Source organism: Cupressus sempervirens, chromosome 11 (assembly GCF_028749045.1).
Source record: "Cupressus sempervirens isolate cs-2001-9-10 chromosome 11, ASM2874904v1, whole genome shotgun sequence".
Classification (NCBI taxonomy): Eukaryota; Viridiplantae; Streptophyta; class Pinopsida; order Cupressales; family Cupressaceae; genus Cupressus; species Cupressus sempervirens.
The window spans coordinates 763495796-763639974 of record NC_143128.1 but is presented as its reverse complement, the minus strand read 5'-3'; the positions used below and the strand labels follow the sequence as shown (position 1 = coordinate 763639974).

The window sequence follows — 144179 nt, the reverse complement described above, 5'->3', positions numbered from 1 at the left end:
TGTTGCATTATTAAAGGAAGATATTGACAATGAAGTAGAACCCTTTGGTAAATATGAAGAAGCCAAGGCAAGAATCATGAAATATATTAATATATCTTCCATGGAAAAGAAAAGGAAGAAAATGATTGAGGACCTAGAGGCAAAACTAGGCACCCAAGGCATGAGAAAGGAACCATTGTAGATTACACAAGGTCTTGGAAAAAATAAAGAAGTGGTAGTGATGATGACGAAGAGGAAGAAGAATGAGTTAAGGGTAAAGCCCTAGTGGTTGTTACATCACCTATAAAGAAGGATAAAAGAACCACAAATAAGCTAGTAGTTACACTCCTCTCTCCTCAACCACCTACCAAACCAAGGACCAAGGAAACAACTATTGTCAAGTAGTCTGCAAAACAAAGATAAGTAGAAACTATTGAGCCTAGGGGATCAAAACCAAGGAGAAGACTATTAGTGAAAGGACCACCCACATGCTAAACAAAAACCATTGATGAGGTATGTTCCAACCTAAAAAAATCTTTAGGCTTATCTAGTTTTAGATTTGTAAAATATGACACATTGGATAATACCGATAGAACAAAAGTTGAAGAGGCCATGATAAATATGATGGAAAATCACTAGTTAGCTCCAAATGAAGTAGAGAGGAAAATAACTATAGATTTATATAATAGACTTGTTAGAAGGTGGAAATAGACAAGAAGAAGAGAAAAATATAATAACAAACACATTAGCCAAGGTTATGTCTAATCTATAACAAGAACATAAGGAAACCTTTTTAGAGAGATACAAGAACATATTTGTTCCTAAGTATATAACTTATTGTAAAATAAAACTGATGTTGTAATTCAATAGAATGAGTTACACTTGAAGAGTATTTTTGGTCTCACAATAAAAGGAAAAGATATTGAGATAGTTAATGTGAAAGATGGTGAGAGTGATGATATGAGTTCAAGTGTGTTGAGTCCTCAAGGAAGTATGTCACCACTTCATGCTGAAACCCTTGACACTCTAGAGAAGCCCTCAGATGTAGACAAGGGGGAGCAATAGAAAGAAGAAATTGATAAGGATACTAGTGTAGGCATTCTTACCAAAGGTCAAGAAGGACCAAAAGTATCAAAAACTCACATTAAGGTAAATAGTGAGGAAAATAAAGAAGAGACATGTGCTAGTATTCTTGTCTCTAGCATTGATGTACAAACATGACTAAGTGGTGATACCCCCTCACCATGTCCCAAAGCAGTGCCAAGCAGAAACACTTCTACACCTTGAACAAAGAAAACAATAAAGGACCTCTCTCCAAAAATTGATGTTATTCTAGATGAAGTTATTGAGATGCCACAAAAGGATTTGGAAAATCTCACTGTTAGGAAAAATAAAATTGGTGCAATAAATTTTGGCAAATAAGAAGAAACTGGAGGAATTAAGGAGAGAATGCCAACAAAGGAAAGTGCATGATGTTAAAATATTTTTGTTAAGGCATTTGATATTTTAAATTTTGATAAGAAAGCCCCAATAATTTCTGAGCTTGTAAATATTGTTGAGAAAATAAATGTTGAAGATATTGAATCCAATGACAAGTTAATCTATAGCTAAGATAATTCATAGAGTACAACATTTGTAGATTATTTTATGTGATGTGCTAATATTCATAAATTATATTTAAGAACACATCCAAAAAATTTAGGTTAATATGAAGACAACAAGAAACACTATTATGCAGCCAGTTGAATCTAGTTCACAACACTACAATAAGTTATTAAATGCTCAAGGAAAATTTCCCAAGCTTCAAGTAGCTAACAACAACATGAGATCATAGTTGATCTTTATTCAACCAACTTTGATACCTCACTTGAAGGTTATGCAGAAAGAACCCAATACAACCCAAGATCTTATCAATGAAGATCATAATCTTTCAATGCCTGATAGCTTAATCCATTTGGAAACTAGGCTATAGTTGCAAAATCATAATCTATAATCAACAAGAGACACTTGGGATCATGCACTTTCTATGATAAACCAAGCACATAAACTTTTTATTGAAAAATATGGTTTGATTTCACCCATTCAACCCCATCACCAGCCATAAGTGACAAAAACAAGGGGAATGTAATGATGATTACATATCTTGAATGAATAAAAGAAGAAAAGAACAAGGGGAATGAGAGTTCATAAGAATTCACAATGTGAAGGAAATTATAGTGTAGAATAGGGTGTTACACTGGAACAATTAGACTAATTAAAGTCATGTGTATATATTGATCATTGTTTATTTGGCATAAGTCAAATGTTTGTTCAGAGGCTTGGGGGCGCACTCATATTAGCATTATAATGATGTAATCATGAAAAAGTTTTTTTTCCACTAATGTCAAAGGAGGAGATTTTTGGTCTTTCTAATCATTTTTTTTCTAATAGTGTCAAACACTTAGTCATTTACTAGGTAGAGTTAGATGGTCTCACTACATCTGAGCTACTCTATATAGGTCAAGTCATCAGATAGACTTGTATATACACTTGCATTTATCAAGCTCTATAGGAGCTAAGAAAGTATGTGTTAATCAAGTATTCTTGATGAAAATATCATATTATAACCCATAAAGAACTCCCAAATCCACCATAGAGTCCAACGGTCAACACAATTTCTTCGAAATGATAGAGGCATTAATGCATGTAAAATAAACTCTATTTGGTCATAAAAATATAGTCATTAACATTCATCAATAACTCTTCAAATATTTATAATCAAGCCAATCCCACCATTCATATTATAGACTATGTATTTATGTATCATTTCTCCAATTTATAAAAAGATCCAATGGTGCAATAAAAAGTTATGAATATTTTCCCAAAATGGGTCATTGTGAATCAGAGTTTTTGGTAGTTACAAATGGTTTTCACCAAAACTTTGATAACTTCCTCAATAGTGCATGAAATAATCTCAAACCAAAAGAAATGAAAATCTTATTAAATTTAATTAACTACCATTATAGGAATACACTTGTTTCTAGGCTATACCTAGCAATATAAGACCTAAAAACAAGAGCAAAAACTTTCAAAACAACAAAAGAATAGATTTAAACAATGAAAATATGATACCAAAATGCTTCCAATGCTTTCCAATTCTTCTCCAACTTTACATCATGGCTATGAAAGATCATTAAAAGGTTTTAATATCCTTTAAAATTTCATGTGAAAGTTATAACTACTCAACTTCCTCTTATGAGCATCCAACTTCCCATTTTATGTTTTCACAACTTTTGTAAAGTTGCATTTCACAACTTCTACAAGATTTGACTCAGATGAATTTGAAACTTTATAAGAACATTTAAAACATATTAAAATGGAATAAGACTATCCTTTATCACCCTTTTACCACTTCATGGTTATTTTATACAAATTTTATCAAATAACCAATTCAAGACCATATTAGGATAACTCATTACAATAGGATATTTTAACCTTTAGTATTGATGACATTACTAATGAAAATGTAATTTAATTTACTTATGAATACTATAGAATAATATGATGTATTTTCTTGGTGCTCATGCACCAATTCTCATTGTAAAGTGGGTCTAATGACAACCAATTAGTTCACACACATTGAAACCGAGTTAAACAGAAGGTGACAAGCATAATATGACCAAGTGTTAGCAACATATACAATGTGTGTTGGGTATTAGAAATAGTAAGTGCAAAGCAATGAAAAATTTACATTCAAGTTAATAATGATAAAAAATTTGAGGTAAATTGTTTCAAGCTGACATGGCTACAATATTTAACAATTGTAGATTTTGTTACAAAGAGTTTTATGTGTTTTATGATGTGGATCACAAATCCCTATGTTAAGTTATGAATGAATCAGATGGAGAGGCAAAAAAAGGAAGCACCTATTGAAAATAGTTGATTAATTGTGTATCATCTTTGATGTTACACAGAATGTCATATCATTATGAGTCAATGTATGTCGAGTTCACTTGGGAGATGAAGATAGTTTTCCGTGTCTTTTGAGCATTCCAAAATTTGCCAAGTTCATAAGACAGTGTCTAATGAGTTCACTTAGTCATCAAAGGACAGTTTACAGAAGTTGAGTGTCAACCAAGCTCACTTGGTTAACACAAGAAAATCATTTTTGAGTTAGTGTCTACCGATCATTGTCAACTAACAAAGGATTTTCTTATTTTGGCATATTGAGTTCAATTGATTTAATTGTTGGTTCTAGCTGGCTAAGGAGATGAATATTAAATATTCTAAGTTATATTCAAGCTGACTTGACAATGTGTAAGATATAAATATAAGGTCAAGTTGAGAATTGAATGTGTGGAACAGAATAGAAGATTCAATAATGCTTAGAGGAAGAAAAGTAGAAGGATAAGTAGAATATCCTTGTTGAGCTACTAAGACACATTTGATCAGGAAGGATCAAGTATACAAGCTAGAATTGAGATATGTAATCATCAATTCAGTTGCATAAAATATCAGGTCATTTCATTGTTACTCTCTAACCATTGTAGTAGTGATCTAAATATCTTAACAGAGTTGGCTTAACAACTATTTGTAAATCCTCTAACAAGGTGGCATTTGTATTTGAAGTGTCTTAAAGACCTCTAACAAGGTCACTCCTAACAGGGTGATTAAATCCTGTAATAGGGTCACACCTAATAGTGTGTTTTGAAACCTTTAATAGGGTTGGCTCCTAATAGGGCTCACTTCAGAAGAGTGAAAACTAGTAACTAGCTATAATTGGTGGTTTTTCCCAAATTGAGATTCCATGTTAAATCTTGGTGTCACTTGTGTTCATGTTAGGCTCACTTTAGAAGAGTGAAAATTGGTAACTAGCTACAATTGGTGGTTTTTCCCAAATTGAGATTCCACGTTAAGTCTTGGTGTCACTTGTGTTCATGCTATTTATTTTATGTGTATGAAACTAAGTTAAACTTAAGGGAAATGAAATTAAGATCAATATGTTTAATTATTGCAAATTTAAAGTTGATTCTCAATAATTTTTTAGTTATAGCATTTGCTAGTGTAAACCAAGTGCATGTGTTTTTATTGAGTAACATCAAAATGCAGCTTGATTAGAGTTTATGTTTTAATTTGTATTGACATCTAAGGGATCTAGAATTTATTTTTGTAGTAATTAATTCACCCCTCCCATATCAGTTACTCCTCTTATATTTCCAACAATTTATATCAGAGATTTTGGTGCTTGCAAAAAAGGTTTCAAGGACCTAAGCTAAAAGATTAGGATGCCTTACACAAGAGAGATTCCCAAGTTGAACAGAGACAACTTTGTAGCATGGAAAGACCTTACGAAGTTGCATTTGGAAAGCATTAGTGATTCATATTTGAAATACTTAAACACTACTTACAAAGCTCCTACTAGTACAATGGTTATAGAAGAAATTGCTGAAAAAAAAAATCATATTATCATGATGATTGACATAGAATTAGCTCTTAACTATGCTAAATTTGATGAAGTCGAAGGATTTGCTATTGCTGATGAAATATAGACCAAACTAAAGGATATCTATGGAGGTGATGATAACATACAAATTGCCAAGGCAAAAAGATTGAGAGGCTAGTTTGATCAAATGAAAATGAGAGAGGATGAAAAAATTGCAAAATATGTTGAGAGAATCAAAGCCTATGGAGGAAAAATTGAAGATGTAACAGTGGTAAGAAAGGTACTCAGAAACCTTCTTCCTATCTATTCAATCAGACTGTCTTCTATTCAAGAGATGAGATATGATCCAAATAACAATATAACTTTGGATTCTCTAGTGGAAAGATTGATAACATTTGAACTAGATAACTATGATAATTTTATACTCCTAGTTCTAGCAATCTTGAGTCTGCATTTGAAGCCAAGGTATCACTCAAGAAGAAAACTAAAGATCTAAAAGAAAAAAATCTAAAAGTGAAGAGGAAGGCAATTCTGATAGTGATCTTAAGCCATAGAGTGAAGAGGAAGATAGTTTTGATAGTGATCTTGATGCCACTGAAACATTTCTTGCAAGAAGGTATTTCAAAGGCAAGGAAAGTATAAAGATAAAATTTCTTTAATCTATTTCTCTTGTTAAGAAGTTGGACACATTGCTGCTAGGTGCCCAAATAGAGAAGACAAAGATAAAAAGAAGCACAACAAGTACAAGGGCAAGAAGGATTCCAAGAATTTCAAGGACTACAAGGACAAAGGTAAAAATTTTTGTTTTATAGCTTAAGATTCAGATAATAGTGAAGATGATGAAATGGTATATTTTTCTATAAAAGATGAATCTAATGATAAAGGAGATAAAATGGCACTTATATCTCATGTTATCAAGAATGATACATAGATTATTGATAGTGGATGCTCACATCATATGATTGGTGACAAAACAAAGTTTGAACATATGGAACATTATGATGGTGGTAGTGTGAGATTTGGAAACAATGAACCTTGTTGCATAAAGGGAAAAGGTTGTATCTCACTAACCAATGAACATAGATGTGATAATGCTTATTGGGTCAAAGGACTAAAGGATAATCTACTGAGTGTGGCATAGTTGAATAACATTGGATTCAAGGTAGAATTCATGAATGGGAAGGCCAAACTGCTGGATGGAAAAGGAAATCTGGTTGGGTCTGCCAAACAAACAAAAGGTAACCTATTCTACCTAGACCTTAGTGAAAGTTCATATTTTATTTCTCAAGTAGAATAAAGTTAGATGTGGTATAAAATGTTATGTCATGTTAACTTTGATACTCTAATTGAGATAAGCAAGAACAAAAGAGTAAGAGGTATTCCTAGTTTGAGGAAACCTGTTATGCAAAAATCGTCAAATTGGAATGATGAGAAAGACTAGTTTTAAAAGCAAGAACTATCATTCAAAAGAAGTCATGGAATTGGTTCATATAGACCTTTGTGGACATATTGGAATAGAGAGCTACGATGGAGAAAAGTTTTAAATTTTATTTGTTGATGACTATTCCAACATGAAGACTATAACGTATCTAAAAGAAAAATTTGAAGCTTTTCAAGATTTAAGTGGTATCTGGCAAGAGTAGAGAAAGAAACTAGAAAGAAGCTGAAATTTTTGAGATTAGACATTGGTGGTGAATTAATTTCCAATGAATTCAATGAATTTTTCATTGAAAGAGGAATTAATAGACAAGTATCAGCCCCTGGTACACCACAATAGATTGGTATAGCTGAAAGAAGGAATAGATCCATCATGGATTGTGCAAGAACCTTGATGATAAAAAAAGAATGTTTCTATCAAATACTAGAAGGAAGCAATCAATACTGTAGTGCATCCCTTGAACATAGTATAGTTGAAGAAAGACCCAAGGGTCAGTGCAAGAAGTTGGGTCTCACTTTTGGCCAAAAAGTGGAAGTGTTTTTCCTGTTTTTGAAATTTTTTGTCAATTAAAGTCAAAATTTGAGGTATTTAGAGATTGAATATAGAAAAACCCCAGCAATAAAATTTTTAGTGTTCAGAATCTAGTTTTTGAATATGTAATTTATTTGTGTACCCATATGATAGATAGTTGACAATGAATACCATGCTTGTGTACGAACACCATAATTTGACACAAATAAATGAATTTTCACAAATCCTTTTAAAGGGAGTTACCTAATACACCTAAGATTGATGAAAATATTTTTCCTTAATTTTTTATTGAATAATTTTTTTTATTATTGATTACTAATTGGCTATAAAGGTAAGTTTTAAAACCTCTTGTGTAAGAACCACATAATTTGATCAAAATCTCACTTTTTTCAATTTTTTTTTTTTAAACATCAAAAGAATTGTATGTAGATTGATGACATATAAATTAATTTAAGAAAAATTATAACATAAAAAAGTTATTAAAGTTTTAGTGAATGTCACTTTTCAACATTTAGGAGATAGTTTTGATTAATAAATAATGGAAAAATAGAAAATAAGCTAATAACACTATAAAATTTACATTTTTGAAATCAGAATAGTAAGACCTATAACAAGTTTTTGTCTCATCAAAAAATTCAATGGGAACGACTATAAAAAAATTATGACAATACCAAAAATTGTCGATTAAATGCCTTAGAAAAAAAAGGATCATAAAGGCATGGCTTGGTTGGACTAAGCCTATGCCATGCCTTTCCCCAAGGCAAAACCCCATGCAAAATTCGAGAGCCATACCAAATTCTCGCTCATGTCTCAAGAATCAGGCACTCGATTTGTAATTCAAAAATCAGGTGCTCGATTGCCTTCAACCGTTGTACCCTACTATTTAAAAATTGAGTACCCGATTTATAAACGGGCACCTAATTTTTAAAGGATCAGGTGCTTGATTTTTAAGCAATCGGGGACCTTTTTCTAATGTACCCGTTGGGCCCCAAAAGATGCCCCACCGACCAAGTTTCAATGATTGAAATGATTGAATAATAGTTTCAATCTGCAACAATGAATTCTATCATCCTTATTTTATTTTCTTGTCCTCTTATACAATTTGCAAGCTACTGATTCAAATTCAAAATTAGTGCAAACATGGGATCAAAATAACAAAGAAAGGAGAAAGAAAAAGTTCTGACAGATGAGGAGATTGCAGCAAATAAAGAGAATGAAGCATGACATCAACGAGAGAGAAGATAGAGAATTAGATACTTGAACAATGTTTCAAAGGAGAAAGACATTGAGGATACCACAATGGATGAAGAGGTTAAAGAAGAGAACCCAATACAAGAAAATTTAGGTGCACATTCTAATCATGCATTCAATATAGGTGTATCTCCAAACCCTCAAATTTTCTCTCCTAATGAAATTGGTGATTTTTTAGAAGCAAGTTACAATTTAAATTATTTAGATTTTCTTCATGAGAAACAATTGTCAAAAAATCATGCACAAAACACTCCAATTGAAATGCTTTCCTCGAAAGAAATACCAAGAAAATTTGAAAATGATATTCAAGTCCTAAATAACAATGAAAATAGTAAAGTGTTTGAAAATAAAAATTGCATGGATGTAGACATAGAAACACGAACTACTAAATAAACATGTGTTAGATAATCTTGAGGGATTGGTTTCATGGAGACAAATTAGGACACATGCTAATAGATTGTATATGCATTTTTTTTATAATAAGAAATTTGGGTTTCAATGTCAACTAATGTTGCAACTAATTAAAATGTCTAAAATGTGAAAAGTAATGAGAAGGTTGGGAATGTATGCAAAACCCAAGAATAAAAATGAGTCTTTAAAACAAGTTGTATCCACTATTGCTAGTGCCTTTGATGTTATCGAAAAGAGAAGTTGATCTAAAGATAAGAATGCAGCACGACAAGCAATAACAATAGCTTTAGTTAACAAATCAACATCTGACAAAAGATTGATTAGCAACATAAGTGGATATCTTAATGTGAATCGTAAGACTTTAGAAAGAGCTATAAAGAGAAGGGTTAACTTTGAATGTGATCCAGCAAATATTTTATGGACTTCTAGTGGTAGATTCCTGATATGTGTTATGAAACTTACTAGTGAAGTCAAAAGTTTGATTGAAAATTTTTGGCATGATAATACAAGAGTATCACCTAATTCAAGAGATGTTCTTAAATTGAGAATTGGGTCAAAAATACATGATCCGCATCCTAAACACCTTTTCGACATGACTCAAAGTGAATTGTTTAAAAAAATTATAGATGGTAAGGTATTAAATATTACCATTAGTCAAAGATCTTTTGAAAAGTGTAAACCATGGTATGTAAGAATTAACAAGGAAAGAATCACATGTTGTTGTAAAAATCATATTCAATTTTGTTACCATTATGATGTATTTTGATCTATACGTCATACCATGCATAGTAAAGAAATGTTGCAAGAATGTGGTATAAAAATACCACCTCAAACTATAAAAGATTTCATATCAAGTTTGTTTTTTAAGCCACCTAATGATCAATACTTTCTTTTCAATGCATGTCTTTCTAGTACATGTGATATGTGCGGCAATCTTTCTTTGTTAGATGAATGTTTGCATGAAAATGCTTTGGCTACTTTTGGAAAACAATTAGTTGAGGTAAAAAGATTCAAAACTATTGAATATCCATTGAAGGATGGGAAGATTGGAAGAAGGTGTGATCTAGTTATAGATAAAGTTAGTTTTCATGCATTTATGAATTAGTTTAAGAGTGTGATCATACCAAAATATGTTAAAAACTCTCAATATTCTAGATAGCTTGATGGACAATTTTGCATATGTAAGAATAAATTTCCAATTGGTACTATACTTTTAGTTGTTGACTTTGTAGAGAACTACACGCTTGCACCACAAGAAGAGGTACAACCACAATATTACAATTCAGTGAAAGTAACAATTTATGTTCATATAGTTTATAGGCATGCACTTGATAATACAAAGGAGGATCAAAAAATATTGAGAGAGTACCATTTTTATTTAAGTGATAATAAACTCCATTCATCTGAGTTTTTCCAATATTTTTTTGAGGTCTTTTATGATAATTGAAAAGAGAGACAAATTCAAATAACACAACATTGGATATGGTTAGATAATTGTATAGGACAATTCAAGAATGCTAGAATGTTCTATTGGTTGAGTAGGACACATAGTCAAACTAATATCCAACATGTGTGGAGTTTTTTGAGGCTGGACATGGTAAAGGAGAATATGATGGTGCTGGTGCATGCATGAAGAGAGCCCTTAGTAGAGAGAAATTAAAATTTGAGGAAAAAGCTAAATTCAAAAATGCACATGAGATTGTCAAATGGCGTAACAAATATTTATACACGGGATCAAGTCAGAACTCTACAATCAAATGTTTTTTCTACCTAGTTCAAGAAAATAATATCCCTTCAAGATATGACTGTGATATAATTAGTGGGTCAACTAAATGGCATTCATTTAGGAGTTCATATTCTAACACTTGGACTATATGGACTAGGGAGCTTGCTTTTTTTTTGTCAATTTTGTCTTGTAGGTGAATGGGAAGAATGTGAGAATATAGAATGGGTTGAAGATTGGCAAAAAAGATCATTAGCACCTATTGACATGCATTTTGAAGATGATATAGTAAATGAAGGCTAGAATGTTACTTTTGCATCAGAAGAGTATGATCGTATTTCAAACCTCATAGAACTTGGTATGCACAATTTAAATAGATTTTTTTGTGATCTCATGCTTCAATTTATATAATTTGCATATGTACACTCATGTGATTAAAGTGTTTCTATAATTTATCTTATTTTCTAGGACATGTTTATGTTGTTATTGCACCTAGTGATAATGATGAACAGACTGAGTATTGGCTAGCTATATGTGTGGAACCTAAGAAAAAATTGACATGTCATCAAGTAGACGATGATGGTTTTGAGTATCCAATGGGGTCTGTCGTTGTAGCTGGCACCTAGCTACATAGATACCTAACAAGAAGAAATGGTTTACTAACATTTGAAGACTACCAAACTGAAAAAGAAGATTTTACACTATTCTCATTTGGTTTTGGCAACAAATATCAAATTAGAAAGATCCAAAGGGAGACCCACCAATAAGGTATTATGGAAAATTTCAATGGACGAGCACGAGACAATCATAGATGCATTGCAAAAGAGAGATGATGCAGATGGTATAATGGGATGACTACATTTAAATCAAACACATGTAAGTTTTTTCATTATTGTATTATTTTTATATATATGTACTTATATAATTTAATTACATGTATGTTTGTGTTGTCAATACCAATTTAGAGAACTTATATACCTCTTATTTAGGTCTCAATTATAATTTATGCAAATTTAAATGTTAAAGTGGATCGAACATCAACATCTTGTGCAATGTCACATAGTAAGTACATGCAAATTACACATATATTTACATAGTTCAAATACCTTGAATATTAATTTGTGTGTTTATTAACATGTGAGTTTTTGTTTTACATTTTTATTTTACAGGACCTCATTTGAAAGATGTGTTGAACCAATTTTATATTTTGAGTTCACTAAACTATAAATATATCATTGACATTTTCTTACATATATTGTGAAATATGTTGTACAAACTAATTCAAAAATGAGAGTTTACTTCTATTTGAAAGTTAAAGGTATGCACTTGAAAAATTATAAATTAATTGTCAATTTAAGTAATGACCTCCTATTTTGTTCCATTACTTTTACATTCAAGCATGTTTAAATTAATGTTTGTTTGAAGTTTCAAAATACTATTGATTGTAATATTAAAAACAAGTCACTTTCACATGATAATTTAAAGATCATTACTAATTTTATTCATTGTATTGATTATATCTTACATTACCAAACAACACATTAAGATCACTTATGATACATTGTTAGGTACATTATCCATACATGTGTGTCTTAAGGGGACATAGGAGTCCTAATAGGTCATTATATCTATTATAGGTTATGATAGATATTCATATGTTTACTACCACATAATAGGTCTTATTAGGTGATAATGAGTCTTACATTACCAAACAACACATTAAGGTCACTTATGATACATTGTTAGGTATGTTATCAATACATTTTTTAATCTAATAGGTCAATTTTATTTGTATGAATCTCAATGCATAAATTTGATATGATATTTATCCAATAATGCTCTATAGATAGTTAAAATTATTGTTCACCTTGCATATATACTTACAAAATGTGTCATATGTTCATGAATAAAATATGTCAAAATAAAAAAAATGGTTTGAATATACTTAAAACATGGTGAAACATAATAATATATACTACATACACAAGCATGATAAGAAGTCATCAAAAAATAGTAAATGGTCTAACATACATCATAACATGATCTATGAAGTGAAAAAATACATGGTCTAACATACAATTTTAACTATCCTAACACAAAGTGTATACATCATAAAAACACAATCTACAGGTGCCAACAAGACCTTATCTATCTAGTCAAAAGTCCTTTTTACTCCAAGCGAAGAGGACTCAGATGGATCATCATGTGTAATATGAGTCGTCTCATCATGTTGGACACCCTGTGAGGTAGATGGATCACCCTGTGTAACATGAGGCACGTCTCATCATGTACATGCTTAATTGAAATGGGTCTCAAAATCTAGCTTGAAAATAAATTAAATATTCACTACATAATAAAATAAATACCACATGAGATGTGTGTCCCTCAGTAATAGGAGGAGGTGCACTATCAAAACTACCAAATGCAACAGTGGTGAGGTCCTATAATTTACAATACATACATTTTTTAAATTTGATTTTGGAGCATAATGAACTATACATTATGTACATAAATCACAATACTGACCTCAAATGATGATATAGGTGCCTCCATCTAGCTAAGTCCTATGCTCTAAACGACACTCATGGTGATGTAGTCCTAAAATTATGGATACTTAAATGTTTAGTCAAAATTAAATATACACGAATAATTACAAAGTACATAATTTCTACACTACATTTTTTATACACTATAAATTTAACATGTATATATAATATATATATCATACCTGAGTGGTAGCCAATGTCATAGATGTGTCTACAGGTATGCTAGCATGATAATCATAAGATGGAGTTGGAAATAGACTATACCGTGGCCTGTATGGATGAGTATGATAAGGCTCCTATTCGTAAAATCAAAACACATGAAATATATATACATGTGAGTCAAAATTGTTCAGATTATAAGTTAATAATAATGTACATACATAAAAATAATAAAAATTATTTGTCTTTAGTCAAAAGTTCATACCGCATGTATTTGAGGCTGTGCCTTAGTGGTAACTAGAGTAGGACTTGTACTAACATCAATTTGTGTAGATGCAGACAATCCCTACAAAATCAGATAAAAAGAACATATGAGCACATGTTATTAAATTCAAATTTGAATGTACATTTTTATAGTATAATTCAAAGTGCATACCATATAAGGGACACCAACGTCTGTAGGTCTTGGAAAAAGACTATACTGCCTCCTAGGAGGAACAATATCATCTATCCTCTATTATTTCAAAAGTACAAATTAATATAGTTAATACAATTACACATGTATGTAGAAAGTAAATAATTATGTGTACTTTATATTTATATTAAAATTAAAATTTTACCTGCTACTCTTGACTCTTTCCAGACTCTCCCTATTGCATGAGGTCAACAAATGATGACACGTCTATCTTGTCACTACCATCACCATGGGAAACATATACATCATCATCAAAATATACACCCTCAACATAATGACCATCGTGTGCTGCACCAGGATCGCTCTAGGGGCCTGTGCATATGCCTCCACAGCTAGTACAAACATGTCCAAGTAGAGGAGCATGTACTGCCTATGTTCACTGCTGTACTAAATTGCCCGAAAGGGCACTCAAATGGGTAAAATTAGATGAAACCGCTTTATGATGGTGAGGAGTAGGCACAACAGGTGTGGGAAAAGGTACAAGGGGCTCAGCTCACCTATGGTTTCTCATTCTATCACTTAGCTTTTCCCTAGGCCTATCCTAAGGCATCCCTCTACCGACCCCCTGAAATGCTTTCATATCAAAATAGTTGGATTTCAAACCCAACTCAAACTCAGCCCATAAATTCCTAAGGAAGTACATGGGCACCTCATGGTTAGCATGTGGTAGATGGTCAAATACCATCCACCACCACTCCCAAAAATGTGCTACTATACATGGATGTGTACACCACCTAATGGAAATGTGAGGCTTCTTATCATTAATTGCTTCACCCATCTTAGGGTTTACAAAATAATGTTAAAAATTCCCTTTACTTATATGCAAGTTATAAACCTCTCTATATGATAAGCTATCAAAGTAGAAGGCACACATGCTTTCCCTCCATGATCTAAATGAATCAATGTCTAAATCAAAATGATGGATGGAGTTAATCACGTCTTGCATGCTATCTGCAAGATGTAGTAAGTGAGGGGGTGCCTCTCACATTAGATAGCCTCTATATCACACATGAGTTCATTGAGGTTATGCCTCATGGTCTCGTGAAACTCATCTATGGTGGGTGGTGGAGGTGCGGGTGGAGGTGTGGGTGGAGCTGGGGGTGGAGGTGGAGATGGAGGGGGCAGAGGCGGGGGTATGGGAGGGGGAGGGGGTGGCGGTGGGTCCATCAAATATAATCTGCATACATGTTTAAACAATATAAAACATAAAACATGAAAAAAATACATCACAACATAAAACATGACAAAATTACTATTTAATAAAATTTAAATCTAAAATTTATCAACTAGATCTATATAAATGTGCATATCTTTATTAAAATCATATCAATTAAATAAATAAAGTTAAACACTTAAGTCAAATTAAACATTAGATACCAAATTTTTAAGTCTAATCATAAAATAATAGTCCAAAAAAATATATCTAGGTTAGTTCAAGGTTTGTTTTCTTAAAATAGGAGCCACCAAGCTAATTTTACTTTCATGTACACTTATTTTGTGACACTAGGGGATTGTATGAACTCATTATGGATTATATGTCCATCTCAGGATGAAACAAAGTTTATATTATGACAAGGTTATGGTTAACAATTTTGTTATGTTAACAGTTTTCATGATGGCTAAGCTTAAGATTATTATAATGATTATGGTCCTTTAATGTTAGGGAACTTACCTAGGATTATGGTTTTAGTTAGAATTATATTTAGTTTTCGGATATTTATTATGGTCCTATTGTTATAGGATATATAATAGATGGCATTAGGATGAGAGTTAAGGTTACAATTAGAATGAAAGCTTAGAGATAGAATTATGATTTGATTAAAAGATATTTATGATTGTAGTTTGAATCCTAAATATTATCCACTTTTTAATGCAAACTATAAGTGTAGATCATGTCAAGGAATGAATTAATACATGTGAACCCTATCCCTAACCATATAATAATCCTACTTCTAATCATAATCCATAATTCATTACCATCTGAAGCTTTGGCTATCCATTTTATTGCCAGAGTAATCCCTTGAACTTTCTTGAAGTTTTCATTCCAACTTACTAATCTCCTTTCTTTATGTGAACTACTCCTGGTAGTACGATTCTTCATATTTCCTTTTCCATATGACCACAAAATGTTCCTAATAGATTTATATAGAAGACCAAACTGATTTATATAGAATGAGCAGGAAGAAGAGAAACTTACACCCAATATGAGGAGAGAATATTTTAACATACTTGAATTCTACCAACCAAAGTGAGATAATTAGAGTTCCAATTGTTGAGTTTTCCAAAGATTTTCTTGTTGATATAAAGAAACATTTCATTTATATGTTAGGGTTTACTAAAAATTGAATCCCTAGGTACCTAACCACTTAATTATGAAATCTCCATCCAATAACATATTTACTACACAAGGTAGGGGACTCAATATTTAGCCCCAATAAGATAGATGTAGAGACATAAATCTTACTACCCAATACAAAGAAAAGAGGTCCAATTTGATCATTAAATGAATCATGTTGCACTCTTCTAGCTTAAAAAGAATACAAATATTATCAACAAACTATACATTAGATACTTATTAATTATTTGGAGAGTAGATCCTCTAAATTTTAGAGACAACTAGTTATCTCTAAGGAGATAATGTAATGAGTCAACAACAATAAAAAATAAAGAGGATGCAAGAGGACAGCCTTTCATAATTGATCTAGAGAGTCCTAAAAATTATGATCTAACCCCATTAATTTCTTTACTAAAACCCTGAAACCAATCATAAGCGAGGACACCATTTGACATAATATTGGATGGAATCCTAGGCTTGCAACATCATCATAGTGAAACTCCATTCCACCCTTTTGTAGACATTTTCATAATCAATTACTTGAGCATGCCTACACTCTATCCTAGAAATGTTTCCCAATCCAACATCTTCCACTAGGTTATCAAGTTCTCCAATATGCATAAATATCCTCAACAAAACACTTTGTGTAGGGTTAATGATCTTGGGTAGGATATCTTCTAGTCTAGAGGCTAAGACCTTGGCAACAATTTTTTATGAAATGTATTAAGGAGTGTCCTATCTCTAATTTTTAATGAGATTCTTATCTCCCCTTGGGGATCAATTTTATGAGCCCTCCATTGATTACTTGACCTAGGGATTTTATGAGCCATCCACTGATCACTTGATCAATTTTATGAGCCCTCCATTGATTACTTGACGTAGGGATTTCTCATTACTATTTTTTTGGATGGAGGAGCTTATTTATGATAGAAATTCTAGGAATGATGGTTCTCATTTTATCCCTATCTTCTAAATCATTTTGAACTATCATCGTCTTCTAACCAAAAAAATTGATAGTAAAATTAGGAAAAAGATCTTACTATATATCACTAAGGGGTGGGTATTTATTTTTATAGAATAAGGCAATATTTTGTTATGTGGCCTTCCATTCTGCAAAGGCAATAAACATTTAGGATACCCATATAGGAAAATAGGAAACAAATAGGGGAATCTCCAATCTCCAAAAAAACTTTTAGGCACTTCCAACCCAAGATAAATAGAAATTAGTCCACCCTAACATAATTATCTAGTTAGGGATTGGGGTGTTAGACTGCATCAATACCCTTCTAATTAGATATTACATGATGAATACTCACTTAGGATATAAAGGTTTAGGCATCCAATGGAAAGACAAGTTATTCACTTCTTTAGATATATTCTTAGGAATCCAAGGGTGTAGTCTAGGCTCCTACTTGCACTAATGTGGACACCTCCACCTCTTGATGGTGAGGGAGGGTTACTTAATTAGATGCTTGATTTGTTCAAGTCTCTTCTAATTTTTTTATGATGTATCATTTTGAGACCTTGATATCAATGTTTAATTAGTTTTAGGATTAGGGTTCAATTTGGTTTGTACTATTTGATTAGGTTTACATGGCTAGGTTTCAATTAGGACAAGAGTTAGAAAATTGAATTAAGTTTTAAAGTGCTAAATTTGGTTTTAGATATAGAATTATAGTTAGAGCTTTTAGATTAAAAGCCAACATTAATTCAAAAAAGTTAGGTTTGAATTTTGTTTTAAAGTGTTGAATATATTATTGAGTTCTAGTTTAGGGTGATTTGGTTTAGTCTTAAGGTCAACGTTTAACTTGGTTCAATCTTAGGGTAACAGTTCAATTTAGTTAATAGTTGGGGAAAGGATTTAAGGTTAAATTCAAAGTTTCTACTGTTAAGTTGGGATATATAATTAGGTTTATGATCATGGTTTAATTTAATTTGGTTTATAAGTATAATATTAATTACTTAAGGGCCAGGGTTACCTTTTAATCTAGTTTGATATATTCGATTTGGTTTAGGGTTACCCAGGGGTTAGTTTATTTTAGTGTTAAATATTAAGATATAATGCTTTGATATCACTCATTTTTTGATATTTTGATTATATCACCCCTATACATGTTGATAACTTATATGTGATGAATCTTACAAATATTATTTGATCTCATTACATGTGTCATGGTAATTTTTTTTAGTTTATGTACATGAGATGCTCCTACATACGGTGTTTTTGTTTTCTTATAATATATAGTGTTAAATATATATAAATTTACCTAAGTACCCTTCTTGATTATCTATGATGGACATGTCGTAAATGAAATATCTCTATATGATTCTTTTGATATGATATGCATGGATAATATATATAATGAAAATTTTAAATCCTTCCTATGCAATAAATGATGTAATTAGATATGTACAAATGTTTTTAGATTCACATGTACATGACATGTAGATGTAGATATGATGCTCCTCTAGGATAATTTAGTTTAAATCATAAATAAGGTTACAATTTTAGGGTTTGACATTTATAAAATTAGTACTCAAGGTAAGATAGGAAAGTTATTTAATTATTTATATATTACCTAGTGTAGGTTTTAGCAAATTAAGATTAAGGTTAAGATGATAGTAAGGGTTATGATTAGAGTTAAATTCAATAAAAATTGACATTATAGTTAATCCTAAATGACGTCCAGCCAAGGGATCCAAAAAACTAATCAAAAGTTTTACTAAGCAAGCAATAAAATACATACAATAATTTACATTTATAAAAAAAACATAAAATATAGCATTCCTTAATGAGCACATTTACATTTCATTTTAAAATAATTATAAGTACTAAAAGTAAAATAAATAACACATCCACATGAAAGAATATTAACTACTTTAGTTCAATCCATTTAAATAATATATACATTTGTTTTGAATGCCACTTGGCAAATTAATTCGAAATGCACAATCATCCACTGTACATGTCATAGGGTATGAAAGGCTGAAAGAATATACATTTATAAAATAGTTTACATCATCCATTTTCAATCCATGAAACAAAGTACAATACAATTTAAGTAAAATCATTTTAAATACTAAGTTTTTTGTTTGGATCCCTTGGCAGGCTGTTATGTGATTAAGTACTTAGTTATATATGTTTAGGGTTTTATTGTACATAACTATATGGTTAGGTCAATATTATAGTTTAAACAATGAATTTAGGTTGAGGTTATAGTTAAAAAAAGGTCAAGGTTATATGGTTCTAGGTCGAGGTTATATTTATTTGTAAAATTACATGTTTAAACAATGAATTTACATCTAATCTAATCATTCAACATTGTAATAAATACATAAATTAAATACATTTCAAAATATCTAAAATACTAATTTTTTAAATAAACATTTACGAAACTATATTTTAATTAACAAATACAAAAATTTAAGCATCTACTCATTAACAATGTAAATTTACAATTTTACGTATATTAAAAATGAAAAAAAAAAATTTAACATACATATTAAATTGAAAATTGAAAAAAAAAGTTAAAATAGTACAAAACATATTAAAATACTTGGTATATCAAAAACTAGTAGCAAGGGGGTGGTCGGTAGGGCTGAAAATTGGGCTCCCATTTTTGAGGTCATGAAAATGACTTCAAAAATGCCAAAAAAGCGGGTTAAATAAAATCTTCCAAATCAGGTATCCAATTTGTAATAAATTGGGTACCCAATGTTTAAAAGTAATCGAGCGCCCATTATTTGAGCACCTTAGGCACTCGATCCACTTTTGAATATTGGGTACCCAATTTTTGAAATTTGGCTGAGGTGTCGGAAGCTTAATTTTAGAAACGGGTACCCAATTTTTAAAAAATTGGGTACCCATTTTTGAGAAGTAGAATTCTGTGGATCTAACTTCTGCAGAATTGCGACCCAACTTCTTGCAGTTACCCCCAAATCAACCTCCTTATGAACTATGGTATGGCTACAAACCTAATTTAAGTTACTTGAAAGTATTTGGTAGAACATGTTATATCTTGAAGGAACTAGGAAAGGTAAATTTGATGTCAAAGGTGATGAAGGTATATTTCTAGGATACTCTTACAAAAGTAAAGAAAATAAATATTTTAATTTATTTTCTTATAAAATCATAGAACCTGAACATGTGAGAATAAATGAGAAAAGAGTGAAGAGCAAAGCAACACAGAACCTAAGGATTACAGAAAGTTGGTTTACTATGAACCTGATACATTGCAAAATCTATTTGGAAGTTAGGAGGCCTTACCTCCCAAGTCCCCAAAATCTCCAAGAGCTACTAAGTTGCAACAAGTACAATCCTGGTCACAGTCTGAAGGATCCAATTCAAGTCTAGAGAAAACTGAGTCACATGGACCTAAGTCACAGATAATGGGACCCAAGCTTGATATAAAAGATCATGAAGAAGTCAATGGAACATGTTCTAAATCCAAAGTACCCATGTTAGAAAGATATGTCAGAAGGCACCATGCACCTGATCAGATCATTTTAGACAAATCAGATGGAACAATGACAAGAATTTTTTTGAAAGGTACATGTTTTCTTGCTGAATTTGAACCTATAAATGTTAGAGATGCTTTGGATAATGAAAGTTGGTTGAGGCTATAATAAAGAAATAGAATAGATAGAGAGGAATGGAATCTTGTTCCTAGACCTAAGGATAAAAATGTAATTGGCACAAAGTGGGTTTTTAGAAATAAGCTTTTCCAAAAATGATGATTCCAAGGAGGTAGATCAGACCACATACAAATCAATGATTGGAAGATTGTAGTATGTAGTGCACACAAGGCCTGATATTGCATTAGCAGTTGGTATGGTGGTAAGATTCTTAGTAAATCCCAAAGAAAATCACATGACGGTAGTCAAGAGAATCATGAGATATCTAAAAGTTACTAAAGACTATGGATTATGATACAAAAAAGGAGGCGATTTGGATTTGAAAGCATTCATAGATGCTAATTGGGTAGGAAATGTTGATGACAGAAAAAGCATCAGTGGTGGAGCATTCTTTCTTAGTAAAATACTAGTGCCTTGGACAAATAAAAAGTAAAATTGTATTTCTTAGTCCACAACAAAAGAAGAATATGTGGTGGCAACAATTAATGTTTCCAATATTGTTTGGCTCAAGAAAAAGTTGGTAGGTATGAAGGTAGAGATTAAAGATCTAGTGGTTATCTTCTATGATAAAGCTAGTGCAATTAATATATCAAAGAATCCTATTATGCATACTAAAACCAAGCACATTACTATAAAAAATTATTTTTTGAGAGAATTGGTACAAGATAAATAGGTAAGATTGGAATATGTGAATACTAAAGAACAAATTGCAAACATATTCACTAAGCCATTACCTAAGGATGCATTTTTATATCTGAGAGGTAAGTAAGGGTTCATTCGCCTATCTAAAGTTCACTAAATGAAGTTTAGTAATGCATCAACTAGAGTGTGTTGAAGATTAGACATTTGATGTAGTATTGACAAGGTACATTGCAAATGAATTGGTATTTGGGGTACATTGATATTCATTGAATATTGTCTTTGGAATGAAATTTCAAAGAGGGAGAAGTTTTCTATCATATCACATAAATTTTATAAGGAGGGGAAGTATATATTTCTCAAAAATTTGTATTACTTCAGAGATGCCAAAGAGGAAGAACTTGGTCTGATATCAAAGAAGGATAGTTCTCTATCAGAAGAAAATGTTGAAAGATATAGTTTTTATGATATAGGGAGAAACTAAAGGTAGAGAGAGTTCACATTAATAGAGGGAGTTCTCATAGATGAGAATTAGAATGAAACTAAGGATATTTTCCTTACTTTAATCTTGCTCTAAAAAAATTTCATTGTATTATGACATGTGTTACCATCAATACCAAAGAGGGAGATTGTTGGAAAAAAATGATTAATTGTGTATTGTCTTTGATGTTACACAAAATGTCATATAATTTCTAGTTAGTATATGCCAAGCTCAATTTGGTGATGAAGAAAGTTTCCTATGTCTACTGAGTATTCTAGAGTTTTCCAAGTTTAGAAGATAGTGTCTACCAAGTTCACTCGATCGTCAAAGGAAAGTTTATAAAAGTTGAGTGTACATTGAGCTCACTCAGTTAATGAAAAAAATGTTGGATGAAACTAGTGTTAACTGAGCTCACTTAGTTCCCAAATGAAATTTTTGAATATGCAGTGTTAACTGAGTTCATTTGGTTAACACAAGAAAATCATTTCTAAGTTAGTATCTACCAAGCATAGTCAACTAACAAAGGATTTTCTTGTTTTGGCATATTGAGTTCAATTGATTTAATTGTTGGTTCTAGCCAAATGAGGAGATGAATATTAAGTGTTCTAAGTTGTATTCAAGCCAACTTGACAATGTTTAAGATATAAATATAAGGTCAAGTTGAGAATTGAATGTGTGGAACATAACAAAAGATTCAATGATGCTTAGAGGTAGTGAATTAGAAGGATAAGCAAAATATCCTTGTTGAGCTGCAAAGATACATTTGATCAAGAAGGATCAAGTATACAAGCCAAAATTGAGATTTTTAATCAGCAATTTAGTTGCATCATAAATTAGGCCATTTCATTGTTAGTCTATAACCATTGTAGCAGTGATCTAAATCTCTTAAAAGAGTTGGCTTAATAGCTATTTGTAAATCCTCTAACAAGGTGATATTTCTATTTGAAGTATCTTAAAGACCTCTAACAAGGCCACTCCTAATAGGGTGATTAAATATTCTAACAAAGTCACACCTAATAGTGTGTTTTGTAACCTTTAACATGGTTGGCTCCTAATAGGGCTCACTTTAGAAGAGTGAAAATCAGTAAATAGTTGCAATTGGTGGTTTTTCCCAAATTAGTTTTCCACATTAAATCTTGGTGTCACTTGTGTTCATGCTATTTCTTTTATGTTTATGAACTAAGTTAAACTTAAGGTTAATCACATTAAGATCAATATATTTAGTTATTACCAAGTTAAAGTTGATTCTCAATATTTGTCAAGTTACAACATTCGCTAGTGTAAACCAAGTGCATGTGTGTTTGTCGAGTAACATTAGAATACAGTTTGATTAGAGTTTATGTTTTGATTTGTATTGACATCTAAGGGATCTAGGATTTATTTTTGTAGTAACTAATTCACCCCTCCCCTCTTAGTTACTCCTCTTATATTTCCAACAACACTTGGAAAACTCCCTATTAAATCTTTAAATAGAGTAGAACTTAACCTATTTTGATATGAGAGTATGGTATGGTCAAGTATATCATGATATAAAGAAGTGAAAAAGATATACATGTAATTCAAGTGTGAAAGTGTGAACATTGTAGATGTTTTTAAAAAGTTCTATTATTTAGAATAGAGCAAGTAACTTAATCAAGTAGTGAAGGATAGAAAAGCTTTATTAGATAAAAGATCATATTAGATTGGAAAGAGGATACCTAATATCATCATATTAGATAAAACCAAGGATCGGGTACTAAATCAATTTTAATAGATTGAGTAAGGGTAAATCTCTTAATAGAGTGATCTTAACAGATCTTTATAAATCTATGAAATCCTCTAATAGGATGAGACCTAATGTTGGGCGTTCATTTTGTACGAGGTCAATAGCAAGAATCCATAGTGTAATTCCTCTCTTGAAAAGAAAATATTTTTAAGGATCCACTCCAAGGTTTAGTGTTTGTCTTGCGACGTACCAAAATCCACTCAGTAGAAGATAAATGTGAATGTTCACAAGGAGGCCTTTGCTGGTTCCAAAAATTCTTTTACCTTGGAATCAAGTAAAATCTGTTCACTATCTCAAAATATCACAACAAAAGAACAATATTTTGTATTTTCTATTTTTCAATGAATGCAACTCTAACAATGCAGCTACTATGAGGTCCTATTCTAATAGGGGGTTAGCAATACAAATAAAAAAACTGAAAGTAAATAACATGAAACCAAATAACTTGAAATTGAAATTCCTAAATGGACATAAGCTATAGAATACAACATGCTGTAAGTTAAACCTTTGAAGAAATTAGTAGGAAACTAATGAAAACAGGAGCAACATTTCCTAGAATCCACTGATGCAATCGTCGGTGAGAATCTTTAACAAATCAAATGATATTTCACTCTTCATCAAATCACAAGGCCATGAAAAGTGCACTCATGTGAGACAAAAAGCTATGTAGACACAATCGGGTGATCTCTTCTCAAGCTCGTTACATCAACGAAATTCATATATCTGTAGAAAACACCAGAACTAAAAGATCGCACAACCAGAAACAACGCAATAAACCTTTGGTCCAATCACAATCTCATGAATAAATCCACAAAACAATGACACATTTAGGCAAGAATAACTACACTCCAAATGCTAGCACCAAAAGCATATCTTTATTGCATAATAACGGTGGCCTTTTTTACATTTTACAATGGCGTATTTATAAGAAATTGTCTCCTCAATTTGTGTTGAGAGTGAGAGATATCTTGATGCAATAAAATTCTTTTAAAACATTTAAACAAACTAAATATATACAAACTAGTAATCTAACTGGTGCTTAGAGGGACTTCATCCATATTTTATTCATTAATTGGATGCATGAGCCCTTTACATGTCAAAAACAATGAAAGCATGAGAGAGAAAGTAGGAGGAAGCCATTAGTCGAAGTAGAAGTGCATGGAGAGACCAAAAATAGAAGCTGGCCCTTCACTTGATGTGTGTCAGAGTTAACTTGCCATCAAAATGTGTTTCCAACGCATGGAAAGTGCTATTTTTGTAACTAGCAGTTAACTATCGGTGCACCTCTGAATGGCGGAGTTGTAGAGTTGCAGACCTCAACTGGGTCAAAATCTCAAAATTTTACTAAGTGTCAAAATTGGAATTCTAGCATTTGGGTTTTGCTCATCTTTATCCTAAAGATATGTTTGGATGTTTGCCCTTGAATTCCTCTATAATCTCAATAATCTTAGCAGCATTGGGAAGATCCAAAGCCTCATACTTATCTTTGACCTTTTGTCTGTAGTTGTCCACCTCAATTCAAGTTTCTGCAAAATCTTCGAGTTTGGTATCCAACTCTAACAATGCTTCTTCTGTCCTGAAGGCTTGTTTAATGTCTTCATCACTGGATGCTTCCTCTAAAGTCTTTTTGAAGTTTTTCACAACTACAATGATTGAATATCCAATGTATGCTTTCTCTTTACCTGGTATGCTCCTATTACAAAAGGCCAATCCCAACAAGACCTTCATTGTTTCTTGATCCTTTCATAAGCTAACTCAATCTGCCAAGAAATTTCCATTAGAACCAACTTGTCACTTGGGTACCTTGGGAGCTTTTTTGGATGGATAGATGCACCACCAACTGGAATGTATGTGAATGTTCAGAACTGGATGAAATATGCACCGAGAGCTGTGATCTGTACCTTAGCTTCATCAGACAATCTTTTTCCATAATCCCCTTTAATGAATCAAATGATGGCAAAGATGAAGGCATCATTAACAATCCTATACTCTTTGCTTTGAGGTGAGAGCTTCTTCTTAACTAGCTAAGGATAAACTATATACGGCCATGTATTAGGATCCTGCATACTACCCTTCTTGTACAATCCAAGATAGTTGGTGGCTCTTACTGCAAGTAGATATACCACATAAGAAGTCATATAGAAATTCTTCTTGTCCTTTACTATGTGCAACTGATCACACACATTCTCACTAAGTGTTGTGGCCCAATCTAGTGGCATCTTTGTGTGTCTAATGGTTTTAATAAAGTTACCCATGAATGGAGTGAGATGACCCACTGTAGGCAATCCCATAACTCTACGCAGGAGAATGATTGAATATCCAATGTCATCCTTCATGTATCCTTGAGCCATATCTACTTTACTGATTCTCTTTCCCCGAGATCGCTTCTCAATGAAGTATGAGGAATATATGATGTCGATAGCCTCATGGTGATGATCCTTATGCCACCTCTTAGCTGCTTCATATGAAAGCCTGATAAACTGATCAGCTCTAGGTAGGTGGAAAACCCTCTTGATATTATCAGGTCATAGATCTAAGACCACTTCCCCAGTGATGCTCTATACCACCATTTCCTCAGGAACAAAATGTTGAGATAAGGTCATAATCAATTTAGCTGACTAAATGGTCCCAGGATGTGATGCTGCATTTACCAATCCAGACTGGATTAAGGTGGATCTCAAAGAAGATCTTTTAGTTGGGTTGTTACAACCCCTCAAATACTCTCCCAAGTTTGTGTGTCCAAGTTCTGTGTCTTTGATCTCAGAGTGTTCATTGTGCAATCATGACTTCGGGGTTACACCTTGGAACTTGTACACAACTGGCTTTGTTGTTGATCTGGATGTGGATGCCATTTCATTATATTAGCTACACGTCACAAAGGAAAGAAAAAATGATTAATTACCAGATACATATAAAACATTTTTAAAAAAAATGAAAAACGATATTCTAGAACTTATTTTATTTGTTGTGATTTTTTTTTCTTTTTTTTAAAAAAAATTTATTAGTATTATTAATATTTTCATTTTTTGATCATAAATATTAAAAAAATAAAATAAAATAATAACTAAAAAATAAAATGGGGTTTGTGGCAGCGGCCATGCGTACACATTCAGAAGGGCATCGCGGTAGCACGACTTGCACTACCCAGAAGGTACGCATAGCAGTCGTGCCACTATGTGTCCAAAAAGGGTGCATGGAGTGATGGTCGCACGTGACCCATAAGGCTCGTGCAGTGACCACACCATTGCATGTCCAAGACGGCGTGCAAAGCGGCGATCATGCGCGACCCAGAAGGCCCACGTAGTGGCCAGGCTGCCATGCTTCCAAAAGGGTGGGCTAAGTAGTAGCCACACATGGCCTAGAAGGCACAATGTGTTGGTTACACCACGCAGCCCAGAGGGGCATGGCGAAAGCATCACGTATGCACCAAGAAGGATGTGACGACAACGCATCACGCGCGCACCATGCACTTCTTCTCCTGTGCACGCGAGCAAGCGCGAGATTTCATGGGGATAGAGGGGGGGAGGTTTCATACCTTCCTCTCAGTACTCTTAAAAATGAAGTGACAAAAGGGGGAAGGGGGGTTTTATAACCTCCCTTCCTTTCTTGTCTTTGCAAAGCGTGCACACCTTGATATGTACACGCACGTGAGATTTTTTTTTTTCTTAAAACTTATTTAACCCAGATTTCTTCTTTCGACTCCCAAACTATGAGTCCAGGAGTCGAAAAAAGTAGGGGGTCCCCATTCCTAGTGAGGAATGGGGTGTGTGTTGTGAATACCACAACAAATAGCCCCAAAAAAGGAAGAAGTGACCAAGGCATTTCTTCATCAGCAAACATTCTTCCACTGTGTGTCAAACACCAACTGAACTTCAAACACCTCAAGCGTATCTCAGATGACCTTGCAATCCAAATTTTTGAAGTCTACACCTTCAAACTCAGTGTGTGCATTTTGTATTCATTCTCTTTGATGTGTCAGGATGTCATCAATCAAAGTCCTCTATCAACTCGAAACAATCTTCCACCCCTCCCAGTTCATTCATTCAGAATTTCCATGAAGGCTCTTTGTTAATCAATTGTTTGACTAGATAAGAGAATTAGTTCGAGGGCTCTTGGCGGGATATCACGTTCTTTTCATTTTAGACTTTTTGCATAATTACTCCATACCATTTAAAACATTACTTTTTGATGAAACAATACTTTTGACTACAAGGCACTTTGTTTTGTAACACATCTCTAGCCATTTCAAATTGGTAGAATCCTTCTGACTTAAAGATGTCCCCTTTTTTTTTCTTTTTGAAATTTTTTGTATCCTAACTACGCTTAGATTATGTAGCCAAAACATTGGTGTCATTTCTTGGATTCGATATCTTATGAACATCCCTTGCATTCCTCTTTTAGAACCTTTTAAGAAACTCTTACACTGAACAATGATCTTAGCAACCTTTCAAGGAGACCCCTCCTATTTGATCCAGTCAGAATTTGGATAATTTCTAGTCATCTTTGACAAGAAATTGAACAACAACTAACATCATCAAATCTTTAAATTTTCAAAGTGTTGAGAGCTTGTTAGTCTAGGCTTTGGATTTCCAGGCTAAAAGTCACTTTAATTCCATAAAAGATGTCTGTTGCTTGGTTGGTATAAAACACACAATCATCGAAATGTTTTGACAAAGAAATACCTCCTCCTGAAATTGGGACCAAAGAGTGGTTAGTGAAATCTTGAGAAAATTCCCAAGTATACCTTACCCCCTAGGATTGACTCGACTTTAAAAGAAAACACACAACTTAGAAAAAAGGAAACACACTTGCAGAAGTAAACACCATTGTAGAAATGAAAATTTAATCTAAGTGCGGAAATGAAACCTAACTAATTTTTTTTTGTTTTTTTTCTTTTTCTTAGGCTTCAAAATAATGTTTCATAAATTCTCCATTTACAGGCAAAGGTAGAAACTCCCCTTGTAAGGAACTTAGCCTAAATGTGTTTTCTCTGAGAATTTTTGCAATCTGATATGGGCCTGTCCACAAGCGTTGAAACTTGGTATGGCTTCTTGGCTTTTCTTTCGTCTTATCCCAAAGTAGGACTAGGTTAGAAATCCTGAAGGATTTTATCGTGGCCCTCTTGTCGAACCATCTCTTAACAATGGCTTGATGCTTAGCCATGTGTTCTAATGCAGTTGTTCATTTCTCATCCATTTCTAGAAGATTCATCAATTGGATTTCTACATTGTTAGTATCATCAGCATACCCACTCATGAATTTTAAAACAGGAATCTTGAGATTAAATAGGAATATTGATTCTTTCTCGTAAACAAGTAGATAGGGAGAAGTACCCAAGGCCTTTTTTACTCTGACCTGATCTATCCACAAGGCATATTTCAATTGTGTATTCCAATCCCTAGGGTTCTCCTTCAACAGTCATTTTATCATAGTGATTAAATTCTTGTTTGTAGATTCTGCTACCCCATTTCCTTGTAGGTAGTAATTTAAGGAGAATCTAATGATGAATTTGTTTTCAAATGCCCATTATGTCAAGAATGCAGATGCAAATGCAGATCCATTGTCACATACAAGAGCGAACGACATTCCAAATCTAGTAACAATATGTTCTTCCAAAAAGTCTGTCACCACCTTAGCAGTGCAATTTCTGAAAGTCTTTGCCTTTGTCCATCGTGTGTAGTAATCTGTAGCTATAAGGATGAATGTGTGTCTAGTTGATGACAGTAGGTTTACTGGACCAATGAAATCCAGTCCCCACTTTGCGAAAGGATGCACCTCGTATACCGGTTGCAATGGCATTGCTAGGTGCCTCTCTTTGCTAGCACTTGTTTGGCATGTATGATAGGAACGCACATGTTCAAAAGTATCCTTGAATATTGAGGGCCAAAAATAACCCAATCTTAAAATCATGTGAGCTGTTGCTTCTATTGAACCATGTCCCATACCATACTTATCATGAAAATGTTCTAGGACATCCTTAGCTTCTTCACGTCCTAAGCATTTCAAATAGATCCCTTCATAGTTCCTTTTATACAATTTGGTACCAAGTAACTTGTAAGACTCACATTTCATCTTAATTCCCCTATGTTGTGAACTATTCATCCACTTGCGGCATTGATCTTGTAGGAGATAATAGACAATATCCTGGTACCAAACATCTATCACTACACCTTGATTGATATCAACTTGTGATACAACCATCTTCTTTTGATCATCTTCATTAGTTTCATCATCAAATTTGAATTCCTTTTGATTTCCTTCTTGGTTGTCAGTGATCATTTTGGATAATCCTTGGCCTCTGACTAATTGCATAGCTTGCGTCTCTAGATCAAATTCTTGAAGTATTGCCATCCACTTTCCTCTTCTTTCACCAAGTTCATTCTGCATCAAAAGCGTCTTTACTGTTGGGTCAGGTACAATTGCATACACCTTACTTTTGAGTATGTAGTGACAGAACTTCTTTACTGCCTTGATTAATGCAAAGGACTATTTATCAAGATTTGAATATTTCAACTCAGCGTTCTTTACAGGACAACTAATGAAAGCAATGGGTCATTCATCCTCCTCTCTTTTTTGTGTCAAGATCCCTATGCAAGAATGTTTGAAAACAAAGGAATAGATCTTGAAAGGTAACTCATAGTCTGGACTTACCAAAATCAAGGCTGTGGAAATGGAAATCTTGATATCTTGGAAGAATTTCTTTATCTCTAGTACCCATTCTGTTTTAGCCCTCTTTTTGAGTAAATCATTGAGGGGGTGGACTATCTCTGCGAAACCACTTATGAATTTGTGTAAAAAGTTTATCTTTCCAAAGAAAGATTTTAATTCCTTTCGACTGTGAGGAGGTGCTAACTTCAAAATAGACTCAACTCTATCTAGATCAATGGAAATTCCAACTTCAGAAGTGACATGTCCCAGGAGCTTTCCTTTAGTAACACCAAATGAACATTTCTTGGGATTGAGTGATATGCCATACCTACGACATCTATTGAATACCTGCCTTAGATCGGCAATATGAGTACTTCAATCTTTTGAAAAGATAGTCAAGTCATCCATGTAGATGACTATACACCTATTTATCAATCCTTTGAAAGCTTCATCCATTTCTCATTGAAATGTAGCTCTCGCATTAATCAACCCAAAAGGCATCCTTCTGTAGGAAAATGTTCCCCACTTGGTTGTTCATCAACCATCACCTAGTTATATCCTGAGTAACTGTCCAAGAATGATATCATCTTTGAACCATTAATGATCTGCAACACTTCATCTAATGAGGGTAGAGGGTAGTTATCCTTTTGAGATGCCAAGTTCAATTTACAAAAGTTAACACAAAGGAAAATCTCTCTAATATTTTTCCTTACAAGGACCAAATTTGCTACCTAGGTGGAATGACGGATAGGAATTACGATCTTAGCATCCAGGAGTTTTTTGACTTATTTCATAATCAATGGTTCAATTATCATATTTACTAGTCTTTGTCTTTGTTGGAAAGGTTTAGCATCTGGTTTTAACAGGATGTCATGTGTGATAATCTCAAGATCATAAGTCTTTAACTCTTCATAGCTCCAAGCAATAAAAAATTTATACTCAATGAGCAACTTGAGCATGTCATACCATTCCTTTTGATTGCATGCTTTTCCTATTTGTATCATTTTTGGTTCTTCATCAGTACCTAAATTGTACAAGTCACATTCTTTGATTCCTTTCTCTTGAGTTTCCTTTCTATTGAGTGTTGATTCGTCACAGTCAAAGATGTGTTCAAGTTCAACCATCCCTTTCGGAATACTATTGGTTTTCAAATTAAGGATTCCATCATCACCCTCCAGCTCATCATCTTCAAGCTTTTCTTCAAGTGTATCATCAATCTCTTGTCCTTGGAAATGGTGATTGCACATAATAAACTTGAGTATATGTTGATCATCTTGGAAGACCTGAAAGTTTGTGATATTGTCAGGAATGGCAAGAATGGCAACTAATTCAACTGAGAATCTTTTCAACTTTGTTCTTTCTATTGGTTGTAAAGCGTTGGCTGAAATAGCAAGGGCATCTGCTACCACATTCTTTCTTCTTGGAATGGATTTGATGTTCAAAGCTTCAAAGTCATCCATTATATCCCATACCCTTTTCCTGTAAGTGATTAATCTTCTGTCATTGCATGAGTATATGGATTTTACTAGTCTTATCACCAATTGAGAATCCCCTTTGATTATAAGAGCAGTGACTCCCTTTTCCAATGCAAAGAGAAGTCCTCGAATCAAGGCTTTGTATTCTACACCATTATTAGTACATCTAAACTGCAATTGATATGAGGCATAGAATGACCTACCTTTTGGGTTGATTAGTTCAATACCTACACTGGCTCTTGATTTTCATCTAGAACCATCGAAGCGGAGTGTCCAAACTATATTTTCCTTGGGTTTTCTGAATTTGTTCTTATTTATCCTTAACTTTTTTTTTACTTCAATCTTGAAAGACTATTTCTTGGGAACCCATTGTAACTTTTCTCGTGTAGGGCTTGACGAATCTCCTTCATACCCCATGGATAGAGGAAGAGTGTGTTTTTCTTGCTTCTCCTGAATTTCCCCTATTAGCTCAATGATTTTTTTAACTTTAGGTTCAGGATGAATGACTATTGAAGTCCATCCTTTACCTTTGACATATCGTCTTCTTCTCTGAACTTTGATCATCCCAGGAGGAGGAGAAGATAAACCTCCACCATCTGAAGAGGTAACTCTATATGATACATTTAGATCTTCACTTTCCTCTTCAATTTGTTCAATAAGGTTGGATGAATTCACTAAATCTTGACTTTCAATAATTCCATCACTTGAGGTCTTTTTACTCTTGTTTCCCATTATTTGTTTCAAAACCTTTCCTATTACTTCTTGACATGTTGAACATTCAAACTCTGAATGACTAACTTTGTGTAATCGGAAAAATCCTAGAAGGAGGAGGATACTGGGGTTAGCTTCCTCTCCTAAACACTGTAGATTAGTCACCATACTTTCTATGAATTGTGTCACGGTCTCACTTTTGCGTATCGACACCTTAGGTTCTTCATTTTGGTCTTGATATGTCTTGTTTGGAACCATGTTCAATGCCATTACTTTGTACAAACCCAAGTCAAATTGTAAGAATGCTATCTCATTCGGGGCATTGTAATCTGTGATCATTGTTTTCAGTTTGGGCTCAACATGTATCTTGATTTGATTGTTCAAACCTTTCCATGGCAACCATAATTGAGTAAAATCTATAGAGAACCATCCTCTAAGACATTTTGTCCATTCTCTACTCAAGAGTAATCTGTATGTTTCTAGGATGTCCACTACATGTATGTCAACAATATCCTAGATCCGAGGATCAACTGTTAGCTGTATTCACACATCTTTCAATACTTCAATGACTTTTACCTTTCTTTTATCCAACTGTATTACCACTCAGTTAGAGGGTTGAGGATTAAATCCTAACCTTTGAGCTATTAACAATGGCATCACATTACACGAGGCTCCTGAATCAATAAGACAATTGTGAAGATTCTTTCCATATATCCTTATGCTCAGCAAAAATAGGGGTACCTCGAATTTGTCCTTGAACATAGTGGGCATTGCTTCTACAACATTTGCTTGTTGTAGCAGCATCTTTTGAGGGACATTATTCATGTTATGGGAAACCTTTGTATTATCCAATGTCTTCATGAGTGCTTCTCTTTGTTGTGGACAATTCTACAACATGTCGAACATGGACATATTGGCTTTCATTTTCTTCAGGTCTTCAAACGCATTATATTTTTTAGTAGACCAAGTAGGGTTCTTTAGTATTGTTGGTATGTTCACTTGATTTTGATACTATAGTCCTCCTTGGGCTAGCCTTATCAGTGGTGGATTGTTGCTTGCTCTAGGATCAGGTGGGGTTGATTGCAAACTAAGAGGAATTCCATTGGTCAAGGGATCCTTTTTGTTTCTGAGATTATATGTGTTTCGATTATCATTTCCAAAGGCAAACATCTCATCGTGTTGAAGATCAGGTTCTTGACTAAAAGGGAATGAGAATTCTTCACTTGCCTGTTGTTCCACTTGTACATTCTGTGTAGAATCATAAGATTCTAATAACATTGCATTGAATTGAATAGGAGGAGGATTATCATTCATTGGTGGGTTTTGATTCACATCCTGATTACCATTGTAGTATGCACCATCGTTGCTAGGTATATTTTGGCCATCATCATACTGATTAATGTCAGCATACTGAATGTTGTTGTTATCAGCAGGAATGCTTCCATTATTTGGTCTAGTGTTCCATTGTAAATTTTGTCTTTGGAAGCCATTGTTGCGATCAGGAGGGTTGAAGTTGTTTCCTCCCCCGTTGTTTCTTGCATTGTTGTTACCATTATTGTTGAAGTTCCTATTGTAATTCTGACCAAAATTGTTGCTATAGGGGCCAACATTGTTTCTCTAGAAGTTGTTACTTTTTCCTTGAGACAATCTAAGATGAGTCAATTCATTGTTCATTTGTGACATGGTTTTCTTCATCTAACCAACTTCTAAAAGGAGATTGTTATCTGCTTCCATAGGAACCGTTGCCTTTTGTTCAAAGAAGGCTATTTTTGAGGGCTCATACCCTGGATATGTTATCGCTTGAGTTTGTGGAGCGAGTACCTATTGTAATGGAACTGGGTTCATAGGTATGAACTAACTAGGTACGGTGGGTGCTCCCATAGGAACTATTGGCATAGTAGGAACTATTTGTGTAGGAAGCATCATTCCTGCTCCATTAGGATTAGCTTGCTTTGTGAACGTGATTGCTTCCGCAAAGACTTTGTCCAATATGTCAATATTTTTTGCAAGAAGTATTCTCAGAAAAATTGCAGTAAGAGGATCCATGGAATTGAAATAAACTTGGATGGCAGCTTCAACCAGAATTGTGTACGATGTTTCCAAACTTGCGGTAGGCCATATGAAAACAATGATTGAAGCATGAAACTGTTTCAGCTGGGTCCCTTTTTATTGATATGAATTGTTGATGTATCACTGCTGGATTGATGAATGTTTTGAATTGTTCCAAAAATGATTTTTCAAAAGTGTCCCAGTCTCCAATACATCCTGGTGGTAGGTTTACGTACCAATTGAAGGAAATTTCCCCCAGAGAGTGGGGGAATAAACGAAGAACCACATCTTCATTAGCAATTTGCTTTTGGTTGCAAATTTCCTTAGAAATCTTGACATTTTCTTTGGCAATTCTTGTTTCTCCATAAATAAACCTTGGACAAAATTTCTTGAGATTCTTAGGGAGGTTATGGAGGGCACCTCTCAAGCTAAGGGGTGAATCAACTACGTTTGCAAAAAAGGCCATCAGAGGATTTTGTGGAGCTGAAGGTGGCTGGAATGGTGATGGGAGTGTTGGAATATGTGGAGGTCCACCTGGTGGTTGAATGGGTGGTGGAGTAGAAGAAGATGATGAAATTTCAAATGGAAGTGGTTGAATTCGAGGTATTCCTCTGTCACTACGTGGCTTACACAAATGAGTAAGCTCTAGAAATTCTTGGTGGCTTGGTGAAGATCTTAATGCTCACTGGAATGGGGATCTAGGATCAATATCTTCCAACTTGTATCAATTCTGGGAAAAGTGCACCTCTGTAGAAGTACACTTCCTCAGTTCTTCTAAATTTTGTGCACCACAGAGTTTTGGAGAGTTGCAGATTTGCAAAGCTGCGGACCTGCGGATCTGCGGACCTGCGGACCTGAATTTCTAAAAATTTCAGAAGTGATTTCTAAACTTTTTACGTATTGTAGATTATTGCAAGGGTGAAAAATTTATGAAACTTTGTCAAAATATTTCTTGTTTCCAATAATAGGTTCTTTGTAGGCCCTCCTTCTAGCACCACTTCTGTTTGGCATTTTATTTGCATGAGGTCAATGACAGGAAGCCATAGTGTAATTCCTCTCTTGAAAAGAAAATATTTTTAAGGATCCACTCCAAGGTTCAATGTTTTTCTTTCAACGTACCAAAATCTGCTCAGTAGAAGATAAATGTGAATGTTCATGAGGAGGGCTTTTCTAGTTCCAAAAACTCTTTTACCTTGGAATCAAGTAAAATCTATTCGCTGTCTCAAAATATCACACCACAAGAACAATATTTTCTATTTTCTATTTTTCAATGAATGCAACTCTAACAATGTAGCTACTATGAGGTCCTATTCTAATAGGGGGTTAGCAAAGAAAATAACGAAACTAAAAGTAAATAACTTGAAATTGAAATTCCTAAATGGACATAAGCTATAGAATACAACACGCTGCGAGTTAAACCTTTGAAGAAATCAGTAGGAAACCAATGAAAATAGGAGCAGCGCTTCCTAGAATCCACTGATGCAATCATCGGTGAGAATCTTTAACAAATCAAATGATGTTTCACTCTTCATCAAATTGCAAGGCCATGGAAAGTGCACTCATGCGAGACAAAAAGCTATGTAGACACAATTGGGTGATCTCTTCTCAAGCTTGTTACATCAACAGAATTCATATATCTGTAGCAAACAACAAAACTAAAAGATCATACAACCAAAAACAACGTAATAAACCTTTGGCTCAATCACAATCTCATGAATAAATCAACAAAACAATGACACATTCAAGCAAGAATAACTACACTCCAAATGCTAGCACCAAAAGCATATCTTTATTGCACAATAATGGCAGCCTTTTTGACATTTTACAATGGGGTATTTATAAGAAATCATCTCCTCAATTTGTGTTGAGAGTGAGAAATATCTTGATGCAATAAAATGCTTTTAAAACATTTAAAAAAACTAAATATATACAAATTGGTAATCTAACTGGTGTTTAGAGGGACTTCATCCATATTTTATTCATTAATTGGATGCATGAGCCCTTTACATGTCAAAAACAATGAAAGCATGAGAGAGAAAGTAGGAGGAAGCCATCAGTCGAAGTAGAAGTGCACGGAGAGACCAAAAATAGAAGTTGGCCCTTCACTTGATGTGTGTCGGAGTTAACTTTCTATCAAAATGCATTTCCAATGCATGGAAAGTGCTATTTTGGAACTGGCAGTCAACTGTCGGTACGCCTCTAAATGGCGAAGCTGTAGACCTGCAGACCTCGATTGGGTCAAAATCTCAAAATTTTACTGTGTCAAAATTGGAATTCTGGCATCTAGGTTTTGCTCATCTTTATCCTAAAGATATGTTTGGATGTTTGCCCTTGAATTTCTCTATAATCTTAGTAATCTTAGCAGCATCGAGAAGATCCAAAGCCTCATACTTATCTTTGACCTTTTGTCTGTAGTTGTCCACCTCAATTTGAGTTTTTGAAAAATCTCTAAGTTTGGTATCCAAATCTAACAATGCTTCTTCTATCCTGAAGGCTTGCCTGATGTCTTCATCACTGGATGCTTCCTCTAAAGTCTTTCTGAAGTATTCCACAACTACCTCAACTGGTAAAAGCTTCTCTCATTCTTCATCTTCAAAAATATCCAAGCATGCATCACTATATAACTTTTCTGCTTCCAAAATTTGCTCTTGAGCTTGATCCTTAAGCCTATCTATCTCATCATCCAATGTTTCCATCACTTTATTTCCCTCTACAATCTTTTCTATCCAATCATCTATCATGTCTAGCTCTTCTCCCGTATATACATTAATCAAAATGTGGTACCTTTGTCCTTTTATGGCTTGTAGAATTTGCAAATCCTTTCTCCAAACCCGTACCTCATCCATAATACTAAAGTCCTATCTCAAAATTGCCATGATCTTATCAACATTGTCTTGTGTAGCATGTAATAATTTCAAACTTCCTGTAATTATAGTGACACCCCTATCCTCAAAGTTGTTTCGCCAATCCTGAAAAGCTCTCAAGAATGGATTGAGTTGTACACCTTCCCCTTCTCTAAGAATGGTAGTAAAAGTCTCCTCAAGGCATTCAAAATCAAGGGGACCAATAACTTCAACTAGATATCCTTTCAAGATCTCAACTTGCCTTCAAGGTGCTCTGATTTCAATCTCATCACATTCCATATAGTTAAGAACCTCTTTGACTCCCATAGTCATCATCTGTCAAGAAGTATCATGTGTAGGCTTCCCTAACATGATATCCTTCACTTCATAGTCCTGAAGGCTAGTAGCTTATTCATCTGTTCCTTTCGAAGGATGAGCTACTTGTGCAAATAAGTCCTGATTTCGAGTAGTGGTAATGAATGCAAATGGTGTTGCATCTTGTAATGGAGAATCGGGCTTGTTCAAAATCTCTGCAATGTCACAAATATCATCCTCTGAAGCAAGGAATTGATGCTTAGCACTTCTCATTATTTCTTTCCGAAACGATCTCAAGATATGTCTTTCTATAACCTTGGCTCTAGATGATGAAGGGATGTGTTCAACTACCTCCTTCTCTTTGTCACTCTTGCTTGGAGTCTCCTGTTGTGAGGCATCTTCTTCTATAGTCTTAGTTTCTATAGATCCCATAGTTTGATCCTCAACTTCCTGGGAAGGCTGTTGTATACATTCCATTACCTGTGCCTCTTTTGATGGCTCACTAGTAGTCCTTGGTTCTAGTTCTCCCTGTAATGATGATTCCTTCTGAACATGTTCCTCTGAACTCAGAGGTGAAGGTGTCACTGAAACCTTATCTACCATCACAACCTAAGTTGAAGATGGGGGAGTTGGATGAGGAGCTTGTGTCTCAGGTGGCATCTGTGTCCAATCTTGCTATTGAAATTCACCTATAGGAGTATCTCTAATCTTATCTCCAACCAATTTTGTACCCACTGGCATGAAATCAAAATCTGGAATGGAGAAAATATCATCACCTAGCTCCCTTTTCTCATTCACCCATCATTGTACTTCATCTTTCGAAGAAGAGAGCTCTACCATTTCAGCTTGGGTGGGTGGTGGGGTATTTGTGACATTCTTCTTTCTTTCCAATTCTGTAGCTTTGGCAAGTTGGGTTCTCCCTTGTAGAGGCACTTGCTCTTCCTCCCCATCTGACTCTATTTCATCCTCATCTGATTCTTCCTCAGGAATGGTTTCAAGAATAGATGGATTAGGCACTAATCTTTTACGAACTCTTTTCCTTTTTTTCATTCTAACCTTGACCCTCCTTTTCTTCTATGAAACCATAGAAGAAGCAAGTTCTTCATGAATCAAATGAATGGATGTCTCTGGAATCTCTCCTTCTTCTTGTTGGCTTGACAAAATAGGAGGTAATGGAAAATCAACTTGGATATGAGAAATTCTAGGGTCTCGAGGGTCTTGGGGAGTAGATTGATGTTGCTGCAAAGGGGCCGATTCTTCAACATGCTCTATCTAGATCCTCTGAGGAGAGGTTGTCTTCCTCTTTTATTTCTTCTTCTCTGATGGATGGTAGTATCTCACTAAATGATCAAGCTAGTAGACTATTTCTAGCCTGATAGGAGACTGGACCACAAAAATAGGAACTGTGACCTTCCTCCCCTTTACCCTTTCTGGGTGAGCATGTGCATGGAATATCACCATGTCTGAAATTGGATCAAGTGGAAAAGGTTTCTTGATCCAACTCTTTGTCATTCTGATGAAATGTCTTGCTCGATGATTAATATCATCTCCTTCCTCCCTATCAACTTCTGCATTCAGAATAGGCCTCTTGCCAACTTTATCTGTATTGAATAAGGGAACTAGTAGCTCCTACGAATCTTGTAGCCTTATCTCATCTGAGATGGTCAAATGGAGAGCCTTCTCTACTAAATACAAAGTAATTCTACAATAGTCCCTGATACAGACATCATAATCATTTGTGGCATTCATCCAATGATCTTCAATGGCCTCCTTGTGGTAGAACTCTTTTCCTGCCAGATTTTCTACTTTACCAACATTGTCGAAGAATGGCTGGGGAGAATTATATTCTTCGAGAGGATAGTTCTCCCATTCCCACTCGAAAGTCAGGATATCCTACTTTCTCTTTACTTGGTATGCTCCTATTACAAAAGGCCAATCCCAACAAGGCCTTCGTTGTTTCTTGATCCTTTCATAAGCTAACTCAATCTGCTGAGAAATTTCCATTAGAACCAACTTGTCACTTGGGTACCGTGGGAGCTTCTTTGGATGGATAGATGCACCACCAACCCGAATGTATGTGAATGTTTGGAACTAGATGAAATATGCACCAAGAGATGTGATATGTACCTTAGCCTCATCAGATAATCTTTTCCCATAATCCCCTTCAATGAATCGAATGATAGAAAAGATGAAGGCATCATTGACAATCCTATACTCTTTTCTTTGAGGTGAGAGCTTCTTCTTAACTAGCTGAGGATAAACTATATATGGCCATGCATTAGGATCCTACATACTGCCCTTCTTGTACAATCTGGGATAGTCTGTGGCTCTTGTTGCAAGTAGATATACCACATAAGAAGTCATATAGAACTTCTTTTTGTCCTTTACTATCCGCAACTAATCACACACGTTCTCACTAAGTGTGGTGGCCCAATCCAATGGCATCTTTATGTGTCTGATGGTTTCAATAAAGTTAACCATGAATGCAGCAAGATGACCCGCTACAAGCAATCCCATAACTCTACTCAAGAGAATGATTGAATATCCAATGTCATCCTTCATGTATCCTCGAGCCATATCTACTTTACTAATTATCTTTCCCCGAGATGGCTTCTCAATGAAGTATGAGGAATATATGATGTCAATAGCCTCTTGGTGATGATCCTTATGCCACCTCTCAGTTGCTTCATATTAAATCTTGATAAACTAATTAGCTCTAGGTAGGTGAAAAACCCTCTTGATATTATCAGGTCATAGATCTAAGACCACTTCCCCAGTGATCCTCTTTACCACCCTTTCCTCAAGAACAAAATGTCGAGATAAGGTCATAATCAATTTAGCTAACTGAATGGTCCCAGGATGTGATGCTAGATTTACCAATCCAGACCGGATTAAGGTGGATCTCAAAGAAGATCTTTTAGTTGGGTTGTTACAAACCCTCAAAAACTCTCCCAAGTTTGTGTGTCCAAGTTCTATGTCTTTGATCTCAGAGTGTTCATTGTGCAATCGTGACTTCAGGGTTACGCCTTGGAACTTGTACGCAACTAGCTTTGTTTTTTATTCGAATGTGGACACCATTTGATTATATTACCTACACATCACAAAGGAAAGAAAAAATGATTAATTACTGGATACATATAAAACATTTTTTTTTAAAATGAAAAATAATATTCTAGAACTTATTTTATTTGTTGTGATTTGTTTTTCTTTTATTATTATTATTATTATTATTTTCCATTTTTTGATCATATATATATAAAAAAAAAAAAATTAAAAAATAATAATAAAATAATAAATAAATAAAATGGGGTTTGCGATAGTGGCCGCATGCGCGCATCGGAGAGGAGCACGACGATGGTGCTGCGCACACCAAGAAGGGTGCGGCAGAGGCCACAAGCTCGTGTCCAAAAGGGCATCGTGGTGGCACGACACACATCACATGTGGCCTAGAAGGCGCATGTAGTGGTTGCATCGCTGCACGTCAAAAAATGGCATGCGAAGCGATGACCGTGCGCGACCCAGAAGGCACGCGCAGCGATCGCGCCACCGAGCATCCAAAAGGGCATGCGGAGCGGTGGTCACACACGGCCTAGGAGGCGCGCAGAGTAGCCATGCCACCATGCATCCAAAAGGGCGTGTGACCCAGAAGGTGCACTGCAGTGGTTGCACTGTGCGGCCTAAAGGGGCACAACGACAATGTCGCACGTGCACCAAGAAGGCGCAGCAGTAGCGCACGCCATGCACTTCTTCTCCTGCGCGTGCGCACGAGTGCAAGATTTCATGGGGATGGAGGGGGGAGGTTTCATACCTTCCTCTCAGCACTCTTGAAAATGAAGTGAAAAAAGGGGGAAGGGGGGTTTTATAACCTCCCTTCCTTTCTTGTCTTTGCAAAGCGTGTGTGCCTCGATATGTGCGCGCTCGCGACATAGGCTGAAATTTTTTTAATAGGGTAGATCCATCATAGGGTAGATCATTGATATGGTCAAACATTGTAACCTAATAGGTTAACTTTATTACTATAGTAGTAAAGATTTTTGGGTGTCATCGCCACCCCATTTTTACCTTCATTCTGAAGTGTTTCTGGGTAACCAAAATCTTTGTGTTATGTGATTACTTTTCATGCATTTTATTGATATATTAGATATATATTCTATTACAATTTGATGTTATAAGTTATGCATGTAAAAGAAATTGGATATGAGATGGTAAATTTGGTGAATGCATTATAGAATTGTTGAAAAGATTGAAGTATTACATATCCGATTCACCCCATCCCCCCCACCCTAGATTCTTGGTGTCTAATTAAGACTTCAAAAAACTAAGAGGGGGGTGAATTATAATTCCAACACTACCCAAGAGAAAAATATGGTGTGGATGATTGTCAGGAGTAACAAAAAACAAAAATAACAATTACATTCAAATATAACCAATATCATAAATAAATCAAGCACATAGAAGATAATACAAGAAACAAAGATTTAATGTGACTCACCCAATCCCTGGACTTTTTCCACCAATAAAAAATCCAATATTCTTATTATCTAGTGATTACAACTAGATTACAATCCAAAATCCCTTACAACTCAATACCACCACAAGAAGCTATAATCTCATCATACATATTCAAATCCCTAACCTAGGTAATTTTATACAAGCTTTTCATTGCTTACAAAATTAGGGATATAATAAGTCATCCAATAAAAAAATAGATCCTAACACCTTTGACAATAATAAAGTTGGTTGATATTTTTGGGGCACTACCCTCAAAAAACCCCATGAGGATGTTGCCCCTCAACCCCACCCTGTACTATGACAAGGGAGGATCTAATGTAGGACCCTCTAAGGGGTGTATCCCTTTGACTCCATGTTGGGGGGTGCTACCCCTTGACCTTATCTTGGTGGCATTGCCACCAAACCCCCATAGAAAAAATTGGTGAAAATCATGCCAAAAGAAGTGGAGAAAGTTAACCCCTAAGCTTGATTAGGCTCCACATAACAACAATGGTACACATAAAATGATCCACTAACCAAAAGTACCTTGTGAATGGTGTTGATCATGTTAGGATTCTATCACATAAATATACTATATATATATATATATCCTTTTAATTTTTCTAAACCCATTCAGGAGTTGTATTACAAAATTGTGAGCTCATTTCTCTTACAATAATATATAACTTTACCGGTGCTATAGAAATAGCAAAAAGGTGACTATGTTGATATCTCAAATACTTGATTATTCCTTCATTGTCCCATGCATTTCATCATGCCCATTAACAATTTCTTCTTCTTATCTAATCACAAAAATATAATAAACAAAACTCACATATAATCCATATAATGTAGAATAAGCATTGGCAATTTCACTTATCAAAATAATGTGTCTTTATTCACTTTTTATTAACTTTCACATTTAGTCAGCCTTAAATGAACCAAAAAATTTCCAAGACTTAATATTAATATCTTATAGGTAAGGGTTAACATCTATGATTTTTTCTCTATATTGTAAAGTTCTTGACTTGGTAGATTAATTCAGCCTTAGCCAAAATACCAAACCTATCTCATGAACTATGTCTTGCAATAATAAACTACTAGTTTATTTTCCATCCAAAACTTGTGTTAATTTCCAAACTAACTTGAGAAAACAACGATGTATCATATAGATTGCTTGTTCTACCATATTCCAAAATTGTAGCTCTATAGGTTCTTCCAATGAAGCTCGTTGATAAAAATAATATGACTACATTGTTTTCTTGTGTTAGATAGTTTCTTCATACTAGCATACCAAAATTATATCTTCACAATAAGAAATATTAACTATGCATAATTTTTACATTAATGAAAATATTCATGTGCTTACTTAAGCTAACTTGCCAATAATTTCCCCCTTTAACATTGATGGCAACACTTAGTGAAATTTGGGCTAAGTGTCCAAAAATTGTAAAATACAAAATTGTAGCCATATAAAAAAATTTGATCTCCCTTATACATAAATTTTCTATTGCATACATGTATAAATATTATCTATCTACTATTGCCCCCTTCTTATATACATCATACCTACATCTACCGCTCCCCGTATATTTTTCACTTTCCTCACTTCTCATTTGACATCAATGGAAAAGATGAGTAGCATGTGTATATATATAAAAGTCAAAATTGTGATGTCATAAGCCTCTAATCCAAAAACCTCATGCAATCTGAAAATTTTCTTCTTAAAGTTTCACATTCAACATCTTAAGTTTTCTTGACTGATTTTTCTACATGAATTACTACACATATTGCATATGCAACAATTTAGCTCCATTTAAGTCCATATGAGAGAATTCTCACATGATTCCTTTTCTTTAATCAAGGTATCCAACTCCTTTTGTATTATATCTAACTTAGAGGTCAAGTTATCTCTCAATATATTGAATCTATCACCAATTTTTCTCATGATCCAAAGTGTGAATAGTAGTTTGTGTCTTACTTACTCTTTTATCCAACACAAACACACTTAATTAATTTTTGTCAAATTCTCTTTCTAATTACTCCAACTCATCTGCATCCTTTTTTATGCATTTAATAATGTCTTCAACATAATGGGGTGCTCTTGTGGATGCTATATACATCTTCTTTCCTTTGTGCAACTTCTAATTGTACATGAGAGAATGCATATTCATGAGATCTCAGTGTGAAGTGTTGTGAAAATAATAGTGAAGCTAGGCTAGACCCAAGAAATCACTATCAAATCAGCAATTCATGAACATCCCATGTTTCCCTAACTACAACCGCTAAAATCACTCTCAGATCAACCTCTTAGTGATAGTTCTAGAATGAGATTATGCTATGTGTGTAGATCTATGAGAGAATATATGAGATCTATGTGAATACAAGATAATCAAGATATAAATGTCAAAATACTATAGAAATGTACATGTATGAGACTAAACGATGCTAAATAATGCTACATAATGTTTAAATAGTGCTAAAATAGTACTGAAAACCTCTATAGAAACAACTGTAAATGGATTTTTCAATTGCTAGCTCTAGTATGCCTATAGTAAGGATGCATAAAACTTGGGTCCTTTTCTCTTATTTTTCCCTCCTATTTATAGGATTTTAGAAGGGGTTGGGGTAAAGACAGAGGAATTACTTTTTTATCAAGGGTAATGGTAAGTTTGAAAATATCTCATAAACCCCCAAAAGGAAAAGTCCAACAGACTTAGATTGTGAGGATAAAAGGGATTTTTTTGTTTCTTTTTATGTTCAAAAAGGTGGATATTCACTTTTGAGAGGATAATGAATTTATTTGTTTTATTTAATATTTGCATTTCTTTTCAATTTTATCTTTTTCTCTTTTTATTTGATTTTTGATTTCCCCTTTTGAAATGATTTTTGGAATTTGAATTTATAGAATGTTCAAGGAATTAGTTAATTAATTGATGAAATTAATTATGTAAATGACTTGATGTTGTGATTAATCCAAAAGGCTATTATTTTCACTCAATTTTCTCTAATTTTGTCCTTAATTTGTATTGATTTGATGAAAATCATTTTTCCAAAGTCTTGCAAATTTTTGGGTGTCTACAAATGCCCCTCTTTGAGCTAATATGTGAAGTGTATTAGTTCAAAGAATATCCTGATTATTCTAATTTTTTATTCAACTTTTATGGTTGCATACTTGATTATTGATGATTTACTGGTTTGATGTTGTCACAATGGTTGTTGTTGATGATTTGATGTCTTGATGAGGATATGATGCCTGCTTGTTGATGATTTGATGTCTGACACATATATGATGTATGGATTCCCCTATTTAATTGATTGTTTAATGTTTGGATGGGGTAGGATGTTTTTAGATGTTTGAAAATGTTATTGTTGATAAGGGTATGTTGCCCCCTCAAAAATACAATTGGAATTCATGAATTTCAAGATATTGGTGTCTCAATTCTATTTCTGATGTGTTTTATGAAGGAGTGGGAATTTGGGAAATGAATAGCATTGATAGTCAAGGCCTTTGAGGAATGCTATGGAAAAAAGTAGTGGAGTAGTAATAGGATGAAATGGTTTATAATAGGGAAAAAATGCCCCTAGGTAGGCACAAATAGGTCAAAAAGACCCTTTTACCTAGTCATTTATACACTCACCTTTCATTTTCACTTTCTTGGAGCTCTAGACTAGTGAGGATAGTGGTTTCATTGTGAGACCATAGGTTCAAAAGCGATCATCGATATCAACATCTAGTCAACTATGGTGCCCTGATATGTGTCTAGAAACCTCATTTGAGTTTAAGTTATTGATTCATAATCAAATCTCTAGAATTTAGCTCATTTTTAGGTCACAAATACATATTTGTGATCAAATAGCGCATTTTTTGCATATTTTAGCACTTTTAGTTAGTTGTAGCACATTTATATAATGAAATAACACATTCTTAGGCTAGTGTAGTGCATATAGGGATGCCCTAGTTTTGTTTTGCAGTGCTTGGAAATTTAGTTTAGTGTGTGTGTATTACTAGTTGCAGCACATACATATCCTGTAGTGAATTCATATAATATTATAGCACACATGATTGTTGGAGTAGTGCATATGTAAAAGGACAAGTTGTGTCACACAAACAATGTGACAAATTCATCATGTAGAACATCCATAGGGTTAAATATTGTGTGTACCATAGGACAATTTTTGCATATAGCTTTAGCATATAAGTTGGTTATAGCACATTCACAATGTTCATTACTGCATTGATAGATTAAAAGAGTGCATATAAATATTTTAGTGCATACATGATTTATAACAACACATGTGAATGAAAAAATAGTGTATTTATCTTTGATGTATGTGTCAATGGTCACTGAGAAAATGTAGGATATGGAAAATATTAGATTGTCCAAAATGTCAATGTTCAGATGTATAATAGATTGTAGTGTGTTTAGGAATAGAGAAACCAAACCCAACAACATAGGAGTGGAATCATAAAATGGAATTTAGGAGTAGTCCCATAGATTACATGATGGTGATGGTCCCACCTTAGGATATAAAGGGGGGAGAAAATTGTGTTGGGCTCAAGATGTAGACATAGACAACTAATTGGTTCCTAATTGAACCATTACCTAGTTGGCCAAATATTGATGAATTTATATTGATGTATGATAATCACTTTACTTATGGACTACTATAATTCTATGATATGTGTCTAAAAAGGTGTGTAAGGGTAAGCTCATGGTGCATGGGTAGTATCCTTAGCCATAGGAGTTGGTCAATAGATTGTCTACTAAGGATCGACAAGTTAAAGATAGGTGTGGGTTTTCTTATATACTTTATATGATATGGTTTTGAGTGTACCAAGGATTATTGATAACTATGACAAAGTGGTGGCACTTAGACCACAAAACCTTCCATTTACTACCTGGGGAGATGATGATTACCTCAGAGGATGTGTACAAGATTCTCAGGATCCCCACAGTAGGGGATCTGGTATTTCATGATCAAACATCTATGATGGTACAACATGTAAAGATCTGTTTGTGGATGATGATACCAAGGATGATAACATTCCATGATTTCACCTGCTTCAATATGATCCAATATCGACTGTGCTGGCAGGGCTAATAGGGGAATTCCTTCTACCAAATAGGCAAAGGCATGGATGTCCAGTTGGAAGGGACCATATTATTCAGGATATGATTGATCAATCATGGAGATTTTAGTGGGCTAGTTGCATTCTAGCCCATTTGTATCATGATTTATATTAGGTGGTATATTCAAGGGGTGAATTGCTATCTTCTAGCATGGTGCTTTTACAGATATGGACATGGGAGCATCTTCCCATCACCTAACCCATATGTGTTTGACAATGATCACAAGACATGCCCTTCATATATATTTATTTAGGTATTATTGTCTAGCCACATCTAGGAAAGACAAAGTACTAGAGACACATGTTAGATGACATGGATGAGGTTGTGTGGAGTTCCAATAGGTATATAGAGTTGTGGGAAAAGGATGATGATGAGATGGTTTATTTCTTTTGTTTGCATATTTTCTTGGCCACATCCCTCCAGTGACTGAGAGATTTTTCTTCATGAGGGTAGTTAGATAGTTTGGTCAACTACAAGGGATGCCACAATGAGTAGCATATTATGCCTATGTGTATGCAGAGAGGCTAGTATGGGGTTCCACATTAGAGCATGAAGATTTTTGGGAGGATTTTATTCATATGATAGGAACACTAAAATGATGGCCATTGAGGGATGATATGATCGATGATGGGATGGAGGGGGACTATGCATGGTGGTTTAGGGAGCACCCCTTTCCTAGATATACAAATCCATTTGAACTAATTCCATCCATTGAGGAATAATTGACTATGTGTGGCGATAATGATGCTGAGAGTGAGTGGGGGAGAGGGAGAGGTAGAGGAAAAGGACCTAAAGGCTAACGTAGGCACAGAGACAGAGGCAAGGCCATGAGGATGCCCTAGCAAAGAATGATGACATGAGTTCTAATGCAGAGACATATGCCAATGTAGAAGCTTGGGGATGTAGTCAAGGATAGAACCTAAATGGTTCATGGTCATGGGGGTATTGTGATGGGAGCAAGAATAGGAGCTAGTATGGGTAGTGTAGCAACTAGTGGGACATAGGGAAGGTTCAAACAATGGCATGGGGTCCTACAAGAGGGTAGATGATTTTGAGTGGGGGAGGATAGGATAACATGGGGTAAGGCATCATGAGGATGTAAAATTTGTGAGGAGGCAGAGGCATCAAGTACAAGAGCAATCCATGCAGGTACAGATCTCCTAGCCATAGCCGCAACCACAAGTGCATTTAGCTCTAGCATAACTAAATCCTAGATAGGGTGGGTAATTATATTTGGTCACCCATGTGAGTGTTTTAGAGGTGCAAATTAGAGTGATTGGCTCCCAAGTTAGTCAATTGGCAAGCATAATGCAAGCATTCATAGCATCGATGACACCAAGGTCTCCACCTCCACCTTTTCCTGGGAACATAGGTAGTGACCATGAGTCAAGTTGCTCCATCCATACCAAACACAAAAAGTTTAATTGTTTAGGCTTCATCAAGGAAAACAGAGGGAGATGAGATAGGTATCCCTAATTATCAGGAACTTCCAGATCAGACCAAAATAGACGGTGTAGGTGGCCTAGGTAGTGAGACATAGGGATGAGCCTTTGTATCAAGTTTTTATTGCTATTGATCATCAGATTTATCATGAATATATTTAGAGTGACCTTTTGGTGTATGAGCATTCTGATCAAGTATTTTTTATTGTTGTTGTTTTATGTTGGACTCCATTTTTTGTATCATGGACTTTATAGTCTTTATAGTTGGTATGCAGCTATGTGATAGATTTTTCATCTTTCATGTATATGTTGTTTTTGTTTATCATGATGTTACTTTATGCATAATGTAATGTGGATGTCTTATGTGTTTGATAATGTAGTAGATATGATAAAGGCATATTGTGCGTAGATGAAATGTGTGTAAAATGTTTATGGATTTGTTCATGTATAATATAGATAGGATGTAGTAAATGAATGGATAATGGATAAATGAAATGATTCAATAAATGAAACAAAGTGCTTTAATATGATGGCATAAAAATTATGTGATGAAATGAAAATTGGATACAATTTAATGAAATGTAAAAAATGGAAAGAAATGTGATGAAAGGAAATGATTTAATATGATGGAATGAAAATGAAACAAAATGGTTTGTTAGTACCCAATACAGCCACAATTTTAAAACTTGTAATTCATAGCTTCGAACCACTTTGAACCTCGGTTCAAAGTATTTTGAAGTGGTTCAATGGTTCAGTTGATTTGTCCTGCAGGTTCAATAGAAATGAAATTCAGACTCTTGGTTCAAAATTCCAGATTTGTTAATTCAGAAAGGTTTAAAATTCTATCTCAATTCACATTTTAGGCTCAGACTACATCGGTTCAATGGCTATATAGTTTCATCAGTTTAAAGTGGCATAGAAAATGTGTTCAAAGAATAGTTATCAGAAATGAAGGGTTCAATGAATTTGATAGTTCAAAGGTTTGGTAATTCAAAGTTTGAATTTAAAGGCAAGCATAGAGACTCTGCTCTGATATGATTGGTTTCATCTGATTTAATTGATGCAGTTGATTAACATAAAAGACCATCACATTTATTTTAATCTCAAGTTCAAGGTTTCTGAACCACTTCAAACTAAAGTTCAAAGTACTTCAAAGCAATTCAATGGTTTAAAAATGCAAAGTGGTTTAGAAATTTTAATATGCAGATGCGGAAACAAGTTTTAGGTTCAATGCCTTCAAAATGATCCTACGAGATTGTTGATTCGATATGGCTTATTTTATGTTCAAAAAATTTCATGTGATGTAACGGGTTTAAGATAGTTCAAATTAGTTCAAATCTAGAGCTCCAGCTTGTCAGGTTTTGAGATCCAGATTAACAAGAACAGCGGCTCAGTTTTAGAATCAAGCTTAGATCCAGAGTCTAAATGAAAATTCAAGCATAGTCAATTTGTGAATTTTAGATGTGAAAGAAGTCCATACACATATTGAACATGGAATCATGGTTAAGGTTGAGAAAGATCAAGAACTATCATTTGTCTATGCATTAAAACAAATCAATTTCCAGCTCGAAGAGACTGATCTGCTTGATAGAGGTGATGAGCATTAACCTTATATTGGTGATATGGATTTGTATGAAGTTTAACTGAATTGAATAGTTGATAAGAATAGAATTGATTTCATGCAACATACATACAATGAGCTTACATTAGAATGCATCCATCTTAAATTGGAATAAATATATACAAGTAGAAGAAATCTCAGATTCTCTGATGGCCTAAAAATAGTCATATTTCAGGGGTCATATTTCACAATTTAACAGTTGGATCAAGCTCAATTTTGGATATGTGTTTGCAATCCTAATTTTCTACGTTCTCACTAGAAAAATTTCCAAAATGTATCTAAAATCATGAGATACGCATCATTGTTTGCACCTCTATCGGCTCAGCAATAATAATTACAAAATGCAGATCACGAAATTGGGTCTCAGTGCGGGGCAAATAACTTCTAATTGAATTGTTGGATTTGGCTCAATTTTGGATATGTTGTTGAAAAGTAAGTTATGCACAATATGATTAAATAAATATTTGAAATTCTTCTTGGTTCACGAGTTATAGATGACAGAGTAGATCACTATCAAAATTGTCAATCACAGTCACAAAATTATAACAGAACCATATCACCAGCAAATGCCACTTGTCAACATGAGTATACCATAGGGGCCATGAATTTGCTAAGATATAAGACTATTTTTATAATGATATAAACACCTAAATAAGGAAAAGAACATAAATTTTAAATAAAGTTCACCAAGGAAAACTAATGGTGGGGGAAAAATTAAGAAGTCTCCATGGAAATGATTTTAAATAATATTGACATCCAAGAATAAGTTACAGGAAGGTGAATGGAGATTGACAAAAGAGAAGAATAAATAAGTGACAGGAGGTATTCACAGGGGTTTTTTCTTTACAAGGATCTTTCTCTCCAAGACTGCAAACTTGGTGCTACAGCAAAGAGAGAAACTTTTCTAGATTATTTCCAGCATTAGCCCATTTTCTTGTGAAGGCCATGAGGAGCAGAGCCAGAGTTTTCCTTTCTTGCTTTTTGAACTGTGCATGTTAGAAAATAAGAGAGTTGTGTTTGTTTGAAATGCAGAGAAAAACTTTGGGTTTCATTAATGGTGATTGTGATAGCAAGTGCATCTTTACGCTTTTAGAGGAGGGAGACTTGAAAGTTAGTTGTTTATCAAAACTTTGAGTTTGAGAAATCTACTTTCCACTAATTGTGATCTTTGTGTCACTTTAGTTTTCTCTGAAATATGTTGTTATATCTCCATATCTTCATTTCTGCACTTTCTCAAGAAGATGGATAATGTGTTTCTTGATTCTATCTGTTGTTAGGGTGAGTGGACTTTGTGTCATTTACCATTTAATTTCTTGTAGTTGTTTAGCTTTTCCCGCATCTATGCTGTATTTATAGGTAGATGTTTGATATCCTTTTATGCTTTCTGGTAAAAGCATTCACATTTGATTCATTGAATATTTCACATGGGGAGCTGTATCTGATAAAAATTCAGAGGAAGGTTATCAATCCATGATAACCTATCCAACTGTTGGCGTTAGTTTGTCCTCTCACTTGGGCATTCAGGGTCATATTTGCACATGTTTTCTTGGAGGACAATCTGTTTACTAACAGATTTTTGGCAACTCCACTGGGGAAGAAGTGAAGATTTAAGTGCCTAACAATGGCTTCCTCAATTTTGTGATTATCTCCATGTGCAAGAGATTGGTGACTCTATATTTTGAACCTGTTGAATCTTTGTTGTTGGAATTCCAATGTGTGTTATGGCGGCAGTTGCAATACAGCCATGGGGGGCTCAGATTGGACCATTTTCCCTAGCCCATTATTCAGCCTTACCTAAAAGGTCATGGGAATATCTTCCCAAGTTTGATGGAGACAAAGCACAAGATCCAACAGATCATATCAAAGCAGTTATTTTTGCATGCAGGATTCTTGGTGTGTAGGATGAAGATGTGTTCATCAAGTTATTTGTTCAAAGCCTCATGGGAAAAGCAGCGGAATGGTTTCAGCATTTGCAAGATGGATGTATTACAACTTGGGATGATCTTAAGCAAAGATTTCTGGAAAGATTTCAGCCCACAATTAATTCCCATCAATTATTGGTTAGCCTTCTTCAAATTTAGATGAAAGATGATGAATCTATAAGAGAGTTCATTGATAGGTTTAATCAGACTGTTGGTAAAATTCCTCTAGCCAACCAACCAAATGAAAGAAATTAGGTATGCTTCTTTATTGATGCTATGGATGTTGAAGTCAAGTTTTGGTTACAATGCTTTGGAATACAAAATTTAGTAAATGTGCATAAGGAAGAAACCAGATTAGATGATGCTTTAATTCTTAGTGGTATGAAATCTATAAGCACTCCCCCAACAAAAGAATACCATTGTGGATAGTGACAGTGCCTTGATGAAAAGGCTACAAAAAAGAAGCACGTTCTAAAAGAAGCCAAACCTATTCCCAATGTTTCTCATTTTCAGTATCTGATGGTTTTTAATGATGGAGATTTCAAAAAACCCTTGTTGGCTAAAGATGGTGCTTTAAAGATGTTAGGATTATGTAGCATGCATATTGAAAATGATGAGGAGGAGCAAAGCAATGCTGAAGAGCTTGTCAATTCAGGTAACAAGGATGTACCACAATATTTCTTTAGCCCAGAGGCTAGATCTCTCAAATCTATAGGTATGGAATGTTATCTAGTTTCAAATGGTCCAGATAGTAAATATTTTCAGAATAGTATTCAGAAGTTTAGTCACACTGAAACAATGAACATTGATGATTCTTAGCATTCTAAAAATTGTAATTAGCAAATTAAAGAATCTGTCATAGGTGCTAACGAAGCCATGTAATATTCTCCTATGAGAACTTGTACTAATAGTAAGGTGCCATATGCTGATAAGAATTTATCTTACTCTGAAAATGCTTTCTACCATGATGAAGTAAGATGGGAGAATGAGAATGCTCAGGTTGAAAATGGTAATCCTTGCACCAATGACCAAAAAGGCGAAGAAAAGGCTGAAAATTAGGAAGGTAAAATTGTCTGGAGTAACCTCAATCAACTTTTCATACCAATGGGATTTGATGAGAATACTGCTATCATAGAAAATCCTCTTTTCCAATTTCAAGATTCACAATTGAAAAATGAAAATCTGTTTAATAGTCCCCAGCCAGGTGAAAACTCTGCTGAAACACCATGTGAAAATCTCACCTATGAAGAAGAAGAAACCATAGGTATGTCTCTGCCATCACTTAAGTTGGATCATTTTCCTAATCATACCTTAGGTACCTATTCAAACCAATTTCAGAATGAAGCATGTATTGAAAACTTTCATTCTCATTCATCTATACATAATGTTGTTGATTTGTAATGTAAAAGAAATGTTGAGATATGTGATGACATTCTGAAAAGAGAGAGGGATGGGATTTGTGGTATGAATGATGATAGTTGGTTCCTTGAAAGAAGAGAAGGAGATATATATCTGAGAGCTGATCCTATGCTGAAGGAGGCATCATTATGGCTGCAAACTGGTCATGGCCATGCACAGGAGTTGAACTTGCATGATGATATTTCTAAGGATTACACATCATCTTTTGGTGAGGCTTTTCCATTTCATATTTTTTAGCCTGAAGTGGAATAAGATCCTACCAATGTGAAGGATCAATTCTTCAATGGAGATGAGTACTATGATGAGACACAGGTTTCTGGAAAAGAGAATTGGTTCAGTATATGCATGCATCTTTTCATTTTGAAGTTCGGTATTAAAAGAGTCATCATCGAGCAATGGTTTGGAGCTGTTCCATTGAGGTATGCTTTGCTGATTTGAAAAGGCTCCTACTTCCCTAAGCTGGTAAATGGATTTGCATAGCTTCTTCTTTCTTTTGGCTCTCTTGGTAGGTTTTCTTCCTACCTTTTTAAATATTGTCAATAAGTTTTTGTTGTGCATAGCGATAGTTGGAATAATGTGCAAGCCTCATGCTTGCTGGTAGTTTAGGTGTGTGTTGTTGGTTTGAGTTCGCTAGTTTTGCCTTGCTCCCCTCTGCCCAATGTTAAGGCACTGTTCTTCTCCCAGATTGCTGGAGTTCTCTACTTTTGGCATCAAAATCAGTCCCGCAATTAGAGCCCCTGTTAGTACCCAATACAACCACATTTTTAAAACTTGTAATTCATAGCTTTGAACCACTTTGAACCTCAGTTCAAAGTAGTTCGAAGTGGTTCAATGGTTCAGTTGATCTGTCCTGCAGGTTCAATAGAAATGAAATTCAGACTCTTGGTTCAAAATTGCAGATTTGTTAATTCAGAAAGGTTCAAAATTCTATCTCAATTCACATTTCAGGCTCAGACTTCATCGGTTCAATGGCTATACAGTTTCATCAATTTAAAGTGGCATAGAAAATGTGTTCAGAGAATAGTTATCAGAAATGAAGGGTTCAATGAATTTGATAGTTCAAAGGTTCAATAATTTAAAGTTTTAGTTTAAAGGAAAGCATAGAGACTCTGCTCTGATATGATTGGTTTCATCTGATTCAATTGATATAGTTGATTAAAATAAAAGACCATCACATTCATTTTAATTTCAAGTTCAGGGTTTCTAAACCACTTCAAACTAAAGTTCAAAGTACTTCAAAGTAGTTCAATGGTTTAAAAATTCAAAGTGGTTTAGAAATTTTAATATGCAGATGCAAAAACAAGTTTCAGGTTCAATGCCTTCAAAATGATCCTACAAGCTTGTTAATTCAATATGGCTTATTTTATGTTCAGAAAAGTTCATGTGATGTGATTGGTTTAAGATAGTTCAAATTAGTTCAAATCTAGAGCTCCAGCTTGTCAGGTTTTGAGATCCAGATTAACGAGAACAGCGGCTTAGTTTTAGAATCAAGCTTAGATCCAGAGTCTAAATGCAGATTCAGGCATAGTCAATTTGTGAATTTTAGATTTGAAAGAAGTCCACACACATGTTGAACATGGAATCATGGTTAAGGTTGAGAAAGATCAAGAACTATCATTTGTCTATGCATTAAAACAAATCAATTTCCAACTCGAAGAGACTGATCTACTTGATAGAGGTGATGAGCATTAACCTTATATTGGTGATATGGATTTGTATGAAGTTTAACTAAATTGAATAGTTGATAAGAATAGCATTGATTTCATGCAACATACATAAAATGAGCTTACATTAGAATGCACTCATCTTAAAGTGGAATAAATATATACAAGCGGAAGAAATCTCAGATTCTCTGATGGCCTAAAAATAGTCATATTTCACAATTTAACCATTGGATCAAGCTCAATTTTGGATATGTGTTTGAAATCCTAGTTTTCTATGTTCTCACTGGAGCGATTTCCAAAATGTATGCAAAATCATGAGATATGCATCACTATTTGCACCTCTATTGGCTCAGCAATAATAATTACAAAATGCAGATCACAAAATTGGGTCTCAGTGCAGGGGGGATAACTTCTAATTGAACCATTGGATTTGGCTCAAATTTGGATATGTTGTTGAAAAGTAAGTTACGCACAATATGACTGCAGTGATCTTTGAAATTGTTCTTGGTTCACTAGTTATAGTCGACAGAGTAGATCACTATCAAAACTGTCAATCACAGTCATAGAATTATAACATAACCACATCACCAGCAAATGCCACCTATCAACATGAGTATACCATAGGGGCCATGAATTTTCTAAGATATAAGACTATTTTTATAATGATATAAACACCTAAAGAAGGAAAAGAACATAAATTTTAAATAAAGTTCACCAAGGAAAACTAATGGTGGGGGAATAATTAAGAAGCCTCCATGAAAATGATTTTAAATAATATTGATATCCAAGAATCAATTACTGGAAGGTGAATGGAGATTGACAAAAGAGAAGAATAAATAAGTGAAAGGAGGTATTCACAGGGGGTTTTTTTTTACATAGATCTTTCTCTCCAAGACTACAGACTTGGTGCTGCAACAAAGAGAGAAACTTTTCCAGATTATTTCTAGCATTAGCCCATTTTCTTGTGAAGGCCATGAGGAGCAGAGCCAAAGTTTTCCTTTCTTGCTGTCTGAACTGTGCATGTTTGAAAATAAGAGAGTTGTGTTTGTTTGAAATGCAGAGAAAAACTTTGGGTTTCATTAATGATGATTGTGATAGCAAGTGCATCTTTACACTTTTAGAGGAGGGAGACTTGAAAGTTAGTTGTTTATCAAAACTTTGAGTTTGAGAAATCTACTTTCCACTAATTGTGATCTTTGTGTTGCTTTAGTTTTCTTTGAAATATGCTGTTATATCTCCATATCTTCATTTCTGCACTTTCTCAAGAAGATGGATAATGTGTTTCTTGATTCTATCTGTTGTTAGGGTGAATGGAATTTGTGTCATTTACCATTTAATTTCTTGTAGTTGTTTAGTTTTTCTCGCATATACGTTGTATTTATAGGTAGATGTTTGATATCCTTTTATGCTTTCTAGTAAAAGCATTCACATTTGATTCATTGAATATTTCACATGGGGAGCTGTACGCGATAAAAATTCAGAGGAAGGTTATCAATCCATGATAACCTATCCAACTGTTGGTGTTAGTTTTTCCTCTCACTTAGGCATTTAGGGTCAGATTTGCACATGTTTTCTTGGAGGACAATCTGTTCACTAACATGGTTTAATGTAATGAAATGATTAATATGATGCAAGAAAAATGAAATGAAATGGTTTAATGATGTAATATGACGAAAATGAATGACCCAATGAAATGAAAATTGGATATAGTTTCATGAAATGTGAAAAATGGAAATAAATGTGATGAAAGGAAATGATTTAATATGATGAATGAAAATGATATGATGAAACAAAAATGAAAATAAATAGCTTATTGTAATGAAATGATTAATATGATGGAATGAAAATGATGTGATGGAATGAAATGGGTGCAATGGAAATGAAATGATTTAATACAATGAAATAAAAATGAGATGAAATGATCTAAGGTGATGAAAATGAAAATAAAATGATTTAAGGTGATGAAAATTAAAATGAAATCATTCAAGGAAATGAAAATTATTTGATGAAATAAAAATGAAATGAGATGGATTAATGAATGAAATGAAATGATTTAATATGATGAAATGAAAATGAGATGAAATGAGTTAATGAATGAAATATAATGATTTAATAAGGTGAATGAAATGGTTTAATGAATGATGATGAAATGAAAATGAAATAATTTAATATGATGAATGGAAAATGAAATGAAATAATGTGGTGAAAATACAATGAAATAGAAATGAAATGATTTAAATAATATGACGAGGTTACAAAAAATTGATTATGATGTACGTGAGTAGTGAAAATGATTGTTATGAGATGAAAGTGCAACTTGAGTGTTTGAGATTCAAAGGCCACAAAGAGTTCACAAGGCACTAATAATAAAATGATTCTTAATGTAAAGTAATGAGTGAATGAAATGTAACTAAATGTAATGATATGCAAGGATAATGAAAGTGGAAACAACTTGTGGAAATAAGAACATGAATGGTGATGAAAAATTATGTTAATGAGAGGAAAGCGTAACCTAAACTTTTGAGATTCAAAGGCCACAAAATGGTTCCTAGAATGCAATCGAAGGAATTAATAATGTGAGATAATGGTGTAATTAAGTGTAACTAGATGTAATAATGTGTCAGTGAAAAAAAATGTCCATGATCTACTTAAGCAATGAAAACTTTGTGTGATTTTTTTCCCTCTTTTTTTTTCTTTTAATGTATTGGTTTTTGTCGATTTTGTCATTTATCTTCTACCCTCTCTTAGTTTTGGCTACCAATTTTTTGGATGATATTGAGTAATTGTTCCTTTTATTCCCTATTAATTTTCCCTATTTATGTGCCAACCTTTGTTTTAAGTGACCCCATATGAAATCACTAGTACATTTTGGCAAATATGTGACTATGTGACTAAAATTTTTAGTCACACCACTAAAAATTTTAGTTACTTGACTAAAACTGATCACATTACACTATTTTTTTTTAATTTACAAGTATAGGTGACTAAAAAAGTGACTAATTTGGTCACCAGATAAAATCACAAGACTAATCTAATAAAAAAGACTAAATAGACTACCAAATAAATGACTAAATAAGTGATTGGATAATTAGTCACTAATAATCAATCACTTCAAGATAAGTCACCAAATAAACTATCAAATAAATGGCTAAAAAAAAACTAGATAATTAGTCATACACTCTAATATGCACAAAAGACAAAAGACATCATATAATTATCTAGATTGATCAAAGACAAATATTATTCATACAAGACATTTAAAAGATATCTTTTCAACCTTGGAAGTGATCATGTATTAATAGATGATAGTGACTCATTCCAAAGTGCATAATCTTAATTTTACAGACAATCATAGTCTTACACAAATACAAATATACAAGCTCTCCTCCAAATTATAAAATAAAGTTACAAAATAAAATAATAATTTTTGCTTGAATCATTGAAAAAATTATCTCAATTGAGATACATTAAAGACCACTAGACTTGGAATAATTGCCTCTTGAACCTAACTTATGGTCAAAACTATTTTTTTCAATAGATGATGATCAAAACTATTTTAACTATATTTATAAATTTTAGAAAAATACCAAAAAAATTATATAATGTCAATGCCTATATAATTTGCATCACCTAAATTATATCATAATAATAAATAATATATTATTATAATTACTTACTAAAAATTAAAATCAATTAATTATAAATAAAAATTTATTAATAAAAAATTATCATATAATGAACCTTAGTTACTGAATTAATAAAAAATAATCATACAAATTATGGTCATCGAATACAAATCAAGGGCACATTTTGCATGGTTTGTAATGGAAAAGAAGCATTTTCACTTCTCACATGCAAGGAATATATGGATTGCTCGATTGAGCTTAGTGTTTCTGTAGTCACTAGTCAATCACCTAATGAAAGATCTATCTGCTCTCTTCAATCGGTCACCCTTTAGAAGCAAGCATATCACAACTCCCGAGCCGGAACTAATAAATGGCCTTGCACATGTAGAGGGAGTGGAATTGTACAAAAGCAAGAAAAAAATATAGTTTTGGATTTTAATGACAAAGCAATTTTTTCATTTGTTGGGGTAAGAAGGGTAGCTTTGATTGGCGAAAAAATAGAAGGGTTTATAGGCATTTGATTAATCTCCATTGCTTCTTGGATTTGGTCTTTAGGTGAGTGGTTTTTTCCCCTTTTCTTTCTCAAGAACTAGTCCTTTATTTTATGATATGCATTATCATGTTTAGCGTGAGATTATGACTTTTATCTCTCTTGTTTATCATTGTATCATGATGGTACAATAGAGTTTTTCAATGATGGAATCAATTTCAAACTAGACTAAGGTTGAAACTAATATGGATAATCACAACATGTGAAGGGGTCAATGTGGAATCTACATCGGATCATCCATAGGTGGAAATAGAAAAGGTTAAAAACAACTTAAGAAAGGTTTCAAATTTAATGGTTGAATCAATAATAGATCCATCTAAGATTGAGGTTGAAAAGGTTACTTTAGAAGGGTTCCAAATCCAACATTGGCTTCCACAAGGGGGCTTGAGGATCTATTTGTAAGGAGTGGGAGGTCCCATGAAGTTAAAAAGAAAAAAAAATCTATAGGATTAATTGGAGCCTTTTAGAGGAAAGTAGCAGCCCCTAATTTTTAAGGATGCAAATTTGAGTGGGTGGCAAATGTGGTGAGCTAGAAATTGCCGTCCCATCTTGGGCCTTTTATTTCAAACATGTCACTCATTTGAAGTTTTTCAATTTGCATCAATTAATATTTTAATATTTTATATTTATTTCCTCACATTAATTGAATATATACCAAATCTACAAAATTCATGGTACCACCAACTTCAAAAAAATCCTAAAAAAATTCAACAACACCCACTAAATGTATTTGGAAAGCCTCCCCCATGGCACACCACCCTAAATGTGTGCAATAGGCAAAAAAAGACTTAAATTTCTAGATAATTGCAATGAGAGAATTTAGAGTGCACTAGAAAAGTTTTGTCAATGGATCTTAAAATTGTATTAAAGTATGATAGGGTATATCTACATGATGGAAAAGTATAACAAACTCTAAATAATACAAAAAAAAAACAAAAAAAAAAAAAATTTCTAAAATTGAGGTTAGGCACAATAGGATACAAAGTCTTAATATTTAACATGGGTGTTTAGCTCTGTGCCTTAGATTTGGGTGGCAGATCAACACAAGGGTTTTCTTTGCACTCACTAGCCTCAATCTTACATGTACCCTACATTTTTTAGGGAACCATTGATTAGAGGGATCATGGATCCCTTCAGACTAAGAGTCGGCGCCCTACCAACGATGCCCAATATACACAATGGCACCAAATAATACCAAAAATTATGAAAAAAATTTAAAGCACAAGCACTTTTGAGGTTGTATACATAGGTAAAGGCATACAGATTGAGCAGAATATGCATTGTGTTTACTTTCTACTAGTGATTACTTACAAGAACTATATATTTGGTCTCCTAGAAGATAAACCATCTCATCTTCTTCTTGACATTTATTTAGCTTTAATTTTGAATGGTTCCACATCTATCACCAAAGATTTACTTTGTTTAGAGTTCTCTTATGATTGTGAATAATATTCTATTTCAAATATCATTCATTTTGTATTTGTGAGTGATTCACACTCTTGTCCTCTTCTCTTATTATTCTTAATGAAATCAAATATGATTGTAGTAGATTATACTTATATTTAGAATAATTTCTTAAGTTGCTCCTAAAATCCATAAACCTCTAGATTATACTTTCATTATTTGGTTTACCAATTTCCTATTTAATAGAAATCATGAGACCCACAACAAAAAGAGATTTTTGGATATTAAGACATTGTGTGCATTCAAACCCAAAATTGACACACCCAGTTCGTACCCATACCTAATATATTCCTTATATGCATTTATTGTGATAGTTGTAACAAGTTTTTAACTATTAATGAAATCATACATAAAAATTAATACAATCACATCCTTACTCTTTGCACCTAGATGGCACTCATATTGCATGGTGTATAAACATTGGAATCAACTTACATGAATGCCACTTGATATATAGATCCAAAATCTAAACTACTGAGATACATACAGAGAAGTTTAACTTGTAGGCACATAGTTGATACGTAGTCTGACACATCTTGTTAAAGATAGGATCCATTAATATGTTCTATAACTTGTAATAGCACTTGTGGATATTTTATGTGTTTTCCAAGTTACTATACGAATGCATATATATGAGATATAAAGAGACACGTCTCTTTACTATATTAACTTACATTAGTTATAGTTAGATTACAAGTAATATACTTTCAAATCATATATATATATATATATATATATATATATATATATATATATATATATATATATATATCACTCTTAATATAAGTTAATTATTCCATATATAATATTTGTCATACATTATATATCTCATATATATATATATATATATATACATATACATATACATATATATACATATACATATACATATATATATATATACATATACATATAGATATATATACATATACCTATATATATATATATATACATATACATATACATATACATATACATATATATATATATATATATATATATATATATATATATATATATATATATATATATATATATATATATATATATATATATAAAATTTATTGGATAGAATCATAACATTAACACTCCCTCTTAATGAAGAAGGATAAAACACATAGATATTACACCATAGGTAATATTTCAAAAATAACACATAAAGGAAATCTTTGATCAGAAGATTTCTAGTATATGGTATCATATAAGTATTGGCCTATCAGAATATCAACATATGATATTCACAAATTACTATTTGATATCATATTAGGTAACATGAGCATTGGCCTATTAGAATATCAATCAAATGATATTCACCAAGTACTCAATGTGGTAATGGCCTATCAAAATATCAAGGCAAGATATTCACCAAGTACCTAAAATATATCTATGCAAACAACTTGTAGATAGTTAAATTAATAACATTTAATGCCTAGTTGTTGATTTATAAGATAAAGCCTTTCATGATATATTTCAAAATTTACACAAAATGTATACCATGATACAAATTATTGTAAGGTTGTCACCTTTTAATAACTTCTCCTAATACAAGTGATAATCATTTAGAAGTTGTCACTTCTTCATGATGTACATAAGGGACAGGCTCATACATGTATGACATAAAAAGTTCACATGAAGTCTCAATGAATATTGTAATGTGGTGTTCTCACAACATTCACCATAAAACATATCAGAGAGTAAGGTTTATTCCTCTTAGTTTGATATCAACTTTTCAAACCTCTTAGCACAAGGTTTCCTCCAATGAAGTGTTAGACTTCCTTTGAATCTGTTATCATCCTTCTAACCTCTTGGCAACAAGTCATGTCATGCTTCCCTAATTCAATAAGTATCTTGATAGCATAAGGCCTTCCAGCTTAGATACATGAAAGTTTATCCCATGAATCATTGTGCTTTAACTGCTCTAGTTTCTAATCTTTGGAAAATCCATCTCAACATGGTCTACTCCCTCTGAATCAATACAATAAAGATAGTCAAATTATTGTAAGGTTGTCACCTTTTAATAACTTCTCCTAATACAAGTGATAATCATTTAGAAGTTGTCACTTCTTCATGATGTACATAAGGGACAGGCTCATACATGTATGACATAAAAAGTTCACATGAAGTCTCAATGAATATTGTAATGTGGTGTTCTCACAACATTCACCATAAAACATATCAGAGAGTAAGGTTTATTCCTCTTAGTTTGATATCAACTTTTCAAACCTCTTAGCACAAGGTTTCCTCCAATGAAGTGTTAGACTTCCTTTGAATCTGTTATCATCCTTCTAACCTCTTGGCAAAAAGTCATGTCATGCTTCCCTAATTCAATAAGTATCTTGATAGCATAAGGCCTTCTAGCTTAGATACATGAAAGTTTATCCCATGAATCATTGTGCTTTAACTGCTCTAGTTTCTAATCTTTGGAAAATCCATCTCAACATGGTCTACTCCCTCTGAATCAATACAATAAAGATAGTCAAAAGTTTAACTAAAGCATATCTTATATCTACTCACCCTCTTTGTCCAAGGTTGTCTCTATAGAATTACAAAATTCCTTCTTGATATAAAAGGATACTCATAATCTCAATAAACAAGGATATCTTGCTTCAAGAGAGTCATGATCATCATTCCTCTTTGTCCAAGTATATCTTACTTCAAGAACTTTGTGATCATCATATGACTAATACTGCACTCTTCTTTTCCTGCAAGAACATCCAAGAGAAAATAGAAAAGATCAAGGCAAATAACTTCTTATAGTACATATGGAAATACAAATCAGATAGAGACTAAAGTAATACTCAAAGATATAAATACTTATCTACACATCAACTTCCTTGGTACACATTTCTCCAATAAGAAAATGCCTTCATATAAGAATTTGTCAAACAATGGGATGGATACGTTGGTTATATTCCCCCCTACAATGTAGAATTCCCACTTTCTCCATTTACCAGTCACTATCAAGTTCAATGAGAGACAATCATGTATGATTGATATCACCTTCTAACTATGTTAGTCATCAACTCAAGTCTCATGGTAGAAATTATCAAGTTCCTTCTTTAATGCAATCTCTTATGCTTCTCAATCCATCTTAAAGGAGTTTTAGAGATATTTCAAATAGTTCAACTAACTATCCCACGTGGATATACCAATGATAAACATGCAAGGTTTTATATCCCTCCTTATGAGTTGATTTTAGCTTGATGGAATGACACTCTTTTAAATGCATCTCCTTGGTGTGATTCACTTAAAAACATGTGTATGTTGCTATCAACCAATAATCTAGGAGAATGTATTCTACCCTCTGGTACATCGAATGTGTTACAATTTTCTTCTCTATTATGCCTAATCAATGACTTGTTGCTTTCTTAAGTCTGATATACATATTTGTACATTGTGCCTTGAGGAGGCTTTATAAACCATCATCTAGAGAATTTCCTCAATGTCCTCTATAGTAGGGAGACTGATGGCTATATCTCTATGTATCTCTAATGGTTGAATTTCATCTGCATAGCCATGAGCTATAAATATGTTCCATTATATTGTCACTTGCTATCTTCTCTATAATCTTTGATGACATTAAGAGATTTCAATGGTTATTTAGAATAGTAGATTGTAATTTAATCTTCATGCTTTTCCCATTCTAATAATAGTAGATTGTATATTAATCTAAACTATTGTTCATTCCATGTAGTCTTGAGTTCTTTTGATTTTAGTCAAAGCTTTTTAGATTTGATGATGTGACACCACTAGAAACTTCTATTTCTTAGACATTAGTTTGGCAAGGGCCTATTCATATAATTTTCATGCTATGTCCCTTAAACACACTCTCAACATGACAAGTTTTCACCCTTTTCACTCACATGACATACCATATCCTAAATAGGAACTGATAAATTTTCTTTGGATATGAACATTTAGGAGTCTTCAAGCAGCCCACCATTCCAATAATAAGTTTATCAGTTCTCTCATTTGCACATATAGGAATTTTCCCATCCAGTAGAAAGTTAAATTTATGACCTAGAGAAACTTATCTATCATCAAAGAACTATTGAGATAACATTCATGGGATATGTAGATTGAACCAAAAAAATTCATAGATAGGTTTCTTGATGCCCAGTAAGAGATATGACATAAATAATCAACTAACCTTTTGATGAATCACTCCAACTATAGTGATATTCATTTATGCAAGGGTTTGTAGTCCCTAAAGTTTTGATCCTAAAATTCCACTCACAACACTTGAAAAATATATTGATCACTAGTAATTCCTTTCTTGTGTGTTCTCCTCTAAATATTGCTGAAGATGGAATATATGGTGATTTTTGATGATTCATAGACCTTAGCCACCTTTCCCTATGATTCTTTTCATGTTCTATATATTTCTATTGTGTTGTATGTTGCAAGAAACTTTAATCTCTATTTGTTGTACAAAGTTCTAAGCCTCATAGTAAATGGTCTCACCTGAGAATAGACATTGTCCAATAGAGATATTCATTCCCATTTAAGAATCACATTGTAAATAATACAACATACCTCTGGGAATGAAGTATTGTTGGATACTATTGGAATATTCAAATATGGAAAGAGTACTTATGAGAGGGGGAGGGGGGGTGTGAATCATAAGTACCAAACTTTAGCCAATAAAATTTTAACTGAAAGTAAGTTGCATGCATGTAAATACATCAAATAAACATGTAACAAAACTCATGCATCAATAACTCATAACACCAAAATTTTGGTAACCCAGAAACCCTCCAGGAATAAGAAGGTAAAACTGGGGTGGGGATGATACCCACAAAATTTACTGCAGCAATATTGTTCAACCACTTCTGATGGTTTGCCCTGTTAAAGGCCTACCCTATTAAAGGCTTTACACTGATAGATTACAATCCTTGATTGTTGAATGCAGGCTTCTTTTTCGCCTTCTCCTGATCTTGATCCTTTGTGATCTGATAACTCTTGCTTCTGAAAATAGATTTTCTTATGCACCCTTGTATGTCCTTTCATATGTCTCTTTACAATGAAATTTTTTCTTCCTTATAAAGACTTCGAAGACTTAGGGTTTGTTTTGGATCTACGATCCATATTGATTCTCAATTTCCCGCTCAATACTTATCTTTTGCTGATTGGTTGCATGCCTTTAGCATTTTTCTTATTGGCTGCATGAAAATTACATAGGAAAAATAAAAGTTTCGATCTCATCATTAAATCCTTCGAGATTTACATTCTATCGGCTGCAAAAATTGTTTGCATCATAGTTTGTGTAATTTCAAAATTTTATGCTGATCTACTGAGTTACTCGGCTCCTGAAGTATTTCTGATACTTGGCACATGTTGTTTCCTAGATAGCTCAGCACCTAAACAAAATTGTATCACTCAGCACATGTTGTACTCGACACTTGTTGCACTCGACACCTATTGCACTTGGCACTTGTTATCACTCGGCACTTGTTGCACTTGGCACTTGTTATCACTCGGCACCTGTTGCACTCAGCACTTGTTATCACTCAGCACTTGTTATCACTCGACACTTGTTGCACTCAGTACTTGTTATCACTCGGCACCTATTGTACTCGACACTTACTTTTGATCTTGGTTAAGTGTATTGACACTCAGTTGTCAAATTTATTCTTTAAGCTAACAATCTCCCCTTTTGACATGAGTGGCAAAAACACTTAATTAAGATCCATGTGACTCAGTAATTTATCGTTCATTCAAAATTTGCTCCCATAATTTTCTATCTCAAAATTTTCTATCTCCCCCTTTTATCATACTTATCATTTCATTCCTATACTTAACTCTTATTCTTATTACTTATTCTCCCCCTTTTTGACACGTATGTCAAGGGTCTTTACAATGAAATGCCATACTTGGCCAAAAATGTGTTGTTTACTTCAAGGAGTACCTTCAGAGCTGCATCCCAATTTGCTAATGCAACATCCAATGGCTTATGCTAGATGGCAATCTCTACTGCTAGGTGTACAAGTCCATTAGATGAAGAAAGATTGGGGTCTTTCTTGAGGACTGTTCCTGCATTGATCTGCTCCTTGTGAAGTAATTCCAAATGAGGAGTAATTGATGATTGAATTTGTATCAATTTGGCTTTTGTGGTTGCCTCCTCTGCTGCTAAGACAGCTAACTCTCTTTGTGTGTGAAGCGATTAGACAAAATTCTTCTCACTCTGAGCTAGATCAGTAGGGAGTTGCATGCTAAAAAATTTCAAATTGTTTTCCAAGCTCAGTACTTTCTGGCTAGTGTCCTGTGTGAATGTGGAAAAATGACACAACTTGTTGTATAGGGAAAAGATGTTTCCTTGTACAATTTTAACTGTTATAACTTTCTTTGCTAGTTCTTCTTTAGACAGTGCTATATCACCGAATATTTTACTATTTACTTTACCTTGGAACTTCTTTTTTGACCATTCAAGCAATCTGGCATTTGTTTCCTGGTCTTCATTAGTCACCTAGTCAACTATATCAGATAGTTGTTCCATGATTGGTCTTGACTCATCTGGAGATTGTAAGCAAAAAGCTTCTGTGAATATATCTTTAATTTCATTCAATGTAAGCTTATGCTTGTATTCCTTTCTTAGTGCTTCTTGTTTCCTTATTTTGTCTAATGCACTCTGAATTTCATTAATATTTTCTTTAGTAAGAGTGCTAGATTCATAATATGGGATCTTTATTTCTTCATCAAGCTCAGGAACTCCATAGTGAATTTTCTTGACTGCCTTTGATGATCTCGAGCCTGGTGTCCTGATTTGCAACTGTAATCCATCTGTGCTCGGCTGTTGAAGAGTTTGTGTAGGAGTACCAGATTTTGGTAATGCAACCAATGTTTGTATTGTAGTATCCTCCTTCTTCTTTGTCTCATCTTTTTCTTTAGCTTGAATATCCCTTTTATGAATGCTAGGTGGGGTTGAACTTGTTGGTTGTTCAGATGTTTCTTTTATTTCCCCTACTGTTGTACTCGGCACTTGGAGTGTATCAGTGACTATACTTGGTGGAGGTGGTGGTGGAAGGAATAGAATACCAGTAGTTTGTATGGTCAAAGGTGGCACTTGTGCTTTTACCTTGACTTCTAGATTCTATAATTCATCAACACTGACTAATATAGGATTTGAACTTAATTTTGCTACAAGTGATGATTGGTCAAGGATTTCCAAATCCTCTGCAGTTAATGGATTGATGTTTAGATTTGAAGTATCTATAACATCCTTTATTTTTATGGTATCTATAGGTGTGATGGTGGCATGAGGAGGACTAGGAGGAGATGCCTGTATATCTTGTATACTTTGATCTTGTGGCTCAGCTGTATCTTTCTCTTCCTCTTTCTCCTCATTGCGTGCCTCTTCTTCCTTTTCTTCTTTTCTTTCCTCCACTAGTTTCTTCTCTTTTTCTTTGGTTTCTGTCACCTTCTTTTCCTTTGTCTTGGCAATTGCCTCTGCCTTATATTCTTCATTATATACATCTTCAATTTTCTTGTAAACTATTTTCCACAATCTTGTGGATTTAGTAACTACCTCTACAATATGCTAAATGCTCTATACTTGGGAGTGAATCTGTTATTATGCCTTTTTACGGCATTTATTATTTGATCTTTAGTCAAATCAGGCAACAATCTTGCTAATGTAGACTCCCTTATTTCTTTTTCCATTTGTAAACAAAAATGCCATTTATCCTCTACAATTTTATACAATTCTCTTGGCATAGATTCATCTAATTCTAAAGGTGTGTGCTTATACTCAACCATCATAGCATACACAGATTCCTCTAATTTATTTTGCTCTTCTTTGGTGAGATTAGAAAAATTCAAGTTCTTTAGACCTTTTAAATAATTATTTCTAATTTTTTAACATAATTTATCAACAGCAGTCTAAGGTTTGTGTCTTACCACTTGAAATTGACTATTGTCCTCTGACTCTATTTTCTCCTCATCTGTTTTAGGTTGGGGAATAAACTTCCTTTTCTTTGACTCAGCAGCAGTCTTCTTTGAGTCTTTCTTCCTTCCTTTTGCCTCTTCTTGGGCTTTTTGTGTTGTAGCCCTTGTGGTAGGTCTCTTTGATGCAAGGGCAACCACTTTCCTTCCCTTGGATTTAGGAGCAGAGGGAGTTGTGGTCTTTCTCTTAACCAGTGCTTCCTTGGCTTCTTCTACCTCAGCACTTTCCTCTTTGTCTTCTCCTAACCCTTGAGTCTGACTTTGAAGTTTATCTCCTTCTTCTTCAATGTCTTCTCCTTCTTCTTCTGATGTTCCTTCTTCTTCTTCCACACCAAACTTTCTTTTGATTTGTCTCACCATTTTCTCTTTCTTCTTTACTGCTAAAGCAGTCTTCAAATCTATTATTACCTTTGATTTGACAACATCATAGGTTCCAAATTTTTTTGCATTTTTATCAGCTTCTTCTGCAAGTAGAGTTGTTATTGCTGCAAAGGCTTGATCAACATCAAGTTCATAACCTAGTGGCCTAAGCCATCTTATTCTAGGTATAACTGCTTGTATGTAAGTATAATCTATATCTACAAGAAAAAAAATGTCTTTTTCATATTTCTCAGTCAACGAGACTGGAATTCCCATTCTTTGTTTCATGGACTTTTTGAAGTCCTCAAAATAACTTGTCAATTGGGCATCAAAATTTTCACCCATCCGTTCAATGTATCCATTAATTTGTTCAACAATTGTTTTATCCAGGTTCCATTTTACTTTACCCATAGAAGGAAATTCTTTCATCAGATAGAAAAACATACACATCAAAACTGATCCAAAATTGCTTTGAGCTCCCTTGCTCTTCCTTATAGCTCCTAGATTTTCATTAATCTGTTGAAACATGAGCTCTACCGGATCATAAGTGTGATCTCTTTTGATTATCTTGTATGCAACATCAACTGCTATACAAGGTACACTGTTCAACCTGCTTGATTGATAGAATTTGTGTGAAATGATTCTCATAGAAAAATCTAGTAGGGGATCTATGACTATGTTGATAGTCATTCCTCTATTGTTCCATTTGGCACCTGTATTTTTCTCTATTATTTCCCTTTTGTCACTTCGTAGGGCCTTTGGCCGATCTAGGGTTGGAATACTAGTAACCCTATGAACAATTTTCTTGGTAAATTTTACTGGCCCTGACTCTAACCAAAAAGCTTCGTCATGTATTCGGCTCAAAACTATCCGTACCCATTCAGTTTTGAAAACAGTCAGAAATTCTAGGGTTTTGGTCAATCCTTTTCTTTCTACTATTGAAAACTCATTTTTCAGTACTTTGTTTTCACATAGTTTATCATATGCATTATGAATTTCTAAGTCTCCTATGGCACCAATTTTGCAATTATAATATCTATGAACATCTTGGACCATAACAACTTTATCCAGAATAACTAATAATGCACCTGCAGGATCATTCTTGTATGCTACTTCTAGAATGGGCTTAAATTCAGGTTGTTTAACTTCGTTGCTGACCAAATGAACTTCATGACTCTCTATACCCTTAGTGGCTCTTGACCCAGATGCCATTGTTTGCCAAACTAGGGTTTATAATTCAAACAAGTTTATAAGTCCTACGTAGCTCGGCACTTAAGTAAAATACCTTAAATCGATGAAATTTGTCTTGAATCACTGTTGAAATCTTCACAAATGGCTTCTGAGCTGATCTTGATCTTCTCCGCTCTTTTTCGGCTTTTCTTCTTGTTCAAATGATGGGAAAATGATCAAAAATTAGATTTATATACCCTTCAAAAAAGAGTAATAAATTCTTAGTACATTGCCAACTGTCTACTCGGCACTTTGAAAGATTTTGTCATAACTTAGCTCCCATTATGTTTTACTTTACTCAGCTCTTATTGATATTTCATAGCTTGGCATCAACTATCAACTCGGTCGTTGTTAGCAACTCGGCTTCTGAAGGCAATTTTGACATATCTTCACAAAAGTTGTCAATTTGAACTTAGCATCTTTGTTTATGCTAATTTCATTTTTGCAGTTCTTATATGTCTTGGGACTGATTTATGATGTAACTTGGTTTATCAATCCCTCACACTTGTTCTTTGCTTAATTTGATGAAGTGTGATCACTTGACCTATTGGGTGAAGTAATCTCTGTACTTGATGTGCTAGACTCATCTTTCTTCCTCCATTTCTTATTAATTTCACTTCTGATATGTCCAACATCCATCTTTGCCTTTCCTTTGCTGAGCTTAGAACTTGATGCCTTTGACCTTGTTGGGCAATTTTTGCTAACATGACCAGTTTTTAAGAAACTGAAACATGTGGTTTGACTCAACCATCTTTTGTAGTTCCCTCTAAAATGCATTCTTATGCAGTTCTATGGGATATGTCCATATTCTTGACAATAGTGACAGCTGTACCTGGTGTTGTAATCCCAAAATTCATGGTTTGATGTCTTCACTGGTTGATTTACTGTCCACATAGGTTTTCATCTGCATTCAAATGCCCTATGTCCATACTTTTTGCAATTATAACAATGTCCATCAAATCTTTGAGTCCTTGTGACATTTGATTTGCAATTTTGTATCTTATGTCCTTGCATGTGGCACTTGTGACAAAAACTTTTGGGTATGTTTGATTGATTGAATCTTCTACTCCTACACACATTAGCTGTATGTCCCTTCTTATTACAGAAATGACAAGTGGGTTTTGAATTATTACCTTTATCACTTCTTTGTTTAGCACTCTTTGATGATTCTCCAACTTTAGTGCTATTGTATCCTAGTCCTGATGTATCATGGGTAGATTTTGGTGATTTCAGCAACTGTTCAAAATATTTGATTACTTCACTTGATTTGTTGAGATTCTTTGCTATCTCTTTTCCCTATTCAATTCATTCTGCATTTGTTCATTTTTCATCTTCAAGGTAGAGATCTCAATATCCTTTACATTGAGTTCATGATGAAGGTTCATCATTTGCGCAAGTGTATCCATCTGCATGTTTGAGATCCTTGTCAGTTCAGTACATTTTTCTTCAAGTCTGTTTGCAAGATTCCTTTTGTCATTTTCCATCATGACCTTATCATCAACTTCTCTTTTCTTTTGTTTAGTAATTTCACATATCATTAGAGCCTGTGATTCATGTTCTATCTTGAGAGTTCTTATCTCATCTGCTTGAATTTTATTTTTCTCCATCAATTTTTCTATTGCTGCATCAAACTCTTTAGTGTCTCCACTGAAAAATATGTTGGTGGTGTCAATCTCCTTCTAGTGTATATCATTTTCAGCTATGGCTAGATCCTTCCTCTTTTTTAATGAGTTTCTCAACTTGTTTCTGAATTCCTCCAGGCTATGCAGAGCAAGTTGCACATCTATCACCTGATTTTCAATGATCTTTCCAAGTTTGAAAGCTTCCATCTTTAGATCTTTTCCCTCCAAGCTATTAGGCTTTTCCTTGTGAGAACCTGGCTAGCTCTGATACCAATTGTTGGAATATTCAAATATGGAAAGAGTACTTATGAGAGGGGGGGGGGGGGGGGGGGGTTGTGAATCATAAGTACCAAACTTTAGCCAATAAAATTTTAACTGAAAGTAAGTTGCATGCATGTAAATACATCAAATAAACATGTAACAAAACTCATGCATCAATAAATCATAACACCGGAATTTTGGTAACCCAGAAACCCTCCAGGAATAAGAAGGTAAAATTGGGGTGGGGATGATACCCACAAAAATTTACTGCAGCAATATTGTTCAACCACTTCTGATGGTTTGCCCTGTTAAAGGCCTGCATTGTTAAAGGCTTTACACTGATAGATTACAATCCTTGATTGTTGAATGCAAGCTTCTTTTCTGCCTTCTCCTGATCTTGATCCTTTGTGATCTGATAACTCTTGCTTTTGAAAATAGATTTGCTTATGCACCCTTGTTCGTCCTTTCATATGTCTCTTTACAATGAAATTTCATCTTCCTTATAAAGACTTCGAAGACTTAGGATTTTTTTTGGATCTACGATCCATATTGATTCTCAATTTCTCACTCAATACTTATCTTTTGCTAATTGGTTGCATGCCTTTAGCATTTTTCTTATTGGCTGCATGCAAATTACATAGGAAAAATAAAAGTTTTGATCTCATCATTAAATCCTTCAAGATTTACCTTCTGTCGGCTACAAAAACTATTTGCATCATAGTTTGTGTAATTTCAAACTTTTATGCTGATCTACTGAGTTACTTGGCTCCTGAAGTATTTCTGATACTCGGCACATGCTATTTCCTAGATAGCTTAGGACCTGAAAAAAACTGTATCACTCGGCACTTGTTATCACTCGGCACCTATTGCACTCGGTACTTGTTATCACTCGGCACCTATTGCACTCGGCACTTGTTATCACTTGACACCTGTTGTACTCGGCACCTACTTTTGATCCTGGTTAAGTGTATTGACACTCAATTGTCAAATTTATTCTTTAAGCTAACAGATACTACATGGAATATTATCTATATTAGCTAAAAATATTTTTAGACTTGGTATGAAATTGTTGGGCCATTGGTTGGGGTTCTAATAGTCCAGATCTACAAATTGATAGACATTTTTTGTTGTATACTTCTTTCCCAGACATTTGTACCATTTAAAGGGTTAAATCTACATCCTTTGAAAGCTCTATTGTGTCATTCTTGGATGTTAGATGCTGTTGGTGAAAGGTAGTTAATACAATATTGGGTACTGCATCAATTTTTTAGCATTCTTTTATTTATTTATTTTTCTTTTGACTACCACAGTTTTCCATTAATAGTTGCACACTTTTTCACATAGGTTGCTTTAAATGATAACCTCTAAATGCTTAGTTCTCAGGAATTATCCATAATTCCTAAGCTTTCTTGGATACAAATCATGCACATAGTCACCTTGGATATCCTTAATCACCAAATTTTGGCTTCTCCCTTGTTTCAATGCAACTTTCATTTACTTCAATCATCATTGTAGAGTAATTACAATTTTTGGGTATCAGAGTTTTAGAGTGTAAAGTCTTTCTTCAATGATCATGATCTTTGCATTAAAGTGTAAAGCTATTCTTCTACCTATGTTCCTGAAAAATTTATCCTCTTGATAACTTATTCTCCCATTCATCTCTTCCCTCATGGAAGAAGGAAATATTCTAGATATGCTTCTAGGTATCTGCATCAAATAAATTTATAATTGGGTTCGACAGAATCAAATGTTTTAGATTATGGTAAAAACAAGTTTTGAAGGGCCCCTAAAACCCTTTAACAAAAGCATAAAAGATAAAGCATTAAGCACAACCAAGTTTTACAAGGACCTAAAACCTACTATTTAAACAGTATCAAAATCAGGTTTTATAGGGACTTGAAACCACATAAAATATCCAAAAAATGAAACCAGGCTTTACAAGGACCTGGAACCTAGTTTAAACAACTGATTAAAAACAAGATATCACAACCATAAATAGAAACCATTTACTAGGACTAGTAAATAATTCTGGAACAACAACAAAAACTAGAGACCAAAGACCAAAAAAAGTTGCTATTGTAGCTCTTTGATCATTTTAACCACTTCTTTGCCAATATTCGCAGTATCTTGAATGGAATCAATAGCTGATCCACCACCAGCCTTCATCGCAGTATCTTGTATTATACCAAAAAAAGTTGCTATTGTAGCTCTTTGATCATTTTAACCACTTCTTTGCCAATATTCACAGTATCTTGAATGGAAACAATAGCTCTCTTCCTGGAACTCTGCCTTATTCTCTTACTAGGACCCCCTGGTGACATAATTTCTTCATTGGTATGCTTTCCAAGACTTGCAACAGTGGCACAGATACTGGATGTAACCTATTCCATTTTATTACCACTTTCCTTGATAAGCAGCTGAAGGTTTTGTTCATAGTCTTTGAGTTTGACTAGTATCTTTCCCACCTAAATTTCCATCTAGATAAGCTTCCCTCAGTCCATATCCTGATTTTGCTACATATTTTCCACTTTCTTATTGAGACTCATTAACTCATTATACAACCATGAGTCAGCTTGCAGCATGGTATCAGCTTTTAGCTTTGCAATGTGCAAAAAGGAGAGCATAGAATCTCTATGAGGTGAGCCATTTTTATCCTCTTCCACATCAACTTTGGCTAGAGACACCTCCTTATCAATTCATTCCTCCTCCCTCATATTTACAGGGTCTCCCTTAGCCTACTCCATCTCCTCTTTATCATCCCTTACTTCTTTTGAGTGGTCAGTCTAGTTTCCCTCATCACCAACATTACCCATCTCAGTGTTCCTCAGTATTTTATTCCTCATCCTCTTTCCTACTTTTTTCCTTGCTATCTAGGTAGCCTTCCAAATTGGAACTAAAATCCCCCCTTCCAAATTGGAACTAAAATCCCCCTCATTCATGTTTTCTTCTTCCTCCAGTTTTTTGTCCTCCTTATTCTTCAAGTTCTCAAATTTAGTGGCCTCTTCCACAATATTATGAGGAGATTGTTGAGTTTCATGTTTCAGACTCCTCCTCTTACCCTTAACAATTTCCTCACCCTTACTCTTCCTAGAGTGGGTTTTAGTGGCAGAACCCTTCTTTTTATCAACTAAAGGAGAAGAAACAATGGCCATATTTTTACAATGACCTTCAATGAGAAGAATCAACCCTTCATGCAATATAGGACATGATTCTTTTTCCTATGAGCTTGTAAGCTTTGAAGAAGAGAGAATCTCAAATAAAATGAAAAGGAAAGTCTATCCTTATGCCTAAAATGATTAAAGAAGACAAAATGAAACTTATGCACTCATTTATTTCTACCATCCAGGATAAAATACTCATGAGTACATGAAAGCACATCCTGCCATATGGTCTTGATATGGTCTAGTTCATAGAAATCTCCATTTCTCTCTAGGTTTTTCTCCTCTACTTCCATCTTGGGAAATTTCTTGAACATGGAATTTGAGATGCTCGTTTGTTTGTTGAACTTAATACCTTCCATGGGTAAACATGTGCTCTCCGCAATGAACTTCTCTTTCAATTGCACAGTGACGCCATGCAGAGTAACCCTGTCCTCTATCCAATTTTTGGAGAAGGCCATGGTAACATGGGGTTTAAACCTATGAAGGTGCTCCAAAAAATTAGTCACCTTCCCTTTTTGCAGAATCTTCCAAACATCCTCTTTGTCCTTCCAAGATTTTCTATTTGGGGGTTCCTATTTTCGTGGCTCTCCTCACATGTTATAGGGATCCTCTTATCCATTTTAAACTAGTTTTGATACTTGAAGACTACTATCAATGAGTTATGCTATTCCCATCTTTGAAACATAAGAGCAAAATAACACTTCATACATGTTTTCTTAATTTAGAAATCTCTGAATAGGTGTTCATATTCCATAATGCATTATAGATATTGACACGTACAATGTGCAACAATAATAATAAATCTTCAGTAGTATGAAAGTTCATCAAATGTCCAACCCGTATAGTAATGGATATTGATGATATTATTATGACTAATAGCGTTGTGGTTGCCTTAACATGTGGGAGTCAACCTGCTCTGATACCATGTTAAAGATAGGATCCATTAATCTATTCTATAACTTGTAATAGCACTTGTGGGTATTTTATGTATTTTCCAAGTTACTTGTCATGCCCAAAAATATGGGGCAAAAACACACGTAATTTTATTTTTTAATTTTTAAAGATTAATAACACCACTAAGTTTGATATTTTTGTTTTCACAAGTTAAATTAAAGGTATTATGAAAGAAAGATATGGGTCCTCCTAACAATGTCTCGACATTCCATTTAAGTTTATAATTAATGAGTATGAATAGATCGTTAAATCTGAACATTCCTTATTAAACTAATTTCAACATTTGTTTTGTTATTACTTTAATTTAAAAAATATATATTATAAATAAAATAAATAAATCAAATTATGCTAAACACATAATACTAAACAACTATCTAAACTGATTACATTATTTAACATCTATCATTTTTTTAACACAACATTGTCTACCACAAAACATACTAAATAAATCTAGTTATATATTCAACACCAAAATTTTAATCTAATAATCTAACTCAATTTTATAACCCTTACTAATCTAAAACATTTTAAAATAAAATAACACTAACTTTCAATGTAAGAACAATATAATCACTAACATTAAAATAAACTAATTAACTAATCTCTACTACTAACTTTAATTAATACTAACATTCAAATTAACAAATACTAATTAAAATCTAATATATGAACATTCTAACTAAAATATACTAAGCAACTAATACTTTTAAAAAAACATAATAATTAAAATTACTTTAAAATAATACTAACTAAAACTTTAACCAAATATACTAATGATTAAACACATACTACTTTCTATTAATTAACTTTACTAATATTTAAAACAAATTAATTACTAGCTAACTTAAACTAAAACTAAATTCATACTAAACAATTTTGCTAACACTATTTAATAATTAAAAACAACTTACTAAAACAAACTAATAACTATCTACACTAACCTAAACTAACTTTCTTTCATCTAATTTAATAATATAAATCTAACACCAAACTACATTATTATAATAAAACTAAAAAAAAAACTAGCAAATATCTAAACTACAAACTATTAATCTAATCCCATCCTATCAAACCCACCCTACACTCCCTATCCAATCACACATGAACCAAGGGAGGGATAAACCCCTTGGCATGCGGTCCAAGCTCTATCCACATGGGTACATGGCGGCCAAGGTGGAATGAGAAAATGCATTTACAAAGTGTGTAAATTTTATTATTTTATGCCTTTAAACTTCCCCTTTCAACAAGCTACAACCAAAAAAGGAAAGCAAATGTGGGTGACATCATCTTAGGTGATGTGATGGCACCTTTTTCCCTCCAACACCTAGGCAAGAGATAACATAATAGAGGGGGGTAGATGGGACTTTAGGGAAAGGGTAGTTATTTCATAAAGTTTTCTTGGTAGGATATTTAGAAATATATTATATATAAATTTCTTTTTTTTGTTGTTTTCTTCTTTTTAATTTATTTGTTTAAATTTGAAATATCTATTTATGAGCAATTAAGATATTTAAAAGGGATCTTTAAGATGCTCTATTGAAAGAAAGACAATTAACTTTTTCCGATACAAATTTTAGAGGCATTTTTGCTCTATGGGATAAAATTTTTTTTTGAAGTTCATAATTTTTCTAAGTGTTTTTTTTTTTTAATGCAAATTTTATTTTATTTTGACAAGGGGGCATATATATATATATTCTCAAGACCATATTTTTCTAAGTATGGATTTTTGAAAGAAAATTATTTTTATAAGAAGGAGGTATATATTTTTCTTTTCTAATTGGATTTACCAAATGCTTAGTTAAACAAAGAGGTTGTATTTTTTTTAAAGAGTGATAATAGGATTAAATATAATAAATAAGTATTTGAATTGAATTACTTAACTTCCTCATACTCATGTATAATTTACAAAATTTAAGTACCAATCAAATGCGAATTTTCTCAACATATTTTAAACATAAAATTGCATAACTTAATATGTATCACCATATTATCTAATTAATCTAAATTAAATGAATATGATTACCAAACATAAAAATGTCATAGTAAGGTAAACATCATCACATCTAATTTTTAAGTAACATATGCAAAAATTAAAAAAACTAGAAGACTCATATGCAAGAATGATACTCAATTTTTTTTATTGAACCACTTGATTCAAAGGCCTCGTCGAGAAAGGACCAGGAAGAAAACCTGACATTGTTTTCATTTCAACAATAAGTTTAAATATAACATTTTTACACAAAAATATTATCCTGAGGATAAATCTCCCAACATAACTAAACTTCATTAACAATTTTGAATTTCCTTCTTGGCTCCACAATGGGGAAACCATTATGAAGTTTGCAACACATCACAGTGATCATAGAGAGAATGAAAACTGACCGAGAGACAACCAAAATCAACATGAAGATAAATTAAAACATTCACTCCCATCCAGGTTTGCACAACAGGTTCAACATTGAAATAGACTAGGGAGAAGGTGGATTTTTCCAATAGGAGACATCAGACACAACACAATAACAAGTGCCTTTTCGGGGCAATAACTCAAGAACTTGCCTTCTTCCATATCTTAAATTCTAAAATTCAAACACATAGTTTGTGCTAACGAGTAAAGGCCCATAACACCCTACTCTCTCTCCCTCTTCTCGTCTTGAGAAGAGACTCTGTACTGTTGGAGTACAACTAAATACCTCCTCTCATACATGGCTACTTCTGCCCTATCTGAGGGTGAGTAATGCTAATACACCCATACAATCCCTTCAAAATTCAAAAAAAAAAATAACAAAGGAAAAACATTCAAGAAAAATTCATTTCAATCACTCCCAAACATATTCAACAAACACACGAACATACATATGCAAATAAAACTACTTAAGAATGAACACAACATGAACAACAGGAGATGAGGGATTCCTACATTCAAAATGGGATTATGGCAATAGAACAATTTGAGATGAGCTTCACTTCTCCTTCTCCTTCAATCCTAAATTGCTCTCTAAGACTACAGGTTGGGTGAACACTCATTCCCTCTCAATTTTTCCTCTAAATAAGATACTAACTTAACCAAATCCCAAAACGCAATAACTCCCCCACTTGCCTAAATGTTCTAGAGTCTTCTAACTCAACTAGTCATAAGGCTAACCTCAAGGTGGAGTTAAAGTTATCCAACTCATGATGAAAATATTCAATTTTCGCAATAAAGAAAAAATGGGGGTTTTGGGTGACCATAAAAGTCAACAAAAGGGGCTAGGGGGGTGGAAAATGCCCCCAACCCATACCCATACTCTTTAGGTACTTATTTTTAATGATTTTTGGCTTCTGGGACTAATAAGGGACCTAACAAAAAGCTTGAAAATTTTAGGACTTTCTAACAACCTTCAAAAATGTAGATTACTCACTAATTCAAATTAGGATAATTAATCTTGATTACTACTGATTAGTAAAAAGGTCACTAACCTAGTCTAATTTAGATCTTTGGGTTACTCGATTAACCCTAACTATCATTCTGGAATGCATATACAATTCACGAGTGTCAAGTGACATTGAAAAATCATTATTACAAAACATTAACACTTGATGATTACAAAATGATACATTCATTCAATCCACAATACAAATAAAATACAAACAATGAGGTTTGCATCTTTTGTTAGACTCAACCCTGGTTTCCATAAACGATACATAGGGTTTAGTTCTGATTCTCCGTTAGATTTCTCGGCTAAAATATCCTGCACATCTCAGTAGCTCAAGAAAATCACATGCATATATTCAAAAATTATCTAGATAGTTACATAAATCAAAACATAAATCTTTCATATAATTAACTATTTAATTTATTTCTACTCACATCTAATCATCAGAAATCACATAATCAATATAACATGACTTATTCATTGATTCAGATTAAAATACTAGAATAATCATCATTAGGCATGCATATACCTAACATCATAAACATCACCAATTAAGGAATACTAAACTATCTAAAAGCATAAAACCTAATTATCAAGGTACCAAAATCTACACCCTTATCATTAGGTGAAAATGCCTCATATCATCATTAGTAAAATTTTAAAGTTTAAATAGTCAAGATAATGTAGTAGTGTATTAAAACTTGGATGTATCAACTACTCTCAATTTCATTAGGACATTCACAACATAAAACATTACTTTATATCCATTCTAATATCCTACAACAAATTTAATAGAGAAATTCATATTTAACAAGTACACATGAGGAGGGATCTTACATCACTATATGAATGCATATATATGAGATATAAAGAGGCATGTCTCTTGAAGGGACATATCTCTTTACTATATTAACTTACATTAGTTATAGTTAGATTACAAGTAATATACTCTCAAATGATTATAATGATTATATATATATATATATATATATATATATATATATCACTCTTAATATAAGTTAATTATTCCATATATAATATTTGTCATATATATAAAATATAATTTATTTGATAGAATTATAACATTAACACATCTGTATGGGGGCATATAGAAGAACATAAGTGTGAATGTGTCAACCCAATCATATTTAATAATTTATTTCATGGTTTAAAAGGAAAGAACTTAAATAGTTAGCACATCATGGTTGTTTAGGTGGGGTGTGCCTCATAGGGTGTAAAACTATCAGTCAAAGAAATTAAAAAATTCAACCAAAATCTTTGCTTAGCTTATTCAATAATTTCTCTAATCTTGAAGAGTTATATTCTATTTGTTAAGCTTCCATAATTGTATATTTTTTTGAATTATAGAAACATATGGAGGGAATATTGAAGGAGAACTTAGGAGGAATGGTATGAGAAGATACAAAATGACATTTTTTGCTGCAAAATTTAATTCAAGTAACATTGTCTTCTTTTTTGGATTTTTTTCAAGGTTTTAAGTGGTCTATCTCATCACCACAACTAGGCTGACAACTATAGGAGATTCCTTCAGGGACATGGAAGACAATTGTGGAGGTGTTAAGGTGTCTATTAGGATAATTGGGGTAGAGGAGAAAGAGCATGTGAGCGTAGGGGTAGTTGCATCTAATGTTGAAGAAACAAATACAATTAATGATAGTAACAATGATTATTATAGACTTCTTCATCACCCTTGTAGGGCACATTAAATGTTAATATCAGCAATGGAGGAAGTGTGGGCTCATCTTCTTCAGTTACACCATTGAGAATAGATTTTGTCTCTAATCGAAGTTATGATATTCAAAAACTTGCTATATATATTGAGTAGATATTTTCAATTTACTTTCTTTTTTTGGTAGTCTCATTCAACAATATTTGCAAGACTTCTTTGTTACATTCTAGATAACAGTTGTGATGATCAAGTCAAATGATATTATGTACAGGTAGGAAACTTTGAAGGGTGAAAAAAGTTAGTTGAGTAAAAGTTACCAGTAACTATTAAGCTAAATATGTCTAATTTGAATGTGGTCATTTGACATGGATTCAAATCATGATCCCCTAGATCAATTCTAATAAAAATGTCCAAGATTTTATATGCAAGAGCTGCAATATGTTTTTTTCATGTAAATTCTTTGAGGACTATTATATAACCCATGATCATGAGGGTTTTATTTATTATTATACCATCTTGGTACCACTCAAAATATCTTGTGTCTATCTTTCATAGTCACAGTTATAATGCTCCAACTACTTTAGTACTTTCTACACATTATCATTTTTATTGTAATTGTTTATTAGAAAATAATGGTACAAATTTATTTTATTGCATTCCTACACTTACTCTATAATCTATTACCTTGTATTCAAAAAGTTTTTTGTCCCCATTTCTCTACTTAAGATCTTGTTTAAAACCCTGTTAATATCTCTTGATTTACAAATGGTGTTTGTACAACATGTACTAGTTCTTAATCTAGTGGTTTTTTTCCTACAGACAACTCTAGTAGGGGGAATCCCTAACAAATAATGCAGGCTTGGAATCAAGGTCTACCTCAATGGTTAGTGAGGTAAGTTATCATGTTTGGAAAAAATTATAATATTGTCTCTTATAAAAATTACACAAAAATTCTCTAGACCTTTCATGGGAAAAGATATATGCGTAGCATTCAAATGAAGGCATGAGACATAAATTAGAGAATATAGGTTTATTGACCAGTAATGAAATATGACACTAGCCCAAAAAACTATAAATATGGTAGAAACATTAAAATTTGAACTTCTTTGACTTAGATAATCTAAATAAAGGAAGAATGAACTCTTTCCTAATTGTCTTTGAATTGCCCCACACGAATTTATCTTATTTTTTAGCTTAGTCAAATGTCTTCTTTAATTTTCACACATGACTCATGCCACCAGTTTCCATTCTTTCTTTGTATGTTGATGTATGTCCTCATATACACTACTTTCTCTACTTGTCCTTATTGTAGCTACATGGAATTTATTGTTCATGATACAATGCGACCTTGAGTGTAAACTAGTAGACTCTTTAAAGGATCCAACTATTAAAAAGCACGTCTTCTTAAATTCTTTTAATTTTCATAAGAAAATCTTTCATCAACAACTTTATTTGAACCTGTTTTGTAGCCTTATCAATGAGTGGGAATACATTTAATTTTTCTATTTAACCTATAAATGATGATGACATGTAATTAAAATATTTTCTTTGAGTGTCTCAACCATAGAAGCTCATAGATCCATCAGCAAGTTGAGCGTGTTTTAACTTTAGAGTATCAAAGCTTAATGACTTACAACATCTTTCGAATAGTTTTGTGAGTTTTATTTGATTTTGGTTCCATTTCAAGTTAAATGAGAAGATATAATATGACTATAAATATTTCACCCTTAAAATGAATGATAATTGCTAAAACTTTTCATTAGATTCTATAGAATGAATCTTCAAAACCGAAGAGGCATTTAGAATGGAGTAACTCACTCTCTTTGATATTTAAATTTCTACTATTGTATGTAGGATTTCTTGAAAAATTGAACCATATTAGAATTTGTCCAAGTAAAAGTTTTTTGCCTCAAAGTTTCTAGCTTTGTCATATGTCCTATTTGGTTGATGCTATTGATCATCCAATTTTTTCCTTTTGTTTCTATTGAAACAAATACAGATGGAAGATCCTCATAAAACCCTACAACATGAAAGTTCCATTTCTTTTGAGAGATTTGAGAGTGATTCTCTTTTGTGGAAAAATGGTCTTTCTTTTCAAAAAACAAATATTTGGAGTAGGTGGAAATATTTTCAACTCTAGGGCTAGTTATTCTAAAGAAAGATTATTTTGAAGCTCAATTCAATAAAATTGCACACAAGAAGGCTCTGGAACAACATGTTGAATTGGAGGCTCAATCAGGGATGTAGTTACATGCACATAATAATTGCTCCTAAGTTGGTAGGAAGGCCATCCAAGGAAATGAATTTTCTTTGGAACAATAAGAATTGATTGTAACTATCTCTGTGACAGTATTTGCAGAGACAAAGGAAAGTTGAAGACTTGTATCCACACCAAGTGAAATGGATAAGTTCATGGATTTAAGAGTGAGGTATTAGGAAGTTAAGGAATTGTTTAAGAGTTGTGTAGGGGTTTTGAAGCCCAAGTTAATGATAATTACTTATTTTTGTAGGGATATGCATGTGACTATCATATGTTAAACAATGAGAGTTGGAGTATTGTTCATGGTGGGAAATATTAAGACTGATAGTGTGTTAGGTAGTGAGATAGGTGTGGGAAAGGGTCATTGGGTAAATATTATTTTCCCCTTGAATGTATCATTTACATTTTCCTCTATTTATAGAGGAGTTTTTAAATTTTTGGAAGCTTAAATAGTAACCAAATGTGAAGGATGAAAATAACTATCTAGAACGATGGTGGTTGGACAACGACTTTAGACCCATCAATTAATGCAAACATTGGGATTGGTGCTAGAAATTAATATCTACTAACATGTTATGTTTGGTCAATGATTTGTTGTGTTCACTAATTCTTCCAAATCTTCTATCATTGAGACAACTGGCATCCCACATTTTGCTAATAGTTGTGTTGCTGCCAAAATAAATGTCTTCATTATTTCAAAAGATACTTTGTGAATAAATTTAGCAGCATTCCATCATATGTTTACCCTATCATCAAAGTGAGCTATCCTACATCTTGGTATGGATTGAATGTTTGGATAGACCCAAAAAGAAGCTGAGAACAAAAGAGGATGCAAGATGGAAGGGATAACAAGTTAATATAGATGACAACTTGTGCTCAAAAAACTACAAGTAGGATGAAACTACAAGTAACTGCTCATAGAGTGACCAAATATAAATAGATACAAATAATTGTGTGAGACAAAAATTTTCTTATTGTAGTGACATTAAGCCTTAGGGTATGCGAGAACAATTTGTACCTCAACTGAAGAGAAGATTTCAAACCTTAGAAACAGAAGTAGATCTACAAGTTTTTTTTGAGAATCTGGGTGGGGAATGGGCATCCAAAAGAAAGAAACATAAGATTTTGGAAGTTGAAGATTTTGTTCAAGGATTCCCTAAAGGTTGGAAGGTTTTGTTGGGTGTTAGAAAGAAAGATAGTCATTTCATAATTGAATGTCGCAAGTATATAAAGTATCATTTTGCTTTCTCCTTGCTATTTAGAGCTTGTGAAAAAAGTGAAGTAAAAATGTGTATCCATAGGATGGAGAGGCTATTTCAGATTTTTCAATCTGGCATCTTATGATTTTCTCCCTTTTTTCCATAGGTAAACCTTACTTTACAAGCATGGTAATGTTTTTCTTTGTGAGAAGAGGCATTGCATAGTGGTATTATGATTTTAGTTGTATTGAAAATGAGGCTTGACTATGAAGTGCAATCTATATGCCATATGTATTAGATTGGAATGCTAATTTAGATTATGTTTTTGAAAACAAATCTACTGATTGCCACATAATTATTTTCTCCTAATAGATAATGTTCAATTAGATGAAAATTCCTTGTGATTCCTATAGTTTTCATTTTTGAAGATAAATTGTCTTGCTCTTTAAACAACACCTTAAAAGATTTGCATCCACACAAATGTGTTTGATAGTAATAAAGATAGATATTAGATTACAATATTGAATATTGATTTATAAATTGTTTGTGGCTAAAGTTGCTTCCACAGTTGGAGGAAAATTCATCAATAGGTAGTTGAATTAGATTGTTTCCACAACTAATTTTCTTTTATAAGGATACTGAAATGTCCCTTTTCTGATTTTACATGATATTTCCAACCTTTAATCAGATCTTTAAGATCAAACAACTAATATCACAAAGATCCTCCAAATTTCTCAAGAAACCCCAAATCGGGTATGCCAGAAATTGTGCCAAAAGCTTCACAGCTTCACCAATTACTAATAAATCTGAAAATGGAAATTTTTACAGAACTTTCAGCAGCATAACAGCCTACAAATTGACATTTCCAGATCCGTATAGCCTTTACACAACAGCTCAAAAATGTAGGACCAAAACTATGCTCATCGGGCTCCCGAAATAGCACAAAATATGCCCGGAAACACCACAAGAACACTAATAATCTATCTCAGAAGTTTAATCACGTCCCAATATATATATTCAGATCTATTTTAATAGCTTAAAGTCTAAAATACAGCAGCAACCAAAACTGATATGAAATACTCAACCGGAAACACCAAACTCTTACAAAAATACACCCGGAAACTCACAAATCTGCACTGTTTAGCACAAAGGCAAACTCTGTATGAGCATGCACATGGAATGGCTTCAAACTCCCGTCCTTAGCCTTCCTAGAAACCTGCAAACTCCCGTTCTTGGGTCTCCCTGGAAACCTGCAAACTCCCGTTCTTGGGTCTCCTTCTCCACAGGTTTGGCAGCCTCTGAAGAATAACAAAGAATGAGCGAAAATCAAGTCTGGAATCCCCCCAAAATGCCTCCAAACCTCTTTAAAAAGGGCATAACTGTAACTCACGTCCAAGAGAGGTTAATGAAACATATTTTAATAATAATTATCATTTATTAGTCCAACGGTTTCCAAAGATTAACTCACTTTTTCCGAAACTTCACTTTCTTGGGCCTGCCTGCCTTAGCAAAGATTTTCTTTTTTTTTAAATTATTTGAAAAGGGGACATGACAAGTCCTCCCCTCCCAATCATTGCTTGTCCTCAAGCAATGGCTGAACAATAAACCAATCAATCCACCTGGATCCCAAATGTAGTCATGAACTATACTACTACCAATTAACATAGGCTCCTGCAATATCCTTTGCAATATGACCAAGAGGAATCCATAATCAAATTGACAATTATAGCTCAACCAAACTCCGAAATCACCACTACCACAAACAAAAACCCCATGAGGCACAAACTCTTAGAACATCAGAACCCAAGTAAAGTGGACAAATCAAACTACCAACACAGTAAATACCATCAATGCATCCCACTGGCCTATATGGAATGTACAATCCAACTCTGAAACAATGGTGAACCCTCTTGAATGAAACTGTACCAAGTATGGAGAATCCACACACTGTACAACTCCTGCAGTCAACACAACTCTGCAAATCATCGGCCACTATCTCATAACCATAACTCCCATACACTGCTGATGGTGAAAAGACATTACAAGATAAAGAGTAAGAAATGGAATCCAAACCAAATTTGTCTACCATCAACTCCTCAGCACAAGGATCAAATGCTAACTGATGTACATACCCTGCAATATAATGTTGATAAAAAAAACCAACCTCAGTCAACAGCTCACCATGAAGAAGTGATACAACCCACTGTGACTGATCACCAGCTAAGTCAAGAGATGTCATAGCCAAAGGAGTAGAATCAATAACAACACCTGCTGAAGCATCACTCTGAAACTCCTACTCTAAGTCATGTATTATCAAGCTGTCAACTGTAGAACCTATCGCCATGTCATGCCCATCACAACTCTCATCTTGAGGCATCAAATTGTCCCATAACTGATGATAAGCACTAGGAACCAAAGTACATCTCTGTATCATCATCTCATCAACATGGTCATCAAAGGTAGATAGATGAGCATACCTCACAGTGTAATGCCGATAGAATGCACCAATCTCAGTCAGTGGCTCAGACTGCAATCCAGATGTAACTAACTGCAATCGATCATTAACCAAATTGGAACTGACTACTACCTCTGAAGACATTGCGAAGGGAGTAGTATTACTAGTAGGAACCATGCCAACTATCAGCTCACCAATGTCACACATGGTCTTTGATACAACATCTCTAGTCTTCGTGCCATTAGTACTAGAGGTCACCACCATGTCAAGCATACAACAATCTGCTACAACACCCAACTCAATTGAACCTAACTCTAGTGGGAATGAACCTGATATTCCAATGTTAGTATCAAGAATGGATGCATCCCCATCTCCACTGTCTCTGACAATCTCGGCCATGGACATCCTCGGATCACCAAACACCACTGCTTGTGACTGTATAGAATCAGGTGAAGACTGTAGTCGCTCTAACTCAATGGTCACCTTAGCCAAATGAAACTGTGACTCCTTGAAAGCCAACTGTGTACTCTCAAGAATCTCAGAAGTCACCACAAGCTGCTCAGTAATCTCACTCACCTCATCTTCCTTGGCCAACAATGCATCATATGCTGTACTGCCCCACTTCATAAGATAATCTCTGTCGGCTACCAACTGCATATAATCCTGTCTCAGAATCTGGATAGCCTCCCATAAAGAGTGGAACTCTGTCAAGGAAAGATAACTGCCTCCCTGCTCATCACTAGTAGGAGAACCCCATCCATAAACTGCTAACAACTGACGAGCAGCATCGAAATGCTGGCAAGTGATAGCAATGTCTTGGTCACTAACTCTCAACTGATTAGACACATGATGGCACTGGCTTGACTGTCTCCTACAAACCTCCTCTGATGCACTGTCTAAAGGAGTATCCTCAAAGTTACTAGTCTCTAGAGTATTACCATCCATATCCTGTGAATCAAATCTAAAACTCATATCAACATACAGAGTATCAAAAACATTAGCATTTCTGTCCAACTCCTCTATACCCAAGGAAACTAAGTCTTCAAAATTGCCCATTGCATCCTTCTGGATGTCATCAATGCCAATATGATCCTGGGACTCATCTATACACACTGCCAAATATGAAATATCATCAACACATTCCAACAAGTATGGCCGACTGGATATATGAACAAGGCCCAACATTGGTGTATAAAAACTAATACCAACATCAGACAAGATACTGGCACAAGAAAAGACAACACCATGTAATCTGCTAATCAAATCCATGATAGCACCCAAACAAACACTGCTACCAAAAAGTGTTAAAGATATCCAGTCAACTGAATCCCAAATGCCAATATAACAATCTCGAGTCCATATCCGTAAACTAGAATCAACTGGTAACTCAAGCAAACTCCTCACCTGAGTAATATGACCAATACCAACTAACTCCACATACCTGTCATGATGAGATAATGAAGTCACAATACTATCTTGGTTCACCTTCAGCTGGCTGGACAAATCATGTGAAGTACTACCAGCCTCAACCTCATGTGATGAAGCATCTAACTGTGCCTGGTACTCTTTCTCAGCAAAGTCATGAATGCTCAATGTCTGCTCATCTCTACCAGGTATCTCACCATCCTGCACAACAACATCCTCATAATCATCATCTGAACCCACTACACTGTTGTCACTGCCTGTTGTAACTATACCATCCTGAATACCTGTGGCATCACCCTTTGACAACCTGTAAACAATTGTCTCAATTTGAGTATCAAGTTGACCGTTACTATCAATCTGTGTAATATCCTTTCCCACCACCTCCTGTGGCAGAGTAGAATCTGAGACCTCTACCTGGCTATCAGCTAGTTTCTCAAACTCCTCATGCAAGTTCTTGGAAATTGTGTCATCTGTCCTGTGAGAAAATCTGCCAAATAGAAATCCAGTCAACTTATCCACCTTAGCTGGGTCAGATAACATGTCATTTATACGGTGGTGCTCAACCAACTGTTTAGACATGTCATGGCTTATTTTCATAAGTTTATCTCGAATGTCTAAATAACCATCCTTTCTATTATTTTGACTCTGGCTATCAATTGTCCAAGATTGTTCCCTCTGAGACTCTGTACTATACCTGTCCATTCTGGATAAAGTAGAGTGTAACCCCAATAGGATATAACTTCTTCAAACACCAAGAACTAACATGCAAATGATTAGAAGTAGCATGCAACCATAGATTTGGACATGCAACTGATTAGAAGCAACATGCAACCACCAAATTATGACATGCAAGATCTGGGTAGTTGTCAAAACTGAAATGCAAACTTCTACAACCACCAAATTCACCAAGAACTAACATGCAAATGATTATAAGTAGCATGAAACTATAGATTTGGACATGCAACTGATTAGAAGCATGCAACCACCAAATTATGACATGCAAGATCTGGGTAGTTGTCAAAACTGATATGCAAGATCTGGGTACTTGTCAAAACTGAAATGCAAACTTCTACAACCACCAAATTCACCAAGAACTAACATGAAAATGATTAGAAGTAGCATGCAACCATAAATTTTGACATGCAACTGATTAGAAGCAACATGCAATCATAAATTATGACATGCAAGATTTGGGTAGTTCTCAAAACTGAAATGCAAGATCTGGGTAGTTGTCAAAACTGACCTGCAACTTCTACAAACCCTCAGGCTGGCAAGATCATGGCTCTGATACCAATGAAATGTCCCTTTTCTGATTTTACATGATATTTCCAACCTTTAATCAGATCTTTAAGATCAAACAACTAATATCACAAAGATCCTCCAAATTTCTCAAGAAACCCCAAATCGGGTATGCCAGAAATTGTGCCAAAAGCTTCACAGCTTCACCAATTACTAATAAATCTGAAAATGGAAAATTTTACAGAACTTTCAGCAGCATAACAGCCTACAAATTGACATTTCCAGATCCTTATAGCCTTTACACAACAGCTCAAAAATGTAGGACCAAAACTATGCTCATCGGGCTCCCGAAATAGCACAAAATATGCCCGGAAACACCACAAGAACACTAATAATCTATCTCAGAAGTTTAATCACGTCCCAATATATATATTCAGATCTATTTTAATAGCTTAAAGTCTAAAATACAGCAGCAACCAAAACTGATATGAAATACTCAACCGGAAACACCAAACTCTTACAAAAATACACCCGGAAACTCACAAATCTGCACTGTTTAGCACAAAGGCAAACTCTGTATGAGCATGCACATGGAATGGCTTCAAACTCCCATCCTTAGCCTTCCTAGAAACCTGCAAACTCCCGTTCTTGGGTCTCCCTGGAAACCTGCAAACTCCCGTTCTTGGGTCTCCTTCTCCACAGGTTTGGCAGCCTCTGAAGAATAACAAAGAATGAGCGAAAATCAAGTCTGGAATCCCCCCAAAATGCCTCCAAACCTCTTTAAAAAGGGCATAACTGTAACTCACGTCCAAGAGAGGTTAATGAAACATATTTTAATAATAATTATCATTTATTAGTCCAACGGTTTCCAAAGATTAACTCCCTTTTTCCGAAACTTCACTTTCTTGGGCCTGCCTGCCTTAGCAAAGATTTTCTTTTTTTTTAAATTATTTGAAAAGGGGACATGACAGATACACATATGGTGTGATTTTAAAAGTAAAGAATATTTATCATATATATAACAGAATAAAATGTTGTCTATGTTGGATGATAAATGGAGTGCCATGTGAAAGAACAAATTATCAAGTTGTAGGAAATAAAACATACACCAAGTGTAAACATCTATGATATATTAAGATTGTGGGAGACAAGAGGATGTTCCTTGGGATGAATTTTTTTGGAGGCCTTTTTCAGGGCATGGCAGTTGATGACTGTAAAAAATAGGGAAGACTGAAAGATTTAGGAAATTTGAAATATTCATATGACAATGATAAAGCATTTCTCAAATACATTATAGAAATTTAAACATAAGATTAAGGCTGAATCAATATTTCACATGAAAGTTGACAATAAAATTAACAAAATTTAATTGCATTCATTTCCAATGTGCATGTATTATATGAAAAATAAATAAAATTCCCAAAGGCTACAAGTTTAAACTATAAATGACAAAACAATTTAAAAATATGCTGCTCCTGATCAACATCTGCTAACACTACATTGAAATTGGACTTTGGATCTGAGTTACACCTATGGACACATGTTGAAGTGTTATATCAATACTCTTCAAGATAAAACCACTAAATTCATGGTAGTTGATACCTTGAGATAGCGTCTCAAATATCTTTCAATCCATATATTCACAATCTATTTTTTGCTGATTTGTTTGACAATGATAGCTAGTAGGAGTCAATTTGTTACTTGCCAATGAAAAGATTTCTTGCTAAAACAAACTAAGGAACCTGTTGTCCCTATCATTGATAATGAATTTCTATGCCACACCACTTTGAAAGTCCTCTTCTATTAATAATTTATTTGTAGTGTTCTGATAATTTTTAGGCAACACCACTTTGAAATTTCTATTAGATTTTTCAATGCTCTAATTTTAGACTATTCTTAGGCATTACTGCTTATTTTGGGAAGACAATAGTCATTTATTTGCAATTTTATGCTTTTACTAGACACAACACACATTTATATTTTATTTTCTTCTTTATAGAAGGCAGACATTAGACATGTTTTTAGTTTTCTTATATATGCATGTGAATATCACAGTAAAAAATTATTCTTTTACTATGCAATTGAAGAGGCATGGAAATAATTTACCTAAATGCAAATGTTTGAGATATATTCTTGATTGCATGAATGCAGGTTGTAGTGATCATTGTCTTGATTGCATGAATGTAGGTTGCAGTGATTATTGGGAATTCACAAAGTGGTCAAGATATCTTATTGGAATTTCTTGTTGTGGCCAAAGAAGTGCACTTTTCTTCAAAGTCTTTGGATGTCACAGAGGGAATACAAAAAATATAGGCTAATCATCCAAATTTTTATCTAAAACTTGTGGTACAATATTCTAAATTTTCCAACTCATTCAGATAGAAATGGATGTAATATATGTGGTGGAATGAAACAAAAACTTAATAGAAAAATTAAATTTTGAGAGTTACCAACACTAATAAGTAGGTGACATTTTCCAAACTAAATCAAATTGTGATATTGTTCTCAGGATTCAATTGTGTAGTTTTTTGAGTCAAACTAATTGACATGTGTTTCATGAGTAGTGGTTCACACAAACTAATGTCTCATGAGAATGAATGGAACACTTACCACTCATTGGATCTATTGCTTCACCTAGATCCAATGAGTGCTTAGTGTTCTATTCATTCTCATGAGAGATGGGTTAGTGTGAACTGCTAAGCATGAAACATGGGTCAATGAGTTTAACTCAAAATATTACATAGTTGAATCTTGATAGCAATATTACAAGTTACCAACATGTAAATACAAATCCTTTTTATACCATAACTTGCAAACACCATGGAAAAATATAATGTACAATCAACATAGTTGATGTCAAATTGCCTATTGATGTGTGCTTACTCATGATCTAGGTGAAATATCTTAATGACAATGGAGTCATGGCTTTTCAGGATGGTTCCTCTATTATTATAGACTGTATTATACATTATGTCAGGTACGACATGTTGGTCTAGTTGCTATATTTCTTCTAGAGAACTTTCCATCTTGCATTGTCTTATTGTTAGTACAAATGATTTGGGTAGTACATTATGTCCTTTGTCTGTTGTGTCTGTGATTAACAATATTCTTTAGAGTACTTATAGTTACACCCATAGTTGTTCTCATGGTATCTCTTTTTAATAGGTATTCTTATTCTTTCCCATTTCTTGATACAAACGACATTGTTATAGTAAATGTTGATTGTGTAGGACCATTATATGAACATATTTTTCCACCTTTGTTAGCTCCATCTTTTTCATTTGTTGGAATTCCATGCAAGGTTTGTACATAATGAAATATTTGAATATTCACTATGTGATCCTTACAATAGGTTTAGTTATGGGGAATGCTAGATTGATTCCATTCTTCTCCCTTATGAGAAATTGAGTGTGCATTATCTCTATACAATGGTCCTGAATTCTTCTACAAACATGCTTCTCAAATTTCATAACCATATTTTTTGGCTCATTATAGATCATAGTCTTTCCATTCTTTGAGTCACAATCAAAGTAGATAGCACAAATATTGTTAGGAAAGGCAGTTCTTTCATCAATAAAGGACATGATTAAATCTGTGGAGGACTTCTATGAGCTTAAGGACATTGCTTGCATGCCCAAATATTATACTCATGATATTTCTAACTTTGAGGTTAGTCTCCAAACCTTGATTTTTTTTTTTAAATTATTCACAATTTTTACAAAGGTCACTCTGCAATTAGTAATAAACTCATAAAATTAAAGGTTAGAAGGTTATAACAACATTCACCCAAAACATGGGAGTACAGGATGAAATAGATACACTAGTAGAAATTTGGCAAATAAATGACTATGTGACTACCATATTTAGTCATGTGACTAAAATGTTTAGTCACATGACTAAGGCTGATCAAATTTTACCATTTTTTTTCTATTCACAAGTATAATTGACAAAATAAATGACCAATTTGATCATTGGATCAAAATACACTCTTGAATACATATATTAAAAATATACTTATACTTATTGTATTCATTTATGAAGTTTTATTAAATTTAAGATGGTATTATGTGTGATAGATTAGGTGGTTTTTTATTTCATATTTGGGTTAATAGTTTTTGTTTCTTTCCCCAAAGTTTATATTCTTGCACATTTAAGTGTTTTGAAGCACTTGTTTCAAGAGCCACCAAGGGAAAACTCAATACTCCATTTCTTTAAAGATATTATATCAAATGTGTCAAAAAGTCTTAAGTCTTGCATTATAAGACTCTAAATGATAATCATATTTGAGGGAAACTTCTTATTCACAAGAAAGCATGCAAAACTACTAAAATTTGTTGAATTTTTGTAAAGATATTTCCCACAAAAAGTCAAATTATTATATTTCTATCAATATTCAACTATGTAGTTATTGAGTTAAAAAAAATTCCTTAAGCGAATTATTTCTTTTTGCTAAAAATTGAGAGGAGTTAAATATTACACAAAGCCAAAAATATTTGTCTATTAATTTGTATTACAAACAATTTTCTGGGAAATAAAGGATTTTAAAAGAAAACTCTAAAATATTTTTAAAGGAAAAAAATTTGGTTCCTAGAAATAACTTCTATTGAGATGAAACATTTTTAATTCATAAATTGAAACATAAAATAAAAATAAAAAGTTTCAACTTATTAACATGATATTATAACTAATAAATAATTTTAATTTTCAATAACTTCATTTTTTAAAAATTAAAAAATTCCAATTTATTAACAAGATATTATAACTAATAAATAATTTTAATTTTCAATAACTTCATTTAAAAAAAAATTAATTTGAAGTAACATTTAAATATTTTTTAAGAAAAAATACAAAACTATGGACATAGCTATTGTTGTGGTGGTCTTCTACGCAAATTCCATCAAATCTCATCTAGAAAATGGGTCACAAAAATCAAGTTGGAAACATCCACAAAAATTTGATTTATCCCGAACATCACACGATGTTAAACTAGTTAAAGATGAAAATGTTTATTGTCATACTAGGTCACTGATCACTTATGGTAAAAGGATAAATTTTGAGTATTTGGTACTTGAAACTTCTACATTTGTATTTTTCTATGGAATAGGGGTGGTTTATCTTATCTCAGCATGTCTCTAGCCACACAAAGATCTAAAAAGTCAGTGAAAAGAAACTTTAGATTCAAATAGAAGACCTAATCCACACAATGGTAGTAGGGTCTCACTTGACGAAATTCCAGGTACAACCCTAGCCTAAAATGTCCCATTGTAACAAAGGACTCTAGTAGAATCTTTCATCTAAGGTTTTTATCGATGTTTTTTTCTTATTTGGTTTTTTTCAATATTTCATTTTAGTCTTCATTCATATTTAAAAAGGAACAAAGGAAAAAGTAGAAGCCAGCTTGAGATTTTATGTAGATTTCAGTACAGGCTTCTAGATTTTACCTAACGTTCTTTGTCTATGCTTCTAGATTTTACATACATAACCATATAAAAGTACAAGATATTTCCTATAATGTGTTTCCCCTAGGTATCTCATACCCCAACTCCATTTCATATCAGACAAGTTCTCTTTGTTATAACATAGAACAATTAGCTGGCTTAGGGTTTTATTCAGGATATGCTATTAAGGGATGTTTTGAATAAACTAAAATAAAAGTTAGTTCATACCAAATTCAAATATAAGTAGGGGTTCAACAACAAGTCAAAATATGATATTTCTATTAGGATTTAACTATTTATTTATTGAATCAAACTCATTGATCCATATTTCATGAGTAGTGATTTGCACAAATCCATCTCTCATAAGAATAAATGGAACACTAAGCACTTATTGGACCTAAGAAGTCTCAATGCTTCACCTCTATGAGCGCCAACTAGATCCAATGAGTGCTAAGTGTTTGGAGGAGTGTAGAAATGCAATTAGCGATCAAATAGATAAGTCAATGGCTTTATTTTGGTGGCAAATATTCATTTAAGAAACCCATAACTTATGATGAATACTGGTTGAAAAAAAAACTTTAAAAAAAAACCTATAAAGAAGAAAATTTATGGAAGTGAATCATTAACATAATCAAGCATAAATAGTTTCATGAAACATGGATAAGTGAAACATGGGTAAGTGAATTTGACTCTAAAACTACACAATTAAACAATGATAGAAATGTTAGAAGTTTACTTGTGGAAAATATCTCCTACTTATCAGTTGATGGGATTAAGAGACTTTATAATAAATGGTCCATAAGGCACAACATTTGGTGAAGATTTTGCAAATGGGGTTGCAAGAAAAGTGGGCTTTACCTTGGAGGAAACTTTGTGCACTAAAGAGATATTTTTAATTCATGATAAAAAAACTCTTCTTTTGTATTAAATATAGTTCCTAATTTTTCTATAGAATTTCAGCAATTAAAATTTGAAATGTATGGCTTATATCAGGGTACACCTATTCATGTGAAGAGATCAAGTGATTATAATCCTTTGTGGACTGCTCCACTTGGACCAAGTAACCCAAGTTCTAATCTCAACCTGGCTTCTGTAGGATTGGTTCCTAGGTATGATGTTAGTTTGCACTCATTAATAGTTCTTGATCTTATCTTTCCTAGACTATTAGTAAAAACAAAAAATTTAATTATTAGTAATGGGCTTCTTGAGAGTTTGGACTTATGACTAGCTACTGAATTCATGTGCTTTGTAGATCATCAAGTATTGCAGATGGACTTGATTGTATATTTGTTGGAGGTTTTCCATACTATCTAATAGAAGAACATATTATTGATCTTCTTTCATCATTTGGGTATGTGAATGGATTTCTTAGACACTAGTTATTGAGCTACTTCAAAAACTGTTGTATCTGAACCAAGTACTTTCATCTTCATTCTATATATTTTTAGACTATTGGGTGCATTTGATCTTATAAAGGATTCTGAGATTGGAAACTTCAAAGGTTATGGCTTCTGTGTCTACTAGGTTAGAATCTTACCATAAGAATTCCTATCGGTGTACATAGTGGGGCAATTATGCATATAATTTTAAGGAATATGGGCTTCAATTTTCCTCTGGTAATATGTTAGGATCCAATAGTGATTAATATTTCTTGTGTTTCTCTTAATGGTTTGAAGATGGGTGATAGACCACTAACCGTCAGATGAGCTTTTGCAAGGTTTGGGGGATCTGTTATCATAGCTTCAAAACTTAATTGATACTTTTCAAGTAGAGTTTCTGACCTGTATTGTTTAAATTATTAGAATTTCTTATATGCCAAAGTTTTACAATTTTTAAGCTCTCAAAGCTATATCTTGTCAATCCTTACATGGCTACTACCATAAACTGGTGTCCAAATTGACAAGAAAAGGTAAAGTCTTCTTTAAGAATTATATTGGCATACAAGATTGATGTGACTGAACACCAAGTGACTCTGTAGGACCAGTTAAGAAAGCATAGATTTAGAAATTGAGTTGAAGTTGTGAATAGTCAGTACCTATCATTTCATGTGAGTATTCAAAGATGCTATAATGAAGGAAAATCATGTGAATGGATAGGGTCAATTGGGTGATTATGTTAATGCAACACGGTGGAGATTATCTTCTTTTGAATTAGAAAAAACTATACAATGACACTAAATAGATGAAAATTGTATACATTCATAATTTAGTGAGAACTATTATGATAATACATAAATATAAACAAATGGGTATAAATCAATAAGTACGATGGCTTAGCAGCTAGTATTACATAGAATAAATATGATGAAGTGTGGATTACTATAACTAGTGTTATAAAAAGAAACATTTAACCAACATGATCTGAAGGTGGGGAACTATGTCCATACTCAACTAATTTTTGTGTGAAAGAAGTAAACTATAGACTGACCATTCATTTTCCTTCCACAGTCTCCTTTTAAATCTATTGTCATAGGGTCACTTACGTAGTTCTCAAAATAAATCCATGGCGTAATAGTTCAGCTAATGGAAAAGGTTTGAAACAAAAAGTAACTTGTATAGGCATGATATTGTATCGGCCAAAACATTCTATTTCTTCTTATTTTAAATGATCTCAAACTCATAATCCTGCAAACAATCAATTCATTTTCTTCTCTTCTATGACAATGTTCATAATCAACAAGTACTTGAGGTGGAAATGATCAATTCAATGCAAGTATTTGATTCCCAAAAGAAATAGAGACCATTTTTCAACCACATAAAGGGTGGCTATAGGTTGTAGCTATATGGAAAAATGTGTCTTTTTTATCATTAAACTACTAACATTTGAAGGCAATGGGATAACATCTAGAAAGAACTCCACACCAAGTTTTATTAAATTTGATGGTGGACAAGTTTAGTTCATTAGGACAAGCTAGCACCCAAGCAATCATAAAAGTTCTGTTGAAATCCTCAAAATCATTTTGCACCTCTAAAAACCAATTAAAAGCATCCCTTTCAGTTTGGTATGTAAAAGAAGGGGGAAATGGTGGAAAATAATTTAAAAACCTTTGATGAAAACTTGCCAAGCCTAAGAAATTACTAAGTTGCTAAGTTACTTCAAAAGGGTCATCATGCATCCCTTCAAAATGACATGACCATGATGATTTAGAATTTGCACTTATAGATTTCAGCATACAACTTCTGTTTGACCAAAATGTCAAGCCCATTATTTAGATTTTCTAAATGAGATGCTAATGATGTACTAAAAACTAGAGTCTCATCAAAAAATACTAGAAAGGCTCTTGTGAAGGCCCTTAAGAAAATGTAGCCTGAAGGAAGGTTCACTTATCAGAACTGATTGTATAACTACAAGGTTTATTGAGCTCAATGATTCCAACAATTTAGCATGGATTGATAGGTATAATTTTTTGAAAGATAAGTTGGTCAATGGAAACTATATGTAGCTCCACAATTATTGTACACACTTGCCATTTATCTTCTCTCACAGGTTTCAAATTCCTCTCCTACTGAGATGAACTAGTCTCCATGAAGATTTATCTTGTTTCTTAATAGGAATAGATTTACCTCTATGAAAGCAAAAGAAACTTGTTATATATATCATCTCACATCTCATGAATTAGAAAGAACCTAAGTATACATAAAGTGCAAAACCAAATTGGGATGTAGAGACCAAGGAGCCACAATATTTTGATGCAGATTAGGATGCCTAGTCAAGATTGATTGAGCTCACATTGTAGACTCTAGATACAATTCATTCCAATAGTTCAAATGATGAGCCTCAGTTTCCCAAATATCCAATGGAAAATAACTCCAATTTTTTAGATTTATGCTAAAACTGAAACCAGCTATGCATATCTTTTCATGCCATTCCTATTTTTCCATTTCGATGTTTGTCCATTGGAAATAATAGTTGTACTACTTAACTTGTATTTACAAATTTTAGTTTCAAGTTTCAATCTTTCATCAATATAAATATATGAATTGAAATTTTTTGTTATCAATAATTTATGCCATTATAATAACTTAATGGATTATTGGCTCTCTACTTTTCACTTAAGTTAATTGTAATTTTAATCTTTAAATGTAAATATATTCTATAAAAATTAGGGATGATATCGCATGGTTGTAGGCCCACACTAATGGTAGGAAAATCTCTAAGGAGCATGACATTTTTTATATTTCTATGAGCAAGATCTAATGGCCCACAATTATCTTTCTATTGAAGAGAGATATCATGGTTCATACTATGCTATACTAAAGTATGAATGGAAGCAATTTGTTAAAATTATAAAGGTTCAAGGAGTGGGTTGCATTCCATTTGGCTTTAACTGATAGAGATAGATTAAGGAGACTTGAAGCTCACCATGAAGAACTTGAAAGTAGGTTGGCAATTTGTAAAGATGGTTAGCTCAGAGCACTAGGGTTGCATTTGTCATCTTCAAAGATATATACACTGCAAACAAGGCTCTTCAGGATTCTAGAACTAAGAAAAAGAGACCACGAATTGGAAAGTTTGTTTCTATAATGGAGTTGTAGCTTGAAAAGAGCCATTGGAAGGTAGAGAGAACACCAACTGCTGTTGACATACATTGGTGTCATTTGGGGCAAGTAAATTTTCATGGAAAATTCATAGGGTGATTGTGAATGCTAGCCTTCTTGTATTACTAATATTTTTCAGCTCAACACTTGCAATAATAACTGCATTGCAAAATGCTAGATGAATTATCGATGTAGATAGTATGGACAATGCAGCATCATGGTTGGCTTGGGTATAGAGCTCAAGCTATGTTCCAGCTCTATTCTTCCAATTCTTACCAAATATGCTAATTTTTGTAAGCATGTACATAATTATTCCCACAGCTCTATTGTCACCTTCCAAGATTGAAAGCCATTTGACTGTCTTAGGAGAACATTAAGCTATACTAGTTTAAAACATTTTTATGTTTCCTTGTTAATTTGAGTTTTCTATCAGTACTATTGCAGTCATCATTGAAAGGTACTCTCTTGAGGATGGGAATGATTGCAATAAAATTGAGGAGTATATGAGTGCATTCTTTTTTACCAAGTCCTTTCTATCCTCTCTTGCTTTCATGATAACAAACACTTTTCTAGGCATATCTTTTGATTTGTTAGCTCCAATTCCATGGATAAAGAAAAAACTGTAAAAGTTTGGTAAAAATGGCTTGTTGTAGTTGTCACATGAAGAACATGAAAAAACTAAGTTGTATGTCATTGAGATTCAAGAGGATTATCAAAAAGATACTTCAATTTTGATGATGGAGATGACTCAACACAAAGGGAGAGTGTAAATGAGTTTGATCTATAGGGAGGAGATTTATCAATCTATCCAATTAGCAAAAAAGATCACTGTTAGATGGTTTAGACTTTTGATTTTGCATAGTATTATGCATTTAATCTTACAAGCTTTGCACTGACCCTAATTTATTTTTCCTTCACACCTCTCATGCTACCTATAGGTTCATGTTACTTTGGATATCGGTATGTGGTGGATAAATAAATTTTTTTCTTTGTGTATCATTTTCATGGACTACCTGCAGGCAATGATCGAAACCTCATGACAACCATTCTAAGAATAATGTGTCTATGCATAATTATATTCCTCCTATCTATGTTATTCTTCTTCTTAGTCTGAGGAGATTCTAGGAAGCTATAATTTATGTGTACTAATATCCTATAAAAAAAATGGCTTTCCACCAGATATACTAGACGGTGTATGGACGATTGACAGTATTGTTGATGGACCTACTGAATATGAGGTGTATGCATAGCCAAAGTATGACTGGGATGTTTCTTCTATTTAATTTTTTTCATTGAGGATCCATTTTGATTGATACTAAATACATGTATTTCTCTCCAAATTATCTGGAGTTTTCAATTTTAATCTAATCAAACTTTTATGAGGTCAAACACTTGGAAGTATGGTTGTAATGTCAAATGATGAAATAGTTGTAGGATAACTAATTTTTTCTATTTGGGTCAAATTTTGTAAAGTATATTAACTAATTCCATTATCAGACATTTTATCTTCCCAACTCCTAGATATACCCCCAGCCCACCTCTCCCTCTTCAAAATTGGCCAATCTTTATTACTGAAAAAGGTCACACCAAACATGAGGCATCCTGGTTGAACCCTTAGGACCTGGCCACAATATGTAATGGCTTAATTTCATAAAGAAATTAAGCATGGAAATGGTAAATATGGGCATCTAGAATGGTAAATTATTTTCTTCAAATAAAATCTTCTTATTTTATATAGTTTTGTATTTTCATGTTAGATGGCTGAAGTGATTTTTCTCTAGAGATCTTCACAAAGGAATTTTTTTTTAACAATGTTGTTTGCCATCCCAAACCTATTTCTTGGCATTTTAACAATGTTTTATTGTGTTTCTTGGAGTTTGGAGGATAGATGGATGTGGTGTGTGAGAGTGTCAAGTATATTTCTAGATCATGGGTGTGGCAAGGGGCCAGCTACCAAAATATTATATAAAATCACTAGTTGAATTAGGAAAATATTAACAAAACCAACATAAGCTAAAGTTTTGTATTGGATTTTCTATGACTAACTATTGATCTAATAATCCATATTATAATTATAATTTGCATCTCATTTCAACAATCTTAGTTACAAACTTGAAACTCAGGAGTAAGAAATCAGCCCTAAGAAATAAATTGATAATATAGTTTAGTGAATATTAAGGACTTCTTTGGGTTGGGAGACTTGGTTGGGTTACCAATAATGCTATTTTCTATTCCAAACCTATTTTTCATCATTTAGCAATGTTTTATTGTGTTTGTCAGAGATTCGATGTTAGATAGATGGGTGTGTGTGAATGGTCTGCCTTTTTCTTGATTATGGGTGTGGCTAGGGGTCAGCTACTAAAATAATATATTAAAACAATAGTTGAATTAAGAAAAATTTGACAATATTATTTAGTGATTTGTTACATTTATGAATTGACACAACTTTCCCTATTACTAGGAATAATTTAATTATAGATCATTGATAAAAACTTTCTTTTCATGTGTCTTATTTTTATCAAATTCCTATTTTTATGTTGTTTGTAAACTAAGGTTCAATAAATGTCAACATCAAGTGTAATGAACACTTTTAGCACCCACCTAAGCATAAGGAAGAGGAAAGATCTGATCCATTGGTACCTCCATATTTTAAAAAGTGAGTATTTCAATTGATAGTGTTTCATAGTTTTAAGTGGATGTATTTTATAATGGGGTTTGATATTTTTATTTAATGCAAAGGTCTATTTTCTTGACATAAATTACATAATCATTTGTATCTTTTTGTGAGAAGTTAGCACAAGAAACAATACTTGTGTGTGGCCAAAGTGCACCAAATTATATTTTATAAGTGTCTATCACTACAATAATTTATAGAAGTGTAATTGACATAAAATATAATTTTAAAATTCTTGAACAAAAGAATTTAAAATTGTGGAATTGTTATTGATAAATATTTAGATTATTGTTTTTCATAATAACTAAAATTTGTGTTCTTTGAGAAGAGTATATCATGTTACAGTGACCATGATCATGGTAGATCTAATGTTGGGAAGACAACTTTGTCAATTTTTCACATTATTCTTTAAAGGGTACTAGCTCAATGGAAGAGCACCTACTTTATAAGTAGGAGGATAGTGGTTCAATTCCATCGTGCCCTAATATGACTAAATTAATGATTAGATAAACTACCAAATAAACTACCAAATATAATACCAAATCAACTACCAAATATACTACCAAATCAACTACCATATATACTACCCAAAAAACTACCAAATATAGTACCATATATAATACCCAAAAAACTACCAAATAAACTACCAAAATTACCAGATAAAATACCATATAAACTACCAAGTAACAACAATAAATGACTAAATCAATAAACTAATCAATGATTAAAAAAATTTAGTCACAAACTTGGTTGGGAGATAAATGTCTAGCAATCAACTACCATTGGTCACATGATCAAAATTAGTCACATATCTACATTTTTTAGTATTTTATTTAGTAATATATTGTGTTTTTTGTACTAGTGATAGCTAAGATGGTACAATCCAATGTTGACCATCTTGTAAATAGATGTAGTATGTGTAACAAATTATCTCTTACATCTTATGATATATAAATAATAGATTGTTAGAAAACAATATTAGACTCCTAGTTATAAGCTAAATCTCAACTGAATTGAAGAAATCTATCTCTAGGCACACATGGAGTTTGAGACTAAGTATTTTAAATTGGCACATCCAAGGTTGATTTTCTTGATATAGGTCAGGTTAAGCTTCTAAGCGTTGAGCTAGTAGCTTAGAGAAAAAACAAAATTATAGTGATGATGGACGTTGATGCTAAAAACATGTTACACAATGGACCCCAAAAAGAAAGAAAAGTCACTAACATTATACTACCTTATTAGTATCGAGGCTTGTTTGCTCTAATTCTTCCTTAATGGAACTATTGTTTAGCAAGCAAGCTTGTCAGGTTCTATAAAGTACACAAAGTATTCATTGTTGGAAGAAATTTTGTGGATTATAGTAAGGCTTTAGAGAAATAGTTTAAATAGGATTTTCTATTGATATGAAGTTTGTATCTCAATCTTTCACATCTTTTAATATATTCTAGAGGGCCTTCTGAGGATAAATACTAAATGTTAAAACTTTCACTTGCAGCTTAAAAAAGAAAGGTCGTAGATTTTTCAAACAATATTTTTAGCTAAATATCACTATCTTTGCAATATTTCTTTGGGAATGTAGAGATGGCCACTCTCTTCTTTCTTTCTAGAAAATATTTAATGAAACCTATTTCCATATATATTAGGCAAGCTTAGTAGGTGCAAATTAATATTTTCTTTCCTTGTAATGCTTAATGAGCATAAATCAAGGTTGCACGGGGATGAGCTACTTGGGTACTTAGGGTACAGACACATCTACTATTCAAAATGGGGGATGGGGTACTTAAGTGCATCAATTTTTTTTAATATATTTTATATTCATAGAAAATCTGAAAATATGAGTCAGGACAATTGTTTTTCAAAAAAAGAGCAATGTGAAAGTTTGTAGATGTAATGTATTATTTTTAGTTCAGATTTGCAATATGTTTGTAATAATAAATTAATAATATATGCTAAATATTTAGATTCATATCAGACAAGGCAGACTTTAAACATGAACAAGAAGATCATAAATTGCATAGCAATGACTTATTGCAAATGATAAACTTCTAACATGAAGGGTGATAAAGTTGCCTATCAATCAAAGTTTCAAACTAATTATGTATTGAGTTAATCTTGATAAACAACAAGCTGATATACACAAACAAAAAGTAGCAACAAAAATCAGAAATCATAATTAAGGTCCTTAGCTATGATGCTTATCACTGAGTACCCGGTACTTGGGTATGTGGGTATGTGTCCCAAGGCTGTAGGTATGCGTACCCAATCAACATAGGTATAAATATACCAGCCTTTTAAATGTCACACAAATCATGTTCATTTTAAGCTCCTTGTTATTTTCAAGTGGAAACAACTATGTGAATCAAGTTTAGGTGCAAGAGAACAATTTGAACATTTTCTTTTTAATTTTCCAATATAATTATTTTCTTTGTCCGAATACATCTTTGAGAGTTTTCTAAGTATAATACCATATTTTATTCATATGATAGCATATATCTTAGTCTTAAGAATAGGATCAACATAGTCTATAGCTTAGAGAAGAAAACATAATAAATGTGTGCATGGATAGCAATGCTATGTTCATAATGCAATGGGATATACTCTCTCATGGAAGCCCAATACAAGAAATTACTAACATAAAAAAGGGAAAAAAATCAAGGCAATACTGTCTCTCTCCTTAGTGTAAGATTGTCCTCTTGAGGTTATATTACATTTCATTTATCTACTTTTCTCCATGTGGACACAAAATATAATATCTTAGTTTCTTCTCTTCTAGGCAACAAATGATAATGTAAGCAACACATTAATCCTCCAAGAGAGTAGCAGAGACAAATATGGGTCAATAGTCATGTATACTCCAGTTGATATCCCTGCCATTCATCAAGTAATGAATAGTCTAGAATTCAAAAATGTTTCTCTCCTTCCTTTAGGTTTTGTTATACTTCTAGATGGACCTGAATGCAAGCCTCATAGCAACCCTCCTATAGGAGGGTCTCTCTTAACCATTGCATTTCAAATTTTTGTTTACAATGTGCCCACAGCCAAGCTGACAATGGAATCTATGAAGACTATTAATGACCTCATTTCATGTACTACTAAGAAAATAAAGGCATCTCTAAGATGTGATGATGCTTGATACTCTATCTCCAACCTTTTAAACCTACTGGACTAACCACTTTACATGAGAAGAAAACATGAATATGAAAGATACAATAGGGACTGAAAACAACATTAACATAGTAGTTTTGTTATATATGGTTTCCTATCTAGAGGAACTAGAAACAATATCAATTTGACATGGTACCCTGATTTGTCTAAAAGCCTTGACATTGAGAAATATAAGAGAAAGAGTAAAACTCTTGCTCTCTCATGATGTCTAGTATCCACAAGATTCATGCTAGATAAGCTATGATGAATAAGAAATTACTCAAAAACCTTATATCCTTAAGAGAAATATACTTTGTCACCTTTTTGTGGGTTTCAGACTGTGATTGTAACATTGTAATACAAAATTTGAGTCTTAACCCAAGTGAAAATTATAGCTAAATCCTTATTGTTTCAAGGAGAATTTAAATCTCTTCTACTTTTGTTACAAACACTTATGTATGATCTATTGTACATGTACAAGGCTTCAAGTTTTGAACTTTGGCTCCCAAATTGCTGGATATCATTTGAAAAGTATAATAAAGATTCAGCCTCATGATGGAAAAATTTCCTTATAGGATACCTCGATTGGGTAGTGACAAGTGTAATCTTCCCATGCCTTTCATGTCTCCTATAGTAGTAACCTATTTGAATTGATATAAAGTTGGTTCAAAAGATCCAACATTATTAATTTCTTGGAAAGTCTAATAAGAATCACTCAAACCTAAACTAGTCAAACCATATGGGTCCATTTGGAAGAAAAACCTATTGGAAGCTACACTAGTTTTTGTAAGATGCCTTCTTGATAAATTAATGCCACTCTCATCTTGTATATCTTCAAATTTTTCTATTCTCCCTATTGAGGCAACATAAAATTTTGGTTTCTATAGAACATAATTATCTTCATCTTATCTCTTGTGGACATATGAAGAAGATGGCTATTGTACTATGCATTCCATTCCACTATGAGGAATTGCATAGCCTTGTTGTCAAGAAATCACAGGCTGTAGGCACCTTTTATTAGTCATATCTTGATGATTTCTAGCAAAAATGACACTTTCTTACAAGAAACTTTCTCTAACATTTGAATATGATTTTCTTACTAACACATTGGTGTGATGACTTGGAGATATTCCTTCATACAAGGAATGAACTGGCTTGGTGCCTAGTTTTTTAAAATAACCATTAGATTGGCTTCTCTATTTTTGTTTGATGTGGTTTCACAATGATAAAATTTTAAAATACTCATTAACCCCCAACACCCCTAGAAGGAAATAGTTTCTTGAAGTCAAGCAGAATGCATTTGGCATTATTTGTCACAATGAGGTATGATTTATACTAATAATTCTCATTGTAACCAATAGTAATGATGTTTTTTATTTTTATAATATTTTCAAGCTCATCACATGAATTGATTTGAATTACTTTAAAAAGTTTTTTCTTGATCATCATTGGAATTTAGTTACATAAAAACTCCTCAATCTGCATTTTCTTTGTAAGAGTGGCTAATGCTAATTCTTGCCTACAAATTTGCAATTTAGGTGTTTATTGAAGATGGTGCAAAACTTGTTCAAGATCCATTTCAGCTTGCAAAAGAGAAAGCTCATTGTCCCATCTTTATAGATGAGTTTGATGCAATTTGAACCAAGCATTTTGACAAGTACTGTGATTTTTAATTTTTTTCTTGTTGGTAAGCTCACAATCGCAAATATTCTAAATACTAAATTTGTAATGGGTTTTGAGCTTAAATCTTTCAAGGGAGTTTCTTATTGTGTATTAGTTTTCATCATTTACAAATAAATATACTTTATGTTTTGAGAATTTTAAGATCAGTTATGTATGACCTCAAGATGAAGTAAAATATTAAAATGTTTCTTTAATATGAGTTGCAACTGCAAGATTATCTGATCATAGGTATATGCATATTAATTCAAGCTGGTCTTCATTTTCACTTGTACTTGAGTGATTTCTTTATTAAAATCTTCACGAGTTACCTATAAACAATAAATACATTATCATGCTTCAAATCAAAATTCTCCCAATTATATAATCATCCAACTCATCACTAATGTCCATGAATCAAAAGGAAATAGAAGCTCTAATCAAATTTTTAAGGTCAAACATTAACAGAGCATCAGATGAATTTTTCTAACAAAAACTTCAAATGAATATCAATATATAGATACAACTATATAATCATCCTTGAAATATTAGAAAATTATTTCAATAAAAGATCTAGAGAAATTAAAAGAAAATGAACTAAAACATCAAAATAATCAATGCCACTTTTTATATGACTCATGAATAAATTTTTAGCAATTTTGGTAGTTAGTTTAACTTAATGTCGAATGAAAATATTTGATCTTGGGGTTTCACTTAAAAATAGAAAATTAGATATTTTAAATGTGTACCTCTTCACAAAATATCTATTGAAGGCTTTTTTAACAAAGAACCTCAAGATCAAATCTTTGTATTGAACATTAAATTAAACAAATACAAAAACTACTAAAATTTTATTCACTAGTCATATAAGAACATAAAAGAAACCCCTCTAATCATTAATCCAAGGTGACATATATGGAGAACTAAATACCTAAGGAAATTTTTATTAAGATCTTAAAATATATTGAGAGATTTGATGTTTAATACAAATTTTAAATCCCAACAAGTAAACTAAATAGGTATAGTTCAAACTTTGAAGTCCCTTTTTGCAAGCCAGGTAGAATTCATAGTGGACCAATGAAAAATAAAAATCAATTAAAACATGGTAAATTCTTCATTGAGGCCAAAGGTTATTCTTTTCCTGTGGACTTATTTGGATTTCACATTTTAAAACTCTTATAGAACTGATTGGGGAAGCTATTTTTATGTATTGTTCTAGCACATTTATATCAACTTTGAGGATGTATTTATAGATTTCTAAGACTTCATTTTTAGCAATAAGGATGTGATATGTTCTCCTCCACCCAAGCCGCATACTATTATTATTTGAATATAGCCCATTTGAACCAAATTTCTTATTTTTTATTGAATAAAATACCTAATTCCTCAAGAAAGAGATATGTTTACCCTCCAAGAAGAGGATCCCAACTCTTGGGCAGTCGTGATTGTCTTCCAATGGTATTTCTCTAATCATGTTCAAATCAAGTCCATCAGCTTTGAGGTTAGATGGATTAAGATCTATTAGCATGGACTCTGCTTTCATTTGCATCCTCAATCTCAATAGATGCTTCAATTTGTCTGAAGGTAATTTATTATATATCCATCTTTTGTCTTCTTGGTAATTCAAGTTCTTGTATATCGATCTACCATTTTGGGTTCCTCTATACTCCTTGATTTGCATTTGGATTTCTAATTTGCAATTGGTGGCTTTACACTAGTAGAAGCAGCAATATGCTTTTTTATTGGCAATTCAATTTTTGGAACATTACTTGGCCATGAAAAGTCTTGTAACACACTATATTTTGACCATAAGAAGCACCGTATATGAGAATCTATGTGCATATAGTTGTTCTTATGCCTTGTTTGACATTTATGCCACATAAATTGTATATAGTTAGGCATCACTACATTTGTTGCATTTTAGTTTCCTAGGTTGTGATTATCAACTTAAACAACAAAGAAATTTCATCAAAGAAATTTTTTTCAGGTTTCTAGCTCTTTGTGGCTGCATAATTTCTTTAATTTGATTGAGATATATAGAGTTGCATCTCTAATAATGTTAGCACACTTATTTCACTTTAGTCCCTTGTAGTGAGATCCAATGAAATACGTGAAATATATAATTATCAAGACCTTTGTATGTTCTAGCTTCTACAACCACATAAGTAGATTGTTTTAGTTTCCTTGATTAAGAATTGAAAGACATTTTATATGTTGATGAGTAGCTATTTGTGTTAATCCAACATTTTTTTATAGTTATTCTCCAAATATTCTCAAGTTACTTGAATTGATTTAAATTATTGAGTGAGTCTAGGCATTACTTGTTTAAGGGGATGTTGTTTTAATACTTTGGCTAGTTTACCAGAAACAACAATGTTCCTTAGATGCATTCCCACACTAAAAATATTTGTGAAATGGCTTCTATTGAAAAAAGGTCAGGAATCTTTTTCTAATCAAATCGTGCCCAATTACTTAATTTAATACATCATGTTGAACTCTTCACACCCTCTAACACCACATGCAACTAGAAATCATTTCTTGCACTTAAGTTTTGGTGCATTTTTAACATTATCTTAGTGGATACTAGGGAAAGTCATTTTCTAGTACATGATTTTTTTCCCTTAGAGGCAAATTTTATCAACTGTGCACTCTTGTGCAATTATTTTTGCAGGAACCCTTAAAGCTATTAGAATACCTTCACTCGGACAACTATCTTGGTGTACTGTAGACATGTTTAACCTAGTTTGAGATATTAATAGCAATAACAAGATACATATTAATGCTTTAAATTGAATTACAACTTAATTCTGTAAATAATCCTTAAATTTTCATATAGATCAGAGAGATTTTCTTAAAAATAACATGCTTGTCAAAGACAAATAGACGAGCCATAATTTTGAAATGATCTAATCTGACCTCAACAACCCGTGATGACAAAAACAAGCCTAGGCTTGTGTGATGTAGAAATTTTGAACTAGGAATTAATAATAAATAAAATTTAAACAAAACATTTAAAATTTTAAAATCCATTACCCTTGTTCCCTTTTCCTCTGGCTGATTTAAGTTTGACAAAATGAAATTATTTTTGAAATAAAAGGAGCCTTTAAACTATCAACTTGATTGGTTGTTTCCTTGTTGCTCTAATTTCAAGAAATATAGGTCCATAACCTTTTTGGGTGCTATATTGAGAATTAAGTGAAAGAAATATTATGTATTCTTTAAAGGGTGCTAGCTCAATGGAAGAGCACCTACTTTACAAGCAGAAGGATGGTGGTTCGATTCCATTGTGCTCTATTATGACCAAATACACTACCAAATATGCTATTGAATATGCTATCAAATACACTACCAAATATGTGTCTAAATATGCTTTTGAATATGCTACTAAATATGTGGCCAAATATACTATTAAATATGTTACTAAATACACTACCAAATATGTGAGTAAATATACTAAATATTTGATTAAATATGCTACTTAATATACCACTTAATATGTGACTAAATCAACTATCAAATATACGACTAAATATGTGATTAAATATACTACTTAATATACCACTAAATATGTGACTAAATAAATGATCAAAATAAAAGATCAAATAAGTGATTAAAATCATTTAGTAGTAAATTTAGTAGCATTATAAATGACTGGATATTAACTACTATTAGTCACGTGATTGATTTTAGTCACATATGTACAAGTTTTAGTGGTTTTTTTAGTCACATATTGCTATATTTGTACTAGTGAATGCAATCTATATGGATGCAACTAACTATCACATTTTGTAAAGAGATGCATATTAAATATCATCAATGAGAACCTAAAAATAAAGGATATGGTACAATTACCAATAGCTCAACTATATTTGTAATGTGAATACTCTATCATTTTGAGCATTGCAAAAAAAATGAATAATCTACATGGAAAATATGGTAACCATTAACAAAAGATTGCCATAGAAAAAAAAACAAAAAACATAGAGATAATCTTGGTATGCACATAGATATACAAATTCTAGATAAGAGACCTCACCTAAGATTTTATGTAAAACTGGTCTATGTACACATGGCCTTCCAACTGAGAGGAGGCACTTATAAGTGGACACCAACATTATATAAAATTGGAGGATCACTGGATCAAAATAATGGAAGCAAAAGGTAAATAAAATGTCATGGTTTCATCTTGATTCCTCTAGTCAGTCACATCATCGGGGTACTAGAAACAGATGATATGAAAAAGCCAATATTTGCAAATCATTATGCTAGTATTTGTGTGCAAAAATGTGAAGTTTTTTTTATCTCTATAGATTAAAGTCATTGTATGATTCTCGTAAGGAGCCGTGGAGATTAACAATTTCAATTTTGTTGTAAATATTCAAGACTATGCTAAGTTACTGAGAGGGGAGGGGTAAATCAGTAACCTTAAAACCTTACCAAATTTAGATCTTAATTGCAATAATCCAATTACCATTTAATTCATTAAATCAGATCTAAATGCATGAGAAATTGAAAATATAAAACATTCATAACACTTTGAACACAGTAATTTTGGTGACCCAAAAACCTTCCAAATAGAAAGTAAAATTGGGGTGGGGATGATACCCACAAAAATTTAATACTACAACATAAAGTTTGCTTGTTAAGGCTTACAATGATCACTTTTGATGATCTACCCTATTAGGAGCAATTAAGACTACTAGGTCCACCTTGTTAGAGGTTTTACAAACACACAATGAAGTATGTACTTGGTAAAGAGATTTGACAAAAGATTGTTAAGTCTACCTTGTTAAAGGATTTGGACTGGTTCACCTATTAGAATGAAACAATAGATCTTTGACTTATAACTAGATTGCTGATAGAGATTCTTTGAAGTGTTGATCACCTTTATGTGATAGATATGACTCTGATACTCCTTTGCAGATATGGCTTTACAATACACTTTGTTTATTGTTAATTCACATTCACATGCTTCTATTACACATTACTTTCACTTTCATACATGCTTGGATATGATACAATATGTTACATATATATCAATCCAATTTACATAATTACAAAGTTGGCCAATATAAAAGTTAACACCAATATTACAAAGTTGGCCCAAATGTAGACACTCAAGTTCTGAAGATTGACTTGGTGAAATTCTGATACACATCGTCCACTATCATTACTCGGCATCATCATGCACTTGGTAGAAGTAGAAGCTCAGTCCATACTAACCAATTCAATGTAGTCTTGAACTCGGTCTACACTAGTGACTCAATAGATATTGTGTAACTTGGTATAAAATAAATTAATCATTTACCATGACTACACTTAGTAAACACTAATCATCACATAGCTCAGTTAACACTAACTTTGCTTCACATGAACTGCTAGCTCGCTAGAAATTATAAAGCTTGGCAACCTTTGAAATACTCAAGTTGAACTGCTGGACTTCACACTACCTGATTCTACTCAGTTTGAACTATTACACTTCACACTAACTAAATTCCCTTGGTAACCACTAGAATGATCGGTAGGAAATGTAGTGCTCGATGGCTACTGAAATACTTGGCAAACATTATAGATTGTTCAATGAACTTGGCAGCCATACAGAATCTGAATAAGTTTTGTCACTAATAATAAACTTGATTAAATGTCAAAAAAATTGTATCAAGGTTTTAAGAATATGGTTAGTATTAGGTGTATTGGAGAAAGTGTGGGTGTAGGTGGTGGATGAGTAGGCACACTATGACATAGTCATGTTAGATTTTAGTGGTGATCATATCTAGTACTAGTGTGGTGGTTGTGTAGAGTGAATGTGTGGCAAGGTAAAAAAGTGCAATTTCCATTAAGTGATGGCCATAAATAGATGCGTAGAGGATGGGAAATGAAATAGAGGGAAGGGATAATTATTGTAGCTATGTTAGATTAGATCACTAGAGAGGTGAAGTGAGTGTAATACTTTGAGCACGATGGGATCACTAGAATAGTCACAATAAGAGATGAAGATGAGGGATGTGGGTTACAGAGTATGGGTGAGGCAAGGACAAAGGGCAATGTGTGACCATCATATGTCAAGTGAACTAGTGAATCATCTTGAGCTCCAAGAACTAGGTCATGAGCATATCAAGTTGAGTCAGGTGGAGCTAGCATAGGAGCATCCTAATGGCTTAGAATTCATGGTGGAAGAACCTCCCTTGTTAGCTTTGTTAATGTTGTCACAAAGTGAAACAAAACTCAACCTATAGGATGTAATGGGTGTTAATCCCATGATACAAGATGAAGGTAGCTCACAAGGGGTAACAAAGATTGCCCAAGAATTATCCATGGGTGTGGGGGAGATGCAATCTCTTAGGAAGATAGCATAAAAAGTATGGTGGAAGATGGTTGATGTTAGTATACATGATGTGACTAGCTTAGAAAGTCAACTAATTAGCCCTGAGATACCTATATAAAGGTCTACAAATGAGAAGATGGGCTCAATGGGTGTGGCTAAGCCAAATCTTAAGCCTGAGGGTGTGGCACAATTAGAACATGAAGTGAAGGAGCTATGGAAAGCATTGGTCATAGAGAGAGTCCAGTGGAGAATGCAAGACAAGGAGTCAAATTTTTGTTGCGCTTGACAGATAAAGCATGTGAGGATGGGGCACAAAAAGAAGCTAGACACCTCAAAGTGGTGTTGAATGAAGAAAAATCTCAAGAGAAAGATTTAGAAGTTGAGCTACAGGTGGAAAGATTATGAGCAAGAGGAAATATGGTGGGGGTTTGGGCCAAGCAAGCATAGGCACAAAGATTGTAGGATGCTTTGAGGATGGTGCAAGTGGGTTTAGAGAGTGCATAGAATGAGCTAGTGCTACTATAAGTGTAGTTAGATTCTTTTAAGGATGTGATGTAAAAAATGAACATGATTTCATTGCAGTTGTAAGAGTGTTTGGCAATGAGCATGGGAAAGGTGAAACAATATCAGTAGAGGCTCAATGAGGCTAAAGCTAATGTAAAGCATTAGAAGATGGTGGTTGAACAGAGGCAACATGAGTGTGATGTGGCCCAATAGGAAATCACATTACTAAGTATAAGCAAACTAGTGGACAATATGTTTTTGGATATGTAAAGGACTGCAAAAGTGCACTAGGAAGTCATGTATTAAAAGGTGCTAGATTGTCAATCAATCCTAATGGAGCAATGACAAGAGACCCTATTTGTGGATAAACATTTTACTCAGTTGTTGAATTCTCAATTGCATAGTGGGAAGTTCTCGATACCAATGGATGTTGTTTGGGTACAATGAGGGTTTATGCTAGGAGCTTCATCTTTTGGGATGGTGCCTAGGGGAATGCCCCCAACCAAGAATCCCACCATGCCACCTCCAAAAGGAAGGTCATAAGGAGAGTCATGCTAGGTTTTTGCACTTGTTGAAATTTTCACCATTTCCCCTATGATAAATAAAAGTTTTTTTATTGCAAACAAATGAGAATCGTGTGTGTTTTGCATGTCTATGTACAATTTTTGGAGCCCTACAAGAGTAGAATTGTGGGTGACTCTTTTGGATATTTTTTCAAAAGTTTTTTTTTTGGAGTTTTTTTTTTTTTTTTTAGAGTTTTTATTTAGTGTTTTGGTATTTTTTAGAGTTTTAATTTTATTTTTTTGGTATTTTTCAAGATAAATGAACAAGAACTAGACACAAAGTTGGAAAAATTGATGAATATGCTTAAACAAGTGACATTGCACTTTGAAAGAAAGATGTGTGCAAACTTGTGCCACATTTAGAAGTTTGAAGTGCACTAGGTTGAAAAGGTAGGAAGTGGTAATGTATGAATTATAGGTGGAATTTGATTGAGAAATTCTTTATATATTGATAGCCTTTTCAAACAAGTTATAGCCAAGATCACAACCAATAGTCTTCTCTTGCCAAGTAGGGAAATATTGTGTGTTCTCTAAGTGAGGGCTGATACAAATATTTTGGGGCCAATAAAGAAGGTAATTGAGGGCCTAAATAGGCAAATGTGCCTTTAAAAAAAATCTTTTGGGCCTAATAAGGCAATGTGGGGGCCTGAGAAGGGTGCTTGGACCTAGAAAAGGCACTTTAGGGATGAAAAGGGTGCTTGGGCCTAAAAAGGCATTATGGGGGCAAGATAATTAGGACCTAAATAAGGAAATGTGGGCCTAAAAAGGCACCATGGGGCTAGAAAAGGGTGCTTGAGCTTGAAAAGGTGTTTTGGAGCCTGTAAAGGACACACGGGCTTAAATCCACTACTAGAAATTAATTCAACCTCTCAAACTCAATGCTTACTTATTTTGAGGCCTTGTTGGCTCCAAGATTCAAGGGTTAAACTCTCGTTGTATTCATCCTCTTACTTTGCTTCCTATGTTTTTGAAGTATATCAATCAATCTTGTAGGTTGCTAACATAATTATTGTTGTGTATGCAAAATTATGGCCTATTTGGATGGCGATGAAAGAGTGTGACATATCTCCATGGAAATCAAAGTGATGCCTAATTTTCCAAAACCTAGAATTATGTTCAAAATTGAAGAGTTGGAGTTTTGGGTCATGGGGTCTTTTATGATAGTATTGATATATTTGTCTGAGATTATTGGTTAATCATGGCCTCTGCAACATAAATAAGCCTCTAAATCCTCCTTGATTTACATCTATGAATAGAAGGGTGCAATGATGGATGTAGGAAACCTTCTTCTATTATCTGCATTGTGCCAAAAATTAACCTTAAAAATACATAGGTAATTAAACTAAATAGCAATAATAATCATACCAAAAATAAAATCATAACACCATATTTTCTTAGCTAGGTAAACCTCACCCATGGGAAAATTATGGTGCAGATGGTTGTTAAGATTAACAAAGGAAAAATAATAATTACATTCATATATAGGTAATATCATAAATAAATCAAGCACATAGAAGAGAATACAAGACACAAAGACTTAATATAGTTCATCCCATCCCTTGGCTTTGTCTGCCAACAACAAGTCAATTATTCTTATTATCGAGTGATTACAACCTGATTACAATCCAAAATCCCTTAGAGCTCAATACTACCATAAGAAGCTACAATCTCACCATAGATACTCAAATCCCTAGCCCTAGGTACTTTTATATAAGCTTTTCATTGCTTACACAATTAGGGCTAGAATAAGTTGTCCAATAAAAAAATAGATCTTGACAACTTTGACAATAATAAAGTTGGTTGAGATTTTGGGGGAATTACCCCCAACAATCCCTATGAGGATGTTTCTTCTCAACCCACCATGCACTATGACAAGGAGTGCAACTGAGGCTCTCCCTCAAGGCCCTGCAAGGGGCATAACCCCTTAACTCCATGTTGGGGGTGCTACCCCTTGCCTCATCTTGGGGGAACTTCCCCCAAAGCCCCCTAGAAAAAATTGGGGGAAATTACACCAAATGAGGTGGGGAAAATTAGCCTCCACATAATAATAATGGTATGCACAAAATGATCCACTAGTCAAAAGTACCTTATGAATGGTGTTGATCCTTTTAGAATTCTATCACATGCATATAGTATATATGTCCTTTTTATAGGTCTCAACCCAATCAGGAGTTGTATTACAAAATTGTGAGCTAATTTCTTTTACAATAATATACAACTTTATAGGTGGTATAGAGAAATACCAAAAACGTGACCATGTTGATATCTCAAATATTTGATTAGTCCTTCATTATCCCATACATTTTCTCATGCCCATAAAAAATCTCTTCTTCTTCTCTAATCACCAAAATATAATAAACAAAACTCACATATAATCCACATAACATAGCATAAGCATTTCCAATTTCATTTATCAAAATAATATGCCTTTATATCCTTTTCATTAAGTTTCATGTTTAGTCAGCCTTATATGAATGAAAAAATTACCAAGAATTAATATTAAGATCTTCTAGGTAAGGGTTAACATCTAGGATGTTTTTCCTATATTGTAAAGTTCTTGAATTGGTAAGTCAATTCAATGCCTTAGCCAAAATGCCAAAACTATCTCATGTACTATGCCTCTACAATAATAGATTGCTAAATGATTTTCCATCCAAAACTTGTGTGAATTGTAAAATTAACTTAAGAAAACATCGATGCATCATGTAGACTCATCATTACCACTAAGATGAGTAATTTAGAGGGGAGGGATCAATCAATTACCACTAAAATAAATCCCAAATCCCTTAGATGTCAATACAAAATAAACTTTTGAAAAAATGAACTCTACTGATGCTTGGTAAACACATAGAAAATGTTGTAACTCAATAAATACTAAAAATGCTCTAAAAACACTTAACATGAAAGTCTTAAGATGTTATCTATGATTACTTATTACTTTAACTTAGTTGCTAACATATAAAAGAAATAAAATGAATGCATTTGACACCAAGATTTAATGTGGAAACTTAATTTGGGAAAAACCACTAATTGCAACTAGTTATTGATTTTCACTCTTCTAAAGTGAGCCCTGTTAGGGGCCAACCCTGTTAAAGGTTATAAAATACATTGTTAGGTGTGACCTTGTTACATGATTTAATCACCCTATTAGGAGTGGCCTTGTTAGAATTCTTTAGACACTTTAATAGAAATTCCACCTTGTTAGAAGATTTGCAAATAGCTATTGAGCCAACTCCATTAAGAGATTTAGATCACTGCTACAATGGTTAGAGAGTAATGAAATGACCTAATTTGGATGCAACCAAATTGCTGATTACAAATATCAATTCTAGCTTATACTTGATCCTTTCTAATTGAATGTATCTTTTCAGCTTCTCAAGGATATTCTATTTATCCTTTCAATTCGCTTCCTTTTAGTATCATTAGATCTTCAAAAATCTTCCATGCATTCACATACTTTACACACTTCTTAACCCTCAACTTGACCTTTTATTTATATCTTTCATATCATCAAGTTGGCTCAAATACAACTTAGAATAATTAATATTCACTTCTCAATCAGCTAGAACCAATAGATAAATCAATTGAACTCAATATGCCAAAATAAGAAAATCTTTCATTAGTTGATCCTGCTCAGTAGACACTAACTCATAAATGATTTTCCTGTGTTAACCAAGTGAACTTGGTCAACACTGCATACTCAAAAATTTCCTTTGGTAACTAAGTTTTCTTGGTTAACACTGGTTTCATCCAATATTTCTGTCATTAACTAAGTGAGCTTGGTTAACTCTCATTTTCTACAAACTTTCCTTTGATGCTCGAGTAAACTAGGTAGAAACTATCTGCTAAACTAGGAAAACTCTAGAACACTTGGTAGCCATAGAAAATTGTCTTCAATGCTCGTGTGAACTCAGCATACACTTAGTGGAAATGATATGGAATTTTGGGTAACATCAAAGACAATACACAATTAATCAATTGTATTCAACAATCTCCCTCTTTGGCATTGATGGCAACACAACATGTCATAGGAATGAAATTTTTGAGCAAGGATAAAGTAAGAAACATATCCTTACTTTCATTTTGATCATGAGAACTCCCTCTATCAGTGTGAGCTCTTTCTATCTTTAGTTTCTCCCTTTGTTAGAATACTTCTTCTGATTCTGCCAAGTTCATTCTCCCTCTTTGACATCTTTCTATTTACAAAATTTCTATAACAACAAATTTCTCCCTCTTTGACATCTCATGTCAAAGACAATATTCAGTGAATATCAATGTACTCCAAGTACTGATTCATTTGCAATATGCCCTTGTCAATTCTAAACCAATTGATTAATCTTCAACATGCTCTAGTTGATGCATCACTATAGCTCATTTAGTGAGCTTTAGATATGGGAATGACCCCTAGCTTACCTCTTAGATATATAAATTCATCCTTAGGTAATGGCTTGGTGAATATGTCTACAATTTGTTCTTTTGTATTTACATATTCCAATCTGACTTCCTTATCTTGTGCCAATTCTCTCAAGAAATGATATTTTATAGCAATGTGTTTTGTTTTGGTAAGCATCACTAGATTCTTTGATATACTGATTACACTAGTGTTATCATAGTATATAACTACTAGATCCTTGGTTCCTATCTTCATACCTACCATTAGTTGTTTGAACCAAACAATATTAGAACAATCAACTATTGCTACCACATATTTTGCCTCTGTTGTGGACTGAGAGATATAATTTTGTTTCTTGCTTGTCTAAGACACTAGTCTTTTAACAAGAAAGAATGGTCCACCACTAGTACTTTTTCTATCATCAATACTTCCTACCTAGTCAACATCTGTGAATATTTTTAAGTCCAAATTGCCTCTTATTTTGTACCATAAACCATATTCCTTAGTACCTTTCATATATCTCATGATTCTTTTAACTGTCATCATGTGATTTTCTTTGGGAATTGTAGAGAATCTTGCTACCACACTAACTACTAATGCAATATTAGGGATTGTGTGTACTACATACTACAATTTTCCAATTCATTGTTCTATATGTGGTCTAATTTACCTCTTTAGAATCATCACTTTTGGAAAGCTTATGTCCAGTAGACATTGGGTTCCAACTAGTCTTGAATCTTCCATTTCAAATTTCTTTAGTATCTTCTTGATATATTTAGATTGAGTAATGTAGATACCATCTTTCTTCTATTGAATCTACAATCCAACAAAGAATTTTATCTCTCCAAACATAGACATCTCAAATTATTTACTCATTTCTTCTAAAAATTCCTTGTACAAGTCATCATTTCTAGCAAATAAAGTGTCATCCACAAATATTTATGCCAACACATCTTATTATTTGGTCCTTCTTTGATGTACAGGCTACTATTACCATTTGTTCTTTGAAAACCAATCTGTACCAAGTAGTTATGAAGTTTTTCATACCAAGCTCTAGGAGCTTTCTTAAGACTATATAATGCCTTGTGTAATTTGTAGACCATGTCCCTCTAAGATCTACAAAACCTTCTGGTTGTTCAATGTAGACTTCCTCATCAAGAATGCAAAACCTCTGTGAGCTGCATATGCTAGTAAAGTTCTAACACCTTCTAATCTTGGAACAAGAGAAAAAGTTTCACCATAATCAATACCTTCTTATTGAGAATAGCCTTTACATACCAACCTTGCTTTGTTTCTGGATACTTCTCCATCTTCATTTAGCTTATTTCTGAATACCCACTTTGTGCCAATTACATTTGTATCCTTGGGTCTCAAAAAAAGAGTCCAAAGGTTTTTTCTTTTCTATCTATTCTATTTATTCATTCATTTCTTTAATCCAAATTTTATTATCCAAAGCATCTTTAACATTTCTAGGTTCAAATTTAGCAAGTAAACATGTACCTTTCAATTTGCTTCTTGTCATTATTCCATCTAATTTTTCTCCAATGATCTGATCAGGTGCATGATACCTTCTAACATATCTTGCTAACATAGATTCTTTGGATTTGGAATGTATTTCACTTATTTCACCATGATCTTCAATATTGAGCTTTGGTCCCATTGTCTATGACTTGGGTCCATCAAAATTAGTTTTCTCTAGCTCAATAGCCTTTGACTACAACTTGTGTCCTTCAGACTATGACTCGAGTTATATTGTTTATAACTTGGTAGCTATTGGAGATTTTGGGACTTGGTGATGCAGGAGCATCCCAGGGTAGTTGGATATCTTGCATGATTAAGGGATTTTGGTGGGTTTGAGTGGACCTATTTGGGTCTTTGGTAGTTAATTTTGATGTATTTAATAATTATTGTAAGCTTTTAAAGGCATTTGGTATTTAATTCCTATTAGAGGCTAACTTGTGGCTCTTCAAGTAGTTAATGCAAGGGATATTTAATTTGTAGCTTACTGGGTTGACTTGTGCCTTAGTTGGGTATAAGTAGGGGTTTTGGTGAAGTCTTTAGTCATTATTCATTCATTCAAAAGAGGAGTGAGTGTGGAGAGTAGCCGAAGAGTGAGTTTTTCTTGAGCCTATGGACAGAGTGCTGAATGTGAGACAATTTACAAGAAGATTGTAATTAATCATCTAGCTTGGGGAAGAGCATAGAAGATGGAGTAGCTAAGTCAGAGAAAATTTCCAGTGTGTGGATAGAGCACCAAATGTGAGGTAGGTTACATTTGGATCTTGTATAAAATTTGAGAAGAGTTAGTAGCTATGGCTTTGAAAATAAGGAGATTACTTGGTGGGCTTGGGAGCACATGTTTAGATCTTCCTTGGAGGTTTCTACTAGAGTGTGGGTCTGGACTAGCTAGTGTTTGGGTTGGATCTTGAGAGATATTACAAAACTATTATTGTAATTGCTTCATATTTGATCATAATTAAGAAGGCCTTATAGCCTGACACATTGCATGTAACAATTATTTTATGAACAAATTATTGTAATTTGGTATCAGATCTTGCATTGTCATTTTGTTTCCATTATGTGGTTATTTTTGGGGGGCTAGGACATCTCCTTTCACTAGTAAATTTGGACTCAATTTTTGATGAATTTTGGTCAAGATTTTGACCTAGGTTGGTCAAAATTTTGACCAAGTAGTTCATGGTAATTTTTCTCATTGAAATTTTGACCATAGAAGATGGAGTAGCTAAGTCAAAGAAAATTTCTAGTGTGTGGATAGAGCACCAAATGTGAGGCAGTTTACATTTGGTTCTTGTATAAAATTTGAGAAGAGCTAGTAGCTATGGCTTGGAAAATAATGAGATTACTTGGTGGGCTTGTGAGAACATGTTTAGATCTTCCTTGGAGGTTTCTACCAAAGTGTGGATCTAGAATAGCTAGTGTTTGGGTTGGATCTTGAGGGATATTATAGAACTATTATTATAATTGCTTCATATTTGTTCATAATTGAGAAGGCCTTGTAGCCCAAAACGTTGCATGTAATAGTTATTTTATGAACAAATTATTGTAATTTGGTATTAGATCTTGCATTGTCACTCTGTTTCCACTGTGTGGTTATTTTCTGGGGGCTAGGGCATCTCCTTTCACTAGTAAATTTGGACTCAAATTTTGATGAATTTTGGTCAAAATTTTGACCTAGGTTGGTTGAAATTTCAACCAAGTAGTTCGTGGTAATTTTTCTCGTCAAAATTTTGACCATAGAAGATGGAGTACCTAAGTCAAAGAAAATTTCTAGTGTGTAGATAGAGCACCAAATGTGAGGCAGTTTACATTTGAATCTTGTATAAAATTTGAGAAGAGCTAGTAGCTATGGCTTGGAAAACAAGGAGATTACTTGGTAGGCTTGCGAGCACATGTTTAGATCTTTCTTGGAGGTTTCTACCAAAGTGTGGATCTGGACTAGCTAGTGTTTGGGTTGGATCTTGAGGGATATTATAGAACTATTATTGTAATTGCTTCATATTTGGTCATAACCGAGAAGGCCTTATAGCCTGACATCTTGCATGTAATAGTTATTTTATGAATAAATTATTGTAATTTGGTATCAGATCTTGCATTGTCATTCTGTTTCCACTGTGTGGTTGTTTTCTAGGGGCTAGGACATCTCCTTTCACAAGTAAATTTGCACTCAATTTTTTATGAATTTTGGTCAAAATTTTGACCTAGGTTGGTCAAAATTTTGACCAAGTAGTTCTTGGTAATTTTTCTCATCAAAATTTTGACCAACCTGCAGGTTGGTCAAAATTTTAACCAATAGATTCATCTAAATTTTTAAATTTTTGCTAACTCTGATTTGTCATTGTTGGTTGAAATTCCCACCAATGTTTAGTCGAATTTTTTTTTATAATTGGTGGAAATTTTGACCAATCTCTTGGTAGAAAACTATCAAGAATTGGTCAAAATTTCCACCAATGTTTGGTCGAATTTTTTTATAATTGGTGAAAATTTTGACCAATTCATGGTAGAAAACTATGAAGAATTGGTCAAATTTTCCACCAATGTTTGGTCAAATTATTTTAATAATTGGTGGAAATTTTGACCAATTCTTGGTAGAAAACTATCAAGAATTGGTCAAAATTTTCACCAATGTTTGGTCAAATTTTTTTTATGCTATATCAAGCAATTGTTTCTTATCCAAGCCATTTAATTTACAACCTTTTAAAACTCTGCAAAGATAAAGTTGGAGTAGGATAATTTTTCTTGTCAAAGAGGGTAAGTGCACCAAGTTATTGTACCAAAAGGGGGGTATAAGTGGATACCTTTTTTCTTAAATAAGAAATTTTTGAACTTCAGCAAGAATTTGAAGATAGTTACACTCAAAATTTTAAGATATGACAAAAACAAAAGTAGTATCCTTTGAATCTAGTTTCTAAACTACCAATTTTTTTTCAAAATGGTTTAGTTTTAGGTCCTCAAAAAAGGGGGCCACATAAAGTGGTAATATTTATTCCAAAAAAAGATAACAGAGTACAAAATGTGGCCCCCCCTAAAATTTTAACTTTTTTTTTGAAATTCTTTAGTCGCTCTAGTCAAAAGTTACTTAACACTATGTAGTTTATCCCCATTTTTTTGGTAATTTTATAGTGTGTATTTTTTTTAATGAATTTTTTAAATAGACACATCCCAAAAATATAAAATATCTGTGTGCTCCCCATAGAAATGGTTGAAAACTAATCTAAAATCAAAACTTCTTTTTTTCAAAGTGTGTAGAATAGAGTCTAGTTTCTTAAAAACTAAGTTGTTGCAAAATTTGATGAATGAGCTAAAATCTACAACCCAATTAGTACATGTTGGTTTTTGACAAAAAAAGGACATATATTCAAAAGAAATTGTAGATGAAAGGCTTGAAATAGTTCAAATTAAAAATAAATTATATGGCTGTATAGCTAACACAAAGACTTACAATGTCATGTAACCTGATCTTGTCAATGGTCAACCATGAGGAATCTTGAAGGAGAGCACACAAGAAAAATCAATCATTTTTTGTATGTTTTTAGCAAAACACATCTCAGACTAGTTTATAGACTCCAAACCTTTGGTTTGGATCTCCAAGGCAAAACCAAACCTTAGGCTTGGTAGAATGCAAAGGTTTGAATAGCATGTGTGCGCTATAGCACATACACACTATTTAAAACTTTTTGAATTTGGATCTCAATAGTGTGTGCATGCTATAGTGTGCACACACTATTGAGACCTAAATAGTGCATAGATAGGGAAGAGGAGACACAAAGCAAGAGCAAGAGAGAGGGGGGGGATGGTTATGTGTGTGTGTGTGTGAGAGAGAGAGAGAGAGAGAGTGTGTGTGTGTGTGTGTGAGTGTGAGAGAGAGAGAGAGAGAGTATGGGATGGGAGAGGGGAGAGAGAGAGAGAGTAGGGGATGGGAGAGAGAGGAAGTGAGAGAGAGAGAGAGTATGGGTGATAGAGAGAGTATAGGATGGGAGAGAGAGGAAGTGTGAGAGAGAGTAGGGGTGGCAAAGAGAGAGTACAAGATGGGAGAGAGAGATTGATAGTAGGGGATGGGAGAGAGAGGAAGTGTGAGAGAGTGAGTAGGGGTGGCAGAGAGAGTATGGGATGGGAGAGAGAGAGATATTGAGATTAGGGGATGGGAGAGAGAAGAAGTGTGAGAGAGTGAGTAGGGGTGGCAAAGAGAGTACGAGATGGCAGAGAGAGATTGAGGGTAGGGGATGGTAAAGATAGTAGGAAGTGGGAGAGAGAGAGAGAGAGGAGGAGGATGGGAGTGTGTGTTAGAGAGAATAGGGCACAGGAGAGGATGTGAGAGTGTGAGAGTAGGGGTGGAAGAGAGAGAAAGTAGGGGATGGGAGAGGGGAGAGAGAATAGGGGATGTGGGAGAGAGAGTAGAGAGTGAGAGAGAGATAGTAGGTGATGGAAGAGGGAGTGGGAGAGGGAGAGAGGGGGGGGGATGGGAGTGTGTGTGAGAGATCTAGAGAGTAGTGGATGGTAAAGTAGAGAGAGAGGGGGGATGGGAGTGTGTGGGTGTGTGAAAGAGAGAGAGTAGGAGATGGGAGAGGGGAGAGAGAGAGAGTAGGGGATGGGAGAGAGAGGGGGAATGGGAATGTGTGTGAGAGAGAGTAGGGATGGTAGAGAGAGTATAGGATAGGAGAGAGAGATTGAGAGTAGGGGATGAGAAGAGAGAGTATAGGATGGGAGAGAGAGATTGAGAGTAGGGGATGGGGGAGAGAGAGTAGGAAATGGGAGAGAGAGTGGGAGAGGGAGAGCAAGAGAGAGGAGGATGGGAGTGCATGTGTGTGAAAGACAGAGAGTAGGGAATGGGAGAGGGGGGAGAGAGAGTAGCTCAAGAGAGAGTAAGCAGTGGGAGAGGGAGTGGGAGAGGGAGAGAGAGGGGGGATGGAAATGTGTTAGAGAGAGAGAGAGAGTAGGGGATGTGAGAGAGTGTGAAAATGTGAGAGAGAGTAGGGGGTGGTAGAGAGATAGATTAGAGAGGGAGAAAGTGAGAGTGAGAGAGAGTAAGCAGTGGGAGAGGGAGTGGGAGAGGGAGAATGAGTGAGAGATGGAGTAAGGGATGGGAGAGGAGAGAGGTGGGGATGGGTGTGTGTGTGAAAGAGAGAGAGTATGGGATGGGAGAGGGGAGAGAGTAGGGGATGGGAGAGAAAGAGAGTAGGTAGTGGGAGAGAGAGGGGGATGGGAGCATGTGTAAGAGAGAGAGTAGGGGATGGGAGAGGGTGAGAGAGTGTGAGAGAGAGTAGGGGTAGCAAAGAGTGAGAGTAGGGGATGGGAGAGAGAGAGAGAGAGAGAGAGAGAGTATAGAGGGAGAGAATGAGAGAGAGAGAGAGAGAGATAGTAGGCAGTGGGAGAGGGATTGGGAGGGAGAGAGAGGGGGGATGGGAGTGTGTGTGTGAGATCTAGATAGTAGGGGATGGGAGAGGAGAGAAAGAGAGGGGGGGATGGGAGTGTGTATCTATGAAAGAGAGAGTTTAGGGGATGGGAGAGGGGGGAGAGAGTGAGTAGGGGATGGGGGAGAGAGAGTAGGTGGTGGGAGAGGGATTGAGGAAGGGGGAGAGAGAGGGGGAATGGCAATGTGTGTAAGAGAGAGAGTAGGAGATGGGAGAGAGTGTGAGAGTGTGAGAGAGAGTAGGGGGTGGCATAGAGAGCTCGTACAAGATGGGAGAGAGAAAGAGTGAGAGTAGGGGATGGGAGAGAGTGTGAGAGAGAGTAGGGGATGGGGGAGAGAGAGTGAGAGTAGGGGATGGGAGAGAGAGTAGAGAGGGAGAGAGAACTTGAGAGAGAGATAGTAGGTGGTGGGAGAGTGAGTGGGAGAGGGAGAGAGAGGGGGGATGGGAGTGTGTGTGATAGATCTAGAGAGTAGGGGATGGGAGAGGAGAGAGAGAGGGAATGGGAGTGTGTGTGCTATGAAAGAGAGAGAGTAGGGGATGGGAGAGGGGAGAGAGAGAGTATGGGATGGGGGAGAGAGAGTAGCTAGTAGGAGAGGGAGTGGGAGAGGGTGAGAGAGAGTGGGAATGAGAATGTGTGTAAGAGAGAGGGTAGGAGATGGGAGAGAGTGTGAGAGTGTGAGAGAGAGTAGGGTATGGGGGAGAGAGTGAGAGTAGGGGATGGGAGAGAGATAACTTGAGAGAGAGAGATAGTAGGTGGTGGGAGAGGGAGAGAGGGGAGGGATGGGAGTGTGTGTGACAAATATAAAGGGTAGGGGATGGGAAAGGAGAGAGAGATGGGGGATGCGAGTGTGTGTGTGTGTATGTGAAAGAGAGAGAGCAGGGGATAGGAGAGGGGAGAGAGAGATTAGGGGATGGGGGAGAGAGAGTAGGTGTTGGTAGAGGGAGTGGGAGAGAGAGGGGGGAATGGGAATGTGTGTAAGAGAGAGAGAGAGAGAGAGTAGGAGATGGGAGAGAGTGTAAGAGAGAGTAGGGGGTAGTAGAGAGAGTAGATGATGGGAGAGAGAGAGAGAGTGAGATTAGGGGATGGGAGAGAGTGTGAAAGAGAGTAGGGGATCGGAGAGAGTGTGAGAGAGAGTTGGAGATGGGAGAGAGAGAAGAGAGATGGAGAGAGATAGTGTGAGAGAGAGAGATAGTAGGTGGTGGGAGAGGGAGTGGGAGAGGGAGAGAGGGGGGGGATGGGAGGGTGTGTGAGAGATCTAGAGAGGGGGGGATGGGAGAGGAGAGAGAGGGGGGATGGGAGTGTGTATCTTTAAAAGAGAGAGTTTAGGGTATGGGAGAGGGGAGAGAGAGAGTATCCCAAGAGGGAGAGAAAGAGAGAGAGTAGTGAATGGGAGAGAGATACTAGGTGGTGGGAGAGGGAGTGGGAGAGGGAGAGGGAGAGGGAGGGGGGACGGGAGTGTGTGTAAGAGAGAGTAGGGGATGGGAGAGAGTAAGAGAGAGAGTAGGGGTGGTAGAGAGAGAATGGAATGGGAGAGAGAGAGTAGGCGGTGGGAGAGGGAGAGTGAGAGAGATAGTAGGGAATGGGAGAAGGGAGAGAGATAGTAGGGGATGGGAGAGTGGGGAGAGAGTAGGGAGAGAGAGTATGGGATGGGAGAGAGAGTAGCCTAAGAGAGAGGGGGGATGGGAGAGGAGAGAGGGTGAGAGAGTAGGTGTTGGGAGAGAGATAGAGAGAGTAGGGGATGGAAGAGGAGAGAGAGAAAGAGAGAGAGAGAGTAGGGGATGGGAGAGGAGAGAGAGAGAGAGATTAGGGGATGGGAGAGGATAGAGAGTGAGAGAGTAGGGGATGGGAGAGAGAGTGAGAGCGAGTAGGTGATGGGAGAGGGAGTAGGAGAGGGAGAGTGAGAGAGAGTAGGTGATGGGAGAGGGAGTAGGAGAGGAAGAGTGAGAGAGAGTAGGGGATGGGAGAGGAGAGAGAGAGAGTAGGGAATGGGGGATGGTGAGATAGGGACAGATGTGTTTTGACATAGTGTGTATGTGTTATAGTGCATACATGCTATGTGAAATCACCAAAAAAAGGTCTCAAATGTTTGGTGTGAGTGGATAAGAAAAATAAGAGAATGAATTAGATGAAGAACTTGAAACATGATTTTTGAAGAATTGATTAAAAGCATAAAAAGAAATTGATAGAAGATTTTTATTGATGAGTTTGTGATCTCTCTCTCTCTCTCTCTCTCTCTCTCTCTCTCTCTCTCTCTCTCTCTCTCTCTCTCTCTAAATGTTTATTTAACAAGTACTTCTCTCTATTGACTTATGATATCTAATTATTGAAGATTTCACCTTAAGGACATATAAATGTTGATTTAGCAACTCATTTCGAGCATAAGAAGAGTACTAATGGTAGTGCGTACTAGTGGCAACATGTTCTTGTTTCGTGGTTTAGTAAGGAACAAGCTTTAATTTGTGTACTGAGTGCTGAAGTATAAAACATGGCACAAACTTCATGTTGTACTCAAGTCCTTTAGATGTGACAAACTCTGAAAGATAACAAAAAGAAAGATTACACATTATCTATATTTTGCAATAGCCAAGTGCTTTAAATATTTCCAAAAATCCAATGATGCATTCAAGGACTAAAGAAATTTCCATCAGGTACCGTATATTTAGGGAACAAGGTGCAAAATAAATGAAGTTATCAAGTAAAAAATGAAACATATATTTAGAAATCCTATTCTCAAAGAGATTTTTGAGTTACTCTATTGTTAGGGATCATACCCTATCCTTCTAAGGAAAACTTTATGTAAGGGGGAGCTCTTCTTTGCACTATCAGATTATCCTATAGGTTTATTTGACAATGTTGTCATAGTGGTAGATTTTTTTTGCAAGAGCGAGCTTTTTCTTTATTACTATTTGTTTAAGAAGTTTTCATTAATGACAAAGTGGGAGATTGTTAAAATATTTCTTATCCATTCACATTATACTTCATTGTAATTATCATTGTATCTTTCCCTAGGGAAGTAGTCTTTAGTTTCCATGTCCACTATATCTTGCTCGAGGTAATGTGTAGTGAGCTCACCTAATAGTGAACCTAGACTAAATATTGCGAGCACATGTTTCATATATTGTGAGTTGATTGTCACACTCTTTGTTCCTTCCACATGGATTCTACATAAAATCTTAGCATTCTTGTGTGGTGGGTTTTTTCTTTTTACTTCTACACATCTTGTTGAATGGATTTAAAGCTAATGAATGGCTAAGCTTTAGATCATGTTTTTTTGCACCACTCTCCCTAGCGTATGTTGATTCAAACCACCCTCTCAACTTGGCATGTGAGTGGGTTCAATAATTAGTATGAAGACAAGGTTTCCAAGTAAACGAATTAACAATTGAAGGTAGTCATTATTATTGTACAAATGACCTTTGAAGCAAAGATCAACAAAAAAGTCTTTCTAGAAAAAAAAAAGCTTTGGGCAATCATATTTCAATGATGGGAAATAAATCTTGATTGCTATGAAGTACATTTTAAAGGACAATTTAAGTATGTTGTTAAGGACATAAAAGGGCCAAGTTAGAAATAAATAGACTTTGATGGCAAACTAAAAATGGCGAAGCTAAACTTGTTTAAAGATGGAAATTGAAGAATTCGAGGATTGCTGACTATTTGAGGTTAAAGCATAATAAGAAGTTTTTTGAATCCTCAAAGCTTGAAGAGAAGATTAGTACTTTGAGAAAATTATTAGAGGATGAACATGAGTAGATTGATAAAAACCTAAGATTCAAAAGCGGTAGGGATCTTGATTTTATTAAAAAGGGGAAAGCTCTAAAACTAAAAGGAAGCAAACAGCTCTTGAAATGAGTTGAAGAGGGTTGAAGGAGGCATGAACCATTTCTCTCCAAGTTGAAACAAAAGGAAGAGTCAAAGAAATCCAATTCCAAATCAAACTACTTAGAAGAAGTGCTAAGGACCTTTTAATGGTAATTGCTTTTGTTGCAATTAGAGTAGACACATGCCTGCAAAATTGAGTACAATGAACATGAATTCATTTTGGACTATAAGGTGTCAATTGATAAATGATTGATGCTATACTGGAACAAATTTGTCTTAAGGCTATTGAATACACGAGTGGAATGATGAAAACTTGTCTCACGTCAATGAACAATGAGAATAATGCTTCATGTACCAATAGTTATTGTTAAACACATTAATTTTGACCATAAAATTGTTGATTGGAGATCTAATGTGAGAAGTATCTCTTCCCATTATCTATAATGCATATGCAATTTCACTATTAAAAGGTCTAATTTTGACCATGAAATTGTTGATTGGAGATCTAATGTGAGAAGTGGAAATGCTCTACAATATGGGGTTATATGTTATTACCTAAAAAAATAAGGAAATATTGCTAAGTTTTGCAGAGGAAAGAATATTAGCTCTTACACTCCACATAAGAAGGTTGATTAGGTTGAAATTAAGAAAGAGATGGAAAAGACAGGGGTTAAGAAGTTAGACGATAAGAAAGAACTATATTGAACATAAATCTATAATAAGGATAGTGCAGATGGTTCTTTTGGAAACTAGATTGAAGAGGTATAAGCTCAAGTGGAGGTACATTTGTAGATTTTCCACCATCCCGTGATGTTAGGATGCTGAAATCTTGAGCACGTTAGTAAAATATTGTTGGTGTTTTGGATGTGTTGGTTTAGTAATGCTAAGTCATATGGTTTGATTTTTGAAACAAATACTTTCCTTGTAGAGGATTACATATAATTTGATTGATCCTTGTTATGGTAGAGGAGATAAAAGTTGCAAAATATTAATGAATATAAAATGAACTTCCTAGGGCATATAAGACGAGTATATATGCACAACTTTGTCATTTTTTGACCCTATGTGATGCATTAAAGTAAGATTGAGGAGCTACGAGAAGACAACTTCAAATTTATGTGCAAACCGTAGTTGTTGGTTTTCCATGAATTTCTTAATATTTTTGCAAAATCTAAGTTGAAGGGTTAATAATGGTTTCTTTGTGGGGTAATAGTTGTTGTGGATAAATCTAGGCTTATTAAGGAATGAAAGTTCAAATATATTGTAAACGACACAATTTGGGATTTTTCTTCCATGTTGGCTGATGTTATTCACATGGAGGATATCCAAATATACACTTATGTATATATTGAAGAACACAAAAGCAAATAAAGAGTAGATTTTAGAGACACATTTGACAAATGATGAAAATTATTGAAATGAGAGTATGCCCATTGAGGAAAAAATAAATTGAATGTTTAAAATTATTTTCTTGTGTGATCAAATTGTTTTGAGTTGTAAAGATGAACAATGCATTTCGTATATCCTTCCACTAGAATCTCTAAAGAATGATGTGGTTCCTAGGTTAATTGGAGCACATTTTTATATGAGGGTACCTACAATTGATGATATTGTTGATTTGAGTGATCAATATGGTTATATGAGCATCACCCAAAAGATTCATTTTGCTAACAAAGAAGGTTCTACCTTGGCTACTACCATACGTACTAGATATGAATTGGTTATTGAAGGAAAATATTTTGATTTTTGTCAATTGCTAAGCCCGTAATTGATGGTAAATTTGTATAAGACTAAGGAGACTAGGTGCCTATTCTGATATTGATCCTTAATTGTCTATTTAATGTTATATTTTATGAGATTTGTGGAGTGGGAGAAATGTTTCCAAGATAATAGCTGTGTTTGTAGTCTCAAAAATAAAAGATCACGTGTATAGCTTTTGCATATGGGAAAGCTAGTGACAATACTCATTGGGGTTTGTTGAAAAGCTTTTAGGATGAAATGGATATATATGGAGGTGATCATGTATATATTTGATAAAGATAAATTTTATATGGAGAGTTTTGAGCTTGGGACTTCTTGGATCCCTATGTTACCATTTGAGCTTCTTGAAGACACGTGTTTCCTATGTTAGGTAGTTTATAAGCTTTTATCCTAATGTAGAAAGATTTCAAACCCATGAGGAAATATTCAAATTAAGAAAATTGTGGATGAAAAGCTTGACAAAATAAGAGAAAAATTGGTGAAGAAATTTGGTGTGCAATATTAGAGCTCTATTTTCTTTATGTACCCATTGTTGATGTATATATGAAAGATTGTTTCCTTGGATTGTAAGTGTGCAAGGGAAATTGATAAGAGTAGAGCAGAGAATTCTGGTGATGTTGGTTTGAGAACTTTAAAGGGACTATATTGCTAATTGAGTTGCAAGTTTGGTTAGTTCCTAGTTGGATTTCTTATCATTAAGATTTGTTTGATATAATAGTGCTAAAGTAATTTGGACAGTGAGTTTAGTTGTCTTGTACTCTTATTAAAGCTAGAATCTTTTGACGGGGATTCAAAGTCTCTTAAAAGGGATTACATGTATTGATTGTATTGTATTTATATCCTAATAGAGTCATTGTCTTTCACAAAGAAATTTTAAAGTAGAACATCATATCATGTGTTTAATGTACACCAAGGTTTTCCCTTTGATCAACTGTTTCCCAAGTTAACAAATCATTGTGTAATTGTGTATTTTCTATCTCTTGGCATTGTTCACATTATCGATTATTGAAGGTTGATTTAATAAGTAGGATTTAAGTTATAGTTGGCATACAACTGATTCAACCCCCTTGCCCTTTCAGTTGTATTGGTGGATTTTACTTTCTAAGAATTGGTATCAGAGCATCAAGTCCTTGATTAGGAAGCTTTGCAAGTTAAGGAGATCCATGGTAATCAAGAACGAAAGTCCAAAGTTTGATGGAGGGAACTATGACAACATGAAGGAGAAGAAGGGGACTCACTCGCTATGCAAGTGTATAGACTATTGGATGGTTACAAAGACTAAAAGACTATGGCTTGAAGAAAAAGATATAGATTCTTGCATTGTAGAGCAAAATGAACAATTCATGTACAATATCTATGCTACAAAAGCATTGATCTTTGCACTTCTAGACTTAGGTAAAGGTCTACATCTTTCTTATGATATTTGGACAAGGTTAGAAGCACTTTATGAAGGATATGCATAAAAAGAAGTCTATGTTACACAATTGGAAAACTATGCTTGAGAATTCAAGAATATAGGATGATGAATCAGTTAGAGCATTTTCTAAGAGGATCACTAAGATTGTTGCAGACATTAAAGGTTGCAGAGGAACTATAGTAGAAGATGAGGCATGTTACAAAATTTTGAGATCACTTACTCTTGCTTATGAGAGCACATTGTTAGCTATCAAAGAAATTAGACTAGTTATACCAAATTTAATAAAGAGACTTTGATTGGAAATTTACACGCATATAAATGAAGATTGAAGTCTAATCAACCTAGATCCAAGACTACTTTTACAACCACTATGCATAAGGATAAAATGACACTAACGAAAAGTACAAGTACTAGCAGTGATTTTGCTAGAGAATGGGCAAATATACATGAAGAAGAAAATAAGATTGATGAAGCTTTTTCATTGATTGTAAAGAGAGAACCTGAATGTAAGAAAGCTTTTGGTTGTTTGTGTCCCAAAGAATTTGTTCATTTTTCTATAAATGTCCTAAGAAAGTAAAGAAGGTGAAACTTAGAAAATCTTACAAGTCTCAAATTTCAAAATTACTTTTATGCTAGTGATGATGAGTTTGGTTTCACAGGGATAAAATTCTTAGAAAATAATGATCAAGATGAAATAGGATTTGTTGCTATTACGAAAAAAAGTCCAGTAAAAGAGGAGAAATCCCTTGTTTCACATGTAGAAAGGAAAATGTTTGATTGGATTATAGACAGTGGATATTCACATCATCTGATAGGTGATGAAGAAAAGTTTGTTGAATTTAAGAGTTATGATGGTGGAGTAGTCATAATTGGTAATAATGTGATGGAGCATCCTGGGTGTAAGACCAATCTTGAATCACCCAAAAATATTTTATATTCAGCATTTTCTATTTTAATAAGGACTAGTAGACAGGGTGGTTACTATTTATGAGAACTTTCTATTTTTAATAAGTTTCTCATACGAGCTTGGAATGTTCTCATTTTCTACATGAAGGTTCATTTTAGAGTTATTAGCCTACCATAAAAATTTCATTGCTTCAACTTAAGTATCAAAGAACTTATTGTGGATTTTCAGTGGAAAAAATTGCATAAAAATCTTCAGGCTCACCGTTGGAGGCCTTAGAGTGCCCATATGAGGTCAGAAAAGTTGACAGAAAGGCGCTTACATAGTATTGAGCCTATAGATCAGGAGCTAGCATTCCAAAAAGTGGTTATAATAGCCAATCAAAGCAACGATGCATGAGTTATGGTCTTTTAAAGTTGGGATACCCGAAATATCTAAAATAATTGTCAAGGATGTGTTTGGCCAACTCTATATGTATTGTTAGGGTCTATTGGCCCTAGGTATTAAGTTTCAATGTCTAGAACCTTCCTGGGCGGCATAAAATTGCCTATTTAAGAAAGACGCGAACATTGTCTAAGACAACTCTAGGTGGTAGTTCACAGATTAGTCTTGCAGATTACTATAATGAAGGCGCCCATGTGGGTTAGCATTTTGTACTTGTGAATTCTATACATCCGCATTTGTGGCGCATATAAAAAGTCCATATTTTGTTCTTGCATTTGCTGTTGTTTCTTTGTTCTTGTTATGAGTTTATGGTTTTAATGGGAGCACCCTTCATCTAGTGTTATTAGAGCTAGAGTTCTTGATTGTATGGATAGATTGCCAACTGTAAGGTAGTTCGCACTAGGACTGTGCTTTGGGCTAAGCGTGTAGACAAATTGCCAATTGTGAGGCAATTTGGACTAGGGTTTCAGGGGAAGCACAAAAATGCCTCCACTAAGAGAGTGTGGTGGAAGAGTCGAAGGTGTTACACTTAAGAATTTTAGAACCCCCAGAGGCAAATGCAAATGGATGTAAGATCAAAGTCATACAGGAATGAATCTTGCCATAAGAGATGATGAAAATAAGGATGAAAGAGGAGGAAATGCGAACCTAGATGCAGTGGAGGAAGTTATTGGAAAAAGACCTAAGTTTGATGTTCCCACATTTTTGGGAAATCTCAACCCAGAGGAATTGATCGAGTGGATCATTGAATTGGAAGAGTACTTTGAATATGAAGATATTGAAGATCCAGATAGGGTCAAGTTTGTGAAGGCCAAACTGAAGGTTCATGCAAAGATCTGGTGGTAGGAGATCTAGTTGAATCGAAATAAAAGAGGAAAGGACAAAATCATTAGATGGGATTGAATGGTAGCTAAAATGAAGTGACAGTTCATTTTCGTGGATTATGAGCTTGATCTATTGAAGAAAATGTAAGGGTTGAAGCAAGTGGGAAAATCTGCTCAAGAGTATATTGAAGAGTTCTACCGAGTTCTCATTAGAATCAGTCATGTAGAAGCTGATATGGAGAAAGTCGCTCGTTATTATAATGGTTTATGACCAAGCATTTAGGATGAGATGAGTCTTGTTCGAGTGACCAGTATTGAGGAGGCCTACTAGTTTGCCCTAAGGGTTGAGGAAAAACTAAGGAAGAAGTTTGATAAGAAGAATAGTTGAACAGGTTGCAGTGGCAGATCTAGTAGACGATCTTATGGAGGTCGTAATGATGATTAGAAGAACAAAGATGAGGTTGGAAGTAGCAATTAGAACCAGAGGGGAAACAATTTCAATCCTTTCCATGATTAGAACAATAGAGATCAAATAGGAAGAGGTAGAGGACAAGGATTTTGAAGAGGAGACTTCCGTGGGAAATGTTTTCATTGCGGAGAAGAAGAGCATAGAGCATTTGAATGTTCCCAGTGCCAAGGAAGGACAAATCAAAGAACAAAAGGCCAAACTAGAGTCGAACATGTTGATGAAGATGCCAAATCATCACATTCTGTAGATGCTGAAAGAGGAGAAGTCCTAGTTAATGTAAAACTTCTGCTGAGTGGTCAGAATGAACTTGATGAAAGGAGTTTGTTTCAGATAAGGTGCAGATGTGAAGATAAGTGTTGTGATGTGATCATTGATGGTGGAAGTACTAACAATTTGGTGTTAGAAATGATGGTCACCAAGTTGAAGCTGAAGAGATAGAAACACCTGTGTCCATACCATATTGCTTGGGTGCAAGATGACCACAAGGTCATGGTCAATGGGTAGTACTTTGTGAAGTTCAAGGTTGGAAGCTACTAGTGTTAGGTGCTATGTGATATCATACGTATGGACATATGTCATATGTTGTTGGGTAAGTCGTGGTAGTTTGACAGGCATGTTGTACATATGGACAAACAAATACCTACACTCTTACCAAGGATGGAGTGAAACATAAGTTGAAGCCGTTGAAGGAGAAAGAAGAAAAGGTATGTAGTGCTGCCATAATATGTTTTGTTAATGGAAAAGAGTTTCTCAAAGTTATGAGTTGTGAACATATGTGTTTTGCTATAATTCTAAAAGATAGTAAAGAAGTAGAGGAGATACCTGCAGAAGTTGCAGTTACAAATTCTTGGGCTATCAACACGATCACAATCAAATACAAATTTCCATTACCAAGGATGATATTGTGGACTGTTTGAGTAGAGGTAAGTATTTCACAAAGATAGATCTAAAGAGTGGGTACCATTAGATTCATATCAGAGAAGGTGATGAGTGGAAGAATACTTTCAAGACAAGGGAAGGACTATATGAGTGATTAGTCATGCCTTTTGGGATAACCAATGCACTGAGCACTTTCATGCGATTCATGAATGACTTACAAAAAGTGTTTCTGTGTAAGTTTGTCATTGTTTACCTAGATGATATCTTGATCTTTAGTAAGACATCGGAGGAGCATTTGATCCATATTCGCAAGGTGTTTGATAAGTTGAGGGAAGAAAAGTTGTTAATAAATATGAAGAAGTGTAGTTTTGTAAATGAGGAGTTAGTGTACCTAGCATTTGTAGTTTCAGCAGGTCTGAAAATAGACTCAGAATGTGAATGCTATGCTTGAATGGCCTACTCCAAAAAGTGCCATAGAGCTAAGATCTTTTAATGGAATACCTAGTTTTTACAGGAAGTTCATAAGAGGTTTTAACAATATTTGTGGACCCTTGACTGAAACAATGAGAGGGGATAGGAAATAATTTAAGTCGACTAGAGGAGCATATAAGAGTTTTAATCTGTTGAATGTTGAAACAAAAAATTATTGAGCATCCCATTTCCACACTTCCAGATTTTAACAAGGTGTTTCAAGTACATTGTGATGCTAGTGGTACTGCAATAGGAGTTGTTATGAGCCAAGAAGGTAGACCTGCAACTTATTTCAGTGAAAAATTGAATGATGCCAAAAGAAAATATTATGTTTATGATCAGGAATTTTATGCTATAGTTCAAGCATTAAAGAAGTGGAGACACTATCTTCTTCCCAAGGAGCTTGTTTTGTATACTGATCATTAAGCTTTGCAATATTTGAATAGTCAAGGAAAATTAAACCAAAGACATTTAAAGTGGGTTGAGTTTTTGCAGAGTTATACATTTGTTTTGAAACACAAGAGTGAGAAGTCTAACAAAGTTGTAGACTGTCTTACTAGAAGACAACTTTTACTGATAGAAATGCAGATAGAGGTGGTTGAGTTCAAGGAACTCAATACTTCCAGATGATCCTGATTTTGGTGTGTGGAAGGCTTGTATAGAACCTGTTACACCTGACAAGACAAAGTGGTTGGATTTCATGAAATAGGATAGTATGTTGTTCAAAGGAAGCCAATTGTGCATTTCTAGAAGTTCAATGAGAGAGAATTTGATCAAGGAGAAGCCTAGTGGATGATTGGCTAGACATTTTGGCAAAGATAAAACCATAGCTTTGGTTGCTCAGAATTACTACTGGCCACAGTTGCAGCAAGATGTGAAGAAGTTTGTATAGAGTTGTAGAGTATGTTAGATGGCAAAAGGACTGAAGCAAAATACAGGTTTGTATCAACTATTACCTGTACTAGAGAAGTTGTGGGAGGATGTCAACATGCATTTTGTTCTAGGATTACCGAGGATGTAGTGTGGGCATGATTCTATTTTTGTGGTGATTGACAAGTTTACAAAGAGGACGCATTTTATTCCTTGCAAGAAGACTACTGATGCTGTTAATATGGTAGAGTTGTTTTTCAGAGAAGTGATAAGACTACATGGTCTTCCAAATAGTATAGTTTAGGATCGAGATACTAAATTTGTTGGGTATTTCTAGTGTACATTATGGAAGAAATTGAAGACAAATTTGAAATTCAGTTCATCACATTATCCACAGAGTGATGGACAGACAAAAGTTGTGAATCACAGTTTGGGAAACTTGCTGAGATGTTTGGTTGGAGACAAGCCAAAAGGATAGGATCTAATTTTACCAAAGGCAAAATTTGCATATAATAATTCTATGAACAGGAGTACTGGTAAATCACCATTCCAGATTGTTTATGGGAGTAGTCCCATAAATGCTTCTGAATTGAGCCAATTGGATAAAGGAGAGATAAGTACTGCTGATGCAGAAGAATTTGCTGAACTTTTGAAGAACATGCATGAGGAGGTGAGGAAAGACATCATAAAGATGAATACATAGTATAAAGCTAAGGCAGATGTGAAAATTAGGTATAATGAATTTCAGATTGGAGATGAAGTCATGGTTCATTTGAGAAAGGAGCATTTTCTAGTGGGTACATATAATAAGTTGAAGATGAAGATGTTAAAAGCTAGAGTTGTTGTAGCAAAAGATCGACCTATTAATGCCTGAGACAACCACTAGACTTATAAAACATAGGAGGTGTTTAAACCATGTCATGAATCCATGAAGGGGAAGGTTGGCGATTAGTGCAACAATTTCCCCCTCAGCATTACTCGAGGAGATTCAAACTTGTGACCAAGCTTAGATACCAATGGTTAGAAATAGATAATACTTTGGGGGGGGGGGGGGGGGGGTGAATCAGTATTTTCAATCTTTTTGCTCGCAACTGAATATAATTAATTACTTTGCCACATGTATAAGAAAGAGAACTAATAATGCTAAACAATATAAACAATCATACATAAAGAGAACTCATAACATCATATTTTGTTAATTAGGGAAAACCTCGGTGGGGTTGGAACCCACAAGATGATTCATGATATAAAGAATCTGGTTAAGGATTTGACCTTGTTAGGAGTCTATGAGGAATGTATAGTGTCTCAAGTCCCTGTTAGGAGACTGGGCCTTGTTAGAAGCCTCAACCCTGTTAGGAGTTGCTTTAACCCTATTAGGAGTTGGTAGATCATATACAAATGTGTGCAAGAAGAGCCCACTGTTCTAACATTCAACTATACAATTGAGTTCTTCAAAAGAATAGATATACACACAAAACTAGATCACTTGCTGTACTTCGCAAATCTTCTGATTATCTATTCTTCGTACAATGAGTGACTGCGCATATATCAGTTTGTATCATATCTCGCATCACATAACATCTTATCGCATAGCAATTCACAATTCACATTACACACTAACTTTGCAATTGAAACTTTCTTCACTTATACCAAACATATAAATAAATTCTTACTTAGTCGAGTCACATATTGTCCTTAGAGTTGGCTCATCAAGAATTAATAATTGAAACAATTATTCAAGTCGTTTAACTCATTTTGCTGACATGCTCTGTTCTGCATTGTGAAATAACTGCATCAGTATTTCCTTCATAACTTGAACTCGGTTGCTCATACAAACATGTGCACTGGTATGCATCATCAAGATGATGTCATGCATCTATGGTTAATTGTGCAAGAGAATATTCCACTATCAACAAATCTTGTCACGTTGCTGTAACACTATCCAATACTTAGACAATTTTCCTTCACAAATGATCATAACTAAACTGCAAAACATATGTTTCCATAAATGACAACCACATAACTTACCTTATTTGACTGATTAGACATAGTGCCAACAATCTCCCCCTTTGGCATTGATGGCAATATTTTGGGAAAATTGGCTAAGTCCCAAACATGTTGTCATACCAATCAAAGTAAATAGCCATAACATAGTAAAAGCATTGTATTCATGTTTTGAAAAAGATTACATCCCTTATAACACCGATTACAAAGTTTTCTTAAAGAAGAACTTACTACTATACTTCAGAATACAACTATATGACTTACACTTACAATTACAATTTTCCTTATTTCTCCCCCTTTGACATCAATGACAAAGGTGCCAACAAAAGGAAAAACTTGTCAAAATTTGGAAGCTGCATCAAAACTTGGAGAAACAATCACTGAAGTCAGTCTTCAACCGTGCAAGGTGTTTCTTCCAACTATCTTTTAGTGCATCAGACACACTGATTAATGCACATAGAGCATATGTGACTTACTCTACTACATTCAAATCGGTAGCTGCTTCAGTGCTAGATTCAAATTTCTTTTTAGAAGGTGCATCTTCTTCCTGTAGCTCTTCTTCTTTGTCTTCATCGAACGAGCTATTGTAATCTACAATATTGCCAACAATACTTGAACCAAAATCTTTAAATGGGCCTACAGTTATATCAATTGTCACATTGGTGTTATTTACTTGCATAGATTCATTGCCAATGGTACTATGGTGAATCACTTTGAATTGATGTTTCAGTTGGTTGCTCAGAACTGTGAGGTGGACTGACTGATACTACAATAGGACTTGGCTCCTCTATTTCCCCATTCTTCTCACTCTCCTTGGGCATAGTAGACATGTATGTAAATATAGCCTTTTGAGTTTCCATATATACTTCTTCGTAATTACCTATAATAAGAAGAATATATCTCTTCTTATTTCTCAATAAATGTGCTATTCCTTTCAAAATTTCTATTATCTCTTCCTCATTATTTACAATACATAACTTTTTCACCATATTTATCCATAAGTCTCACTCCATCATCTTGAATAGTATTGATCTTCATGTTTTTGCCATCAAAACTTGTGTTGAGATTAGTTTCAACTAATCTGCGCACATTCTTTATGTTGACAAGATTGCGTCCTTCATTGCTAAAACGTGTGACCTTTTGAATTAGGTCATTGTCGATGCATATAATAGAATCTCCCAACCATAGAAGGTGATCATGAACTCTACTCAGAATTATTCTTGTCCATTCATGGTTATCAAAGTACATGTAGAACATGTGCTTAACTAGGTTAAGTTCTTCTAGGTATGCATGTTCTGGTTTTAGTGACAAGTCATTGTTGCACATTTTCTCCAATTCCTTAGGAATCTCTGTGTCTCCCAAGCTTTCAATTTTATAGTGAATATAACCTCTTATATCCTTGACATGAAGAACATTTTCTAGAACTTGCGAAAATGCTCCAATATTGTCATCAAGAAGAGAAATGAATGGGTGTTTCTTGAAGTTATATTTAGGTCTATTTCTGACATTAAACACTTCTTGTCTTGCTATTTTTGAAAATATACTCAACAAATTCACAAAATACATTAATTTTGCGTTTTAAGGTTTTTAGCGAACTGGCGTATCTCCAAACTTCTTTAATACTTCAAATCTCGCTTTGATCTCGCACTTAAGATTTCGCCCAAGCAAATGATGTTTGTAAATTAATTTCCATCCTTAAAATCTTTCACAATGTGTACTTCGCATTAAATCCATATACGCCACTAGTTCAGTATACTGTCTCTATGCAACAGAGATGTTATTCTTCTTACATAACCTTATATTGATCATATTAAGCAATGCACACTTTACTGTAGACTCCTCTCCATGTCTGGTACATGTTCTTAACTACGCAACCTATGATATTTTTCTAACATTTGTTATCATTAATTGACACACTGTTTCATTGAGAATGCTTAATTCTAGTAGGGTGAGTTAGACAATAAGTGACTTTACTGTTTTGTAAGGTTCATTAGGATGTACATCTTCTAGAACCATATGAGAGCTTTCAGGTTCCTTTGCCTTTACAAATGATTCCTTGAATTCTTCTTTCTACTCCTTCATTTCTTCCTTTAGACTATCATCATTTCTTCTATTATTCCTTCTATAATTCTGATTCCTGCTTAGGTTTCTTCTATCCATTTTGTAGAACTTTGTTGTGTGTCCAAAGTTATTACATAACTGACATACAAGTACATTCCTTCTTTGTTCATTCTATTGGTTGTCAGGTGCTTTGCAATTCCTTGCAATGTGACCAAGATTGTTGCATTTGTAACAAACAAATTGTCTTCTTTCTCCGCTTTCATTGCTGTGAGATCTTCTTCTGTTTCCTGCATGGTTAGCATTCCTAAACATTCTACTATTTTCATCATTACTATCAAATTTTAGGTTTCTTGCAATCTACTGCATAGTGTCCATATCCATGACAATTATGGCAATAAAAATTTGAAATAGGTTTGAAAGACTTACCTTTGCAATCATCAGGTTCATTACGCATGGTATGAGATTCCTTTCTTCTATTAACCTCATCTTGATTAGATCCTTTAGATTTCTCAGAGTGAGTAACATTCTCTTTGTCTTCAGACGTATCATCTGTTTTGCTTATGCTTAGATCCTTTTTGACTTCAGTAGTATCGGGTTCTTTTCTCTCAATAGATTTCTTGGTGGATTGTCCAAGGAAGAATCCAAGTCTCGTCTTGTCATCAACGAGTCTTTGTACATATATTTGTTCTTCAATCTTTTCGCTGCTGGTATATAATTTCTCAAGTTGTTGTTTGGTTTGCAACATCTCACATTTCACAATAGTGTTGTATTTATCTAATTCTACATGCTCCAACTTGCTAGATTCCAATTCAGATGTTACTTTGCTCAACTGAGATCTTAGATCTACATTTTTAGCTTTTATTTCAGAGTCATTCTTTCCTCCATTTTTCTTAAGACTTAGCTTAAGTTCAACTATCTTTAACTCATGTTTTAGTATCTCATTTTTTTCTTTAGATCTTCAATATCATCATCACTAGTTTGTTCACTAGGTCCTTTTTGCTTCAAGTTATCTATCTTGTCCTTTAGTTCACCAATATAAGCTTTTGCATCTTTGTATTTGTCTTTTAGGCCATCTCTTTCATCGATAAGGAGATCAATCTATTCAAGAGCTTCTTCAAGATTCATTTTCAACTGTTCCATATCCATAGGGATCTTATTCAAGTTGTTAAGCCTCTTCTGAATAACTAGGCTCTGATACCAATTGTTACAAGCTAGAGTTGTCGTTGAACCAAAAGATCAACCTGTTAATGCCCGATACAACCACTAGACTTATAGAACATAGGAGGTGGTTAAACCATGCCACGAATCCCTGAAGGGGAAGGCTGGTAGTTAGTGCAAAAAAAGAAGTTTGGACTGTGCAAGATAGTGAAAATGCATGATTCTAGAAATGCTTATGAAGTGGAGTTGCCTGCTAAGTTGAATATTTCACTAGTATTTAACATTTTAGATTTGCAAGAGTATTATGAAGGAGGTGATGGAGATGACATTGCAAAAGTGTAGTGGAGTATTCCATCATCTAGTTTGGCTACAAGGGAGATTGAGGAGATATTGGACAGTTGTGTTGGCAAAAGTACAAGGAATATAACTTATGAGGAATACCTAGTTAAATGGAAAGTGAAGCTAGTAGAGGATTCATCATGGCTAGTACGAGGAGAATTTCACCATGTTGGTTTTCCTCTAAACACTTGAGACATGACAGAGTCACTTCTC

The 144179-nt window shown here is 34.0% G+C and overlaps 1 pseudogene; it reads left to right on the top strand.

Moving 5' to 3' along the window:
* Positions 1-26866: 26866 nt before the first annotated feature.
* Positions 26867-101634, top strand: LOC149531846 (hyperosmolality-gated Ca2+ permeable channel 4.1 pseudogene; annotated as a pseudogene).
* Positions 101635-144179: the final 42545 nt, after the last annotated feature.